This window comes from Artemia sp. Qi Xiang Cuo, chromosome 19 (assembly GCF_049724085.1).
Source record: "Artemia sp. Qi Xiang Cuo chromosome 19, ASM4972408v1, whole genome shotgun sequence".
NCBI lineage: Eukaryota > Metazoa > Arthropoda > Branchiopoda > Anostraca > Artemiidae > Artemia > Artemia sp. Qi Xiang Cuo.
Window position 1 is genome coordinate 50,693,713 of NC_142812.1, and position 139,344 is coordinate 50,833,056.

General features: G+C 35.7%; 1 protein-coding gene across 4 annotated transcripts; it reads right to left on the bottom strand.

The window, feature by feature from the left end:
- Positions 1 to 57,731: 57,731 nt before the first annotated feature.
- Positions 57,732 to 118,731, bottom strand: LOC148940970 (uncharacterized). Of its 4 annotated transcripts, none has more exons than XM_089105177.1 (3): positions 118,594 to 118,731; positions 85,896 to 86,019; positions 57,732 to 58,630 (listed from the first exon to the last, which is right to left on the bottom strand). In XM_089105177.1, the coding sequence occupies exons 2-3, from the start codon at positions 85,927 to 85,929 to the stop codon at positions 57,741 to 57,743; spliced, it is 924 nt and encodes a 307-aa protein (XP_088961303.1). In that variant the 5' UTR covers positions 85,930 to 86,019; positions 118,594 to 118,731; the 3' UTR covers positions 57,732 to 57,740. The 4 variants fall into 4 exon arrangements, with proteins under 4 accessions (XP_088961303.1, XP_088961304.1, XP_088961302.1 ...); XM_089105178.1 differs by having other exon boundaries at positions 118,514 to 118,720; XM_089105176.1 differs by having other exon boundaries at positions 118,501 to 118,720.
- Between the last annotated feature and the right edge of the window lie 20,613 nt (positions 118,732 to 139,344).

The window sequence follows — 139,344 nt, forward strand, 5'->3', positions numbered from 1 at the left end:
AAAATAGGATGAATATGCAATAATTTGTAAACAAATTTGGGTTATATATTTCGGCTCAACGGAATTTTTGTTGTCATTTTAATGACAAAAAATATCATTTTAATAGCGGGGAACTTGATTTTAATGACCGAGTAATGGAAAATTTCCTGCGGGAGCAAATTTGTACTAGGGGGCTGGTTATTTCTGGGGAAACCTCCATAAAGGATGGGATTTCTGTTTTTTTGTGGGGGAGGTGGGTTAAACAAAAAAAAATAAAAAACAAAATTGGGTACTTAAGCATTATGCGGGCACCGCATAATTTAGAAGTCAGACCAAGATTTTTTTTTTTTGGGGGGGGGGGAGGGTCGAACCCCTAACTCCCCCCCCTGGGCACTGCCTTGGCCAAGGGAACAAATTTGCTATTGTACAAGGAAACCAGTCATGAAACCTGTCAAATAGGCTATTTGCAAGAGATCGCTATAGATAAATGACTGCAAAGCCGTGGTTTCTCAATGAGTGTCAATATTTACACGATTGATTTTTGGGGTTTAAGGGGGGAAAAGGTACTTAGGTTAGGTTTGGTTACGTATTTAATATATGGTATGATTCCCTCCCCCTCCCTAATGTGCAAAAATATAGCCCAAGTTTGTTTCTAAATTATTATACATTCATCCTATTTTATTTTAAATTCGTCCCATATAATTTGGGCGGGGGGCTTTCCCCATAGATTTGTCACTCCCTTTTGCAAAACCCATAAGCTAATGGATAACAGCTAATGGTGGCGGATCCGGGGAGTGGTGAGGGGAGCGCGTGCCCCCTAGCGAAGTCTAAGCATATCATATTCTTGATGCGCTACTTGAAGGTCAAGTAAAGTGTATTCTTAAGAAAATTTATTTAAAAAACAAAGTTTTTCCGAAGGAAGTAAAGAGCAAAGTTGAAACTAAAAACGAATAAAAATTATTACTTCACAGCCGATCTAACATATATCAATAAAACTAGTACGAATAAACCAACTAATTATGTTTCCCTATGCTTTTAGGATTATACAAAACTAGCGCTTTACTGAAAACACAAAAGTCAAGTATAAAAAACAGGATTATTGATTTAAGAATCAAAAGTGAGCATGTAGCCTAACAACATTAAACGAATCGATAAGGCATTTCATAGTCTTACACCAATCCTAATACTATCAAGATGGCTTTACTTCAACTTGTTTACAGACTAAATATATGTCCTTTTCAGAACCAAAACGAGAGCCAGTCATTGAACTCAGCCATTGTGCAGAAGTAATACCAAATTAAATGTAAAAAAAAATAAAGCAAAATCCTAATCTGGATTGTTACTTTACCTTAAAAGGGATTGATCCTAAAAGGAATTGATAATATTTGTATTCTGTAAAACGTGTCCTTAATTGGTTTGCTTTTACTGCACCAAAACTCCTATATTATTTTGCGTTTTCAGTAAAGCGCTAGTTTTGTATAATCCTAAAAGTATAGGGAAACATAATTAGTTGGATTATTTGTGCTAGCTTTATTGATATATGTTAGATAATCTGTGAAGTACTAATTTGTGTTCGTTTTAAGTTTCAACTTCGCTCTTTACTTCCCTCGGAAAAACTTCGTTTTTTTAAATTAATCAGGGAAAACAGCATGTCCATTTTGAACTCCAATGCCACTTCTAAACCCAAACTGATTGTCGCTGCGGGAAGAGAACCCTTTCAAGAAGTTTACTAATTATCGAACAAACAGTAATTGTGTACGTAGCTCTAGTTCGTAGCCGTGTTTGGTGGCCGAGTTTCGATGAAGATGTTGAAAGGTGTATAGTTATTTCGCGCCTTTCCAAAAGAAACTTACGAAAATGTAGGTCAAAGTCACGAAAACTTTTAATAAAAATACCAAGAAAATACTATTCTCATTGAAAATGCCAAATTAAGAATTTTTCAACGTCTGCGCGGGGATAGCGGTGGCAAAAAATATTAGAAGGGGGATTGCGGGGGGGAAAAATATTTTTAAAATTTAGGGGCACAAAAGTTTTTTTTTAGTTTTCTTGATGAAATTCTCAAGAAAAAGCCATTCCTAAATGAAAGTACCAATCAGGATGTTTTTCCAAACATAGGAGGGTGGCAAAAACACTTAAAGAAGCAAATACCCCTGCTCCCCAATTGACGGCACTACACATAGAATATACACGTATAAATTTTTCTGGTCCTTTTATATCTTCAAAATTCTTATAAAACAAAAAATCGCGAAGAAAAAAAGAATGTTTTGTTTGTCTTCGCGGTTTTTTGTTTTATCACGATTAGCCAGTGGGGTCTCAGAAATTATTTACAAAATTCTTATTTTACATCGTCGTGTACAAGGAAGAAAAGAGATAAGGTTGTTCTATTTGATGTTTTGCAGATTTTTTTTATTTGTGAATATTTCATTTGTGTATTTCACTAGTTCAATATTTCAATTTGAATTAGTTCTTTAAGAAATACACTGAACAAGCTATGCCAAAAGATGAACAAGATACGTCGTTTCAGTACAGACTGATTAGTGTTTATTTCCAGCTTACCTATTTTTGTTCATTGCAAGCCTTGAGCTTTATAAAAATTAAATAAAAACAATTTATTTTTCAAGATTAAAGTAAAGAGTGACATTAAAAATTTAAACGAAAAGAAACTATTGCATATATGAGGGGGGAGGGGTATTCCGTGGGGAGTATTTTCGGCAGAGGAGCATTTTCTGCGGGGTAAATTTTTGTGTGGGTGGATGGGGGGGGGGGATTTTCCGTTTTTTTCGGTGGGAGTTTTTTTATGGGGGGGGGGGTAAACAACTAAGTCCTTAGAAGCAGCATGAAAAACCAATAATGTCTCAATTGTTGTCAAAATTCGCTTTTTAATTTAAGTTTAAATTTATTTGTTTAGTTTAGTTCTTATTTGTTTTAAGTTTTAATACTACCCAGTACTTATAAATTGAATTTGTCTATTTAATTTACTTATCTAGAAACCGCAAACAATATTTGTTTTTGTTTTTAAATATTATAATGAATTTCTGAGATTAATAACTTAATAAAAAATTGCTACTGGTATTTACAGTTCACATGTGTTCACTATTTTTCTTTCTTTTTTTTTTTAAAACAATTTTGAAGTTTTTGCTACAATATCAGCATTAAGTGTTTTAATCTATGGGCTGCAATACCAGGCTGTGGCTCTCGATATAAAGCCTTTTTTATAAAAGGCTTGATACACTATTCTGATACAAGCCCTACTTGAGCCTGGAAACAAAGCTAAAACCAATTTTGGCTCCCAAATTTTGCAACAAAATTCCATTTTGTTTTTTCCCGAAAATTCCACGATTCTTGACGACTTTTCCCCGAAAACTCCCCGAATTTTTAAGACTTGTCCCCGAATTTAAATTTTCGAGAGTGGAAGCCCTGTATAGTATACCTGCATGATGCGTAAACACCAAAATTTGTTTACCTACATTTTTTTTTTTTTTTTTTACATTTTTACAAGTCAGACAAACATTTCGTTTTTGGGAGGGGGTGTGTTTAACTCCCCCTCCCCTCTGGGTACAGCCTTGTCCAAGGAAAAAAATTTGCTATTGTACAAGGAAACCAGTAACGAAAAACCTGTCAAATAGGCTATTTGCAAGAGACCGCTATAAGGCCTGTTTTTTCACTCATCAATGTGCTAAGATCTTACATCTTTTGTCAGAAAACGCTTAAAAGTGAAATCTTTGAACGAAGATCCTACATCTTTGGCCGTTTTTGTGCAAACTTCTTTCATCATTCTGCTCTGATCAGGGGTCTGAGAACAATGATGAGTACATCATCAAAGTTCTATCATCATTGTTCAATATGGTAGAACAGTGGCGGTCTTCACACTTTTTGCTGACATTAGTGAGCTGTAAGATCTTAGAACAAAGATGAGTTAAAAAGCGATAATCTTTGCAGAAAAATGTAAGATCTTAGATGTAAGATCTTAGTACTAAAATACGGGCCTATAGATAAAACATTGCAAAGCTGTGGTTTCTCATGGAGTTACAATATTTAAACAATTGTTTTTTGGTGTTTAAGGGTGGGGGAAGGTACCTAGGTTAGGCTATGTATTTAACCTAAGTTTTTTATTGTTTTAAAAAATGAAGTTGTGTAACAGATTAAAACTGGAGCGTAAAGAGTAAGGCATTGAGGAGGGGACAGTCCCTTTCATATACAGAATCATGTCTGATTGATTTAAGTATTAATGTTTCTCCTGAATTCCAGGTTAAATTTTTTTTTATTTAATTTCTGAACGTTTCCGCGCAAATGAAATTCTTATTTTGGATCATCATGCTTGATTCTTTGAAACGAAATTTGCTTACATATATTACTTTTTTGGCTAAATGGCTTTCACGAAATTCTTTCTTAGTGTAGCTTGTGAATTAAATTACGTAACTAACTTCTATATTCGCATATGTTTTATTACGTATATTAGGGGGTTCACCCTCTAGTCGATACCTGGCTCTTTACGCTACAATTCGAATTTTCTTCAAATCACAAACCCCTGAATCACAAAAGCAGGTTACTTAGCATAGATAGCTTTTTTGAGACTACTAAAAAAAGACTCTAGTGAACACGGTGCGGTATTAACTAGGGGATGAACCCCCTCATATACGTAATAATTTCTGTTTGTTTTAAGTTTTAATGTTGTTCCTTACTTTCAGTTGAAAAAACTATTTTTTTTTATTTAATTTCTGATCGTTTTTTAAATAATGCTGGGAAATCCGGCACCCCTTCATAGAAATGTCCCTTCCCACAAAGAAACACCCTTCATGGAAGGATCCTCCCCCGTAACCCTTTCCTCCCCCCCATCAGAAAAAAAATCCCTCCTGAAACGTCTTTATACTTCTCATTAACCAATACTATATGTAAACAATGGGCAAAGTTCATAACTTCCAGCCCTTCCCTCGAGAACTGTGGGCTATTAAGTCATCATCAAATACATATATATTAGATTTTTGACTATGCTGAACAAAAGGACTATCTCAAAATTTTGATTTGGTTAATTTGGGAAAAAAATTAGCATGGCAGGGGGTAAAGTTGCCTTCCAATTTTTGTGGTCCCTTAAAAAGGGCATTAGAACTTTTAATTTCCGTTCAAATGAGCCCTCTTATGATATTCTAGGACTACTGGATCGGTACGATCACCCCTGGGGAAATAAAAAAAAAAAATAAATAAACACACATCTGTGATTTTTCTTCTGACCAAAAATAAAAAATTCCACATTTTTGCAGATAGGAACTTGAAACTTCCGCAACAGGTTTTTCTGATACGCTGAATCCGATGGTGTGATTTTCATTACAGTTCTGACTTTTTGGGGGTGTTTCCTCCTTTTTTCGAATATACGGCAAATTTTCTCAGGCACGTAATTTTTGATGGGTGGGACCAAACTTGATGAAAGTTATATATTTGAATTCAGCATAAAAATCTGATTCCATTGAAGTACCTATGGGTGTCGAAAGTCCAATTTTTAAATTTTTGATTGCTATTGAGTCGGGTCGCTCCTTACTTACAGATTGTTGCCACGAACTGTTTTGAAAAAACTTAAATTTTAAAAATTGTTAACTTACAATAAATTAACGATTACTGCTCCAGGTGTCTCACTCCTCAGTCTCCGTCCTCCCCCCCCCTATTCGCCTATTATAGGCGAACCTCAACTTTTCCCCTTAATTTATTCCTAGTTTATTCATGATGAAATTAGGCCATAAGAATTGTTTAAAGTTGCTATCTCACTAAAATGGCTTGTTCCACCGATGGTTTTAAAATTTGGTCAGCTGTCATTTATCGTTCGAGTACTTCAAACACTTTTAACTAAGATGATAAAATTGTTTTCACTTGCACAACCAATTCCCTTACCGAAATATGAATTTATAATTAAGTCAACGGTTTTTCCTGGATAGGTCTGGGATAGCAATTTTGAGCTCTCTCAGTTCAAAATTGATAGTCACAGATTAAATAACTAGGCTAGCCTATATTGATCTGGATTAAAATTTTGGACACCTATAAAATATTGTGTTTATTATAATCTTTTGCATTTATACCAAACAAATCTTTTGCAATTAGCCTAGGCTAGGCAATTTTGATGGAATCAGAAGACATGGCGACTCTCAACCATAGCAGCAGAACAAATGAAGAGGGATCTTCCCCGTGCTACGTTTCACAGTAAATTAGGCTAGGCCCTCGGCCCTAGGCTATCGGGTTTTTTAACATTAGGCCTAGGCTAGGCCAAGGGCAAATCTCCAGCATTTTTATTGGGGTAGGCAAGAGGGGTAAATATCCAGATTATTAGGGGGGCAACTGCCCTCCCTTGCCACCCCCAAACGACGCCCCTGGGCTAGGCCTAGCCTACCATTGGTGCCTGTAGTAGGCTAGGTGTATAGGCCTAATAGGCTAGGCCTAATTGTTTTCGTCACATTATTGGGGGGGGGGGCAACTGACCCCCTTGCCACTTCCAAACGACGCCCCTGGGCTAGGCTAGCATAAATAACATTTACTAGCCTAACATACAAGGCCGCACCCAGGATTTTTTTTTTCGGAGGGCGTTTTACTCAAATATTTTTTTAGGTGGGAGGGGGGAGGGCTTACGCAAAATAAACCTTAAAAAACTCATATAAAATTAGTTTATACCCATTTTTGTTACGTTTTTACGAGTCAAACAAGCATTGCGTGGGGGAGGGTTCCAAGGTTCAACTTAAGACGATATCAATGACTTGCTTTCTGGACTAGCATTTTAAGATCATCACATTGATCGAGCCTAATCAAAACTAGGCCTTATATTATTCGCGTAATAATGAGGTAATTTTTTATAATTCTAAGATAAAACAATAAAAACAATAAGATAATAAAATAAAAGCTTGATTGTTTGAAATATTATCATTTTTTTTCTTGTTATGACAGGAAGACAGGATTATAAAAATAACCCTGTCGACGATGCAGGACTAAAATGCAAATACATAAAAATAGCTCTAAAATAATTTTAGAAAGAGTGAAGCACATCAGTAGTGTGAAAGTGCTTAGTTCTTAAGCCCTAGGCGGTGAAGTGCGATGACCCAGGATAGCGCTAATTGTGAATAATTAAAATTAATTATCACAACAATTTCTTAATACTTCTCTCTATTTATCATGTTTTCTGCAACTGAAAATAAGGCGGCGTATGAGTTCAGTCACTCCACAAGTACCAAAATTGAGGGAGAGGATTATTTTCCATTGGAAAGGGGTAGATTTCGTTTTTGTATGGACACATCTGAGGCGGAATAGGCACGTTGAAAGGGTGTGGTATGGGAGGTTTAATATTTGGTTTATTATATTGGTTTAATATTTTCTAAGGCTGTTAACTACAAGTTTAGGGGTAATACTTCATTATAGAGTCTTAAATTACAAGTATATATTTCATAGATGGCTTGCACCCAACTCCTCCCTTGCACTTCTTGGCTGAAAGGTCAGGAAATGGAGATAAGCACCGCCAGTACCGACTATAAAAGTCCAGCCCCGTATTATTTGAGTTTTTTTTTGCATTAGGCCTAGCTGAATTCCCTTCCCTAAACGACTTAGGTCCCCTGATGAGTAGTTTTAATACTGATGACGGTCACTGTATATGTGACAGAAATATCTGGTATTTTTTTTTGAAATTTATTATACACTGTCTATTAAAAAGGATTTTATCCCTATTTTGAACTTTTATTTTATCGTCATGGAAAGGCAGTGTGGTCTCCGAAGATATCTATATAACGAAATACAATCATTCCAGATTCTGCAAAGATAGAAAACATCGTATTACTCATTCTTTAACGTCATTTTTTCGACAAAAAAAAAGACAAAAAAAGACAAAACCAAACGAAGATGATTTTCAGCTGAAGATTATTCATTGGCTGAAAATCACCATTGTTTGGTTTTGTATTCTTCGTTCCGTTTTTCCGGCTATAAAAAATTAAGGAAATGGTGGGAAAATCGGGCATAAGATTTGCCCGATTTGTTTTCATGTGTTCTTGTTATTTTAGGCTATGCCTATCCGATTTTATTCTTTCTTATTTTTAGTTTAATGGAGTTCTTTACTTTTCTTTGAAAAACTTAGGCTAGTTCATCAAAAACCTTTTTGGACGGGTTAATTTAAGACACCGAAATAGGGTAATAGACTTTCGGCTAGGGATTGTTTTTCATGGCAGAGGCCTATACGATAATTAAACTTTTTTTAAATATACCACCACGACTTAGGTCCCCTCGAAGCATTATTCTGGCTGCTCATTTATGCTATATTAAATTATATTTTTGACAGCTAATGATTTAATAGTTAATGTAATTGCAGCAATTATCGGAAAAGTTTATTTTATGTTAAAAGTTTTTAAAGCTCATTTCCCACAATGAAACGGATACCCTATTGTCGCTGGCAATGTTGTTTTTTGGAGTTTAGGGGGGAAGGTACCTATGTTAGATTAGGTTAGGTTATGTAATAATATATGTTATGCTTTACCCCAGGGCCGTATCCAGGATTTTTGTTCAGGGGGGGTTTACTAATATTTGACTTTTTTTGGGGGGGGGGGTTTACTAATTTTTGACTCAGTTTTCGACTAATTTTACTGATTTTTACCTAGGTTTTACTAATTTTCGACTTATTTTCGACTCGGTAAAAAATTTCAGGGGGGGTTCAAACCGGGTAAACCCCCCCCCCCTGGATACGGCCTTGCTTTACCCCCACCCCATTTTTCGGAGGTGTTTTTACTGGAAAAAAATTGGGGGCCGGTTTTAAACAAAAATAAAAAAAAAACGCATACAAAATTTTTTTATATCCATTTTCGCTACTTTTTTTTGAGTCAGGCAAACTTTTCGGGCGGGGTGGGGTTAAAACCCCCTAACCCTCCGTTTTGGTAGGCCTTTGATCTTGATAGCCTACCATGTTTTGCATTTGCAGCATTGGTAGGCTAAATAGCCATGCATTGAAAAAACCGAGTTGATTAGAATTCAATGTGGTCTTTCTCTCGGCCAATTTTGAATGCTTCGGCCTACCAGGGGGTGTGATAACACCAAGGAATAGTCCGCTTACCCAATAAAACGTGAAGAGCTGGGCCTGATTTGTCATAAAATTATTATTTAGAATTATGAAATCTTTTCTTTCTTTATCGATAAGGCTTTCGATAGGCCCACGACCGAAGTAATTGAAGCCATTGAAAGAGAAGATATTTTGGACCCAAGGGATATAGCCAATGGTGGAACAGCAGGACCAGTCCATAGGACCAACTACAAGGAGGAACACAAACGTGGAGGTAAGTCAGTGGTAAGGTCTAATGAAACAAATATCAAGCAAGCAATAACGGATCATTTCGAGGGTAAGTCAATGAGGAAGGCAGCTTTGGACAATAATGTTCCTAAAAGTGCATTGCATGATCAGATTAAAAAAATTTTAGGTCAAGGACAAAGCTAGGAGGATGGTGGAATAAAGCCAAAACGAGAACCTCCTCCAATTCTGGGTGAAGAAATTAAGGCACTTGCTGTAACTCGGATTAAGAACATGCGGAAAGTTGAGTTTCCGGTAACTAAGGAACAATTACGAAGCACATTGGCACAGGTAGCAAAGGTGCAGGGCGTAGCTGATAAGTGTTCAAGTGATGGCATACCAGGTGACAAACTCATGACAAATTTTCTAAAACTTCATCCTAACGTGGTAGTATGTAAAGCGGAACCTACACATGGTGGTAAGACAGCATTGACAGAAGACAAATTTTTAAATTACTTCACTGTTCAAAAAGAGCGACTTAAGACAGATGAAGGAATGACTGATGAAGATTTTACAAATGCTGCTTTATGGTTTAACTGCGACGAGACGATGATCAGGTACGAAAACACTTCGTTGGTTTTAGCAAAAAAGGGATCTAAAAATGTTTTTTAATAGGTCTGTTCACGAAAAAGATGGGTTAACGGAGTTGGCATGCATTAATGCTAAAGGTGAGTATCCCCCCCCTCTAGTACTGTGCAAGCGTACTAGGCCTATCAAGAATTTCCATGAAACAATTCCAGTAGATGTGAAAGCTTTCCATAACATTTCAGGATGACACAGGATGACACATGATTTGTTTTTCAAATTGATGGAAGAAATATTTCATTCATGGTTAGTTCAAAAGGGTTATTTAAAGGTTGTTTTGACAATGGATAACCACAGTAGGCACATATCCATGAAGATATCAGACTTTGCTAAGAAAATTAATATTAGGCTATTGTGCATCTTATCTAATGCTTCTGACATTTTGCAGCCTTTAGATGTGGTTGCATTTAAGCCTCTATAAGACAATAGGAAGAAGCACGTGAACCTCTGGACAAAAGGACACGTGGCAGAAAATGGCAATAGTATTGAAATCATCCACTGTGGCCCTCCGAAACTGGTCAAGAAGACGACCTTTTGTCAACATCTTCCATATATCTTTAGGAAGACAATGACTCGAGAGATATGTTTCAAAATGCATTTAGGAAAAGTAGAATTTTCCCGTGGAGTTCCCAAAACATTGATTTTAGTAGGTTAACTGAACTTAGGCCTAATCAGGATGTAGCTAGGCCTACAGACAGTGTGATTTTACCAGAGTGTGAAGAAAACCCAATAAATAGCAACCAGGGTCAAATAAATCGTTCTATTATAGGTCAATCACTTGATAAAAACCAGAATCCAAATCATAAAGGAGCATTTAGAAAAATATCTCGACCCATTTATATTAGAGGAATTTGTCTTTAATGACGATCCAATTTGGACCGGTCGTTAAGACATATGGGGTCTTTATAAACGGTAGAGGTACATTTAAGAGGATTATAAGTCAGAAGTAAGGGCTACCATCTTGAAACACTGTACTTCTAAACTACTGTTGTCGAGAACACTCACCGATTATAACCTGCCTCATTTTCTGGAAGGGCTACTAGCCCCACAAGCTGAATCGGTGATTGATATCGACGAAACCTCAGCGTCATCCAATGAGACGTTTAACAGAGGGAGTTCTCCTGCACAAACTAATGAGGTATTTCAAGAGAGTCCTCCAACCTCACCAAATAAAAACCTCATTGGAAACCCCTTAGGTTCGTGTGAAGCCCCTTACATTTGTGAGAAACCCCTTACATTACCTTCGTGTTCTTCTGATATTTTTTTGCGTGTCACTGTGAATAGAATTAAAGAGAGAGTAGTTAGAGAGAGTATCCCTACCAAGAGATTAACACTTACCCCCACTAAACCTATTTTAAGTGTGCCTGTTATAAATCAGCCAAAGAGATTAGTACTTACACCCACAAAACGACTTTTAAATGTTCCTTTAACAAATCCGCCAAAAAGGACAAATACCAGATGTGGCTACCCTTCCGTCATAACTTCAGAGGTGGCGATTTCATGGTTTAAGCAAAAGGATATAGCAAAAAAGCGTACAGAGAATTGGATATGTGTGATATGTCGTGGGTCGTGGAAGGATGAGCGCATCAGACCCAAAAGTTATTATTGTGTGCAAGATTCTCAAGAGGACCGTGGCTCAAAGATGCACAGAACTTGCATTCCTCCAGAACTTGCTCGTCAATCAGGTGCAGCAGATCTAGACAGGTATTTAAAGGACAGAGAGCCAACTTTTTACTGTGACAGTTGTGTAGACAATGATGATGATGAGGATTAGGCCTTAAACACACTTTGGTACTGTTCTATTATCTGTAAGACACGAAAGAAGTGAAGCTGGGTTAATGCTAATGAAATAGAACAAAATAGGATAAAAATATAATAGTTTAGAAACAAATATCGGTTATATATTTGCACATCAGGGGTTGGGGTAAAGCATAGCATATATTCAATACGTAACCTCACCTAGGTACCTCTCCCCCCTAAACCCCAAAAAACTTAAGTTTAAATATAATTCCCAGAGAGAGAAACCCCTGAATACCTGTCTATACTGCATAAGATAGCAGCAGGTCTTTGGTTTTTCCAAGTGCAGGTTTGCGTCTTACAGATAATAGAAGTGTGCCCATATTTTTGCCAATCTGAGGTTTTGTTAAGTAATAAATTTCCTTAAAATAAAAGAATACAGTCAAGTCTTTTTCAAAAATTAAATTGGGTAGCGTCTATGTTGTAATACTAGAAATGATTTGATTGTAGGCTATATATTGTCGTTTATTATTTTTTTGTTCTTTTTATTTTTTTATTAGTTGTTCGAACCCACTACCCCCAGGATAACGCCGTGTTAACAGTCAGCCAATGGTTTCATGTATGGGGGGACGCCCCTCTCCCAGTGTTTTCAGCCACTTGGTAGAATAGTTTCGCAAAGCGTCGCTATTTTACTGGCTTAGTTTATTTTAGGTAAATGGGCTAATGGAATTATATAAAGTAAAATCTACGAAAAACGATCAGTCACAGTCAATAAAAAACAGAACTAAATAATTTTGATAGCAATATTGCCGAAACATGTCGGTAAGAATGACCAGCCGATCCGTAAAATCAATTCCCCACCCCCACCCAAACATTTTGGCTAGTGACGGTTATGCAGCCAGCTTCGACGATTATCCGAAAACTAAGAGATAAATACAATAAAATGTTTTCATCTGATTATGGTTTCTTTTTAAAAGAACTGTAGACTTCAATTTTAAAAAGCCTATCTCGGAGGGAGGGGGGGGGTCATAGTTCTTGCTAGTGAAAATATTTGTAAGACTGCTATGTTTTCATTATGTATTTTGCAATCAAATTGAAATGAAGTATTTGCTTTTTTTTTGTCTTAAAATTATCCAAATACGCATCCTATACAAGCAAAACCTTCACAAAAATACAATATATATCAATATAATACCAAAATGAAAAATAAAAGCAAAATATATACATTTGATTATACTCTTTAGGCTAATGTGTATTAAGTAAAGTGTTATATATTATGTGTTATAGTAAAGTAAAGTGTAGTTTATATTGTTATAGTAATTGTTATAGTAATTAAGTAAAGTGTTATATATTATGACTGACGTGGTCTGCACAAGTTGGGTGCATTGCACATAGACCACAAACCCTTTTCTCCTCCTAAATCAGTGGCGCCTCAACGCGGCGGATGGGTGTAACAAAATGGAGTTAAGCAATGAAACCAGTAGCCGTTTTAGGCCTCGTAATCAGAAAGGGGCAAGGTATGCCATTAGAGTGTAAAATATAAAATAAAAGAATATAATGACAGAAAAACTGAGGAGGGAAACTGTCCCCAGGCCTCGAACCTTCACTGAAAGCAGCAAGAAAACTTTCACGTAATAATATTTTAACTCCATTTTGGCCAAGTCCACTGCTTAAATTTGAAGCCTAGATGTAATGGTCTATGGATTTTTTTAGAAAGTACTATAGTTCGATGACTCACCAAAGACTACCTCTGGGAACTACATTTTCATACAGTGTGTCATGAGTCCATCATTTTCAACATTCAAGTCCAAGATTTTCAACTAGAGTCCATCTACATTTTCACACCAAAATTAGCCATAGACCACTGAAGTTTGAAAACTGAAGATGTTCTTAAATTTATTTTCTAATACTGTTTTTATAGGAATTGTTTTCATTATATTGAGCTACAAATTATGTAGGCTATTGAATGTTACATTGTTGTAAATACAATATTTAGTGTAGGCTATTGGTCGAAGTGTAGGCCATTGATAATAATTGAAGAGGGGCTGGATAGGCTAGTCAGTGCAGAGGCGGATCCAGGGGGGCTAGGGGGTGCGCGCCCCCTAATGTAGTCTAAAGTAATGTAATTTACCTAATTGACACAAGCGTGCGCTAATTAACCGTGCTCCCCCCTCAACTTTTTCGCATCAACCTATTTTGCGCCCCCCCTAACTACAATCCGGGAGACCCCCTTAAGGAAGCGTGGAAGTACAGAGCGTCGCAGAATATCTGATTTACGTACGACATAAAAACAAGTTAACTAAAAATAAAGGAGTAACATTACACCTTAAAAAAAACATACATTATTCTATATTCTGAAGAGGTTGAACCCTCCTCAGCACCCTGCTCTTTATGCTGAACTTTGAATCTGTCAAAACTATTAAAGAAAAATGATTTGGCTCGTATACGTCACGGACTATTCTGGTTCCCCTTGTATTGAGAGGACGATCAGAGACATTTAAAATCCCGAGGGGTCATAACTCAAAACTTAGACCATCAAATGCTACGAGACCAATTTTTATTGCCCAAAAAAAGGCAATAAACAATATTTGAAGTAACAATATTCAAATGAGATGAAGAAACAAAATTTTTTATTAATGGACATGAAATAATTAGTTTAAATGGTAATCGAAATTGCAAATGATATAAATATTGCGTTTATAAGTTAAGCGACATCAAAAATTTCAAGCGACAGGACGAATCAGAACGTGTTAAAAATAAAAGAGACGAGTAAATGATTGTCTGGATGACAGGAATGCAAAATTAAGTATCAGAAAATGTCAAAAATAATAGTGAAGCGCCAAGTTTGCATTTGTAGAGGAAAAGTGGAAGCGATAATGAGAACAAGTCCAAAATGAAAATAAGTAAGTATATGTAAGTATGACGGCACTAGACCATTAGGGCCCATCCAGCGGTCCTGATCTCTGTTTTGTAATATAACATAACAATAACAATACATTACTTTTGGTACTTGTTAAATATTATCTTGTTCCATGGTCACCCAAAAAGGGTGGGGGGGGCGAGGGGGTGGTTGCCCACTCCTGGCTGAATGACGGTGTCATATAAGCCCTCGGGGCATATCTTACAACCCTTGCCCTCCGAACCATGAGGAGGTTTTCATCCTCAATGACATATTTTCTGAACTTTTAAACTACGTCAAACAAAATAACTCTCTTGTGATTTTGTATCGAAGCGTTTGGGGAAATGTTGGGCAGAGTGGAGGGGGGGGGGGTTGCAGATTCGGGGGTTCAAACGGGACGCAAATTTGTACTAGGGGGCTGGTTATTTCTGGGGAAACTTCCATAAAGGATGGGATTTCTGTTTTTTTCTGGGGGGTCAGCGTATCAGAAAACCCTATTACATAGGTTTCAAGCTCATATCTGCAAAAATCTGCAACTTTGTATTTTTAGCCAGAAGAAAAATATACGAATATAGAAGATAGTTACGTAAGTTAATTTGTAAATTATGTAATAACCAAATTTAAAGACATCCATTTAGCAAAAGAGAAGGAAAATTTTTATGCAAATTTTGTTTACTCATTCAATGACGGTGAGCCAAAATAAAAGCTGTATTAACTAAAAAACGATCAGAAATTAAATACAAAAAAGTTTTTTAAACTGAAAGTAAGGTGCAACATTAAGACTTAAAATGAACAGAAATTAGTACTTATATGAAAGGGGCTGTTCCCTCCTAAGCGCTTCGCTCTTTACGCTAATGTTTGACTTTCTCACAACTCTATTTTTTTTTAAACAAAAAAAAAATTTAGCGTAAAGTGCTAAGCATGGAAAAGGTGACAGCCCCTTTCATATACAGAATAATTTCTGTTTGTTTTAAGTTTTAAAGTCGCTCCTTACTTTCAGTTTAAAAAACTTTTATTTTTATTTAATGCCTATCAGGAATCGCTAGAAAAGTTGCATGAGCGTTTTGCATGCCATGTCCTTGACGAGACTCAAATTGGTTATCGCCGTGATCACACTTCGTGCCAATTTCATTATAGATGAACTTCTCAAAAACCTTTTCGATCGTTGAACATGCAGTTATTACTTTATATGACTCGCCAACATTTTGCATCTTTTCAAACAGTTTGTGGTAACGAACTGTAAGTAAGGAGCGAGCCGGCTAAATGGTAACCAAAACTCTGAAAAACAGAATTTTGATACCAATAGATACATCAAAAGAATCAGATTTTAATTTTGATTTCAAAGATATAAGTTTCGTCAAGTTTAATCTTACCCATCAAAAGTTACACGCCTGAGAAAATTTGGCTGATTTTCGAAAAAAGGAGGAAAGACCCCCTAAAAGTTATAGAACCTTAATGAAAATCACACCATCATATTCAGCGTATCAGAGAACCCTGCTGTAGAGGTTTCAAGCTCCTATCTACAAAATTGTAAAATTTTGCATTTTTTGCCAGAAGAAAGATTACGGATGCGTGTTTATTTGCTTTTTTTCCCCAGGGGTGATCGTATCGATCGTATAAATTTTTAATGTCGCTCTTTACTTTCATCTTGAAAAATAACTTATTTTTATTTAATTGTTATCAAGTTCAAGGCATGCAATGAACAAAAATAGATAAGCTGGAAATAACAACTAATCAATCTGTACTGAAATGACGTATCTTGTTCATCTTTTGGCATAGCGTTTTCACTGTATTTCTTAATGAACTAATTCAAATTGAAATATTGAACTGGTGAAATACACAAATGAAATATTCACAAATAAAAAAAAAATCTGGAAAACATCAAATAAAACAACCTTATCTCTTTTCTTCCTTGTACACGACGATGTAAAATAAGAATTTTGTAATAAATTTCTGAGACCCCACTGACTAATCGTGATAAAACAAAAAACCGCGATGACAAAAAAAAATTCTTTTATTCTTTCCGATTTTTGTTTTATAAGAATTTTCAAGATGTAAAAGGACCAGAAATATTAATACGTGTAAATTCTATGTGCAGTACTGTCAATTGGGGAGCAGGGGTATTTGCTTCTTTAAGTGTTTTTGCCCCCCCCCCCTCCTATGTTTGGAAAAACATCCTTTTTGATACTTTCATTTAGAAATGGTTTTTTCTTGAGATTTTCATCAAGAAAACTAAAAAAAAAACTTTTGTGCCCCTAGATTTTAAAAATATTTTTCCCCCAAGCAGTCCCCCTTCTATTATTTTTTGCCACCACTCTCCCCGCGCAGACTTAGAAAAATTCTTAATTTGGCATTTTCAATAAGAATAGCATTTTCTTGGTATTTTTATTAAGAGTTTTCGTGACTTTGACCTACATTTTCGTGAGTTGATACCACTACTTTCTTTTGGAAAGGAGCGGAACTTTGCCCATTGTTTACATATAGTATTGGTTAATGGGAAGTATAAAGACGTTTTAGGAGGGATTCTTTTCTGATGGGGGGGGGGAGGTGGGAGTAAAGGGTTACGGGGGAGGATTCTTCCATGGAGGATGTTTCCTTGGGGGAAGGGAAATTTCTATGAAGGGAGCACCGGATTTCCCGGCATTATTTATAAAACAATCACATATTAAATAAAAAAAAAATAGTTTTTTCAATTGAAAGTAGGGAGCAACATTAAAACTCAAAACAAACAGAAATGATTATATATATGAGGGGGCTTGTCCCCTATTTAATGCCGAGCCGTGTTAGCTAGAGTCTTTTTTTAGTAGTCTCAAAAGAGCTATCTATTCTTAGTAACAAGCTTTTGTGATTCATGGGTTTGTGATTCAAACAATACTCGAATTGTAGCGTAAAGAGAAAGGTATCGACTAGGGCGCAAACTCCCTATTATACGTAATAAAATCATACGAATATAGAAGTTCGTTACGTAAGTTAATTCGTAAGTTACGTCAGAACCAAATTTCAAGAAAGCCATTTAGCCAAAAAAAAGTGAAATTAATATGCAAATTTCGTTTATTCATGTACGGTGAGCCAAAATCAAAGCTACATTAATTCAAAAACGTTCAGAAATTAAATAAAAAAATTTAACTGAAAGTAAGGAGCAACATTAAAACTTAAAACGAACAAAAATTATACTGTATATATGAAAGAGGCTGTCTCTTCCTCAATGCCTCACTCTTTACGCTAAAGTTTCAATCTGTTACACAACTTTATTTTTTAAAACAATAAAAAACTTAGGTTAAATACGTAACCTAACCTAGGTACCTCCCCCCCTTAAACACCAAAAAACAATTGTTTAAATATTGTAATTCCATGTGAAACCACAGCTTTGCAATGTTTTATCTATAGCGGTCTCTTGCAAATAGCCTATTTGACAGGTTTTTCGTTACTGGTTTCCTTGTACAATAGCAAATTTTTTTCCTTGGACAAGGCTGTACCCAGGGGGGGAGTTGAACACCTCCCCCCCCCCTCCCAAAAACGAAATGTTTGTTTGACTTGTAAAAATGTAGGTAAACAAATTTTGGTGTTTACGCATCATGCAGGTATACTATACAGGGCTTCCACTCTCGAAAATTCAAATTTGGGGACAAGTCTTAAAATTCGGGGAGTTTTCGGGGACAAGTCTTCAAGATTCGGGGATTTTTTTGGGAAAAAAACAAAATGGAATTTCGTTGTGAAAATTTGGGAGCCAAACTTGGTTTTAGCTTCGTTTTCAGGCTCAATTAGAGCTTGTATCTGCGTAGTAAATCAAGCCTTTTACAAAATAGGTTTTAGATCCAGAGCCACAGCCCGGGATTGGAACCCATAGCTGAAAACACTTATTTCTGATATTGCGGCAAAAACTTCAAAATTATTTTCAAAAAAAAAGGAGTTTTAGATTTTTTTTGTTTAACCCATCTCCCCCCAGAAAACAACAGAAATTCCATCCTTTATGGAAGTTTCCCCACAAATAACCAGCCCCCTAGGACAAATTTGCTCCCGCAGAAAATTTTCCATTACTCAGTTATTAAAATCAAGTTCCCTGCTATTAAAATGATATTTTTTGTCATTAAAATGACAACAACAATTTCGTTGAGCTGAAATATATAGCCCAAATTTGTTTACAAATTACTGCATATTCATCCTATTTTATTTCATTTCATTAGCATGAACCAAACTTGATTTCTTTAGCAGTGCCCACATAATGCACCAGTACCAATGTTTCATGTTTCTTTATTTTTGCCGTTTAGAAAAATTGATGTGAGACTTGTCATGTATTGAAGTGACATGTTTGGCCAATATTGATGGGGCATGTGCACTTAATTTCGATTGAATTCCGATAATAAAAATGAATTTAAGCTAAATTAAGACATCAGGACGAAGGATTACGGAGTATTCTTTTCTATAAGGGGCTATATTTCAGTCATGTATATACAAGATTGAAAGCGAAGAAATAATAAAAGGCGCCTTTTCATGGTAGAAAGCTCAATATTTGTCTTGAAGAATGCAAAGCAAAAAAAAAACAAAGCAAAACAAGCATATTTTGGGTGTGCCTGCTGACGAGGAGGGGGATTAACAAATTTTTTATTGTTTAACAAAAATAAGAGTTTTGAGAAAGTCAAACTTTAGCGTAAAGAACGAGGCGTTGAGGAGGGGACAGACCCTTTCATTTACAGAATAATTTCTGTTTAAGTTTTAATGTTGCTCCTTACTTTCAGTTAAAAAACCTGTTTTTTTTTATTTAATTTTTGAACGTTTTTGAATTGATGCAGGTTTTGATTTCGGGTCACAGTACATGAATAATTAAAACAAAATTTGCATATTAATTTTACTTTTATTTGGTTAAATGGATTTCTCGAAACTTATTTAATTTTATTTACGAACGTTTTTATTAGTAATAAAGATACGTAACTTACGAATCAACTTCTGTATGTGAATGTAGAACGTAGAAACAAACTTCTACATTCATATATTTTTAATATGTATATTAGGGGGCTCGCCTACTAGTCAATACCTTGCTCTTTAAGCTAAAGTTCGAATTTTGTTCCAGTTCTTTAAAAATGACCCCTTAATCACAAATACTATTATTTCGAATAAACAGCTCTTATGAAAGTACTAAAAAATCATTGGTTTAAAGAGTGAGGTACTGACTAGGGGGTGAACCACCTCCCCCCTCTCGATACACCACCGTCATGGTTGCAGAGGTAGGTGTAACCCAGTAAAGAACAAACAACAGCCCATAGTAACCAAAAGTTAAAAACATTTTGAAAAAAAAATTACTTTTAAGAAAAAGTTGCCATGGGACATTGATTCAGGAATGGTAACTATTATTTTGGTTCATTTTAAAAGTAAAAGTTTATTAAAAAAAAAAGTTTATGGTGATTTCTAAAAAAAGCCTAAAACACATCAAAAATAGTGTTAGATCAATATGAAAAGTGTACCGTTGGAATCTTGCATAGTTGAAAACATTGTATAGGGGAATACCAGTTCCCCTCATTCAGTGGCAGATCCAGCGGGGAGGGGGCAAAGGGGTGCACGCCCCCCTAGTGTAGCCTAAAGTAGTGTAATTTACTTAATTTACTCAAGTTTGTGTTAATTAAACTTACTCCTGACGCATGTTTATTGGATCAACCTATTTCGCACCCCCCTAAATTTTTTATTGGATCCGCCTATTCTGCCCCCCCCCCAAAAAAAACAAAATCCTTGATCTGCACCTGTCCTCATTGAATAACAAGGAAAATCACTTTTCTCAATAATTTCAATCTGAATATTTATCTTAAACTTACGTTTAAACTTACCTTTGATTTACATCAGAAACAAAATTGCCCCCCCCCCCCTTATGTAGACATGTATACCCTGAATTGGCATATATAGGGGGGGCTGAAATTCATTTCCAACAGAAATGATTACTGTGTTCGTAATCAGCATAAAAAAAAAGGCATTAAACGGTGTACTCACTTTAGTTGAATCAGTAGTATGATTTGGTAAATATTGACCCATTTTTGTTGGAAATGAAGCCCCAACCTCTATATATAACAATTCAGGGTATATATTTGCCCATTAGGGGGTGGGGGGAAGTTGAAACTTACCTCTCATTTACACAGAAATAAAATTACCCCCACCCCCTAATGTGCAAATATATACCCTGAATTGGTATATATAGGGGTGGGGGCTAAAATTCATTTCCAACAAAAATGATTACCATATTCTTAAAGAGCATAAAAAAGAGCATTAAAGAGCATAATTTACTGAATTAACTCAAGTTTGCATTAATTAAACTTACTCCAGATGCAAATTTATCAGATCAACCTACGTTAAGCCCCTTAATTTTTTTTATAGAATCCACCTATTTTGCCCCCCCCCCCCCCGAAAAAAAATCCTTGATCCGCACCTGCCCACATTGAATAACAAGGATAATCACTTTTCTCAATAATTCCAATCTGAATTATTATCTTCTCTAAAAATCAAATTTAAATAAAAAATTTCTTATATTAATAAACCTTTTACAATTTAATGTTTTGTTTGCCATCATGAATCATGAATTTGCCAAAACATGAATTAGCAGGTCCTGCCTATAGGCCTAGCAACAAGCGGACAAAAAACCGTCTCATGAAGGTTGACAAAAGCCAATAACAGGAAATCAATGAACGGAACAAAGCAATATTGCGTAATAACTATATACATGAGCAATTCCTATATGTCCATCTATAAGAAGATTTGACACTTCTTAGTAAATTTAAAAATAGGAAGTGCTGTACAATCGAAACTATATGAATTAGTAACCTACTTGTTCACAAAAGAAACAGGATTTTAACTGTAAAAAAATTAAGTTTCTAGGTGGTATAATACAGTAATTAGAGTAGTTTAAATGTCAAAAAGTTTTTAAAATGATTAATGCATTTCAGGTGACCGGAATTAGAGACTTTTGTCCGGGAATAGGATGATGATTCATTCCTATCAAAGATTCTGTCTGAGAATAGGCAGGTGGCCAACTACTGGGTGTCTTACCCTAATCAGCATAAAAAAGGCATCGAATGGTGTATTCACTTTATTCCTAACTCAATAATATGATTTTGTAGATATTGACCAAAGTTATTAGTCAACTAGTTGGAAAAATTAAGTTTTGCTGGAGTGAAGTTATTAGTCAACTAGTTGGCAAATTTAGATTTTTCCTGTACAGATGGGACAAATTTTCCAACTAGATGACTAAAATGTTTTCAATTATAAGGAGATTGAATAGTACCATTCTATAGAAAGATTATAAACTAATTTTTTCCAATAGTCAAAGGGTGGAGTCCCACTTTAATGTGGTTCTGTACAACTGGCAGAATATGCCTAGGCTATACAACACACTGGCTGATGCTTGGTAACAAGAATTGGTCTATGATTCTCTCCTCTTTTCTGGGGACTCCAGAGGCTTTCTTTTGTTCTGATGGAGAATGATTTATTTCCAAATAGACTTCTTCTTCTTCTATTTAACAGAAGGCGGGCTTTTCAGTAAAACTATTTAGCCCTTTTCCTTTTGCTTCACTCTGTGGGCTACAGAGCTACTGGCTTGATTGCCTCATATTTATTAGATATATTCAGATATCTTTCAGCAGATCTTTCGACTTTAGGAGTTCAAATATAAGTTGATAGATGTCGATTTCTATGCTCTGTGTGCAGGTATAGTTGGCTAGGCTCTTGGCTGATAGTTGGATTTTGTGGTGTTTGAAGTATTTTAACAGTTTACAAAGCAAGGTATGTTGTGCAGACGTCAGCATATTACATTCAAATAGGCAATGGTCAATTGTTTCATTATTCATATTACAATGCCTGCAAATAGACATTGCTAGCTAACGTGGAGTATACTCGTTTTTCTTTTTTGAATGTGTTTGCGATTTTGGATTTCGATCAGTGTTGCCACTCGACCGGCACCGCTCCGCGGCGCCGGCCTCGTCAAAAAGCGGCATTTCCGCGGCATCCTTGAACCAAAATGCGATAAAAACCACGGCACCTCCGAAATTCTCGGAAAAAGCTGTTTTGTATTTTTGAGAGAGAATGGGTGAAAAATATCGCTTTAATATGAATGTTGATTCAATGTCAAGTGATGTGTGGTAAAGATCTGTCATAAGTTTGAGAAAACACTTGCTGTTTGTCCTTCTTTTCAGCGGTCAAAGGAAAGCATTGTCAGATCAGTCCGTAAACACACATTTGTCGTTCGTCGTTTTCGTCAAGCACGCAACACAGGTAAAAGTGCAGCGGTACCATAGCGGAGAATGTCCACGGTGAGAAAATCGTACAAATGTGAAGTGAATAGTGATGAAATTAAAAGTGGTTTTCCTTTTGGCTTTCAAGCCCATACAATCGAGTAATCAATGGGTAACTAGATTCTTATATCTCAACCTATTTCGATTATTTTTTAATAAAAATCGATATCAAAAGCTTCAAGAAGGAACATTCAGATAAATAATACAAGACAAACAGACAAGATTAATTTCAGACAAATAACACAAGACAAACAGACAAGATTAATCGGAATCCGACTGTTCACGTGTGTCACAAACAATATCTTTGGCCAGATCATACACAATGCTTTGGTTCAAAACGTTACAGTCACGAGAAGAGGCACTAGCCTTCACTTTGAGTACACACTTGACTAGTCCGGGTTCTAGCTCTAGCACTGACCTACCCGAGTCAAGCCCTCCTTTAAAATTGCGCTTAAGGCCACACTTGGTTTTCAGTGTTACCGAAAGAGTCACTGCACTCAGTCGGTTTTGCTTATCAGTTTTCGCTTCCTTGAGTAAACTGAAGAGACGCTCAGTAATTACGTTTGAGAAAAGGAGTGAGAAAAAGCACAGAACCATTTACTTGATATTTGGGAACATCCAACTACCATTTGGTGACTGTGTTTGCGAGGTGTGGTGCTAATAAACGACAATATCCAAATCATCTACATCAAGGAGATCGACAGTACTAGGTAGAGCTACACTCAGTATAGAGCGCCATTCCTGCTCTAGCTTTCCTTTATTCCAAAGCGCAGAATCGTAGTAGTCGAAGAACTGACGAAGACTGAGAACTATCAGTTCATAACTAGAGCTTGGGGTAAGCAGGTGTACCAGGTCGTAGATCTTTCCAGAGAACGGAAAACGGTCAAGAATTTGTTGAACAGCTTCGACGTAGAAATCCCTCGCGGAGTGACGAATTTGGAGACTTTCCGCTACAAAACGGCCACTGGTAACTTCTCTCGTTTCGAGCCCCACAAGGAAATCGTACCCTTTGTAGCCGATATAGTTATTTTCGTCGGGAAGATAGTTCGCTTCGTCATGCGGATTGATGTCAAAAGGGTTGACTGTTCTAACATATGAAGGTTTCATAAAGTTCATGGCTAATGTCCGAAGAAGTTTTTCCACCTGGGTTTTCATGAGGTGAAATAGGAGTTTTCAGACTGGAAGATGGCGTTGAACTCATTCAGCTCTCCCAACACGTACTCGACAAAAAACATCATAACCGTCGAGTATGGGTCGTTATTACATGATCATTAGCATGCGAGGGATCATCAAGCACCAACGAGTCCCAGTACAACGTAAGAGTATCCCACTGTTCGAGAATACGGCGTGCACAGTTTTGAAACGACAACCAGCGTGTTGGAGCCAAAGCAAGGAATCTGTGCTGTTTCACTTGAGTAAAGACTTGAAACTCCTTCCTGTGCATCTTGGCGTTTTGCACTGTGCCTGAAGTGATTGCACACAGTCCGACATAGATCTTCAAGGCTCTTGGACAGTTTTTTGAAAGCATGACTTGCAACTTGGGCACACAGATGGCAGCTACATTTCACAACTGTAGCCCAGGGATATTTCCCTTCAACAAGTGTTTTGATTGAGTGGTTTATCCCCATCATAGCATTCGTTGTGTCAGAGGAGAATCCGACCCAGTTTTGTAGAGTAACACCCGTCGTCGTGACATCTTCCATCACCTTCACTAGTTGGTTGAATAGACCAGACGCTGATCCATCGCTGCATTCGACAAGAGCGAGCAAATATACCTGCACATTCATTGCTTCGTTACAAAATCTGACACAAACAGCAAGTTGTTTGGCTACAGAGGAATCTGTGGTCTCGTCAATTACTACGGAGAAAAGATTCGTTTTCAGGTTTTCAAGAAGCTTTTCATGAAAATGAGGGGCCAACGCTTGTCGGGCAATATTATTTGCTTTAGTTGTACCAAGAGTGGCCTGGCTTAGAAGATCTGGCATACTTTTCATAAGTTTCAGAAAGTCTACAGAAAGCGAATAGGGTAGATCGTGCTCAACGAGAAATGTCACTAGCTTCACTTCAACAGTGGCCACTCTTTCGATTTTTGAATCACCAGAAAAATTAAGACTCAATGGCATGGCCTTAGAAGACGAAGTCATCCTTACTTTTTTATAATCTTCTTGAGTTTTGGTCTGTTTGTGCCTTTTTGCGTCTTGTTTCCCCTTTTGACAAACGAAATCCTTTTTGCAGTAAAGACAGTGAGCTAAATATCCACTGTTTTGACCGGTCTGCCTTTCCTTTTCGTAACCATTCATTAAACCTTTCCTTTTCGTAACCATTCATTAAAGTCAGATTCTCTTTCCCACTCAGTCTTGTATCATTGGTCTGCCCTTTTCTTTGTGATCCTCGGTTTTTCGTTCGATGGTTCACTATCTTCCGAGTCTATCACCGTCCTTATATTCCTGATCGGTATCTATCACTTCTGCCATTATGTTGTAACACGTTTGGTCTATAAACAAGAGAAATATTTAGCTATTATGTCCTTTCTTTCATGGATTGACTTGCTGGTGAAAGAAACGAACCTGCATTAATTTAATTTCTTCCAGCACCAGCCTGCTGAGAAGCCTTTGTTCTTTCCGGATAAATCCTTCGCCAGGAATCCGGCTGAAGTCGGACATTTGGCAGAAGTAAGGCAGGAAGTTTTGATCAGTTTCGTCAAAGCAGATATGACGTCAAATCACAGTAGATATGACGTAAACATACATATGTTGCGTTTTTGCTGATACCCCTGTTACCACGGTATCTGCGGATCTGCAGTTAGTCGTTTCGCAGTTACCGTGATATCTGATATACGGTCCACTGCAAAAACGACTATTATATTGCCGAAATTGCACTTTTCAAAAGTCATTTCAAAAGAAAAACTGATATCCAATTACATATCTAGGTGCTGAACTTCTTTCTCACCAATATGACAAAATTTGATGAAAATGAGATGACTTTACAGATACCTCGGTCGGACCGTGATATCTGAATATCAGTTACCGCGGTAGCTGTCCAATTCCGGAGCTACTTGTCTGGCGAAAAATTTAAGCTCAGAAACGAATTTAGTGTATCTCCTTATCCCTATTTCCAACATCTAGTCAACTTCAAATAGAAAATATACGTATAACAAATTATCTGGTTTCAGCCGGATTCCGGACGAAATATATGTCCAGCTAAAAAACGATTGTCAGGTACGGTTTCAGCATGTCCTCTTACCCTAAAATAGAGCATCTTATCAACTTCATATTAAACTTTTACTTTTAACAAACTTTACGGTTTGTGCTAACAAGGAAATTGCTAATTACGAAAAAAATTATATTTCTTAGCTGTTTTATCATCGTTATTTTGATGGTTTCTTTTAGTGAGATTCGGGCTTTCAAAACTTTTGGTAAGAACTACATCTCTCGGTGATACCATATGATGAATTCCAATTTTAAAATGATGAAGTAACGAACTGGCAACTAGTTAAAACATGCATTTTGGCAAACAGAAAACAGATCATAGAAGCCGCCCACCCCCTAGGATAGGCCAGTACTTTTTGGCTCAATAAACTTTTTCTGACCTGATTACATCCAGGGCAATAACGACTAGGCGGGAGGCAGCCCCCCCCCCCCCAAATATTCTCGGCCAGTCGTTAAAAAGTAGCCGAGTGAACGCGCCGCTATTTTTCGTGAAAACAGTCAAATTATTACTTGGAAACAGTAGATTTTTCTTAAAAACAGTCAGTTTCTTCTTGAAAATAGTTGTTTTTCTTAAAATCAGCCGTATTTTTGTCAACACAGTCGTTTTTCCTCAATAACAGTTGTTTTTTTCTGCATAAACCAGTTAGTAAAAATGACCAGGCAGTCGATAAATACCTCCCCCCCCACATTTTGGCTAGTAACGGTTCTTACGACACCTAGGCTACTTAAATATAGGTACTACTTACCATTAATGCCATCAGACAATCCTGTGAAATAAGACAAGTCTGTCTGGTCCTTATTGCTATTGCTATCTTGAAAACACTTGGGCTGAGCTGACAGAGGTCATGAAGCCATGAAATGAACTGAGAAAATCAAACGTCAAAGTTTCGTCAAACCCGCAAAAATAACTCAACCCCCTTCAAAGACACTAGCCTCCCAGGGGACAAGCTGCCGACCGCCGACGGGTCATTAATTAAGGTCCGTAGTTCGGCTGTCCTCTGCCAAAACCAAGCATCCACAAAAAAATCGATTTTGAGTTAAGGATGGATCTCCCCTAATCTTAACACGGCAAATCCAGTGGTGAAGTCAGAACTTTTATAACTTCTATAGTTTGTGAGATATCATCTAGTATCCAAATTGATAGAAACGGATTTTATCGGTTTTCCACAGCCAAAACCTAGTATGCACATACTAGAATTGTAAAACCTAGTATCTACATCCAGCAGGAAAATGGATGGCAAAACCTAGTATCTGCAGCAAAAACCGAGCAGACAAAACCAAGTGTCTACGGCTTTCGCGGATCAACAGCAAAATTTTATCATAATCACCACTTTCTTCTCTTTAATTTTTAGAAAGAACGATAGCAAAGCCTGAAGAATAATGAAGGTTTTCACTAATAGTAGAGGAGAATTACTTGCAAGACTCACGGTGCAAATTGCAAAGCAAAGAGCTGAAAACAGAAATGCAGAGTAAGTAGAACTTGTATTTTTGCGTCTGTGAATACGGAGCAACCCTCGAAGAAAAAGAAACAGAAGTGAAAATGCAAAAAAAAAAAAAGAAAATGCTAAGTGTAAGCATCCTTTTATTGAAAACTATTGTGATAGTACATATAAAAAGAGATGTAAAGAGCTTGACATTGGGACCAGAAAAGAAATCTGGGAAAGTTTTTGAAAAGAAAGCTATGCATCAAGAACCAGGCCAGCTGTGTGAGGCTGGAGTGCATAAGAAGACGGACGGTAGAAAGTGACCCTCAATCGGTTTAAGTCCACCAAAAAATGAAACTAGACACTTCTACCTTCCGAAGAAACATAACACTTTGGTAGTGAAGATGGAGGTTTGCAAGAAACAGATGAAAAGTGGGCTAGTTGTTGAGCGCATGATGGATTCCAGGGGTATGCAGAGTCCTCACAACAAGCTACCATCAGAAGTAGTTGATAATGTGAACATTAATGTCGTTTCTTTTGGACCCTCTACGCCACATAACCGTCGCATAAATGCACAAAACATCAGATATCTGCCATCTTCTTTGACGGTTGATCTGATTCATCAGGACTTTGTTACTAAGAATCCAGTACCAGTTGTGTCGCACGAGACTTACAGACGTCAGTTGAAAGAAATGAACATTTCGCTAAAGATGCCAGCATGTGATGTCTGTCCTGAGTGTGTACAATCTCATGGAGAATGATGATAGCAGCAAAGAAAACAGCAGCGATGAAGGTGTAAATGGAGAATTTGAACCTTTTTCTTCTGCTGCAAATAAGACTCACGATGTTTATGTTTCCAGGCAACACTTGCAAGAACATATTGAACAGGCAAGGAAGGCTACACATGCCTACCAACGAGACACAACCAAAAGTGGAGAAACTGGAGCATGTGCATTCGCAGTTGACTTTCAAAAGGTGATTCTGTTACCCGACTTGCCAGGGAAGGAAGAAGCAATACTCCTTATTCGTCTTGTTGTCTTCAATGAAAATTCACACGTGTCGACCAGAACGACGCAGAGTCTGTAGGAGATGGGCGTTTTTTTTGTGTGGTGTGGCACGAAGCTATGGGAGAGAGGAGTACCGAAAAACCAACATGCAGTAAAAGCCCATCGCCCATCGCCCAGGCCAGAGCCCTATGTTCAGTGTTGCCAAATTTTGAAGAAAATATCCCTTGCCGATCGCCAATCTTTCAAATTGATTACAGTGTCGCCAGATTTTGTCTCCTTTAACCTAAAGGACTATTAAAAATATTTTAACACAATTACTTCAGATCAGAGGAGATTCTAAGGGTCAGACACTACTTTTTGGGACTAAACCTTATCTGCTTGACTAGTAGCCCATCTTTCTCTGATTAATAATACATACGTCTTAACGCGTTTAAAAGTCTCGAATTCAATTTAGTTCCCAAATAGAGTTTTTTTAAGAAATTCAAAATCCTTGTCTTACAAAAAAAAGCGGATGATAGCCCTGCTTTGCCTTGCTTTGGCTTATTAGGTCCTATACAGTGTTTTATGAATTGAAAAACAATAGGCCTTAGATTTACCATAACATTCAATATTTAACATTCAATTTGAAAGATTGGGCGATCGGCGAGGGATGTTTTCTTCAAAGTTTGGCAACACTGAACATAGGGAGATGGCCAGGGTGATGGGCTATTACTTCAGGCTGGTTGCCAAAAACATAATGGATTCTATTTATACTGTAGTTACAGCAGAGAAGGATGTCCAGGACAATTGTCCTGGAACAATGGACAATTGTTCCAGTCAGAATAAGAACTGGGTGCTTTATACTTCTCTTGTGATGATGGTCAACAGAGAAGAAGGGCCCAAGAGGATAACGTTAAAGTATCCGACAAAAGGTCACATGCACAATGCAAAAGACGGCATAAACGGCAACATTGAAACGAAAATGAGAAAAAAAGAGGAAATACTATGACTTTCCTGACTTTGTTGAGTGTGTTGCAAACTGCAGGAAGGGAGTTTCTGCAATAGAATTGAAGAATTTCAGGGATTGGAAATACAAGAAAAGAACTCCTGGTAACAAGGATTCACCCCTACCAAAGTTAAATTCAGTTGTTGCAGCTACCTTTCAAAAGGGGTTCCGCGGCATGAAATTCCTCCAAGATTTCGACGGAGAGGAAAAGTAATACTTGTTTCTTCAGAAGAAATTCAATATCGAGCAGCTTCCCGAGCCCAGCTCTAACACTCCAAATATCAACAGAGAAGGCCATCCCATACCCCTTTGCAGCAATGGAAGCAAATGCTGCCCAACAATACCAAATAAAGCCTGTAATGAAACCAACCAAAACCCCCAAGTCACATGCCCCCAATGCATCAAGCACCCCATATAAAACACCATCTTCTAAGCCCCCTAGCTCAAATCCCTATCAGAAGGAATCACCAAGCCAACAAACCTCCTGGTCCGGTGAGATGAGGCCAGCCTGGCCCTCCCTCCCAAGAAGAAACAAACCAGAAACACTACCAGGAATCAATCCCTTAACCAACAAACAGGATGCACTAACAAAAATGCAATCCCCAAATATATGCTTATTCATTCTAAACTGTAATGCAGTTCAGGCCATGAACATACATCAACTACAGAAAACAAAAATTATTGCAGAATTGGCAAAAATCAACATCCCAGATGATATGCTCACTCAAGCAAAAAAAGATCTTGCTTTACTGTTAACAAAGCCGAACATTGATACACAGTCATATGAAGAATAAATCAACAACACAACATTTATCAATACTCCAATGGAATGTAAGATCACTCACAGAAAATAAGCTAAATGAACTAATATAATTTATGAATAATAATTCAATTAATATTGCTTGCCTCCAGGAAACTCATTTAACCCAAAATCAACAAATTAAGTCTCTGGGATATACTATCCTGAGAAAGGATAGATCTTCAGAGAGAAAAGGAGGTGGTGTAGCTTTATTAGTTAATAACAATATAAAATTTTGTGTCATCAATTTTCCAGATTTTGAAAATGATGTTGATGTAGTTGGTATAAGTGTTTGGCTGAATAATTTAAAACCCTACATAATAAGCTTTTATAACCCTAATGGCCAAACTACAGATGCCAAGGATTTCTTTAATTATATAAATAATTCTAATATGTTAAAACATATCATTATTTGTGGTGATTTCAATGCCCACAGCCTTTTGTGGGGGAATAAACCAGCAAATAAAGCTGGTAAATTTATTGAGCATATGACTTCAAATAATAATGAATTAGTTGTTGCTACCCCTCCAAACCTGAATACTTATTTCAACCCCAAAACTGGCAATTTCTCCACAATTGACCTACAAATTGTGTCTTTAAATTTTTTGAACAAAATTTACATAAATAAAATTGATAGTCTATGTACAGACCACTTTGCTATAGTTTGCTCCCTAAATGAACCTGCTGAAACTTTATCTCATACATCCAAATATATCAACACTAAAGCAAATTGGTCTATTTTCCAAAATAAGCTAAATGATGAAATTACAAGTTTCACCCAAAGTTCATGCATTTCTAACACAACAGTTGACACACATGCTGAAGCGTTGACATCTTTACTAATAAATACAGCTAATCATGCTATCCCCAGGACAAAACCTAAGAAAACATTCCCTAAACAAATTCCTAAAGCATGGTGGACAAATGAGTGCCTAAATAAATGGAGGATAAAAAAGGCAGCTAGGACAGAATTTATAAAAAAACAAACTCCTACAACATATTTTAAAAAATTACAAGCAGAATCTAATCTAAAAAGGACTATAATAGATGCTAAATATAAATACTGGAATAATTTTGCAAATAATCTCTCCAGAGAAACAAATGAGCCAATTATACATAAAGTCATAAGCCACATATGTGGAAAAAAGACTTCTCCCAACCCACTCCTGTATGAGCTTATACATAATAATACCCATTATGACAATGATAATGAAAAGGCTAATCTATTTGCAACTCTTTTTGTTAATAAGCTAACATCAAATAATCAAAGCAAACTGTCCACAATTCCTATGAACCCTTGTTACCAACCACGCCCAGGATCAGAGTACATAACTAATCCATTTTCAATCCAGGAATTGAATAATGCAATACATCATATTAGGTCGAAAACTAGCAGTAGCTATGACAATATACACCCTACATGGATAAAGAATCTAACACCTTCATACAAACAAGAACTGCTAAATTGTTATAATCACGATTGGGCGTCTTCTAGGTTCCCCAATATATGGAAATGTTCGTCCCTCCTACCAATCCTAAAGGAAAATTAACCAAAAGATAACCCTGAGTCTTATAGGCCCATAATGATTACACCTGTGATGGGGAAAATAATGGAGAAAATGATTTATCACAGACTCCTCTGGTTTGTTGAGGAAAATAACATGATCCCACACACTCAAACTGGATTCAGGAAATACCACTCCTCAACAGATGATTTCATTTTTGCTAACAAATGCAATAAATGAATCTTTCTCAAAAAATAATATCCTAGTGGCAGCTTTCCTAGATTTTGAAGGAGCTTATGACAATGTGAACCACCAAATCCTTTTTAAATAAACTTGCAAACCTTGAGTACCTCCTAAGCTAGTATCCTTTATTAAATCCTTCATAGAAGTGCGAAGCTTCATTGTTTGTGTTGGTTCAGCCTCTTCACCCCAAAAGACAATTTCCAAAGGCCTACCTCAGGGAGCAGTCCTCAGTTGCCTCCTTTGCCCTATATCTCTGGGACATGAACCTACCCCACACAAATCTACAATATGCTGATGATCTGGTGCTATGGTCATCTGGCAACACCTTTCAGATAGCACAGTCAAATCTGCAAAAGTCACTTTTCCAGTTTGAAAATTCTCTCAACATTCAGATTTACCCATTGCACCCACCAAGTCAAAAATAATCCAATTTCACCGGAAGCGAAACCATGTTAATGCAAAACTAACTCTAAATAAAACAACTATTCCAGAAGATAATAATATTAATTACCTAGGTCTCATGCTTGACCAAAAACTTAATTTCCACCTCCACATTTCAAACACAATAAAAAAATGTTATAGAAAAGCAAATATACTAAAAAGACTTCTTTCCACACCCTGGGGTTGTAAGGAGAAAACATTACTCCAGTTTTATAAATCACATGTAACACCCCATATTGACTATGGGCTAATTGTCTATGGTGCATGTGCAAAGACCCAGATGCAAAAAATTGAAAAAACACAAAATGATATAAAACATCTCATATTTGGTCTTAAGAAACCCACAAGTACCAAGTTTCTGCTCATGGAGAGTGGATTAACAACAATAAGGGAGAGACGTAGCTTTCTCTTGACTAAAACATCTTACAAAAATTGAATCAAATAGCTCACACACATTACATAATTGGTTAAGAAATCCAGCCATGTATAGAGGTATTGCAGATGAGTATGCCAATATTCAAAATTAGTTCCCTGTACCAGCAAAGTCTATTGCACCTACTTTCCCCCAATCCCCTCCATGGAATTGGTCATTTCCCATAATAAATACTGAATTTTCAATTTGGAATAAAGATTTAACCCCCATTGCTTTTGTCCAGAAAAAATTTGCAGAGCTTAATACAATTACCTATAAAAATCACTTCCAAATATTTGTTGATGGGTCAAAAATGGATGAGAAAGTTGCAAGTGGTGTTTTCCTTCTTCACCTGAAAATTGCAATGGGAGAGAGATTATTTAATAATTTATCTATAATGTCTGCTGAGTTAAATGCCATAATCATGGCATTAGAACACCTTAAGCAAAACCAACCTTTGATTGAAAATTTGAATAATATTATGATCAATTCCGACTCTTTATCAAGCCTTGAGTTGCTGGCCTCAGCTCCTCAATATAAGTTGGATATTGACACTTATCATTGTCTCAGTATTATTGATAATATTGCTTCAAGTGGCATAAAAACTTACTTTCAGTACATTCCTAGCCACTCTGGCATAAGTGGTAATCATCAGGTTGATGAAATAGCAAAAAATGCTATAAATATTGACCAGCCAAGTGGGAGACCAATCCCAATTAGAGATATTTACCGATGGAGGCTATCAGATATTAATTTTAATAAGATTAATCCTATCCTTTCCCCCTTTCCCAATAAGTATCTTTACAAAATTTATCATAGAATTCGTTCTGGAACAAATGGACTAAATTTCCTTGCATTCTCATATAAGCTTTCTAATTCAAGTGGTTCAATTCACCTGTCCCCTCTTTGCAGGCATTGTAATATGAATAATGAAACAATTGACCATTGCCTATTTGAATGTAATATGCTGACGTCTGCACAACATACCTTGCTTTGTAAACTGTTAAAATACTTCAAACACCACAAAATCCCACTATCAGCCAAGAGCCTAGCTAACTGTACCTGCACACAGAGCATAGAAATCGACATCTATCATCTTATATTTGAACTCCTAGAGTCGAAAGATCTGCTGAAAGATATCTGAATATATCTAATAAATATGAGGCTATCAAGCCAGTAGCTCTGTAGCCCACAGAGTGAAGCAAAAGGAAAAGGGCTAAATAGTTTTACTGAAAAGCCCGCCTGCTGTTAAATAGAAGAAGAGAAGAACTCTGTTCCAAGGGGTGTTCAAAGCCAGAAAAAAGTTTTCAATTGTTAACAATTTGTGTCTAATAATGCCGGCAAATTGAAGAAAATTTTGGAGGGATCTTCTGGTTTCTGATGAAAGCGAAGATCTCATCGAGGATGAAGACGACCCATATGAAGAATATACCTCTCTGATAAGCTTAGGGCTCAGTTCTCCTTTCTTTTTATTCGAAGTAGCAGTTTATCTTCATCGTTACTTGAAGATCTTTTTTAAAATAAAATGTGGTGTAGATACTAGGTTTTGGCGGTGGAATATTCAGTTTATTAGCAAAGAAAACCTCTGCCAAAACCTAGTATCTACATTTACTGAAATTTAAAAAAAAATGATGCGAAAAAAAAAATGCTTCTCCCTACTAGGCCGACTCTGGAATACCCGTTGACGAAGTTTTATATCGTCATCAGCTATTCCAGCTTAGAAAATGAAAAAAAAACACTATTTTACGATTTTCTCAGAAACTTGAAAAATGTAGATACTTGGTTTTAGCAGAGGACAGCAGAGTTGACTTCCACGAAACGAGTCGGACGCATCTTTGAAATCCCCATTTTATGCAACAAAGACATTTGCGAAAGATAAGAAACTTAAAGTTGGACAAATTTTACATACGGGAACAAATGTGGTATAAAAAACCATTTCGCGGCATAATCGCGGCGTGCGGCATGATCAAAATTTTATGCGGCATTTCTCTCAGAATCGCGGCGTAATGCCGCGAAATGCGGCATAAGTGGCAACACAGCTTCCAATTTCAAATCAGAGGCAACGCTGTAGCGTTGCCTATAGTAAAGGCCATACGGCTCCAATGTTTTACTATTATTATTTATTATAATTTTTTTCCCCAGAGGCACTTCATATGGAAGGGGTTACCGCAGAAACTTCAAAGAGGGATCATTCGATTGGAAATCGAGAGTTCTAGTGCCCTTTTTAATAGTCGAAAATTATTGGAGGGCAACTAGCCCCCCCCCCACGTCCACCATTCTCCCAAACACATCCAATCAAAATTTTGAGACAACCATTTTGTTCAGCGTAGTTGATTTGCAGATAGAAAATATATTTTTGAGGAGGACACTCCCCCACAACCGTTAGGGCAAGGGTTTTAAGTTATGCCCTGGGGGCATATAAGTTTTTTATAGAAGGCGTTGTCGTAGAAACTTCAAAACAGGCTCAATCGATTGAAAATTAAAGGGCTAGCGCCCTTTTTAATAATCGAAAGTGATTGGAGTGTAACTAGCCCCCCCCCCACGCCCATTATTCCCCCAAACACATCCAATCAAAATTTTGAGATAGCCATTTTGTTCAGCGTAGTAGATTTACAGATAGAAAACATATTTTTGAGGAAGATACTCCGCCACAGCCCTCAAGGCAAGGGTTTTAAGATATGCCCTTTGGGCATATACGGTTTTTATAGAAAGCGTTGTCGTACAAACTTCAAAACAGGCTCATTCGATTGGAAATCGAGAGTTCTAGTGCCCTTTTTAATCGTCGAAAATGATTGGAGTGGAGCTAGCTCCCCCCCTCACGCCCATCATTCCTCCAAACACATCCAATCAAAATTTTGAGATAGCCATTTTGTTCAGCGTAGTTGATTTCAAGATAGAAAATTATTCTTGAGGAGTATACTCCCCTACAACCTCCAGGGCAAGGGTTTTAAGTCATGTCCTGGGGGCATATAAGGTTTTTATAGCAGGCGTTGTCGTAGAAACTTCAAAACAGGCTCATTCGATTGGAAATTAAAGAGCTAGTGCCCTTTTTAATAGTCGAAAGTGATTGGAGTGGAACTAGCTCCCCCCCCCCACACGCCCGTCATTTCCCCAAACATATCCAATCAAAATTTTCAGATAGCCATTTGGTTCAGCGTAGTTTATTTCCAGATAGAAAATATATTTTTGAGGAGGACACTCCCCCACAACCCTCAGGGCAAGGGTTTTAAGTTATGCCCTGGGGGCATATAAGGTTTTTATAGAAGGCGTTGTCGTACAAACTTCAAAACAGGCTCAATCGATTGGAAATTAAAGGTCTAGTGCCCTTTTTAATAATCGAAAGTGATTGGAGTGTAACTAGCCCCCTCCCCCCCACGCCTATCATTTCCCCAAACACATCCAATCAAAATTTTGAGATAGCCATTTTGTTCAGCGTAGTTGATTTCCCGATAGAAAATATATTTTTGAGGAGGACACTCCCCCACAAACCACAGTGGAAGGGTTTTAATTTATCCTCTGGGGGCATATATGGTTTTTATAGAAGGCGCTGTCGAAGAAACTTCAAAAAAGGCTCATTCGATTGGAAATTCAAAAAGCTAGTGTCCTTTTTAAAAGTCGAAAGTAATTGAAGGGCAACTAGCCCCCCATGCCCATTATTCCCCCAAACACATCCAATCAAAATTTTGAGATAGCCATTTTGTTCAGCGAAGTTGATTTCCCTATAGAAAATATATTTTTTAGGAGGACACTCCCCCACAACCCTCAGGGCAAGGGTTTTAAGTTACGCCCTGGGGACATATAAGGTTTTTATATAAGGCGTTGTCGTAGAAAATTAAAAACAGGCTCATTCGATTGGAAATTAAAGAGATAGTGCCATTTTTAATAGTCGAAAGTGATTGGAGTGTAACTAGCCCCCCACCCCCCCACCCCCATCAATTACCCAAACACATCAAATCAAAATTTTCAGATAGCCATTTTGTTCAACGTAGTTGAATACCAGATAGAAAATATATTTTTGAAGAGGATTCTCCCCCACAACCCTCAGGGCAAGGGTTTTAATTTATGGCCTGGGGGCATATAAGGTTTTTATAGAAGGTGTTGTTCTAGAAACTTCAAAACAGGGTCATTCGATTGGAAGTTAAAGGGCTAGTGCCCTTTTTAATAGTAAATAGTGATTGGAGTGTAACTAGCCCCCCCCCCGCCGATCATTTCCCCAAACACATTCAATCAAAATTTTCAGATAGGCATTTTGTTCCGCGTAGTTGATTTCCAGACAGAAAATAGGTTTTTGAGGAGGATATTCCCCTACAACCTTCAGGGCAAGGGTTTTAAGATATGACCTGGGGGCTCAAAATTTTTTTACAGAAAGCGTTATAGTAGAAACTTCAAAAAAGAGTCATTCGATTAGAAATTCAAAGGGATTATGCCCTTTTTAATAGTCGAAAGTGATTGGAGGGCAACTAGCACCCCCCACCCCGCCCATCATTCCCCAAAAAATATCCAATAAAAATTTTGAGATAGCCATTTCGTTCAGCATAGTTGATTTCCAGATAGAAAATATATTTTTGGGGAGGACAATCCCCCACAACCCTCAGGGCAAGGGTTTCGAGTTCTGCTCTGGGGGCAAATAAGGTTTTATAGAAAGCGGTGTCGTAGAAACTTCAAAAAAGGCTCATTCGATTGGAAGTTGAAAGGGCTAGTGCCCTTTTTAGTAGTCGAAAGTGATTTGAGGGCAACTAACCCCCCTCTCACTCCCACCTTTTCCCCAAAAACGTAGTTTTAAGTTCTGGAAATTAGGTCTTTGAGGATGACAACTCCCCCACAGCCCTCAGGGCATGAGTTGCAATTTAAGGATTCTCCGAATCCTTCCCATTATTTCTTATGGAAGTGATGCTCGTATAAACTTTGGAGAGGTCTCATTTGACTGAAAATTGAAAGTTCTTTTTTTAAGTTCACTTTTTAAGATTCAAAAGTGATTGGAGGGTAACTAGCCCCCCCCCCTCATCCACGCCCTAAATGCATCAGATAAAAATTTTGAGATAGACTTTTGTTAAAATAGCTCAAACTTCTGATAACAAAAAACTCTGGTGTCGACACAGCCCACCAGGGCCCGGGGGTAGGCATTGTAAGTTATGCCGTGGGGCATAACTTATTAAAGGGGGTTTATAACTTATGGGAAGGGGTTTTGTATGGGAATGAACACATAAGAAATCTATTATAATTATCCAATTATAAGGTTAAAATACATACTCTGAAATAGATGTAAAATTGCTTTGGCACACAAAATCCTATTAAGGTCAATTCCAAACAGTCGTGCTCCCTTTGTGTCAGCAAGTGAAATGGTCTAAACCCTCTTATTGGAGCTATTTTTTCAATCCATTCATTGTTGTCCATCGCTGTCCACAAGTTATGCAAGCTGTCTATTGTTCATGTATAAGGTTTATATCAAAGAGGTAATCGTATAGACTTTGAAAAAAGCCTCATTCAATATAAATTGAAAGCTCTAGATCCGTTTTTTAAAGTCAAGAATAATCGGACAGTAAGCACCCTCCCCCATGCCATAAAAACTTGAAACTTTTTGCAATAAAAACGAACAAAAACTAATTTAAAGAAACTTTCCCAAAGAGAAGTTTTTCAAGGAAAAGTAAAAGCCATTTTAAACTGTAGATCACGTGATATAAAACCTGTTGAAATTCAAACTCAAAACCACCAATAATTACTATTAAAGAATAAATGAAACCCAAAACGAACAGAAACTAAATAAACAATCATAGCAAAAAACATACAACAAGTAATAATATAAATGAATAAATAGATCTTAAAGCGAGTAATGCTTAGATTGAATATGAAAATCAAGCTTAAAACGAAAACAAATATTTTGCTATTAAAGTATAAATGAAACTTAAAACGAACGGAAATTAAATAACAATCAATGCAAACAAGCATACAATATATATTAATGTAAACGAATAAATAAATCTTAAAACGAGTGAAACTTAAATTGAATATGCAAATCAAGTTTGAATCGAATAAAAATAACTACAAACAAGAGTTTGGGTATCGCCTCACTACAGAAGCCTAAAACCAACTATTCAAATAAAAACCTTACTATTCAAAACGTTCCTGAGCAAGTTTTCCCTCCCCTACAAAAAAAATTAAAAAATTTGAAAAAAGGCCCTAAAGTTTGTTTTTCGATTGGATCAAAGTTTATATATTTAAGTCCTTCGGCTTGGGTGACTTTATGGCAGATTGAAAAATAAGTACAAATATTGATTCCCCTCGAAATAGGGCCTTATAAAGGACAAAACCAGAATTTTGTTGGCCTCTTTGTATGCAAGGGGTTTTCTAAACACATGGGAGGGTGTATTTTTAAGCTAAAACTGCAATTTGAAGTGTATTTTTTAAAGGCCAAAACAGATTCAAGGGCAAATTTCTTCTCTTCGTCGTCATTATCTACTTGGGATGGATTTGAATATCGCTTTAGAACCTTTGAGGAGTCTTTGGGTGGTAAAGTGAATCTCAAATCTGACTAAGGAGAAGAGGGAGAGGTAAATCTAAAGACACTGTGTGTATCCAGTTCACTGCACTGGTGAATCTGAAATATCTTGAAGGTGTTTTGAGTTTTGAAGGTAAACTTTATCCTCCTTGTTGGGGAAAAGAAAGAGAGGATGTGGTGTATGTGTTATATCTCAGAATAGAATTTAAAAAAAGGTCCTGAAATTAGTGGTTTTCCAGGGGGAGGGGTGCTCCCCCCCCCTAACTTTTTTGGCATTTGGTAAAATTTTGCAAATCGGTCGAAATTTAGCAAAATTATTGATTTCTGCAGAAAATTTGGCTTAAATCAGGTAGCAATTCAGCAAAGTTTACGAAGATCGCCCCCCAAAAAAATGAGCCTCAGGACGCCCCTGCCCGAAATTTTTTTCTACAATTGGATCATAGCTTCTTATATTCAAGTCTATGGGCTTTGGAAACCCTAATACAGATGGAAAAACAAGAAAAAATATTGATTTACCCTGAAATAAGACCTTAAAAATTAACCAGAACATAATTTTCTCTGGCCACTTTGCATGCCAGATATTTTTTTTTCAATTTGGGAGGGGGTAGGCCCAAATAGAATCCAACCAGAGTTACTAAAAGTAAATTGCAATCCCCTTGCTGACCTATACATAAAAATTGCTACTGCTGCCTGGGAAAAAGGTCACTCCCTCTGTTCATGGCGTGAAGCCACAATAGTTCCATTCCGTGAGAAAAGGCTCAAAAGCAATTTGTGACAATTACCGGCCTATAAGCCTTACAAGCAACGCATATAAAATACTCACTAGAGTAATGCTGGAACGTATAAGAGCTATAGCTTCAAATTTTACTTCAGAATATCAAGCCGGTTTCCGCCTAAACAGGTCAACAATTGATCAGATATTTACGATCCGTCAGATTATGGAAAAATATCTTGAACTTGGACGTAATATTTTTAACATTTTCATTGAATTTAATTAAGCTTTTGACCTCATATTGAGAGAAGGTCTGTGGCACATTATTCTCCACTTTGGTAAACCACAAAGAGATGTGTAATCAAATTTCAGTAGCTGCGTCATGACATGAGAGGGCCTTTCCGATAGCTTCGAAAAGTCGACTGGTGTGCTGCATGGTTGCTTGCTTTCGCCGGAACTGTTTAAGCGGTTCCTTACCGCTGTCCTGTCACTCATTGAAAAATCCTATGGTATCCTCATTGGGGGAATATTGATTGATAAATTAGCTTATGCAGATGACACAGACCAAATAAATGAGAACCTTGGGGAGTTTCAGTCCCAGCCCGACAAAATCCAATCAACCACCGGCCGGTTTGGAAATACCATCAATTCATCAAAGACGAAAGCTATTCTCTGTTTACGAAAGCCAGAAAACAAAGAAAAATTAAGCCTCCAGCTCGGTGGTGACAACATAGAACGGGTCGAAGATTTCACTTACCTTGGTAGTCTTATAACGTCCGATAACAACCACTCGAAAGATGCTAAGAGGTGCTTGGTTCTTGCCAACTCTAGCTCTAAAGCCTTGATGGCGATTTGGAGGAACAAGAAACTGTCGACACTGCTACAAATTAAATAAAAAAAAACAAGTTTTTTTAACTGAAAGTAAGGAGCGACATTAAAACTTAAAACGAACAGAAATTATTCCGTATATGAATGGGACTGTCCCCTCCTCAACTCCTCGCTGATTACGCTAAAGTTTTTATTGTTTTAAAAATAGAGTTGTGAGAAAGAGTAAAACTTCAGCGTAAAGAGCGAGGCGTTGAGGAGGGGACAGTCCCTTTCATATACGGAAAAATTTCTGTTCGTTTTAAGTTTTAATGTTGTTCCTTACTTTCAGTTTAAAAAACTTATTTTTTTTTTATTTAATTTTTGAACGTTTTTGAATAAATGCAGGTTTTGATCTTGGCTCACCGTAGATGAATAATTAAAACAAAATTTTCATATTGATTTACTTTTATTTAGTTAAATGGCTTTCTCGAAACTTGTTTAATTTTGTTTACGAACGTTTTTATTAGTAATAAATATACGTAGCTTACGAATTAACTAACGTAACGAACTTCTATGTTCATATATTTTTAATACGTTTATTAGGGGGTTTGCCCCCTAGTCAATACCTTGCTCTTTAAGCGAAAGTTTGAATTTTGTTCCAATTCTTTAAAAATGACCGCTTAATCACAAAGGCCGTTAATTAGAATAAATAGCTTTTATGAAAGTACTAAAAAATCTTTGGCTTAAAGAGCGAGGTATTGACTACAGGGTGAATCCAATCATATATGTTATATTTTCTGTTCGTTTAAAGTTTCGATGTTGCTGCTATTGCAGTTGAAATACTTGTTTTTTTATAATATATTTCTGATCTTTTTTAAATAATGCTGGGAAGTCCGGCGTCTCCTTCATAGCAATGTCCCTTCCCCCATGAAAACTTCCTTCATGGAAAGATCCTCCCACATAACCCCCGACACCCCCCCTCCCACTACCAGGAGAAATCTCCCCTGAAAACGTCCTTATACTTCCAAATAACCAATACTATATGTTAACATTGGGTAAAGTTCACAACTTTCAGCCCTCCCCCCGGGAACTTCGGGGGATTAAGTCATCCAAAAGACATACTTATTATATTTTCGAACATGCTGAACAAAATGGCTCTCTCAAAATTTTGATCAGGTGACTTTGGGGAAAAAATGAGCGTGGGAGGGGGCCTAGTTGCCCTCCATTTTTTTGTCACTTAAAAAGGGCACTAGAACTTTTAATTTCCATTCCAATGAGCCCTCCCACAATATTCTAGGACAACTGGGTCGATACGATCACCCCTGGGGAAAAAAAAAAAAACAAACAAACAAATAAACACGCACCCGTGATCTTTCTTCTGGCAAAACATACAAAATTCCACATTTTTCTAGATGGGAGCTTGAAACCTCTACAGTAGGGTTCTCTGATACGCTGAATATGATGGTGTGATTTTCATTAAGATTCTATTACATTTAGGGGGTCTTTCCTCATTTTATTGAAAACCAGGAAAATTTTCTCAGGCGCCTAACTTTTGATGGGTAGGATTAAACTTGATGAAACTTATATACTTGGAATCAGCATTAAAATCTGATTCTTTTGATGCATCTATTTGTATCAAAATACCGTTTTCTAGTTTCGGTTACCATTGAGCCGGGTCGCTCCTTGCTTACAGTTTGTTACCACGTACTGTTTGACAAGACTCATCAACACACTGATGATCCTCACCGTCATTTATGCTTGTGAATCATGGACCCTCAAAACAAATGATCAGCTTTGCCTAGTCACATTCGAAAAAAGTCACTTCGCTTTATTGCGGGCATTACATACCTGGACAGGGTCTCTAATATTAGGCTGGTTAAAAACCTCGGCATCAAACACATCATACTTGACAAAAGAAAACTGCAGTAACTAAGGTGGCTAGGCCATTTCCAGCATATGGAAAATTTCCGTCTTCAGAAAATAGTCTTCCATTGTCGCGTGCATGGTTCTCGGCCAAAGGTCAACCCCCGAAAATATGGAAAGACAACTTCTCTGCAGTCAACCTGCCGCAACTTCTACGCCTGTTCAAAGATATAGAAGCTCATACAGACGCCAAATCATAACATAGTGAAGGAAGAGGCGCCAAAACAACCTTTTAGGATGGATGGGACATAAGTCAAATAAGTCAGTAGTTTTGAGCTGAAACTGAAATTTTTAGTACTTTTTTGAAAGACCAAAAGAGATTCAAGGACAACTAGTTTCCCTTCCTTGGCTTTTTCTGCTTAAGATGGATTTAGATATCGCTTTAAAACTTTTGAGGAGTCTTGGGGTAGTAAAGTGGATCTTAAATTTGACTAAGGGGAGGAGGCAAAGGTAAATCCATAGTAACAGTATGCATCCAGGTCACTTAAATAGCTGATCTGCAGTATTTCGAAAGGTACTCGAGCTTTGAAGTTAGAACTTACCTTCACTGTTGGGAAAGAAAGGAGGATGGGGTGTGTATGCAGTATCTAAAGAAAAACTAATGACTTCAAATGCATGCCATCAAGGAGGTTAAGGGGAAAGGGCTAATACAAGTTAAATTTGAACGATGACTTGGGGTTTGGGACAAAGCTTAATCTGAGAACACTATGGGTATCCAGGCTATCAAAAACCGTAATAAACTGTCAGAGACCTTAAGGTTTAGTTTTAAAAGGGAACAGACCTTTCCAACCCCCAAAATTCAAAGGTAATGCTCAATTTGGATCATGTTTGCCCCCCCCCTCAACCGCTAAGATCCTCAAATAGCAGCTTTGGAACAAAATGCATGCTATTTAACAGTTATATAGCCTACTTAATCTGTATTTATTTTCGATTCTATTTTACAGTATCAGTCCTCTATTTGTGACGAAACAATCAAAACCCTTAATGGCTGATCTTTTCAACGCCTTACACCATCTTGAAGTATCAATAAAGTGAACCTCGATTTGGAACCACCAAATTACGACCTGAATTATTTTGAAAGATTAACATATAATCATTTGAGGGATTCACTCTGTTAATGGAGGGAGGGGGATCAAGGGCACGAAGGAAAATGTAGGAGTATTTAGCAAGTATTTGAGGGGTAAATTTTGCATTTATGGAGTATAACATTTATATTATATTCCTTTAATTGTCGCTAAATTCAACAAACGGTAGGGTGAGGGTCATCTTCCTCGTAAGTGAGTATTCACAATAAAGTTCGAATAGTCTATTCTACCCTAGCATGTCTTAGGACTCTAGGATCAAGTTAATACGATATGGGAAATTTTTCTGTAAGGTGGGGGGAGTTGCAGCTCCTAATTTATTGTTGGGGGATTTTTCTCTGATTCTTACAACTGGTTTATTCAACAGTTTTATTTTTACTATGAAAGTCGTCCGATAGGCTTTATTGCTTTTTTTTACAAGGGGCGCTGATTTCCCGCCAAATGACGTACATCTTTGTTTGCAAATTGTACCGCATAGTGTTTTTTTACTTAGTAATGGTAATTTGTGGTAGTTCTCTGCTTGGAAGGTTTTTTAACTTTATTTCTGCTCATTCTTGGTTTAATCGAGCTCTATATTTTTCTTTAAAAGATTACTTTGTGGGAAAAGTTATTTAAATTAATTTCTGCTCATTTTTCATTGATATAGTCTTTTAATTGAAAAGTAAAATAATATTTAATATATTTTCGGCTTTTTCTCTAAGAATTCATAGTTTGGCATGCTATTTTTGTTTGTTGGAGAAACTTTTTCTACAATTTTTAACAAAAAACACCCTTTTGAAATTCTTAACCTATTTAAACTATTGGACGTCTTCGATCTGACTACCTTTAAGGATCAGAAGGTTTCATCCATCCCAGCTGTTTGCAGGGTTTTGTTTTCGGTATACTTATTTGGAGGCCAGTCGAAAGTGCCTTGTCAGGGATCATAGCCTGGGCTTCTGTAGCCCATAATTTTCTGAGGATGGAACATACCACCAGTTTTTACCCGAGGAAAGTGATGTATCTGCATATCTGAAACCCGTAACTGCTAGTGATTTACGTACCACATTGTGGAACATGAGAAATAATGCTTCGGGTGCTGACTTCCTTTCATTGCGTGTACTTAAGTATGTTTTCTCGGAAATATGCGACCAGGTTTGTCTTCTATTTAATATGTGCCTAAAACTTGGTGTTTTTCCCGATTTTATGAAAATTGCTAGAGTGGTTCCGCTTTTTAAGGGCGGGGAAAAAAATGTGCCGAATGATTATAGGCCTATTTCATTGCTGCCAGTTTTATCGAGAGTTTTTGAAAAATTGATTAGTAGCAAGATGGTTTTTTTTCTTGAGAATAAAAGGTATTTTAGTAAAATTCAGTTTGGATTCCGTAAAACAATGTTGACCGATCATGTTCTTCTTTTTCTCATGACTTTTGTGAACGATGCTCTGGACCAAGGGTGGAAAGTTGTATCTGTTTTTTTGGACATTGTGAAAGCCTTTGATGCAGTGGACCATGGAATTCTTCTCGTGAAGCTGAGGAATTGTGGTTTTCGAGGTATGTTTTATCGTCTATTGGAATCTTTTCTCCAGGATAGAAAGCAGTTTGTCAGTGCTGGTGAAATTAAATCGCAAGTTAAAAGTGTTGAATTTGGTGTCCCTCAAGGGTCTGTTTTGGGGCCACTACTGTTTCTTATATATATTGATGACCTGCGAAATGCTATCAATGGACTGTCTTTTGATTTAAAATGTCGTGATACTGGAGCATCAAAATCTATTTTGCCTTATTTTGCTGATGACACGCATCTAACGGTTGCTGCAAAAACCGGGGAAATGCTTATACAGAATCTTCAGACTGGCATGTTAAACATTGAGAAATTGATGAGGGTTAATAGACATCAGCTAAACCATACAAAATCCCATTTTTTGATGTATGGGAGAAGTAGTAATTACTACCCTTGGATTGACAAAATACAGTTAGATGAAAATATTCTGCCTCGGGACGTTTCGACAAAGTATCTAGGTGTGAGTGTTGATGAGTGCCTTAACTTCAAAGAGCACATTTCATGTGTTAGTGGCAAAGTCGCCAGAAATGTTGGGATCATGAGGAAACTGAAGCACTTTTTTCCGAAAGACATTATTAGATTGCTTTATTTTTCTTTTGTTCACCCATACCTTCTATATGATTGTCTTGTGTGGTCAAGTACGCTTTTAATGCACCTTCGTCCCCTTAGAAGTTTACAAAATAATGCCCTACGTATTTTAACTGGAGATAATCATAATATGTCTGTTAGATATAGATATAATCAAGTAAATATATTACCGATGGCTGGATTATTCCGTTTTTATAATGCTCTTTTTATGTTTAAATATACACACGCGTTATTACCTGAGTGTTTTAGGGAAATGTTTACAAGTGGTGTTAATTTTCATAATTACTCGACTAGAACATCAACAGTAGTTCGGCGACCTCAGGATATTACAAAGCGATATGTTTTTTCCATAAGACATGTTGGCCCTCGGGTATGGGAATCATTAACGCAGGCAATTTCAACAATTGATGAGCTAAATGAATTTCGCAGTAAATTAAAAGGACAGTGTTTGTCTACATATGAGTTTTAATCCTTGCAGGGCGAATTTTCTCTCAAGTGATTGTGACACTTTTTTTTTGGGAGGGCGACGAGGAGGTAGAATAGAATGAATGATTTTTAGTTTTGTGTCTTCGGTATCCAATTAGGTCGTGAAATTATTAGAAATTAATTTATTTCGTTTATTTTTATTTATTTTCTTCTTATTATTTTTTGTCCTTTTTTTTTGGGGGGGGGGGTCTAAGGCTGGCTGGTAGTAATTGTGTATGTAGGGTTTTGTAAAAGGTGATGTGTACCCATACAAGTTTAATAAAATTCGGGTTTTGTTGTTAATGTGTGTATTTTTTTTTAATAAAACCTTTTTCTCTCTCTCTCTCTCTGTAAAAGATTGAGCAAGCCCATCCACATCTTCAGTATGGTCGAGATCCGTGACAGAGGAGAGGCTCACTGCAACATCTTTGTGGTTGTCCATGACCTTGAGGAGTTAAAAACAAAATCACTTCTTCTGAACAGAATAGCTGTATATGTGGTCAAAATATCCAGCCTTTTGTATCTTTTTTTCACTGTCTAATAAATGGACTTATCTCCATTTGAACGTTTATTAAGATAAATTTTCATTGTCTTAAAATTATATATCATTGTTTACCTTTTCTATTTGTATTATGGAAAGACAATGGGGCACTCGTCGGTATTTACGTTTAGCTTCTAGGGAGCATTTGAGCAAATGCTATATAAATGCTATGATATTTTTGGCAGGTTGCTAGGTTGGATCCACGTCCTGCACTGGTAACCGGGATCATTGCTTTTCCTGAGGCGAAAATAATTTCAATCATTTAAAGAATATGAAAATTGGAACTTGGAATGTTACGACATTAAATAATGACTACCGTATCGACATTTTGACTGACGAATTCAGACGATTCGAACTGGATTTATTAGGAGTTTCAGAAACTCATATCCAAGGGATAGGAAGTATGAAATTAGGTGATATAGAATTTGTTTACTCAGGCAGGAAGGATGGGGTACATAGACAGGCAGTAGGGCTCATGATGAATAAGGAAGCTGTTATGTCTTGTTTAGGCTGGGAAGGTATTAATAATAGAATACTAATTGCTTATTCTATGACTAGAAAGTTCAGGGTATCAGTTATAGTAGTATACGCCCCTGTAGAACCGACTGACGGAGATACTAGTGACTCAGATGAATTTTACTTACAGTTACAGGAACAAATAGACAGGGTCCTAGGCAGAAATATGATGTTTTTACTGGAAGATTTTATCTCTCAGGCTGGCAGAAACAGGGATAGATGTTATCTTAGTCTAGGTAAATTTGGTGTAGGAAAAGAAAAGAGTAATGGATACAGACTTGCCATTTTCTAGGCATAACAATCTAGTTATAACCATTAGAATTTGTTTACTCAGGCAGGAACGATGGGATACATAGACAGGGAGTAGAGCTCATAATGAATAAGGAATGCTATATAAATGCTATGATATTTTTGGCAGGTTGCTAGGTTGGAGAGGGATTCGTTTCATCATGATTTCTGTAGATTGAAGGAACGACTGCTAAAAAAAATTAAAAACTTGAAGGATGAATTGTTGACGAGTGATCGTACCTATACTCCGAGATTCAGTCCTGGACCCACAATTGCTAATCTTTCTTTTAGAACACTGAAACCTAAAGAAATCTAAATGTTTAAAACAGGTCCAAAAATCTTCTTTCCTCCAAAAGAAGTTCCTTTACACTAGTCTTTACAGAAGTTTCTAATATTTACTAATCTTTGACCGTTACTAATCTTTTAAGAAGTTCCTGTCGCAGATCTAGTGTCGCAGATCCTATGTGTTGTCTTTACACTAATGCTTTGGAGCAGTTTCTAAACCAGATGTAGTCAGGTTTTATTGATAACCTTTTTAACAACCAAAAAAAGAGCTGAGTCTCCAAAAAATTCCAAGGTCCTAAAATATTATCTAATTTCCCTTAAAATCCTTCTATTACGATAACTAAAGCAGATAAAAGTGATTCACTAGTTGCCACGAATATGAAATATCATGGTAACAACATTGAATCCCATTTAAATGACAGAACTACTTATGCAATTAAAGCTCCTGCTCATACTGATTAATTTGCTGAGGAAATCATAAATGAACTGAAACTACTAAACAACTGTACAGTCACTCGGCAATAAAACAATAGTTTTTTCCCACTTGGTAGCTCTTGAAATTTTATAGCTTACCAAACTGGTAAGAATTTGCCAAATTTTACACAATCACCAAATTACATAGACAATAGATCCTCTTAAGGCATATCGAAGTATGTACAAAAGAACCCACTTCAAATATTGGAAGATTGCTATGTAAAGCTTTAAAAAAATTGCTCCATTCTCAAAAATCATATATAGTTAACTTCCCACATCCCAAACGGTAGTTATTATGTTGGTAGAACCCACTAAAATTTTGAAAAAAGTATTGAATAAATTAGGACAATATAACAAAGACTTTAAGTTCTAATAGTGCTTCCAGCTCTTTTGTTTTCTCCATGCCTCTTCACAACCTCTCAGAGACCTTCAAGGATTAACAAGTAAAAAAAAAATCATTAAATATATAGATTTTGGAAAATATTAATTAAATATATTATACACAGATTTAATTAAAAAATAGTTTAACATATTGCATTACAAAACCAATAGTTAATACCAATGTACTTGCACCAAAAAAGACCTTTTAGATTAGTTTCCAAAAAAGCAAGAACTGCATTAAAACATGCTCTTGGTTAGTTTTTATTTGAATGAATTGCCTTGTTTCATGTTTGTTTTTCAGTCTTGATTGAACTTCCTTTGAGTCATGATAATGGGACTGTTTTGCAAGTCTTAAATTTTTTTAATGGTCAGGTATTTATTTCCAGTCTTCTTTTTCTAATCTGACTGATTCTGATAACGGCTATAAGCCAAAATACTCATTTCGAAAAATTCATTACCTAAGAATAATTCATCGTTGTTTTACCTTTTGTTATTTGCATTATGGAAAAGGAGTGTAGTCTTCGTCGTTATTTGAAAAAAAATGCAAACGCTAGATGGCATTGTCGTTTCTTTACACTAGTGCCAGTATCTATTCATAGAAGTTAGAATTTGGAAAAACAAAAAACCTGTTTTTAGTTCTTTACAGTCTGTTTTCGTTTGTTATCATTTCATAACTGAAGTACAATTATTTCAATTATATTTCGCAATGTCTCTCAACTAAAGGCCAATGTGGCGGAAATGGCCATACATGCCGAAGCTGACAACATCAAATAATAGAAAACTGTGAAATCAAAAATGGAAGCCATATGCCTCCAAATTTCCATAGTGGCTAAGCTTTATCTCTTAGGGAAACAAAAGGTTAAAAAGAAAAGACAGTGCTTTACATTTTATTGCTAAACATCAGTTAACTTCAATAAAAAAGGAAATAAAAATAGACAATTCAATTCAATTCAATTCAATTTTATTCGAATAAAAACATAACACAAACATCAATAACAATAAAGATCCTAGAAGATAACTTGTTAATGACCAAAAGAAAAAAAAAATTAAAGTAACACTAAAAAAAAAAAAAAATATATATATAGAAGAATAAAACATGGCTAATTAGAGCAAATTTTTTAAAAATGGAAAGATTAAATTATATTATCAAGTTTTGTTACGTTTTTATACAACTTACAGAAACTTGTGGCTAGTTCAACACTGGAGGGAATTTTGTTCCATTGAATAATAGATTTGTAAATGGGAGATTGCTCGGCAGCACTTGAAACGCATTTAGGAATTTTAAAAGCTCTATTGGATGAACGGAGACAATGGGCTTCCGAATTATTAATATTATAATAGGTTAGGAGTTGAGGTGGAAGATTATTGTGAAAAGCAGAGTAAGCAAGCGATAAATTTAGTTTTTGTATGATTTGATCAAGTGGAGCTATGCCAAAATCTGAATACAAATCACGAGTTGGATATAGACGGGAAGCCAAAAAACTGCTTTAATGGCGCGGTTTTGGGCAAATTTGAGTTTTTTAGTGAAGGACCGTTTTGTATTTCCCCAAACAGATCCGCAATAAGAAAGGTAAGGAAAAATAAAGGAATAATAGAGGGTAACTAGGATGTCAGGAGGAAGAAAATAATTCACACGGTTAATCATAGCAACTTGTCTCAAAATTATTGCTGTTATGTAAGAAATATGATTAGAGAATGACAAGCATGAGTCAATAAATACACCAAGAAACTTGGCACCCTCCACTTGTGGGAGGATGTCGGAAGAGTACCTGAGACCAAGAGCAGGTTGAATAACGTCTTTGTTGTAGGGGGTTCTGAATAAAACTATTTGACTTTTTTTGCTATTAATGGTCATGTTATTCGTAACGCACCACGCCTGGACTCTGTTCAGAAGGACTTGGGCAGAGGTTATTGCCAATGGTAGATTGGTGCCAGTGATGAAGAAGTTGCTGTCATAAGCAAATAATACAGGATACACTGAAGGGCCCAGGTCTATAACAAGATCATTGATATACAGGAGAAATAAAATAGGGCCTAGAACGGAGCCTTGCGGGACACCCCTCCGAACAGGTAAGGGCTGAGAGGATACTCCACCCAGGCTCACACTCTGTACCCTTCCAGATAGATAAGAATCAAACCAAGAGAGGGGAACACCACGAATACCGTAACTATTTAATTTACTTATTAAAATACTATGATCGACCATGTCAAAGGCCTTAGAAAAATCAAAAAAAATAAGCCCAATACAGTTTTTTTAAGGTCGAGTTGTGAGCGTATGAACTGTGTGGCGTCAATTAGAGCATGAGAAGTTGAGAATTTCGGCCTAAAGCCATATTGGTGAGGAGAAATCAAGGATACGGAGTGCTGACCGTCAAACAGAAAGGGAGACAGACGTCTGAAGATGATTCTCTCGATCACTTTGGATATAACAGGAAGAATTGAGATTGGACGATATTTACCTATCTCAGTTGGATCGCCCTTTTTGAGAACTGGAATAACAATGGCTGACTTTAGTAAATCAGGGAAAACTCCGTGGGTTAAAGATAGGTTGGCAATATGCTTGATGGGCTCGTAGACAAAAGGAGATATGGTATTCAGGAGCTTATTACTTAATCCAAGACAGTCAGGAGTAAAACTATTAGGGAGAGAACCGATGATTTGAAGTACCTCATTGCTATCAGTTGGGCAGAAAAACATGGATCTAAAATTGAAGCAAGGGAATACAGCCTGTGAGGAGGAGCGAGAGTCAGTATGAGGAACATTCAAAAAAAAATTATTAAATGCATCAGGTGCATGTAAAGGGTCAATTAATCTACCATTTGTGTCTTTAAGGCGAATAGGTATAGACTTTGATTTTCTATTTTTTGAAAGTATATCATTAATGGTGGACCATATCTTTTTCAGATTTCCTTTGCAATTGAGAATTTTTGTATAATAATAATTTTTCTTCGCTTCACGGATAAGTTTAGTGTATAAGTTTTTATAATGTTTATAATTAGATAGGTCAATATCACTACTGGTCTTACAGGCTAACTTATATAATTTGTTTTTACGATATGAGGAGACAATGAGGCTATGTGATATTCAGGGGCTTATAGGGATATTTTTCTAGTTAAGCTTAGAAATTGGAAAATTTGAATGGGTAGTCTAACTTAGCCTTTGCGCAACACCATTTGCGGCTGAATTTACCTCTTGACAATTTCAGACATCTGGCCAGTCAATGGTTCTTAGGCAGTCGATAAAATAGGTTATATTTTCAGAGCTGTAATTTCTACTAGCTGCTGGGATATTAATTCTAGAGCGTAGGGGTCGTAGCCGCGAAGGTACTAACAAATAAAGAGGGTAATGATTTGACAAACCTGAAAACAATATATTTGAGGATGAGTGGTATACCAAGGGAGTAGGAGCAAAAATGTGATCAATTAATATTGAAGTTGATTACGCAGAATCAACACTACCGGGGGAATAAATTGTGAGTAGAAGACCACTCGCGGTTACTGATTCAAAAAAGTGTCAGATTCAAAATTTTTACCAACATTGAGTAGGTTGCAATTAAAGTCCCCAAGAACTATTGCCTTTTTGTGGGGTAGGTTAATAAAATTAGAAAAATTATCAAACAGATAACATAAACATGATGTCGGAAATGGAGGAGGCTTATAAAATAAGGAGAGTATATAGGAATTTTGGCCAATAACTATGTTAACAATTATTGAATAAATACATCTGAGATTTATTTGTGTAGAGAAAATAGATTCGCACTCTGATAGCCTGGTAAAATTTATATTCAAATGGATGTAAAGTGAGATACCCCTAGAATACTTAGTCAATCTCCTGGGCATATGGATTGTTTGGTAACCAGCGAGTAAAAAATCACTATTGTCATCATTATTGGAAAGCCATGTCTCTGTTAATCCTATTACATCGAAAGGGCAGACACCATTAATTGAAATTAAATCTTTAAACTTGAGCCACTTATCCCGAATGCTTCTGATGTTGAAACAAAGAACATTAAGGGAATTATTATTTACTAGTTTTGGCTTCACATTAGTAGCAAAATCGAAAATATCAAGGTATTTACAACTAGCATTTGTTAAGGTACCAGGGGGCTGCTTATAGGGTTGGCATGCTGATTATCATCTATATCGGGATAATTAAAAGCAATGTTATTGGAAAGGGATAAATTAGTTAAAAACAAAAAGTCACACATTAGATAGTCGTCAAGCATTCAGAGTGTGACTAAATCAGCCTAAGGTGGCTTAATAAACTCTTACTTTTAATATCTGTATCGGAAACTATGGTCTCGCCGAAGTGGGTTTTGGTCAAATTCTTCAGAATAATGTATTTCAACTGATTGGGTAACTCTAATTGGGAGATAAGCATAGAGGTAACTGTAAAGCTGGCTAATTTAAAGTACACGTTTGATTCAGCTTCCAAAGCATTTGGAGAAACTGTGTGAAATCTGTGGGGAGTAATTCAAGGTAGCTTTGTCGGTCTTGGTGTCTTTCCTTGCGCAGGATTTTCCGAAAGGGGGTTCTTCAGGGTTTTTTTGGGGGCACTTGCTATCAAGGGGAACCATGGATTAGTTTTGTCTCGGATGAGATTATTCTGAAAACTTTCAACACTAGGGGAAGCATTGGGAAGTCTTGGTGTCCTGGGGGCTGCTAGTTGCCTGGGGCCTGTTGGTGGTTCAGGGGCTGTTGGTTGCCTGAGGCCTGTTGGGGGACGGGGGACTCTTGGTGTCCTTGGGACTTGCATTGCTACAAAAGGGATTGGAAGTTATTGCTCTTTTGCTATTCTTAGTATCTCTACCCTTTGCTTATATTTGGGACAGTTTCCTTTATCTAGGGACTGATGTTTGCCCTTACAATTAGTACATACTGGGTCAAATTGACAATTTGACTCATTATGGTCCTTGCCAAGGCAAATCTTACAAATGTTGGAATCCTCTCTACAGTATTTATCTGAGTGCCCAAGCTTTAGACATTTAGTTCACTGTAATGGCTTTTCTTTGCAAGGTTTGAAAGATTTTTGTTGGCCAAAGAGGAACACTTTGTCAATACTAAATTGTCCGTGAAGCCCAAACAACACAGTTTTAAAGTTTGAGGTTTCAGTGGTTTCGCGACCAAGGGTATGAACACTAGAGACCGGAATGCATTCACCTTTTTCATTCATCAATGCTTCCATCAGGTCCGAGTTTAGAAACGATTTAGGGATATTGTAGAGCACTATCTTTGTTTTTATCGGGCTTGGGGACCACAGGTGGGCTGTGACAACAACATTTTCAACACTTTTTAGCTCCATTACCTTTTTCACTGATGTGGGTTCCTTCAAAAGGATATCTAGGGATCCTGATCTGTTTATATTCATATTAAAGTTGCAACGAATGGTCTTGAAGAGGGAAATTCGCAACTTTGGTAGATCACGGTTGGTAAACAAGCAATTATCAGATTGGGGAACTAGTTGAATAAATACCGGGGAATCGGCTGGATTTCTTGAAGAGTTGTTCGTGGTATCGGTTAGATGTATTATTGCTGAATCTGGGGGACTTTTTGTTCTCTGTCTTCTACGCTTAGCCGAGTTTACTATCTTAAAGCCTTCTTCATCTTTTTCACTATCAGTTGTTGAGGGTGATGGACATTGGGTGGCATCCATGTTTAGGGTAAGAATACTCTTCAGAGAGATCGCTGGTACATTCTCAGCTGTAGGGGGGGTTCTAGCAAGGGCTTTTGAAGATGGTTGAAATGGTGACTTACTCATATCCCTATGAGGAGGTTGTTTTAGAGGCTCCTTTTTTCCAAACATTTTCAAACTCACAAATTTGAACACTAATTAGAAATTGTTTCACAATAAATTCAAAATAATCAACAATAACGAGAAAAGTACCAGTAATCTGGTTTAGTGTTTACTAATCAGTTGCCAAAAATTTAAATATTCACTATTTTAACAAAGTTAAATAGATTAATGGGTCACCTTACGTCAAAGTATCCACAAGACAAATCATTTAAAAAATACATTCATACATATGTAATTTAATATATGTAATGCAATGTTTTATAAATAAAACATATGTATTTACTATGTAAATCATTTATACATAAAGTTAGAACTGTAAAATCACAAAAGGCTTGCTGTCCACACAGATGAAATTCGAATCTAATTAACATTTTCGTTTTTATTTCCCTATGCTGTCTTAATTATCATATCAGAGCGTCTGGCTGAAATAAATCTACTCTTGTTTAACATTCCGTCCTACCTTCTCTGGTGGTTTTACTGATTTTCCTTTTCTTTAAATTCGATCAGAAAGGGTCTCTCAGTCTATCGTCACATAAACTACTTGGGCCACAGTATTTTCTGATTCATATTTTTTCAAGAAGAACATTTAGGTAACTTGACAAAATAATAAAGAAAGAAACTAAACTGTGAAGACAGGTTAATTTATTTTGTTAAGATGGAAACATCTGAATAGATGATGTACTTAGTAGATTTGTAGGATACATGCTACTATGAGGAACGTTGAAACAAATGTAAACAATAACGGTCAATTCACTTTCATCAATGGATCTAAAGAGTGTAAGACATAATACACAGTGGTGAAACACAATCTGCAAAACTGGTTGCAATCTTCGGATATTTACCATTTTTGAATAAGGTACTGCACATTAATCTAAATTCAAAAATATATAAGAGATACTATCTTTACAACTTTTTTAAATTCAGATACAAACACAAAGTCCTGTTTTTACGACTTCTTACTGGAATTAAAAATTTAAAAAGAAAAACAAATTTACCTCAATTATAAGATATATAGGATTTCTATTTTATCAGGCTTTTTCTGGAAGGACCTAAGTATTGAACCCTCAGAAGACTTGGCCCTCTTGATTCCCAGCGGGCAGATATTAATCTCATATGTTCTAACAGATATCTATTCATCTCGAGTCCCCATAGTAAGTTTATCCTCTTATAACTATAACCTAAGTTGCGAGACTGCACTGCAATGAAATCGAGACGACACTGAGAAGCATGGAAAAACATAAACAATTTTGGTCACTTCATTTTCATCAATGGATCTAAAAAAGATAAGACTTAATACATGGTGGTGAGACACAATCTGTAAGACTGGTTGCAGTCTTTGAATATTAACCATTTTAAAATAAGGAAATGGACTTGAAATTAAATTCAGTCATATACATGACATGCTGTTTTTACAACTTCTTATAGGAATTAAAAAATTACCATGAGTAATAAACTTATCTCTAATCCTTCAAGCATCATAATTACAAACGGTGCCTGGCTAATACCACTTACAAAAACTTCCTTAGCAGACAATCATAAAAAAAAAGGCTTCCCACGCATAAAATTGAGCTAAGAAAGGGAGAGAAAGATTAATTAAAAGAAAAAAGAAAAGATGGAATTCTAGAACATCCAACCTACACATTCCAAACATATTAGTATAAACCATTTAAAATAAAAAACAAATGAGAGATTGGACCTAGGATTCTACTTGACAGTCCTCACAAGGCCGAATTCTTAAACTGAAACGTTTCTTTTGTCCTCTAAACATGTGCGCCTTAGTTTTGCTTACCATTGTTTTGTCCTCCTGCTTAACCTCTTTAGACAAAAGACTGGGCCTCTTGACCTTTACGCTAGAGACGCAAACTAGCGTTCTGAATAAATTAAAATAAAGACAATATTTTTTAAATTGCCCGTTACTTGAGGACTGCTTATAATCTAATTGAAGAACATTCATTCAATCTGCTTTTATTTCCTTTTACTATCTTAGAAATAATGGTAAAGCGCAATATATTATATTGACAATACTGTATATTGTATTAACAATATTGTATACTCTATTAATATTGTATTAACAATATGTTTATTGTATTACCAATAAAGAGTAAAACGCAATGAGGAAGTTTTAAAGTCAATAAATTGCAGAAAGTAGAATTTGTACATTTTGGCTATAGATCTAACAGTTGGTTGATAGATCTAATATACTGGTTGAAATTTTTTTCTCATTGTAAAAGACTTGTATGGCTTCTATCCTGTATGGATTATTCAATGGCTGCTCAAATTAAAAGTAGCAGTGTGAATTCTCTGATGCCTATTTAAATTTGAACTGTGGGTAAAGCTTCTATTGCAAATAATACACTTGTAGGGTTTTTCCCCAGTGTGAGTTCGCTTATGCCTATTTAAATATGAACCGTCGGAAAAGTTTTATCACAAACATCACACTTAAAGGGCTTTTCTCCAGAGTGAATTCTTCGCTTATGCCTATTTAAATATGAACCGTCGGAAAAGTTTTTATCACAAATATCACACTTAAAGGGCTTTTCTCCAGAGTGAATTCTTCGATGCACATTTAAATTTGAAGTGAAGGAAAAGCTTTTGTCGCAAATATCACACTTAAAGGGTTTTTCCCCAGTGTGAATTCTCTGATGCATATTTAAACTTGAAGCTTGGGAAAAGATTTTATGGCAAATATCACACTCGAAGGGTTTTGCCCCAGTGTGAATTCTCTGATGCCTATTTAAATGTGAACCGTCGGAAAAGCTTTTGTTGCAAACATAACACTTGAAGGGTCTTTCTCCGGAGTGAATTCTTTTATCCACATTTAAAGCTGCAGCCTGGTAAAAGCTTTCATGGCAAGTATCACACTCGAAGGGCTTTTCCCCACTGTGAATTCTTTTATGCACATTTAAAGTTCCAGCCCGAGTAAAGCTTTTATGGCAAATATCACACTCGAAGGGCTTTTCCCCAGTGTGAATTGCCTGATGCCTATTTAAATTTGAAGCGTCGGAAAAGCTTTTGTTGCAATTATCACATTCTAAGGGCTTTTCTCCAGTGTGAATTGCCTGATGCCAATTTAAATGTGAACTGTTAATAAAGCTTCTATTGCAAATAATACAGTTACGAGGTTTTTCCCAGTGTGAATTGCCTGATGCACATTTAAATTTGAAGTGCAGGAAAAGCTTTTGTCGCGAATATCACACTTAAAGGGTTTTTTCCCAGTGTGAATTCTTCGATGCACATTTAACGTTGAAGCTCGGGTAAAACACTTGTGGCAAGTATCGCACCTACTGAGTTTTTCCACACAGTGCCCTATTTGACGTCTCTTTGATTGTTCCACTCTGGAAGAAGTTATGCTATAAGAAACACACTTGAAAGGATTACCCCCAGTGAAAATTTTTTGATCCTTATTTAAATTATCAGAAAAGTTCTTCCTGCAGGTGTCACTTTTTTCAGATTTTCCATGTTTTAAAATCAAATGCTGATTCAAATCATCAACATATTTACACAAGCACATTGGACAAGCTCCTTCATCGCCTAAATAACTTTCCACAAAGTTTGAGTGGTCTTCCATTACTGCGCAACAAATTACACAGTGCTTACTGCTTGTTTTTTGGTGTGAATACAACATATAAAAAGATTCCTCATTTCCACATGAAGAACATCGCCAGATGAATCTGCTCCATGTAATTTGCTGTTCAACTACTTTGCTGCTCAATTTCTTTAACAATACAGCAGGAATTCCTTTTTCGAGTTCGAGCTGTTTTGCAGCGTCTGAAAAATGTACTGAAGTGCACTCTTTCTTTTCGGAATATACAGCGTGTTTATGGCTAGAGCTATAACTTAAATTATATACATTTTCTACTGTATTTGAGTAAACAGGCCCAGCATCAAATTCTTCATTTATTTTTGAAGATCGTATTTCCTGAGACTCATTATCTGAAAATTGCAGGATAGCTCGGTCATCTAAAATAGAAGGCAGATTAAACTTCAGATTTCGGAAAAATTTCGATATTGAAAAGCAACGATTTTTTAAAAATACTTTTCCATGTTGCCATGTTCCAAAAAGAATTCTTTTATTTAGTTTTAATCCAAAACAACAGAATATTGAAGGAGAAAAATTATTTAGAGAGAAAGAAATGTCATTTAAGACTATGAAACCAGAATGAAGACTGTTGCAATCAATGCAACCAAACTTTTGACATGAAAATAATTGCAGCTTGTATTATAAACCAAGATTATAAAGGAGGCAGCTTTCGTTTCAAATCAGTTACCTTTTATTTTGTCTTGGAAGCAAGACAACTGTTAGTGCTGCAAGATGGCAAATATAAAAATAAACGTTTGGGTCTAAGTAAACATGGTATTAAAGGGCTCTTTAAACTATTTTTTTGCACAGCCACTTTACATGGAACCGGTAGTTAAAGAGACTCCGGAGGGAGCTAATTAGATTGGAAACTAAAAGTTCTAGTCCTTTTTAAGAGCAAAAAGTGACCAAAGAAGAACTCTTGTCACCCTTTTCCCCTGTACCCTTCAAAGACCTTTCACTTAAATTCAAAGATCACAAATTCGTTTAAAATAGTTGAAAAGTCCAATGCATATGCCTCCAAGGATGAAAAGAGCCTTGCAGGTTCCGCTACAGGCCATAAATAATGTAGACCGTAAAGTGTTTAAACATGTGTTTTACATTTGAAAAAGTGGGCTTGTGAAATATCTGAGGGTATCAATATACCCAGAATTATTACGATGAATTAATTCTCTGTTTTACGGTCAAGAAATACCAAAGTAGTTGGAAATTTTTTTTTCCCTAACTGTAAAAGTCTAAAGCCTATTGCGTATTTGACTATTTACTAAAACAAATTATATTATAAATTATTTCTTTTGTACTTATTACAACATTGAAAATAAAATGAAAATTCTAGTGAAATAGAATCTTGAGCTGATGAGGTTTCAGCAATTAATATCATTCTATATTAAATATTCAGTTTAATTTTATTAGTTCTCTCCAAGACTTTTCAAGACATACATAGTTTTCAGTAAAGCACTGATGACGCAATATGCTTTATACTTTTACCACTACGGAAGGGGGCAGTTGCCAAAATCTTGTTCGCTGGGATTTTTAGTAGCTTTAAGCTTGATTTACATATTAAATTTAAGTTTTACTTGTTTTAAAATTTATTTATTCTTTAATATTAGTACCTCTTGTATTTTTGTTTGCTATGATTTTTTATTTAGTTTCTACTCGTTTTGACTTTTTTTTATTCTTTAGTAGTAAAGGATTTTTTTTTTAATTTTAAAATTTTTATAGTACTTTAATTGAAATACTCTTTTTATTATATATTGAGAGGAAAAAATCGAATAAATAAACCACTCCCCCCCCTTAATTTGTGTTAAAAAAATGTTGCCTCCACCCGCATACTTATCTTTAAGTATACGGCCTTATACATGATTATATTTATAAATGGCGTTTAAGGCAATTTTTGTCGGTTTTTTCAAGAAATAAGAAAAAAAACACACTACAATATTTCATTTATTGTCAGATGTGTAGTCGAGATAGATCAACACAAGGGGTGTTGACCTATTAACCCTTGTTTACAAAATTTATGAATGCCGCAGTCCGAGTTGGATCTGTCCGCATTCCGAGCTGGACAGCACAATATCAAGTAGAGATTCACTTGGTGCTCTAAATCTAGAAACTTGGAAAACAGAAAAAAAAAATATTAAAATGTCATTCACCCATAGAAAACTAACCATAATACATTAAATTAACAATAATATATTAATTTGTTAATTGTAATTTGCTCTGTGTAATAAAATGTTTTGCATTTAGTATCATAGATATTTTCACCTGTTTATATGGTACCTTTTGTATGTTTGTTTGCTATAATTGTTTATTTGATTTCTGTTCGTTTTGGGTTTCATTTATTCTTTAGAAATAATCTTTGGTCGTTTTGACCTTGAATTATAATAAGTTTTTATATCCGTTGACCTTAAGGTTAATATGGCCTTTACTTTTCTTTTAAAAACTTATTTTTTAGAAAGTTTTTTTTTTTATTAATTTATTTTCGTTTTTATTGCAAAAGTTCCCAGTTTTTTAAAATTTAATATTCCAAAGCCCAATTTTTTATTTTAACATCAAATCTTCATCAAAGTATAAAAATTAGTATCATAATAACTATATCCTAGTAAGAAAGTTTCAAATTAAAAAAAGTAGTCAAATAAGGGTTGTAGTGGACAAAATGGGGTAAGAAGAAGGAAACTAGCATATTTTTACTATAGCAATCAACACTTCTGATACACCCCAGTTATCATGACGATACATTTCTGCATTAATTGCTTTTTAGCTTTTATTTTTGCATTTATATTGCCTTTTTCATTCTTCTAGTTCCAATATCATTCTGCCTAAATTTTTACGTTTTCATCATGATTAGTTTAGCTCACACAAAAATTTTCAGTGCACACAAAAAAGCGTAAATGCTCACACAAAGTCACTCAATTTTCTATTTACAGATATATAAAAACAGTGGATATTGGAAAACATACCTTCACTCTTGATAGTAGACGAATCACTTTCAAGTGAGACAACTCACTTTTGATAGTAGATAAATCAAATTTAGGAAAGTCAAAATGAGGTTCAAGGTTTGTAGATGAAGATGATGAAACAAATGAAGCAATATCTTTTTGTTCAGATGATGACATAGGATTTGTACTTCCAAAAAACTGTTTGTCCTCATTTGGAAACATGTCATCAAATTCTGAAAGAAATTTACAAACTAAATTCAGATTTAGAACCAACACTTTAGAGTAAATCTACTGCTCCTCCCAAACTATGGAAATAAAAAGTTACTACTACAACTACTAACCACTCACTGCAGCACTAACCTACCTGAGCCCAACACTTTTACGCTTGATCCTCTTTCATTCAAATCTATTTAGAACTTCCCTCTTTACTTATTCTCAGGATCTATCTATAAGAGATCCTCTCACCCTATTTGGAGATTACCTGCTTTCGTTTCGCCCTGTCCTAGCCGTCTACACCTTTCTCTCATTATAGCCCTAGAAAGCGGGATTGACCGATATTTTTAATAGAGCTTAGTGTTTGAGATATGGTTGGTCCGTCGGATACCCAAAACAATTCGTAGTCAATTTCTCAGGAAAATATCTAGCAAATCCTCCTAAGTTTTTCAGAGTACCAACCGCTATCGTTAATCTCTCCTCTAGAACTTTTGAACCTAAGGAAATCCAAACTCTTGAAAAGGTCTAAAATTCTCTTTTCCACCAAAACAAGTTCCTGTGGCAGATATAGTTTCGTTTTTAGAAACTTCTTTGCACAAACACTACACATCCATTTCTAACCCAGATGAAGTGAGGTCTTGTTTTATTAATCCACTTTGTAGCAGCCAAAAAAAAGTTATGTCTCATACTAATTTGACGACAGGAAATTTTGCAAGACATAAAAGTTTTGTCTAATCTTCGCGAAGACCCTTCAATTATAAGAACAAAAGCAGACAATGGAAATTCACTTGTAGTCATGGATACGTTTGATTACGACAACAAAGTTTATTCACATTTAAGAGACACAAATACAGATACTTCCATGACACACGGCAATACTGATAAGTTTACGAATAAAATTATAGCTAAATTAAAGAATCTAAAACAAAATGGCAAAATCACCCCAAAATTGTATAATAAATTTCTCCCCCGAGGTAGCTTTTGCCCAAAGTTTTACGGTTTACCAAAATTACATAAGCAAGGTATTTATTTAGGCCAATCGTAGCATGTACGAAAGTCCCTGCTTCCAATATTAGAAAGTGGTAATGTACAGCCTTCAAACCTTTACTTTATTCGCAAAAATCGTGCATATTGAATTCGGTAGATTTAGTGAAAAACTTAAAAATGCAAGCATTTCAGAAAATGCAAGCATTTCAGAAAATACAATAGTAAGTAGTTTTGACATAGTTTCTATGTACGCAAATATTGATGTAGCAATATCTGAGCAGTTATTAAAAAATAAAATAGAAGAAAACTATCATTTAATTGAAGATTAAACAACAGGAATAGATTGCGAGGTTTTAATGTCACTAGTTAAAATTTGTAGTAAGTATGCAAGGTATTTTCAGTTCCGTAATTCTTTTTATCAACAAAAAAATGGGCTCCCTATGGAAGTACTACTATCCGGGTTATTAGAGAACATTTATGTAGAACACCTAATAAATTGGGCCTTAAAGTCATATTTTTTAAAACATATTTATTGGAGGCATTACATGGATTACGTAATATCACTATGGAATTATGGGGAAATGAACTTAGGGGCTTTCTAGATCACCTTAATACATATGACCAAAATATAAAATTTACCTTAGAAATTGAAAATGGAAATAAATTACTGTTTCTGGATGTATTAATTATTCATAACATTGATAAACTAGATTTTACAATTTACAGAAAACCCACACAAAATAACAGATATCTATATTTATATCCAATCACCCCCCACAAGTTAAAAGAGGAGTTGTTACATCTCTTGTCGATCGTCCCTAAACATTTGCACTGATTTTTACATCACAGATGAACTAAGTTTTATTAGAGACATTCTTTTTGGAAACAACTATCCCATTGTCTTTATTAACAAAACAATTTGTCAATTACTAGCAAGATTCCCCGGTAAAAAAAAGTTTCTTTTACAAATCGAAGATCCCACAGAGCCTCCAAATATAATTTACCCTCTATATATTCCAAGTGTGACTCCAAACTTAAAAAAAGTTTGCACACAAAATAACGTTTATGTCGTACTTACTAATAGTTGTATAACCATGAATTTTCTAAACTCTGGTAAAGGTATAACCCCAGTTACTCACCAAAGAAGGGTTTATCAAATACCATGTGACTGTGACCATTTTTATGCTGGCAGAACCCATCAAAATTTAGAAAAGTACCTACAACAACATCAATAAGACATAACTAAAGATTTTAATTCTAATAGTACAAATCATTCTTTTTATTGAGTTTTAAGCAGTCACATTTGTTATAACCCTAGCCATACAATGCGTTTTGAAAAAACTTGCCTTATTAGCTATAATCTAAGCATAAAACAGGGTGCTTAAGAGGCAATTGAAATAAATATAAAAATAAACAGTAACATTTTTTTAAATAGGCATTTGGGGGAATATATTCGCTTAATGCCCTACCCAAAAAATTATAAACGATGTAACCTATTATATTAAAAAACCAGTGAATGATTCCACTCAACCAGTTACAAAGATACCATCTAGGCTGGCTGCCAAGAAAGCAAGTTTAGCTTTAAAACCTTGTCTGTAAGTATTTTTATTCCATTTTAATAAATTGTTCTTTTTCCACTTTGCTTGTTGTACCAGTTCTGTTTGTAATTATTTGAGTTAATTATATTTGGGATTTTTAAAAAAGGAAAAAAAAACTATTTTCAGTTTTGATTATTAAATTTTAATGTGAGTTTATTTTATGTTGTTTTTTTTTCTCTTTGTTTCCTTTTCTGAGGACGGCCCTTGGATAAAGGGTCAAAAAATTAAATTAAAAGCTGAGGTACACGTTATTGTATAAAAAAAAATTCACTACTGAGTATACTTATCATTTAGAAGGTGAAGGCAGTAGGCACTTTGTTAATATTTACATTTAGCTTTATTACATTTAAAAACTCTAGTCCACATTATTAAGGACAAAAAACAAAAACAACATTTTATTTCCTCAGAAAGAAAATCTCTTGAAAAATTTTTATGTGAAAAGGGTAATAATCTCTTTAGTTGACAGAGTTTTAAAAATCTGTTCACTTAATCATGTAAATTCTGAATTAAATTATATCAAAGATATTTTATTCTGCAATGGTTACCCAATAAACTTTATTGAAAATATCATATATAGACGATCAAAAAAGATAAAACAATAAAATAGGGAGCCCGTCCCCCTTGATTCAGTCGTTCCGGCAATTCAAAAAAAACTTACACCACTCTACCATACATTTCAAAACTTAGTGATGAAGTTGGAAAATTGTTAAATAAACATAATCTCTCTGTTTCTTTCAAAAGTGAACAAAAAGTTGAACATTTTTTCAACTCAGGAAAAGATAAAACTGACTATGTACTGGGTAGTGGTGTCTACAGAGTCCCGTGTGCATGTGGGAAATTTTACATTGGTAGGACCCATCAACAACTTGGTGAACGTTTGCATGAACACGAAATTTCAATAGATAAGTCCCTGAGGTTGAAAAATAAAAATGACAACTTTGATTCCGCCTTGGCCCAGCATATATTCATAAATCCTATACATCCTGTTCTTTTTGAGGAGGCAATTTTAATATCAACTGCAAATAGCCTACCGCAATCTTTCGAAGAGGTAGATGACATAAAAAAAAATATATAAACAGGAATTTGGCAATAAGTATGGACACCGGAGACATTTCATTAAGCGCAATTTATAACAATTTAATACTAAAGACTCTTTTGATATTTGCACCCAATCAAATTTAAGAGAATCTATTAACATATCTAATGAAAACCGAAATGGCAGAAGAGCAAAAAGTATTGCTATACACAACATTCTTGCAAAATCTCTTTGGTAAAATCCTTTTTTTCATTGGTTCTGGCTTTGGCCTTTCAGTCAGTGTTTGTTCGGATCTTGTGTAGTGTACTCTAAAAGGATAGATTCTTTTTTCTTTTTTTTTTTTTTTTTTTTTTTTTTTTTTTTTTTTTTAGCACTTAGGACAACTTAGCGGAAGTCCTTGTCGAAATATTTGTCGTTTTTCGTCTTCAAATTTTACCACTGGCTGACAAAATCCTCGTTTTCTCACCCTTTTTGGTTTTATTTACCATTTATTATTTCCTTTCCTCACTTAGCTTCATACGTCATGTATAGCCAGTCTGGTCTTAGAAAGTATTTACAAAATTCCGGGGTCGACACAAACCCCCAGGGCCCGGGGGGCAAGTATTGTAAGCTATGTCCTGGAGCTGTATGTGGTTCTTATGAAAGCAATGCTTGTGTAAACTACAGAAAGGGTTCATTTGAATGGAAATTAAAAGTTGTAGTTCATTTTATCAGAGTGAAAAAAGATTGGAGGGCAACTAGCCCATCCCACCCTCCAAGCCTTTTGGTTTATCATATGGATAAACCCATACGATAAAAATTTTTGGTGATAATTTTTTTAAAAATAGTTTAAACAACCGACATTAAAAATCCGGGGTCAACACAACCCCCCCGGGCCCAGCAACAGACATTGTAAGTTACATTTTGGGGATGTATATGGTTCTTATAGAAGGGATGCTTGTATAAACTTCAGAGAGGGCTCATTTGATTGAAAATAGAAAGTTCTAGTTCACTTTTAAAGAGTCAAAAGAGCCCAAGGGTAATTAGCCAACCTCCCACGCCCTTTTCCCCCAAACCCATCTGATAAAAATTTTGAGATAGTCATTTTGTAAAAATAGTTCAACCATCAGATAATCAAAGCTCCCAGGTTGAGACAAACCCATTTTTTCGCTTTGATATTGTTACTTTGATACCAGTTTTGATAAATTGATGAACATTTGATTTTTCTAAAAAAGTTTGATTTTGAAATAATGAATTTTTAAAAACTGGAAACTTTTTGCAATTAAAATGAACAAAAAATAATTAAACACAAAACGAACAGAAATTAAATAAACAATCATAGCAAAAAACCTCCAACAAGTAATAACATAAATGAATAAATAGATCTTAAAGCGAGTAATGCTTAGATTGAATATGAAAATCAAGTTTAAAACTAAAAAAAAAATTTTCCTATTGAAGTATAAATGAAACTTAAAACAAACAGAAATTAAATAAACAATCAATGCAAACAAACATACAATAGATATTAACATAAATTAATAAATAAATCTTAAAACCAATGAAACTTAAATTGAATGCGCAAATCAAGCTTGAAACGAACAAAAATCACTACAGACAACAGTTTGGGTATCACCTCCTTCTCACACTGTAAAAGTCTAAAACATACTACGTCATTGGCACTTTAGTGAAAACCAAATGTATGACAAATATTTTCTTTTGTTCTTAATGTTGATAATAATTATTAAAATTATAGTAACATTTTGAACTAATTAGCTTTCAGCAATTAATAAAGCAATAAAACAAAAATTTCAGCAATTAAGCAAAAAATTCTCTAACTGAAATGTTAGTTAAAAATATGGCAAATGTTTTGGAGGTAGTCATTTTTATGCAGTGGTAGTACTTTTTAGAGTACCCGGAGCAGTACCATTAATTTCGATTGGAAATCAAAAGGCTTAGTGCCCTTTTTAACAGTCGAAAGTGATTGGAAGGCATAAGATTTTTATAGTTAAGATCGATGTGGGTATAATGTATTATTTTTTGTTGTTGTTGTATAGACCAGTGCACTTCGTATCGAAGGAGTTGTCGTGGAAACTTCGAAAAGAGCTCATTCGATTGAAAATGGAAAGGGCTGATGCCCTTTTTACTTGTCGAAAGTGACTGGAGGGCAACTAATCCCCCACGCACGCCCACCCTCTCATTTGCCCACTATGTTTAAAAACTAAATGTTGCCTTAAGACTAAATCAAAATGCACTGTGTTAATGCTAATTCCCAATAAGGCATCTCAGCAGTATCCCAAGAACGACTGAGGGTAACGACTGAGACTATATAAGAGTTTGGCCTGCTATTTGTATGCTGCAGAAAAATTTTCAGCAATTTTTAACAAAATAGCCCCTTTTAAAAATCTGGACACAATTAGTAGTGTTTAATATAGTTTCATACCTCCTCTAGTTGACCTGAAATAGAAAACTTGATACCATTCGCAAACAAATCTGTTTACTTTCTTTGATAGCTTGGATACACTTACGCTATTTTGATTTGGTTAAATTTTAAGAGCAGAAGTAGCCCCGAAAGTTTGAACATAATACCCTCAGTCGTTCTTGAGATACTTCTGAGATGCCTTATTCTGAATTAGCATTAACACAGTGCATTTTGATTTTATCTTAAGGCAACATTTAGTTTTTAAACATAATGGGCAAATGAGAGGGTGGGCGTGCGTGGGGGATTAGTTGCCCTCCAGTCACTTTCGACTATTAAAAAGGGCATCAGCCCTTTCTATTTTCAATCGAAAGAGCTCTTTACGAAGTTCCCACGAGAACTCCTTCGATACAAAGTACCCTGGTCTAAACAACAACAACAACAACAACAAAAATAATACATTATAACCACATCGATCTTTACTATAAAAATGTCAAGCCTTCCAATCACTTTCGACTGTTAAAAAGGGCACTAAGCCTATCGATTCTCAATCAAAAGATTCCTTTTTGAAACGACAACGCTTTCTATAACACCTTATATGCCCACAGGGCATAAATTAAAACCCTTACCCTAAGGGCTGTTAGGGTGGTTGTCATCCTCTAAGACCTAATTTCCAGAACTTTCAAATACGTTAAACAATAGGGCTATCTCAAAATTTTTATTGAATGTGTTTGGGGAAATGGTGAGCGTGAGAGGGGCGTTTGTCGCTCACCAACCACTTTCAATTATTAAAAATGACACTAGTCCTCTTAATTTCCAATCAAATGAAGCCTTTTGAAGTATCTACGACAACACTTTCAATAAAAACCTTATATGCCCCCAGGCAATAATTTACAACCCTTGCCTTGAAGGCTGGGGGGAGGGGGTTGTCATTCTCAAAGACCTAATTTTCAGAATTTTCTTCTATGTTGAACAAAATGGCTATTTGGAAATTTTAATTGGATGTGTTTGGAGGAATGGTGGGCGTGAGAGGGGGGTTAGTTACCCTCCAATCACTTTCGACTATTAAAAAGGGTACTAGCCCTCTCAATTTCCAATTGAATTAGCCCCTTTTGAAGATTTACAACAAATCTATCTATAAAACCTTATATGCTCCAAGGGCATAACTTACAACCTTTGCTCTGAGGGGTTTGTCATCATTAAATACATAATTTCCAGATTTTTCAATTACGTTGAACAAAATGCCTATCTCTAAACTTTGATTGAATGTTTTTGGGGAAACGGTGGACGTGAGAGGGGTGATAATTACTCTCCACTCACTTTCAACTATTAAAAAGGGCAATTTCAATTTCCAATCAAATGAGCTCTTTTTGAAATTTCTGCAACAACTTTCTATATAAACCGTATATGCACCTAGGTTACAACTTACATACTCTTGCAGTAAGGGCTCTGAGGGGGTTATCATCCTAAAAGACCTAATTGCCAGAACTTTCAACTACGTTGAACAAAATGGATATCTCAAAATTTTGGTTAGATGTGCTTGTGAAAATAAGAAGCGTGACAGGGGCGTTAGTCACTCTCCAATCACTTTAACTATTAAAAAAGGCACTAGCCCTTTCAATTTTCAATTGAACGAGCCCTTTTGAGGTTTCTACAACAACGCTTTCAATAAAATTCTCATATGTCCCCAAGGCATAACTTACAACCCTTGCCCTGAGTGTTGTGGGGGGAGGGGTTGTGATACTTAAAGACCTAATTTCAAAACTTTCAACTACGTTGAATAAAATGGCTATCTAAAAATTTCGATTGGATGTATCTGAGGAAGAGGTGGGCGTGAGAGGTGGGGGGGGGGGGTACCTTGCCCTCAAATCACTTTCGACTATTAAAAAGGGCACTAGCCTTTTGAATTTTCATTCGAATGAGCCTTTTTTCAAGTTTCTACGACAAAGATTTCAATAAAAACCTTATATGCCCCCAGTGCATAACTTATAACCCTTGCCCTGAAGACTGTGGGGGGAGTCGCCTGCTCAAAGGTATAACTTCCTGAACTTTAAACTTTTGAAACAAGATGGCTATCTCAAAATTTTGATTGGATGTGTTTCTGGATTAATTAAAAAAAAACTTTCCGAAAAACACGTTTTTAAAAGAAAAGTAAAGGCCATTTTAAACTTAAGCTCAGGAGATATGAATACCTATTAAAATTCAAATTCAAAACGACCAGAAATTACTATTAAAGAATAAATGAAACGCAAAACGAACAAAAATTAAATAAACAATCATAGCAAAAAACATACAACAAGTAATAATATAAATGAATAAATATATCTTAAAGCGAGTAATGCTTAGATTGAATATGAAAATCAAGCTTAAAACGAAAAAGAATAGCTTGCTATTAAAGTATAAATGAAACTTAAAACGAACAGAAATTTAATAAACAATCAACGCGAACAAACATACAATATATATTAATGTAAATGAATAAATAAATCTTAAGACGAGTGAAACTTAAATTGAATATGCAAATCAAGTTTGAATCGAATAAAAATAACTACAAACAAGAGTTTGGGTATCGCCTCACTGCAGAAGCCTAAAATCTACTTCTTCATTGGCGCCTTACTTAAAACTATATGAGTCTTGAACAGCCTTGGAAAGTATAAACAAAATCAAATTGAATATTAGATATATAATGATATTAATTGTTGAAAGATCCATCAGTTCAAGATTTTTTTTTTTTACTTTAATTTTTATTTTCATTTTCAATGTTTTAAGAAAGGGAAAAGAATACATTTGTAATATAAGACAAATTCGTTTTCAGCGAAGCGCCAATGACGCAGAAGGCTTTAGGTTTTTGCAGTTAAAGAAGGGGACAGTATCCAAATTTTGTTTGTAGTGAAACTATATTTGTCTTGACCAATCAATCAATCAATTAAATTATTCAATTAATAAACACAACAAAACATAATTCAATATAAACTCCCCCGTAAGGCTCTATGACCAAGAAAAAAAACAGGGGAGAAACAAAAATGAAACAAATACAAGTATTTTCAATATAATGCATTGTATTTCAACCTTTCAAAGACTCAACACACACACACATGCACACACAAAACAAAACAAAACAAAGAAGATAAAAAAAATAAATAGAAGACCCAAACAAAAAGCGATTTTATGAGACCCCCCCCCCCCAAAAAAAAAAAAAGGATGTAGGACAATCAAATAAAATAAACCAAATTCCAAATATATAATTGAAACCAAACCACAAAAAAATATTATACAAACTCAAACCCCTCACAACAAATGTTTCCAACCCAGGCTAGTTTCACCCCCCCCCCCCAAATAATAAAAATAAACTTTAAAAAAAATATATTTAAACCTAAATAATCAATACTTCAAAAAATTTCTTAGAATTACTTTGAAAGTACCAACCAAGTGACATTCCTGAGTTGACTCATGTAGGCTATTTCAAACGATATGAAAAGCAGTTAATGGATTAAAGTCAAACCCCACTAATGGAGTAAATAGAATGTTAATATTCCTTGAATTGCGAAGATGATGCGAAGACCTATCAGTGACGAACGAAGGAGTAGTTTGAAGGGCTGTGGGAACATCACCATGAATTTGATGAAAAGTGAAAGACGCGCACGAAAGAGTGTAGAGAGACTGCAAATCAAGTAATAGGCTAGTTGGGTTAGTTGTAGAACAATTTGTTTACTGTATAAGCCTTCTTGCCTTATCATATAACTTAGAAAGTGGTTTCAAAAAAGAATAGAAAGCTCACACTAATGGTTCTAGGCGGTAGAAGCTAAAAGACTGAACAACGAAACGGAGCGGAATTTTAAAAACTGATGCTGGAAAAATGTGCTTTAGCTTCCGTAATGCCCAAAGGCTCCTTGAGATCTTAACATTAGATAGTAATATATGATGCTGAAAGGATTGATTCGTATAGAGACGAATACCAAGAAATCTGACATATCGTTCCTTAGGTATACTGGGAGAGCCCCTTGAAAGCTGGATTTTAGATAAGTCAGGGCACGCCAGAGGAATACGGGAAAAAATTAAAAAACTTGACTTAGCAACATTTAGTGAGGGGCAATTTGCATCAAACCAAAGAACGACTCTCTCAAAAAGGTCAACTAATTTGGGAAGCATCTCAGACTCAGTTCTTACTACAGTACCAATGGTACTGTCATCAGTGAAAGCAACGAGAGTGTCCACATCCTGCGAAAACGATGGATTTTTTTTAGCATTGAAAGGTTCAGGATGACATAGGCGACAGCAAACTGTAGGTTTTTGATTCATAACCGCAACTATAAGGTTATTAACATAAATCAAAAACAAAAACGGTCCCAGAACAGAACCTTGAGGAAAACCAAACTCAACTTCAGACAAAAGTGGGAAATGGAATCTACAGAAATAGTTCTACCTGACAAATAGGAATCAAACCAAGCCTCCTCTTACACCATTGTGTGATAGCTTATACAGCAGAATCTCATGAGTTAAAGAGTCAAAAGCCTTACGAACATCTAGGAATATAGCTGCAGGAATCAAACCAGAGTCAAGCGCGGTGTGGAAAAAATTTAAAAGAGCTACACACGCATGCTTCGTAGAATGTTTAGCTCGGAAGCCAAAATGAAAATCATGAAAAAATCTTTTAGCCTCTAGAAAAGCAAGTAGACGGGAAAGCATGGTCTTTTCAAAAATATTGCTAAAAACAAACAGCAAAGATATAGGACGATAATTGGATGGGTCACTTCTTGGTCCACCTTTATATATAAAAAAATTACTCTAGCTCGCTTAAGAGAACTGGGGAAAATCCCATTTTCAAAAGAAAGATTTATAAGCTTTGTCAAAGGAGAAAGAACTGAAGGAAGAATGAACTTAACTACCATAGTTGGAATACAGTCAGGGCCAGACGACGAAGAACCCTTGTAGCTATTTACAATCCTGGCTACTTCAGCATCAGAAGCCGGATATAACACCATCGATTTGAGACAAGGCGGAATAAGATAGGTTTATAATCTGGCTGTGACTGTGAAGACCTGACTGAAGATGCAATAGTTTTCCTAATATTGGCAAAATATTATGTAAATGCTTCTTGAACAGATGGAACACCCTCAACAACCACATAATCAACTACAAGACTTGGAGGGATAGAAGGAGCCGGAGAAGAATGTTTGAGGACGGAATTGATCACTTTCCAAGTTTTTCGAATATCTTTCCCACAATCCAAGAACTTTTTGGAATAATAAAGGAATTTAGCCTTCCGGCATGAAGAATTGAAAACATTCCTGTAGAGTTTGAATTGCTGAAGACGTGCAGCATTCAAAGATGGCTTTGCTGACTTAAAAGCTTTCCAGAGATTATTTTTTCTTCTCCAACTCATCCATGGGTTAAGGAAATAGCGCCAACTAATAAATTAAACTGAATATTTGATGTATAATGCAGAAAGCAGTTCAGTTCAAAATTTTACTGTAATTTTAATATTTATTTGAATATTAAGTACAAAAGAAAACATTTGTAATAATATTCGTTTTCAATAAAGCGCCAATGACGCAGTAGGTTTTAAGCTTCTGCAGTGATGCGATACCCAAACTCTTGTTTGTAGTTATTTTCATTCGATTCAAACTTGATTTGCATATTCAATTTAAGTTTCACTCGTTTTAAGATTTATTTATTCATTTACATTAACATATATTGTATGTTTGTTCGCATTTATTGTTTATTTAATTTTTGTTCGTTTTAAGTTTCATTTATACTTTAATAGCAAACTATTCTTTTTCGTTTTAAGCTTGATTTTCATATTCAATCTAAGCTATACTCACTTTAAGATATATTTATTCTTTTATATTATTACTTGTTGTTTGTTTTTTTGCTATGATTGTTTATTGAATTTCTGCTCGTTTTGGATTTCATGTATTCTTCAATAGTAATTTCTTGTCGTTTTGAGTTTGAATTTTAACAGGTATTCATATCTTCTGAGCTTAAGTTTAAAATGGCCATTACTTTTCTGTGAAAAACCTATTTTTCGGAAAGTTTTTTTTAATTAATTTTTGTTCGTTTTCTATTGCAAAAAGTTTCAAGTTTTTATTGCATGGGGGGGGGGGGTTGCTTACTGTCCGATTATTCTTGACTTTAAAAAACAGATCTAGAACTTTCAATTTATAAATCGAATGAGGGTTTTTTCAAAGTCTATACGATTACCTCTTTGATAAACACATTATATATGAAAAATAGATAGCTTGCATAACTTGTGGACAGCGATTGGCAACAATGACTGGATTGAAAAAACTGCTCCAATAAGGGTGTTTTGACCATTTCACTTGCTGACACAAAGGGATCACGACTGTTTGGAATTGACCTCAATAGGATTTTGTGTGCCAAAGCAATTTTGTATCTATCACAGATTATGTATTTTAACCTTACAATTGGAATATTATAATAGATTTACTATGTGTTCTTCGCATACAAAACTTTACCTTATTAAAGTCTTTGGGGTGGGGGCGGCGTAGTTGGCATAAGGAAGAAAACTTTAGCGTAGACAGTAGGAGAGGGGGAGGGTGAGGTTGGAGACTCCTCCAATACGGGGCGGAACTTCACTTATCTCCTCCATTCCCGATTTAGGAGATCAGAGAGACTCATTGGGCTGTAGAATGTTGGACCGTTTGAGTTGTGGAAGACGTTAAAATACTCAAAAATACTTTATATTTTCAGTTATTGCAGGACTGATTTCATAGATTGTGGAATGGCTAGCCCCCTGGCCCATCATTTGGGTGAACCTCAACTCATAATATGCAATTTTGATTAATTGTTCCGTGTTATATATTATTCTATATATGTCATTTTGAGTTATACTTTTATCGCATTGCGTTCATTTTTAAGGATTAAGATAGAAACTGAAACCTTGGCGGAGACAGTGGTGGGGGAATCTCCCCCCTCACATACATAATTGAGCAGCCACAGAGAAAGTAATACAAATGAAATTAACCCGTCTTTTGAAAATGTCTTTTTACAAAAGACACGAACAAAATCATCTAAAGGAATCTGAAGTGCTATCTCTGACATTTCCATTGATTCTTTATTCCCGTTACTTTCAGATGTAAAATTTAGAATATTATCGAATGGGTTTCGTCGTCCCATCCCTGAATAATTCACATTTGGGAAACCCACCCCTGGCGAATTCCTCCCCCCTCAAAGAACATTTTCTTTTCCTGCTGATAAATCCCCCGCGTTAAATTCCACCCAGCAGAAGTTTCCCAGCCGTGGAATATGCTCCCCCAAATATATTCCCCTCAGATAATTTCGGATATTCATAAAAATGGAAGCTGAAATTTCTACTCAACTTTTTAGGTCAGAAGCAATGCTACATCGTTACCTAAGTAAAGAGCCATAAGGGTTCAATGAATTAATACTTATTTATTTTTCCAGGGGCACTTTATGTGGAAGAGGTGGTCGCATAAATTTTGGAACGGGGTTCATTGAATTGCAAATTAAAATTTATAGTGCCCATACACCATTGGCGTATCCAGGATTTTTTAGGGGAGGGGGCAAAATAGGTTGATCCAATAAACTTGCGTTAGGAGCAGGTTTAATTAACGCAATCTTGCGTTCATTAAGGATATTTCATTACTTTAGACTACGTTAGGGGGAGGCACCCCCTCACCCCTCCCCTGAATCCACCACTGCTTTACACTCTCTGTTTCTTTCCTTGTTAGGGAGGAGAGCAGATGCCTAATAGGTGTGTGTTAATACCAAAACATTCTAACTCTCATTGGGTCTTATGGTATAAACAGAATTAGTTCAAAGGGAGGGGTGGGGAAAAAGGGCGTGGGGGGGCATTTGCCCTTCGATCGATTTTGACTCTAAAGAGCTGGACTAGAAAGTCCATTTTCCAATCAAATGAGCCCTCTCTGAAGTTTATACGAGAATCCCTTCCTGCCCCCAGGCCCTGGGGGGTTTTTTCGACGCCAAAGTGTTGTTACTTAATCTTTCAACTATTTTTAACAAAATTTTTATCTGATGATTTAGGGCGTGGAGGTGGGAGGGGGGGCTAGTTGCCCTCCAATCTCTTTTGACTCTTAAAAAGTGAACAAGAACGTTCAATTTCCAATCAAATGAGCCCTCTCTAAAGTTTATACGAGTATCACTTATAAAAAAATAATATGAAGGATTCGGATAATCCTTAAATTATAACCCTTGCCCTGAGGGCTGTGGGGAAGTAGTAGTCCTCAAAGACCTAATTTTCAGAACTTTAAAACTACGTTTAATAAAATGGCTATCTCAAAATTTTTATTGGATGGGTTTTGGGAAACGATGGGCGTTAGTGGTGGGTTAGTTGCCCTCAAATCACATTTGACTTTTAAAAATGGCACTAGCCCTTTCAATTTGCGATCGAATGAGCCTTTTTTGAAGTTTCTACGACACCGCTTTCTATAAAATACCTTATACGCCCCCAGGCTACAACTTACAACCCTTGCCCTAAGGGTTGTGGGGGAGTGTACTCCTCAAAAACATATATTTTCTATCTTTAAATAAACTAGCTTACGCTGAACCAATTGGCAATCTAAAAATTTGGATTGTCTAGGTGTGGGGGAATGATGGGATTGGGGGGGGGCTAGTTGCCCACCAATGACTTGCAACTATTAAAAAGGGCAGTAGCTTTTTGAATTTCCAATCGAATGAGCCCTTTTTGAAGTTTCTACGACAATGCTTTCTATAAAAACCTTACATGCCCCCAGGGCATAACTTAAGACCCTTGCCCCGAGGGTTGTGGCGGAGTGTCCTCCTGAAAAATACATTTTCTATATAGAAATCAGCTAAGCTGAACAAAATGGCTATCTCAAAATTTTGATTGGATGTGTTTGGGGGAATGATGGGCGTGGGGAGGGGCTAGTTGCCCTCCAATCATTTTTGACAATTAAAAAGGGCACTAGAACTCTCGATTTCCAATCGAATGAGCCCCCTCTGAAGTTTCTACGACGACCCCTTCCATATGAAGTGCCTCTGGAAAAAAAATAATAATAATAATAAAACATTGGAGCCGTATGGCCTTTACTATAGGCAACAATACAGCGTTGCCTCTGAAATGGTGGACATGGAAAGGGTGTTAGTTACCTTCCAATCACTTTCGACTATTAAATAGGGCACAAGCCACTCCAATTTCCAATCGAATGATCTTTTTTCGCAGTTTCTAGAAGAACTCATTTGATGCGAAGTTCCCTGGTATGGAAAAAGAAAACAAAAAAAATAACAATACACTGTGTCAAATCGAATGAGCCTTTTTTGAAGCTTCTAAGACAACTATCCCATTGAATTTCTAATCGAATGAGCCTTTCTTGAAGTTTCTACGACAACGCCTTCTATGAAAACCTTATATACCCCCACGGCATAGCTTAAAACCCTTGCCCTGAGGGTTGTGGGGGATTGTCCTTCTCAAAAAACATATTTTCTATCTGGAAATCAACTACGCTGAACAAAATGGCTATCTCAAAATTTTGATTGGATGTGTTTGGAAGAATGATGGGCGTGGAGGGGGGGAAGGGCTAGTTGTCCTCCAATCACTTTCGACTATTAAAAAGGGCACTGTCAATTTGAATTTCCAATCGAATGAGGCTTTTTTGAAGTTTATACGACAAAGCCTCCTGTAAAAACCTTATATTCCCCCAGGGCATATCTTAAAACCCTTGCCCTGAAGGTTGTGAGGGAGTGTCCTCCTCAAAAACATATTTTCTATCTAGAAATCAACTACACTGAACAAAATGGCTTTCTCAAAATTTTGATTGGATATGTTTGGGGAAATGATGGGCGTAGGGGGAGGGCTAGTTGCACTCCAATCACTTTCGATTATTAAAAAGGGCACTAGCTCTTTTTTTTCCAATCGAATGAGACTGTTTTGAAGTTTATATGACAACGCCTTCTATAAAAACCATATATGCCCCCAGGGCATAACTTAAAACCCTTGCCCTGAGGGTTGTGGGGGAGTATCCTCCTCAAAAATATATTTTCTATCTGGAAATCAACTACCCTGAACAAAATGGCTATCACAAAATTTTTTTTGGATGTGTTTGGGGGAATGAGGGGCGTGGGGGGGGGGCTAGTTGACCTCCAATCACTTTCGACTATTAAAAAGGGCACTAGCTCTTTGAATTTCCAATTGAATGAGCCTTTTTTGAGGTTTTTACGACAACGCCTTCTATAAAAACCTCATCTGCCACCAAGCCATAACTTAAAACCCGTTCCCTGATGACTCCGGGAGAGTGTCCTACTCAAAATATATATTCCATGTTGAAATCAACAACTCTGAACAAAATGGCTCTTTCAAAATTTTGAGTGGAAGGGGTTGGTGTAATGATGGGCGTGGGGGTGGAGCTAGTTGCCCTCCAATCACTTTCGACTATTAAAAAGGGCACTAGAACTCTCGATTTCCAATCGAATGAGCCCCCTCTGAAGTTTCTACGACAACTCCTTCCTTATGAAGTGCCTCTGGAAAAAAAAATAATAATAATAAAACATTGGAGGCGTATGGCCTTTACTATAGGCACCAATACAGCGTTGCCTCTGAAATGGTGGACATGGAAAGGGTGTTAGTTACCTTCCAATCACTTTCGACTATTAAATAGGGCACAAGCCACTCCAATTTCCAATCGAATGATCTTTTTTCGCAGTTTCTAGAAGAACTCATTTGATACGAAGTTCCCTGGTATGGAAAAAGAAAAAGAAAACAAAAAAAATAACAATACATTGTGCCAACATCGTTCTTTACTTAGGCAGCGCGATTGCGCTGCCTATGATTGGGAATAAAAAAGTATAACTTTAGCTTATTGAATGAGCTCTTTTCGAAGTTTCTACGACAACTTCTTTGATACAAAGTGCCCTGCTATAAAGAAAAAATAATAAATAATACATTGTGCAAACACCGTTCTTATATGCCTCCAGGGCATAACTTAAAACCCTTGCCCTGAGGGTTGTGGGGGAGTGACCTCCTCAAAAATATTTTTTCTATCTGGAAATCAACTACGCTGAACAAAATGGCTATCTCAAAATTTTGACTGAATGTGTTTGGGGGAATGATGGGCGTGGGAAGGGGGCTAGGTGCCCTCCAATCACTTTCGGCTATTAAAAAGGGAAGTTTCTAGGACAACTCCTTCTATTCGAAGTGCCCTGGTATGGAAAAAGAAAACATAAAAAATAATGATACATTGTGCCAACATCGTTTACTTAGGCAGCGCGATTGCGCTGCCTATGACTGAGAATAAAAAATCAAAACTTAAGCATAAAGAGGGGGTTTTGGGAAGTGTAACGCTTCTAATATTGGGATTATTTCTCTTTGTTTTAGGTTTTTAATTGTCCGTCTTTATGTTTATTTGATAAAAACTTGTTATTTATTGTGTATTTTCTGTTCATTTATTCAAATAAACACAAGGTTACCTTTAGTGATTTAAGTATAAGGATTACAGAACATTGGACCAAACTGTCTTCTTTACAAAATTAAGGACATATATTACATCTATCTCTCCTGTGTTGATCTGGGCAAAATAAAGAAATATTCTTTTCTTAACCATGTGTTCTGTGTTTGTGTTAGGGTTTAAGCCACCCCTTGATCCTCTACGACTTGTATGGTTGCTCCCATTCTTAGAACACACTTGGTTAGCATTGGATGACAAACTATGTTTAAGAAACTAACGTTCTTGTTCCTTAGTGTAAAACCTACCCAACACAACTAACGTTAGCTAAGTCTCACATAGTTAGCAACTAGCATTCAATCAAGCAAGTTCGAAAATTTACCTCAGCTGTATTCCGTGCCAAGTACACTGTGACGTAATCTATTGGATAAGCAAGCTAATTATTGGATAAGCAAACTAACCACTGGCGGACGTAATTTGTTGCAAGGCACTTTTGGAAAACGGGGGAATTTAATTCCCCCCTTGCCAGTAAGTTTTCGTTTACTGCTATTCGTGTTTTAACATAATTTTTTTGAAGGTGTTGAAGGAAAATACAAGAGATGGCTGAATCGACGAGATTTGCCGCGATTCTGGAAAAATTGTCGCAAAAAGACTCGAAATTAAACCAGCTTCAAGATGTTAAAACTAGTGTTTCTGCAATCGAATCGGAACTAGCGTCCCTCAAAACTGAGTCTAGAAGTCGTGGTGATGCTGTAAAATCTGAAATTGACCATTTGCGTAACCTATTGTCTAAAAAAAAGAGATTGGAGAAACTAGAAAACGAGATGAAGCAGCAAAATTTAACTTGAAGCTGGCAAATCCACCCCAAAGAAGTGTTGTAGAAGAGGCTATGGCCGCGACAAATCGCTATTTACCCCAATTAAGTCTTTCTAGGCGCAATTTCAAGGACGTTTTCCATATTGGATCAAGTAAACCGGGCGAAGTGCACCCTGTCTTGGTGAAATTCATCAATCGCGAACTTCGCGATATAATATTCCGTAGTAGCCAGCTTCTTAAAAAGTTTGATATTTCGGTAGCCTTGGATTACACCCATTTAGAGCATAAAATGCGCCAGGAGCTCAAACAGATGCTAAATGACGCTTTGTCGCGTGGTCAGGACGCCAAATTAAGAGGAACACGCCTCTTGATTGACGGCCAAACATTTCTGTATAACAAAGTCACTGGTAGCGTTGAAAGGTCGGCTGCTAAACCTAATACGGCACCAAGATCGCAGTCTCAGCAAGTTCACCCGCAAGCTCAAGGGACCCAGAACCTTCAAATTGTAGACAACGGGGCCAGCTCTAGCATGAACGCAGCTACCGGAACGCATCTTACTTGGCCAGATCAAACGCACAAAATGGTTACTCGCAGGAAGGCTAAGAGAGGTCTAGAAACAATCATCAGCCCCGAAGACGCGCATAAAACTGAAAACAGAAATGTCCGTAAGAATAGCAAGTCGGTAATTTACGGAGAAAATGCAACTGCTGATCAACCGAACAGTTTGAATTCACCCCCAACTGATGACGCTGGGAATTTTCCCAAGAATAGGAGTGACGAGGACTAGAATATGTGTGGCCATGTATCTGTTAGCATATATCGTGAACTTAGGATAGGGTGCTGGAATATTCAAGGTCTCAAAGAGGAAACTACATTACTAGCTAAATTGTGTGAGTTGAATATCATTTTCGTGGTTGAGTCATGTCACAAGAGTTCTGATAATATGCAGTTTGTCTCTTTACAAAATTATTCATTTTATGCAGGGAATAGAAACATTTTCAAGAATATCAGGTATTACGGTGACGTAGTCGTGAATTTCAACCGGAATTCGTTTTCTTTGGCAGTTAGGCTCCGGAGCCTTTCAGAGAATATTGTGTGGGCTAGATTCAAGTGCGAGAATTCATTTTTTATTATTGGTTGTGTGTATCTTGCCCCACAAAATAGTTCTTACGCCTTAGAAGACACATGAACTATATTACATGAAGAAATTAGATCAATACAACGTGAGTTCACGAGGGATTATTTAGTCGTAGTGGGGGATTTTAATGCGTATACTTCAAATGTATTAGAGGTAACTCTCGAATATTTTTCAGATGTGAGAACAGAGGTTCAGCCGGAAGTCTTCAGGATACCACGGAGCAGGGACGATCAGTTTAGAAGAATTAATGTTTAGGAAAAAAATTATTGGAATATTTGTGAAGAAAATGCCTGGCAATTTGTAATGGAAGATTTGGTAAAGACAGAGGTGGAGGTGAGTACACTTGCTTCTCGGGGCCTAACCCAAGTGTAATTGATTACGCTTTGGTTGATGTCGTGTTCGCTGCCTGCGTTGTTGATTTTGAGGTTCTCCATGTGCTGGGTTCAGACCATTTTCTGATAAAACTTTCTCTCCAACTTTCTAGGGTATTTAATATTCCATTCTTCCCCCAGCCTAGCTTTACATCCCGCACTCTAGCGACAAGGCGGTTACGACATGACTGGACTGATGAAGAAACGAAAGCACTGAAAGATCGGTTTTGCTCGGAAGAAATTTTGGATAAGCTAAAGGATTTACGTGAGCTTTCTTCAGACCCTGAAATAATCACGGCCTCCTTGTCGTAACTCCTCCATGAGGAAGCTGGCCAGGTTCTGAAACCAATACTGTCGAAAACAGGCCCTTTTGATAATGAGCATAAACTCAGTAAGTTTGGCCTATTTAGTTTACTTGATATGGTAAAAAAGAATAATAACCCAGAGCAACGACAAGAAGCTCTTACAACATTTAGATTAGCTCGAAAAGAACACAAGGGTTTAGTAAAGAGGAAGAAAGCATTATATGAAATTAAAGAACAAGAGAAGTGTTTCCAAGTATATAGATCAGCCAGCATGAAGGAATTTTGGAAGAATTTACGTGTACCACGTGACCAGTCAAAAGCTATCCCAGAAATTGACTCTTGGCCGACCTATTTTGAAAATCTGGAGAACCATAGATATTTAGCTGGTCAGAAACCTATCTACCCACAAGTGTATAGCGATCCCGTAGATACAGTGGTCAGCGAATTTCTGCTCCCAGAGCATTCTTACCAGCTAATACACGAGATATCTGAGAGTGAATTGAAAGAAAGCATAAAGAGCCACAGTGGAGGATCGTCTCCAGGTATTGATGGAATCCCTTGGCCCCCTGTTACCAGTTCTTTTGACTTTATCTAATGTGGTCCTGTTGTCGTGTAGTTGGCCAGCAGCATGGAATACTCCGATGATAATGCCGTTATTTAAAAAGGGCGACCGTATGATACATAGTAACTATCGCCTCATTAATCTTGTGCTGACAGTTAGTAAGTTTTGGAAAGGGTTCTAGATTTTAGATTAGGGTGCTGGCTGGATAAGGAAAGTACTGTTAGTGAAACACAAAGAGGATACCAAAAGAGCTATTCAACTACAGACCGTGTGTTTATACTCCAGGCCCTCATTGGAAAATACTGTAGGGGAAAATGTAAGCTGTATGTTGCCTTTTCAGAAATTGAAAAGGCTTTCGGTAACATTGATAGGTCTATTTAATTTTGTTACCTTGTTAAGCTAGGCCTACCTAGACAGTTTATTAAGTTATTAATTCATATGAACGAGATAACTTTATCTGTTGTTATTATTGTTAAGCAGGGCGTATGCAGACCTTTTAGAACATTCAGAGGAGTCCGTCAAGGATGTACGCTGTCACCAAAACTTTTTACTCTGTATATTAATGATTTTGCAGAGTTCCTTGAAAAGAGATGGGCCCCAGTGATACGCATCTAGACCTTATAGAACATTCAAAGGTGTTCGTCAAGGATGTAAGCTGTCACCAAAACTTTTTACTCTGTATATTAATGATTTTGCGGAGTTCCTTGAAAAGAGATCGGCCGCAGAAGTATCACTAGCGAATGTTGTATTTTCGTGTTTGCTGTTCGTTAACGACACAGCTTTAGTAGCCAAGTCAGCTGAGGTACTCCAAACTCTCCTGAATTTAACCGAAGCTTACCTAGATTCGAAGAAGTTAAAGCTAAATGCATCAAAGACAGAGATTGTCATCTTCCAAAGTAAGAAGCCCAATGGACTCCAGGATTATTCATTTAACCATAAAGACCAGCCAATAAAAGTGTCCCCCAAGCATAAATATTTGGGATTGAATCGAGCATATTAAACTGATGATTTCACGTGGTAAGGCAGCGGCTTGTGCTCTGTTTCGGCAAAAACAAATCATGGGAATACAAAATATGAAGATGCACAAGTATCAATCTACGACCAAAGTCCTGCCTGTTGCTCTTATGGTTGCGAGTTGTGGGGGGACTGCTCTGATCAAACAACTAGAATCTCTTCAGTTTATGTATTTTAAAAGAGTTAAAGGCCTCCAAAATAATTTTAGTAGTTTGGTACTCAAAGGTGACCTAGGTCTAATGGATCTGCGCCATATGAGGGCCATCGAAGTGATCAGGTTTTTGCTCCAGGTAACACGTTTGCCGGATAACTCTCTGGAGAAAGCGGCTTATACAGAGATGTTGGGTTCTACTAGAAAAACAGCGTGGCCAAAACAGGTTAAAGGCTTGCTGGATATTGCTGGTCTTTCTTGGGCATGGAATGATGGCCAAGGTCCCGAAGGCAAACCCGAAGATTTCCTTGGTAAATTTGCTTCGCGTCTTCTGGATCAGGTGATTCAGGGTTGGCTCTCTAGTCTGGAGAAATCCAGTAACCTTCGTTTTTATAGGCAGATTAAAGTGATGTTTGGAGAGGAGTTTTATTTGAAACTGAACCTACATGGGGAGCCCTTAAGTGCTGCTTGCACGCACGAGCAAATTGTATACCACTGCGTGTATAAGATATTAGGAGTCATGTGATGATGACGTCTCGGGAGGAGGGTGTACTTGCCCCCTCTGTGGGGAGTTGGGCGATCGGCCAGACCATTTTTTGAGCCTATGCGAAAGTTTGGGGATTTTGAGGCATAATTTCTTCCAAGGGGAGGTACCGCTGCTTCCTGGTATTTTGAGGACTACCTCACTTGACCTAATTATTGCACTAGGTTGCTTTTTAGAGAGAGGAATGGAAGTACAGAAAGCAGGAACTTAAATTTGTTGAGTGTTATTGCGTGGTTTATTTTGTTTTTGTTCAGTGTTTTGTGTATATGCCCACTGGCTTTAAAATACACATACATATACAACATAATATATATATACACACACACACACACACATATATATATATATATATATATATATATATATATATATATATATATATATATATATATATATATATATATATATATATATATATATATATATATATATATATATATATATATATATATATTGACTTGTCTTTAGTCAAGTATATATATACAGACCATTAAAGATCATTATAATTATATATAAGAAAGCAATGTTTTTAACTTATCAAGGTAGAACTTATCAAGGTACGTCGCTCCTCACTTAGAATTCGTTCCCACGAACTGTTTGATATATATATATATATATATATATATATATATATATATATATATATATATATATATATATATATATTTAGACTTGTCTTTAGTCAAGTATATATATACAGACCATTAAAGATCATTATAATTACAGATAAGAAAGCAATGTTTTTAACTTATCAAGGTAGAAGGTTGCGCGGCCACTGCATAATTTCACCAATGAGCATCAATATTTGTATCCAATCATTGTCCAGGGATCAAGGGAAATGAGGGGGAACAAAACATTAATATTTTATTTTCAAATACTATTTTTCCAAATGAATCCTTCTGACTGAGATGCTTCAAGTACTCAAATGCTTATTATCTTGAATTTGTGTGTTTTTTTTTTATTTTTAATTATTTCTTTTGCATAAGTTATCACTCCAGAAAAAATTACAGATGCCATTCTGGTGCTCCTCTATAGCTGAATGAAAAAGCGTGAACAAAAACAAACCTGTCAAAGACACATTTTCACAAAAAGGATACTTATCAGCAAAATATTGTCAAGTTCAGGTTTAATTTTTCTCATTCACAATAACTTGGTGAAGAAAATAGTTTGACTTGTCTTTGATTTTAATGATCCTCTTCAGTTTTCATGAGAAGTTGAAAATGTACTCAATTTCAATGTGATGCAAAATCTCTTTAAGGTAGTAACAGTTATGGCCAGTGGTAGAAGCACTAATACGCTTGCATTTTCCCACCCCTTGAAAAGCAATCTGTGTACCCTTGATCTCTGGTGCATTTTGTCTAAAGAGGAAATGTTTAGTCATCTATAATTTTAATCTAGCATAATTATGTCTACTGGCAATGACATAAAGTAAATGGAAACACTTTTTATTTGCATACATTTCCGGTGCATCAAAGTTACAGAGTGAATGCTAATAGCCTTCCCTTTGAACTTTAAACCGTTTTATAACTTGTAACTTTTCAAATTTAACTCTAGATCTATCTTGAAATTAACTAAAAGTGAAACTGAATGGACACTAATGGAAGCAGGTTTCCTGGCAAGAAGCTAGCTTTGCAGGTTTTTTCCTCAATGCTATGATCTCTCCCTTTTTTCTACTCACAAATAACAAAAATTATTTTGTTTAACTTCCATGTTTGAAACTAGAAAAGTTTATTTATTATTTCCTTGTTTGCACACAACCAAAAGAAAATGCACAATTGATTTTGTATTTGTGAGGTCAGACATATGTGCTGCAATGCTTTTATAACTTGCTTTTGTTCTTGATAGTAGTTTAACCCAAATAAAAAAGAAATAAGTCCAAATCAGTTTAGAGTTTTGCACCAATACATGGTACAATGATTAAAGTAATATCTTATATTCCAAAGATCCCCAATTACCTCACAAATAGGAGGTAACAAAATGTTTCTATGTGCTTACCCTCAACACCCCCCCCCCCGCTAGTCTCTTCAGTCCACCACTAATACTTGAACCAGAGTCCACTAACAGATGAAACCCTTTTTCTCTTTCTTGTTTTGGTGAAACCAGAAACTTTCACTCCTTTACTAAGCCTATATTGTCTAAAAAATATAATAATAATAATACTTGTTGGTATTTTGATAAGTTACCTTTTTTAACCATAGTTTGATCACAAGGGTCCATTGGTTCAGGGTCAAGTTGAATTTTAAGGTAGCTCTCTGAGATAAATTACTTTTACAAGTTACTTGCCATCAAATTTCCAGGTCACCTGTCCTAGAAAACAAGGGGCATAAGAAAAATGTGCAGTTTTATTATTGGATACAGAGGAAATGAGTCATTTAGACAACCAACTACCTTGACTAGCAAAGTTCAAATGGCCCAAAATCTGTGAATATCCATATTTTTACAACAAATTACAATAAAGTTTCTCTATTCTTGATTAATTCAAATGTATTTATTAAAAATAAACTTTTTTACTAAACAAATATATTTATTAGAAACAAATAGAATTACTAAGTAACTGAAGTGGTAGAACACATAGTAGTAATGGTGGTATTTAGGATGAAGAACACAAGCACACTGCCCAAAAAAGAAAAGATTATCAAGGCCTAAAGAAGCAACACCCTGTAAGGTTGCCCTACTATCAGGGCTAAAATTTGGTAGCGTATAGCGTGTTATAACTGAGGCTTTGGGTAAGAATCGGTACCTCAGAATTTAGTGGCAACTGATATTTATTATAAAAGAAGATAAAAAGGAAAATATTCTAATTCTAATTATTTCAAATATTTCTTCGTCTATTTTAGGTCTGTTGTCTATAGTTTATTTATTCAATCCACAAATTTTTACCAAAAAGAAAAGGATTAAGGTAATTATAGGCTATCAAATGTTTCTAATTAAAAGAGTTACACTTGAATAGCTAGTCAAGGCTTGAGTTCTGGGTTATTAATAATCCTTTAGTTCAAACTATATTTTCTTGGCTGAGCCAAGCTAGGAATAACCGTACTTGATTTTTCTTCGAATTTACATTAACCCAAACCAAGAGATCCTATTATTATTTCTTGTAAGAAAAGGGTTTGTGTTCCTTGAACCTTTAATAAGCTTTAACTTTAGCAGGGAAAAACTCTTAATTGAATATATCTGGACATAAAGGTCTGAAAATTCTTAGCTTGACAATATTATTCCCCTTTTCCCTAACCTATCTGTATAAACATTGGGGCCACCTTTGTATAAACAGTTGGTACAGGTTTAACGAACTGAAAGAATGATTAAAAAGGGAACAGGGTTCTCCTTCGTATAAACATCTGAAGACTGCACAAGGGGGAAAGTAATGTTGTTGTCCGATAATACCAATTTTCGAGTATAAGGTCTTTATAAAGTCACGCTAAGTCCCGAGTTACTATAGGCTGAAAAGTGGAAGCACAAAAGGCTCTTTTAACGTTGACTTCTTGTTAAGGTTCCTTCCCATCTTGGAACCCTCGGTTATTCGAAGTTTCTTCTACAAGTTTTAAATTTCTGGGAAGAAATTAATTTTAGCTTATTCTGACCTTAAAAATGCTGTTCTTGTCCAAATGGTTCAAGCCTTGGCTAAGTGAAAATACTACCGAAATATAAACCCAAATCACCAACTTATAGTAAAATGTAATACTTCAGCACTAGTTTTTATTCTTGTCTCCTACATAAGTATTAAATTTATATTCAGGTGACAGAAATCTTTCAGAAGTTTACTTTTTATCTCAAACTCTTATCTTCAAGGGGAAATTCAGACAGACAGTGGTAGCCTACCTTAATTACTAAGTAGAACACTTACTCGTTGTTAGTTCAAAAAAAGACTACCTCGTTTCCGTTCTCGAATCCCTATTTTAAGCTTTGTCTTATTTTGTCATTCTTGTCTCCCATTGGCCAGAGACCAGTTTTGATGTGATCCTAATAATAATTCTTTGTTCAAAAAGTTAGTTTCCGCTTTCTCTATTAAAAACCCTGTTTTTTCATGTGATTATTGTCGCGTAATATTCTTGCCGTTGACCTCTCGAGTTTGAAGCGGTCCGGTAATTGTATTTGTATAATATGGACCTAGTTGGATCAAGGGTATTCTTATTCAAATCTAATGTTGGGTTCGTTTTCTTTACACCAAGAAAATTAATACTTCGTTACTTTTATCATTACTCAAAAGTCATAGTTTGCTATTTTTACAATTTAGTTAGGTTATGATGGCTTTCTCACAACCCTTAATAACAAGAAACCTCATTATGTTTCAGAATCAATACTTGTACACAAACTAAGATGCTATCTTACTCACTTTCTAGACCCCTAACCCCATAATTATTCTGACAGACCTACATCATAGTACACAGGCAACTTGAAAATACAAAACCAAAAATTCTGTGTTGTTGAAACAGCAAAACATACAAGGCTCTGTGGAACTTGAGACAATCTCACATTCAATCTGAGATGAATTAGGTATGGTGCCCTGTATACGGCCATACTTTCTGTAGAAGTTTGGTATATTTAATTGTTTAATATGACCCAAGTACCTGTAAACATAATATAACCATTAAGTAAGCAAGCAAAGCAAACAAACTAATTTAAGTACATAATAAGCAAAGCAATAACTAATTCACTAAGGCAAGCAAATTGTATGCCAGATCTTGTTTGATGGGTTCCATTTATATTTGGTGATGCTCTTGGCTGTTGTAGTGCACTTCCACTGGCACAGAAAGATGCATTTTACTCCATTGTCTAATGTTGGATTGAAACGCAAGCAATCAGCTTCCCTTGTTTATTTGGCGGAAGCTGGGCAGTCGAAAGTTTTAGTTTTGATTATAGTTGTATCAGGCTGAGAGTTTTCATTTGACTCACTTTCATGTCTTCTTTAAGATACTTTTCTACTTTCTTCTTTTCTACGAGATATTCTAACTTGGTTGTGTTGGATGGATGATCTGTCATAAGTAAGAACCTTGTATGATTGCGGTTGAGGGCAAATTTCAGTTGCTGTTCCTATTTTCCAAGGACTGTTTGGTGCTGTCTGGACATGTACTTTCGATCCTACTTGTATTTCTGGCAGGGGTTTGGCAGTCCTATTGTAATAATCTTTTTGGTGTGCTCTGCTTTTTTTCTATATGCCAGAAAATTATTTTCAGGCACTAGTTGTTTTTCTAGGTGTTTCTCTGTGATGGGGAGTACTGATTGCAACTGGCGACTCATGAGCAGCTGGGCTGGTGCTCCCATTCCATCCAAAGGTGCGTTACAGTATTCAAGCAGGCTAATGTATGAATCTTGTCCACTTAGCATAGGTTTACTGAGTATTTATTTACAGGTCTGCACACTCTTTTCAACAAGTCCATTTGCCGTGGGGTGGTAGGGGCTAGATGTGTTGTATTTGATACCTCAATCTTTTGTGAATAACTAGAATTCTCTGGAGTTGAATTGGGGTCCATTATTCAAGGTGAGAATCGCTGGTATACCATGGCATGCAAATTGCCCCTTCAGATTAGTAACCACTTGGGTAGTGGTAGTAGAGGCTAGGCTATCCACCTCAAAGCATCTGCTATAATAGTTGACGGTTATGATATAGTGTTGCTATTCCACTCAAACAGGTTGACCCCAGATATTGCCAAGGTAGGGCTGGCAAGTGGTGTGCAAATCATTGGTTCTTTTTGGTCATTGGCTTTTGTATGAATGCAGACATTGCACTTCTGGATAAATATCTCAATGTCTTTTCCTATGCCGGGTAAGTAGACAATCATCTGAGCTCTCTGCTTTGCTTTGTCTGCACCCTAGTGTGAGGAATACAAAACTTTTAAAATAATTTCTTGTAAAATAGCAGGGATGAATATTCTGGACCCTTTAAAGATTAAATCATTGGGCATTGAAAGGTCCTGACAAATGTTCCAGTATGGTACTATTGTGTTTGAGCATGATTTTCTGTTACTTTGCCAACCTTCTTGAATAGTCTTTCTCAGTGCTGTCAGTTCATGATCTAAGACAGTCTTTTGCATGTTTTCCTCTAGTTTGCTGTCTGTAGCAGGTTGAGCTTTAACGAATGAGTGGACAAATGTTTCGATTTCTTCATGCATATGTTCGTCCACATGTGGCAAATGAAGTCTTTTATAGTGAATCTGCAACTGGGATTTCTTTACCGGCCCTATATTTAAAAATAAGGTTTTATGGATGGATATACATTATAAGGTGTTGAATTCTTGGTGAAGAGGTTTTGTCAGTATTGTTTCAAGGGGTCAATGATCTGTGATGACTTGTACTCTTCTTCTATAGATGTAATGATGAAAATAGCAGCACCCATAGACAATAGCAGACAGTTCTTTTTCCAGTATCAAAGAAAGCCAAGTTCATGACTATAGATTCTTTGATATGCTTTAGGCAGGTGGTGTGACAGTCCTTCCAATCAAATTCAGTTGTTATGAGGAGGTTTCTCAATGGTAGACTTTGAGTTGCAAGATTTCAGTCACTTTCTGGCATTTGACCTGTTAACACCTATGCTGGGTGAAATTTTTGAAACCCGTTTTTGGAAGTTATTATAATCCAAGTTTCAGTCATTGACCAGTTTCGAGCTATATTAACTGGATTTATTGTTTCACTATTATGTCAAGGCCCATAAAATTCACATGCCCTGAGTGCAGACTTCGTTCCACCAGTGGAACAGTGCAGTGCAGTCGGTGTCAACAGTGGTTTCATTCAAAATATGCAGGCATTTCTATTGAGGAGAGAAAACAATCTGGTGAGTGGTTTTGTTTAAACTGCCAGTCCCCCCCTTCTTTGAATGAGGACCCCGAACCACCTTTAACACCACTTTCTCCACCCCCTGGCTCTAAACCACGCTCTACACCCAAGTCTACCACAAAACCTACAACCCCAAAATCAGTTTCAAAAAATCAAGCTTCCCAAGTCCCCCCTTGTGTTGACTGTGTTAAACATATCAAACAGCTGGCTGATCTCCGAGCTAAATACAATTCCCAGTTAGATAAGAATTCAGAGCATGAAGTAGCCATAGAAGATTTGAAAAAACAAGTTGATATTTTTCTCAATGACCAAAAAATTGGTAACGATATACTCCATGAACGCAATCTTGAAATTATAAAATTAAGTGAAAATATCAACTCCCATTATTCCCAACGCCTCCTTATGGAAGATGAACTCTGCAGTCTAGAAAACAATCAAGTGACCCTTAAATCGAAAATCATCAAATTACAAGAGGATTTAAAAAACAACGAAGCAATTATTACTACACTAAGGAATCAATTATCAGAGTTCAGCAAATCCAGCATCAATTGCAGAGTATCCCATGAGAGCATACAAATACCTACGTGCAGTTTGACTACTGATGACGCCCTTGAGTTCGTGAATAGTCCAGTGACTTCCGGTTTTTCACATCAATTATCAGGTGATAATGAACTAAATAAAAAGGTTATGGAGAAGTCATTACCAGATAATGACATTTTTATTACCTTTGAAAAAATTACGAAAGTGAAGGATAAAAGTGAAATAAATATAAAAATAAGCAGAAATCAAAATGTGATCTGCAAGCATTTTGATAGTGGTTTCTGCAAGTTTCGCAAACAATTGCAAACAATGTGTCGTCAGTTTATTTCGGGAGTTTGTGTCTCTTATAAGTGTATTTTTGACCATGTTGATCTTTGTTCTGTTTCATCTTGTATTGATAAGTCGTGTACTTTTGCTCATGCATCTTCAGGATTGAAGCGCAGGTTTAAAACCCAACATTTTTTAGAGCGACGCTGAAAGTATTCACGACCCCCCGCCCCGTGGTGGTGTTCCAGTCAACTTTCAGTCTTATCCCCTGCCTCCCCGATACACAGCAGTATACCACAGGAATCCATCCCTCGAAACAATCCTCCGCCCCAAGTACTTACGCGTGCCCAGTCAGTCCAACCCCCACAATCACTTCACTCAATTCGGACCATCCCCAAAGCCCCCTCACTCATATTCCTCCCAAAAATCCACTTCCTTTCGACTCCTTTTTTCTCCGTGCCTCCAAGAATGTACCGGCCGGTTCTGGACTCCACCCGTTATTTGCCGAAACAAACCCAACCCCGCCCCTCTCAGACACCCCCCACCGTACTTCCCTCCCTCAGCATCATCTTGCCCCCCGACCCCCCATTTAAAGAACACTCCCAACTTGACTTATTCCCAGATAACCAGGAAACCTTTCTCCCTTCCCTTGCACTTTATCCCCCCTGGCTACCCTACCAGTATGACTGGTTTAAGAGTAAGCAGGCAGAATTATCCTCTTTTAACACCTCCATGCAGAGTTTCTAAAACTTCAAATAGTTACCGCTGTTTAGAGTCTCCGCTAGGACCTGCTCAAATAAATACAATTGTATTTGAAAAAGATAGATTTGATCGCCCTGTCCCTTGTTCTCACTATCGAAGTTTAGCCCCCGTCCAGAAGTCCACTAGAACCCCCGACCGCATCATATAAAAAAAGTAAAGTGTAAAAAAAGTGCCTTCACAAGTCGCTTTCGATTCCCCAAACTTTTGTTGTAAACTTTTGTAACTTTGAAAAAATCAATGAATTAGACACCCTTTCTAAAATATATAGATTAGATGTAATCCCTATTACTGAAGTTCAAGCTCAAAACTTTCACATGTTAAAGATTAACAATTTTTCTCAATTTATTAAACTCAGACTAGAAAACCACCCTCTGGGTAAGAAAGGTGGCGGAATTCTGTTCTTTATCCGTAATGATTTATATCCAAGTGAAATCCCAATTCCGTGTCTTAATCTCTTTGATGAAGTTATGTGGGTGTGTGTTCGACCTAAAGTCTTGCCGTGTCCTTTTAATTTAATTGTCCTTTGTTGTTTTTATTACTCCCCTAATCAGAATCCACTGACAAAATAAATTTTATCGAAAAATTACAAGCAAGTGCTGACTTTGTACTATCAAAATACCAAAATGCAGGAATTTTCCTGATGGTTGATGCAAACAATATAAGACTTGATTCTACATGTAACACTCTTAATTTCAAACAGGTCGTTGATGTCCCTACTACAAAAGGGAATACTACTCTTGATTTAATTTGCACTAATCTTTCGAATTTTTACAAACCCGTCTCCACTCTGCCGCCTCTAGGGGGTAGTTACCAATTTAGCCTTTTCCTATCTCCGCTGGCTAAAGTTAAACAGTCGTTTTCTATAACTGAAACCGCTTTTAGACCTCTCACTGACTCAGGACTTTTCAATTTTGGCTCCTGGATTACTACTGAAAATTGGTCCTCTGTATATCAAACAAATGACGTTGACTACATGGCTTTGTCCCTCCAAAATCTATTGAGGAGTAATTATGAATTCCAAGTCCCTGAGAAAAATTTAAAACGTGTTCTACAGATAAATCTTATGTTACTGAGTATTTTAAAAAACTTATAAGAAAAAAAAATCAATTTTTCAAAGCAGGTTGTATTACTGAGGCTAATGGTCTAAGGAAGTTCCTAAAGAAAAAATTAAGAAAAGCAGCTTCTAATTATTATAATAATAAAGTCAAAGATCTATATTCTAACAAGCCCAAGCAATGGTACAGAAAAATTAAAGAAATATGCGGAAAAAGTTCTTCCGAAATTGATTTTCATCTCCCTGAACCCCCTAATAAGACTGCCAACGATCTGAACTTGTACCTTGCTTCCATCGTGCAAAGTCTCCCCCTTACACTGGCTCAAGTCCAACTATTCCTCCCAATACTTTCTTCCCCTTTATTTCTCCCTCTGATGTTATAAATAAAATTCTTAAGCTTAGAAAATCAAGTATTTGTCCCTTGGACATCCCAGTTGACTTAATTAAAGCCTTTTCGGACAAAATTGCTGAGGCTTTATCAAATATTTTCAACCATATCACAAAATTTGGTAAATTCCCAAATTGCTGGAAACAAGGTTTTATAACACCTGTCCCTAAACAATGCGCCAGTCTGACTTTCGCCAACATTCGCCCCATTACGCTCACTTCTGTTTTTTTCCGAACTTTATGGAGGTTTCCCCTGTGAGTGGCTTAAGGATAAAATTAGTCCGCGTATTGACACCCGGCAGTTTGGTAACTTAAAGAAAACTTCCACCACCCATTACCTTGTGCACTTAATGCATACCATCGTAAGTAACCTTGATAAACCAAATGTCTGGCTGAACCTTGTCTTAGTTGATTTACAAAAAGCTTTTGACCTGGTTGACCACACCACCCTAATTCGTTAACTACTAGTTAACTTTAAACTTGATCCTCTGTTAGTAAATATTGTTGTATCGTTTCTTTCAAATAGATCCCAAGTTGTTAAATACAAAAATATTTTCTCTAACCCCCTACCTATATATTGTGGAATTCCTCAAGGAGCCTTATTGGGACCACTTTTATTTCTAGTCATGATTAACAATATTGGTTCCCCCAAATAAGGACTTCCCCCAAAGGTGGAAATACGTGAATGACTTGTCGATCCTTGAAGTATGTCACAGGAATATTAAAAGTGACCCCTTGAAATTCTAACCCACATTTCGGATGAAGCTAAGAACCTAAATATGAAAGTAAATTCCACGAAATCTAATATAATGACGATAAATTTCTTGAAAACTATTCCCGCCTTCCTTGACCCTATCCCCCCAGATATTTCTGTGTCTTCCTTTAAATTACTTGGGGTTACAATTTCCTCTAATTTAAAGTGGGATATCCACGTGAAAGATATTGTCCGTAGAGCTAATGCGTCCATGTCTCTCCTTAAACTCTTGAATAAATTTAAAGTCCCCCCATCCCATTCTTTAAGAATTTATACTTCCTTTTTCCGCCCGCATCTTGAATATGCTTGTCCAGTTTGGCATCCTGGCATCTCCCGTGATGAATCAGATAAAATTGAATCTATTCAAAAAAGAGCACTAAGAATAATTTTTAAACAAAACTTTGGTACCATATTCACTCCTTCTAAAAAAGGCCAAGCTCGAAACTCTTGAGCACAGGAAAGGAACACTGCGCCTCCATTTTGCAAAAAATGCAATAACAAACCCTTGCATGGAAAACATTTTCCCCAATAGGCACTCCCCATCCCGACACCGCCTTCCCTGTGCTGCTTCTGAACCCGCCCCTATCTTGCCCCACATTTACTGCTTAACCTTCAAGCATGAAAAAACCTGTGTCCTCAACAGTTCTGATCCGATGAACCACTAGTTTTTTTTTATTTTTTATTTTTTTTTTTTATTTTTTTTTTTTTTAATGGTGATACCCATGCTGGTGTCCGTTTGGCTCTTCCATTCCCTCCCCTTTTTATATACTCTCTTTTAAACCTTTTTAACACTATTTTTAACTCAATTTTTTTTGGTTTTGTTTTAATTTGTGCCTTCTTAACTTTCCTACATTTTACACTTTTTGTTTTTTAGACTAATGAATGGCTTTGCCTTTCTGATATTGTTGTTTTTGGCATTGTTTAGCCAGTTTTTTTTGTTGTTGTGATATTTCTGTGTCTTTTTTTATTATAAGACCCCAAAATGCGAATTCGGCCGAAAATGGCTTGTGATAGTCATTTTTTGAAATAAATATCTTATCTGGAGAGGAAGTTCAGCATACCCAAGAGAGTTAGAACCTTGTCCTTGGATTTTGGTATAGGCATCTCATTGATTGCATGCAACTTTTCAGGGTCAGGTTTAATACCTACACTGCTAATAATGTGGCCAAAATAGCAGACTGATTGAACAGAAAACTTGCATTTTGCTCTATTTAACTTCACACCTTTTATTTTTGCTCTCTCTAGTACGGCTCCAAGTCGTCTGTCATGTTCTTCTAGGGTGGTTCCATAGATAAGAAGGTCGTCTACAAGTATTTTAAGGCCCTCTAGCCATTGGAAAGTTTCTTCCATCTTTTGCTAGAACTCACCCTGTGCAAATATCAAGGCAAATGGATACTGCTTCCAGTAAAATCTTCACTAAATTGCACAGAAAGTGGTAAGATCTGATGCACTTTCAGAAAGGGTCAGTGACAACTACTACCAGTAGCCTCAGGTAGCATCTAACTTTGAGAAGTATTTACAACCACTTAGGTCTACAATTACAGCTTCAAAAGTTGGAATGGGGTAATAAGGGCATTTGATAGCTTTGTTAAGATCAACTGGGTCAATGCGGAGTCTAACATCCTTTTTTCTATTAGCACCATTGCATTCACCCATTTTGGTAAGTTTTCTACTTTTCCCTTTATTCCAATATTTTGTAACTTGTCAAGTTCTTTTTTCAGCCTTCAACAATAGGTCCCTTTTATTGCAGTATAAGCTGTTGGAGTGGATCCTTCCTTGAGATAAATCTCATACTTTCCTTCTATTTTCCCAATGACAGAGAACAATTGTTCATATGGTGCAAGAACAGTTTTCAAGTTTGGTGATTGACTCTTTTCATTTCTTATGTCAACATTAAGGACAAGCTTCACCAAATTTAGTTCTTTGCTTGACTTGAATCCAAGAATAGGAACAGAACTATCACCAACTATGAACAATTTGTATTTTTGTTCAGTGTATCAAAAACTACATGATAAAATACAGGTTCCAATGGTAAGGATTGTTAACCCACAGTAGCTAGTGAGTTTTTCTTTGTAGGTAGTATTGCTGGTATTGGAGTTAGTAGATAAAAGTAATCTTGAGGAATGGTGTTTGCTTGAGCTGCAGCGTAACATTGAAACAAAAACTTCATCCTTATTTCCATCTTGTTGGACAGTACAAAGCAGAATCTTCTCTTCTTCAACTCCCTCTGAAGCTTTAGATTCAGTGTTCCCAATGGCATGCATTGTTTTTCTTTGGCAGACTTTTGCAAAGTGGTTAAGTTTTTTACACTTTGAGCATACTTTTCCTTTTGCAGGGCAGGTTCCACCATAAAAGTAACATTTGGTCCCTTTTTGTCTTAATGTTGAATCTTCTGGTTTTTGCTGTCTTCTGTGGATTGTGTCAACTTCTTGTTTGATGGGGGAAGGATTATATTCATTTTCAAATGATCTGAGCTGTGCCTGGGTTGTTTCATACACTCTACAAAGTTCTACTGCTCTTTCTAGTTTTAGGCTGTTTGCTTCTACAGGTAGTTTTTCATTTATTCTGGGATTTCTAATACCACAAACAATTTTCTCTAGTCATCTCCTTAGGATCATGGTATTCACAAGGCTTAACTAGCAACTTCAACTAGGCAATATATTTCTCAAGTGTTTCTCCTACATGCTGATCACAATTTTGAAAAGTACATTGAGCATATACATTGTTCTTCTTTGGAGCAGGACATTGTCAAAGCTTCAAAATGTATGGATCAATTTTATTCTTATTTTCCACTTCCATTTCTAAGGTTTTAAAAATGTCTCTTCCTTTTTCACCAATCCAGATAAGTAGGCATGCACAATGGACCTTCTCTGTTTTACCAGATAGAGGACATAGAAAAATTAGTTTGGCATGCTCGTAAAACTTTGACCACTCTTCATCTAGGTTTTCTATTACCTAAGCAGCTGTAAAAATAATAGAATCAACAGGTAAGCAAGCAAAGTAAACAAACAAATCTAAGCAAATAATAAGCAAAGCAATAACTAATTCACTAAGGCTAGCAAATCATAGTGGGATGCTATACTTTTGGCATTATAAACACAGAATAATTAAGACTTTGGTGTTCTTGAACCTCCCTTTTCCTTCTGTATAGCCAAATAGATGAGGGCAAAAGGTTGTTCTCAAAAGCAAGCTAATACAATTTGAAAAGCTAACTTGCATTTTTTTTCTTCCCTAGTAAATCTTTTCAATCTTCTTACAGATTTCACTGGAAAATTTAGTTCTGATCTAGTAGGCCTAACTCTTTGGACCTCATTTGATATTCCTCTTAATACTCCTTGACATCTGGGTTTATATTCCTCAACATGAATTTCTGTTTCACCTACTTTATTGATTATCAATGCTTTTTCAACAGCAATTTTAGTGGATAGGAATATTGTAACTTTTTTTTTATCTTTACTCAGGTTTAATTCTAGTTTCAGCACTTTAATTAAGGCTTGAAGTGGTTTCTCTTTCTAGGTTTTTGTTCAACTCTATTGTCACATCTTATCAAAATTCTGGATTCCTGTATTTTCTGGCTGGTATTAGGAAGAACTATGTAGCAACTTTTTATTTCCCACATAACACTACTGTTATTTCCCACAAACAGAAGCAGGAAATAGCTACATTGAGCATATACATTGTTCTTCTTTGGAGCAGGACATTGTCAAAGCTTCAAAAGGTATGGATCAATTTTATTCTTATTTTCCACTTCCATTTCTAAGGTTTTAAAAATATCTCTTCCTTTTTCACCAATACAGATAAGTAGGTATGCACAATGGACCTTCTCTGTTTTACCAGATAGAGGACATAGAAAAATTAGTTTGGCATGCTCTTAAAACTTTGACCACTCTTCATCTAGGTTTTCTATTACCTAAGCAGCTGTAAAAATAATAGAATCAACAGGTAAGTAAGCAAAGTAAACAAACAAATCTAAGCAAATAATAAGCAAAGCAATAACTAATTCACTTCGGCTAGCAAATCATAGTGGGAAGCTAAAAGAGCCCTAAGAATAATTTTTAAAGAAACTTTGGTACCATATTCACTCCTTCTAAAAAAGGCCAAGCTGGAAACTCTTAAGCACAGGAGAGGAACACTGTGCCTCTGTTTTGCAAAAAATGCAATAATAAACCCTCGCATGGAAAACATTTTCCCCAAAAGACACTCCCCATCCAGACACCGCCTGCCATGTACTGTATCTGAACCCATCCCTATCTTGTCCCCCATCCGTTGTTTAACCTCCAGATATGAAAAAATCTTTGTCCTCTTCATTACTGATCCAAAAAACCACTAGCTTTTTTTTTTTTTTTTTTTTTTTTTTTTTTTTTTTTTGACTGGTGATACCCATGCTGGTGTCTGTTTGGCTCTTCCGTTCCCTTCCCTTTTTATATACTCTCTTTTAAACTTTTTTAACACTATTTTTATCTCAATTTTTTTTGGTTTTGTTTTAATTTGTGCCTTTTTAACTTTCTTACACTTGACACTTTTTGTTTTTTAGACTAATGAATGGCTTTGCCTTTCTGATATTTTTGTTTTTGGCATTGTTTAGCCAGTTTTTGTTGTTGTTGTGACATTTCTATGTCTTTTTTTATGACCCCAAAATGCAAATTTGGCCAAAAATGGCTTGTGATAGTCATTTTTTGAAATAAATATCTTATCTTATCTGGAGAGGAAGTTCAGCACACCCAAGAGAGTTAGAACCTTGTCCTTGGATTTTAGTATAGGCATCTCATTGATTGCATGCAACTTTTCAGGGTCAGGTTTAATACCTACACTGCTAATAATGTGGCCAAAATAGCAGACTGATTGAACAGAAAACGTGAATTTTGCTCTATTAACCTTCACACCTTTTATTTTTGCTCTTTCTAGTATGGCTCCAAGTCCTCTGTCATGTTCTTCTATAGCGGTACCATAGATAAGATGGTTGTCTACAAGTATTTTAAGGCCCTCTAGCCATTGGAAAGTTTCTTCCATCTTTTGCTAGAACTCATCCTGTGCAAATATCAAGGCAAATGGATACTGCTTCCAGTAAAATCTTCACTAAATTGTGCAAAAAGTGGTAAGATCTGATGCACTTTCAGAAAGGGTCAGTGACAACTACGTACCAGTAGCCTGAGGTAGCATCTAACTTTGAGATGTATTTACAACCACTTAGGTCCACAATTGCATCTTCAAAAGTTGGAATGAGGTAATAAGGCCATTTGATAGCTTTGTTAAGATCAACTGGGTCAATGCAGAGTCTAACACCCCAATATTTTTTTTAGTAGCACCATTGCATTCACCAATTTCGGTAAGTTTTCTACTTTTCCCTTTATTCCAATATTTTCTAACTTGTCAAGTTCTTTTTTCAGCCTTCATTGAATTGCAATAGGTCCCTTTCTTGCAGTATAAGCTGTTGGAGTGGATCCTTCCTTGAGATAAATCTCGTACTTTCCTTCTATTTTCACTTTTTTTTTATCTTTACTCAGGTTTAATTCTAGTTTCAGCACTTTAATTAAGGCTTGAAGTGGTTTCTCTTTCTGGGTTTTTGTTCAACTCTATTGTCACATCTTATCAAAATTCTGGATTCCTGTATTTTCTGGCTGGTATTGGGAAGAACTATGTAGCAACTTTTTATTTCCCACATAACACTACTGTTATTTCCCACAAACAGAAGCAGGAAATAGCTACATTGAGCATATACATTGTTCTTCTTTGGAGCAGGACATTGTCAAAGCTTCAAAAGGTATGGATCAATTTTATTCTTATTTTCCACTTCCATTTCTAAGGTTTTAAAAATATCTCTTCCTTTTTCACCAATACAGATAAGTAGGTATGCACAATGGCCCTTCTCTGTTTTACCAGATAGAGGACATAGAAAAATTAGTTTGGCATGCTCTTAAAACTTTGACCACTCTTCATCTAGGTTTTCTATTACCTAAGCAGCTGTAAAAATAATAGAATCAACAGGTAAGTAAGCAAAGTAAACAAACAAATCTAAGCAAATAATAAGCAAAGCAATAACTAATTCACTTCGGCTAGCAAATCATAGTGGGAAGCTAAAAGAGCCCTAAGAATAATTTTTAAAGAAACTTTGGTACCATATTCACTCCTAAAAAAGGCCAAGCTGGAAACTCTTGAGCACAGGAGAGGAACGCTGTGTCTCCGTTTTGCAAAAAATGCAATAACAAACCCTTGCATGGAAAACATTTTCCCCAAAAGACACTCCCCATCCAGACACCGCCTGCCATGTACTGTTTCTGAACCCGTCCCTATCTTGTCCCCCATCCGTTGTTTAACCTCCAGATATGAAAAAACCTTTGTCCCCTTCATTACTGATCCAAAAAACCCTTTTTTTTTTTTTTTTTTTTTTTTTTTTTTTTTTTTTTTTTTTTTTTTTGACTGGTGATACCCATGCTGGTGTCTGTTTGGCTCTTCCGTTCCCTTCCCTTTTTATATACTCTCTTCTAAACCTTTTTAACACTATTTTTATCTCAATTTTTTTTGGTTTTGTTTTAATTTTTGCCTTTTTAACTTTCTTCCATTTGACACTTTTTGTTTTTTAGACTTAATAATGGCTTTGCCTTTCTGATATTGTTGTTTTTGGCATTGTTTAGCCAGTTTTTGTTGTTGTTGTGACATTTCTATGTCTTTTTTTATGACCCCAAAATGCAAATTTGGCCAAAAATGGCTTGTGATAGTCATTTTTTGAAATAAATATCTTATCTTATCTGGAGAGGAAGTTCAGCACACCCAAGAGAGTTAGAACCTTGTCCTTGGATTTTAGTATAGGCATCTCATTGATTGCATGCAACTTTTCAGGGTCAGGTTTAATACCTACACTGCTAATAATGTGGCCAAAATAGCAGACTGATTGAACAGAAAACATGAATTTTGCTCTATTAACCTTCACACCTTTTATTTTTGCTCTTTCTAGTATGGCTTCAAGTCGTCTGTCATGTTCTTCTAGAGTGGTACCATAGATAAGATGGTTGTCTACAAGTATTTTAAGGCCCTCTAGCCATTGGAAAGTTTCTTCCATCTTTTGCTAGAACTCATCCTGTGCAAATATCAAGGCAAATGGATACTGCTTCCAGTAAAATCTTCACTAAATTGTGCAAAAAGTGGTAAGATCTGATGCACTTTCAGAAAGGGTCAGTGACAACTACGTACCAGTAGCCTGAGGTAGCATCTAACTTTGAGATGTATTTACAACCACTTAGGTCCACAATTGCATCTTCAAAAGTTGGAATGAGGTAATAAGGCCATTTGATAGCTTTGTTAAGATCAACTGGGTCAATGCAGAGTCTAACACCCCAATATTTTTTTTTAGTAGCACCATTGCATTCACCCATTTCGGTAAGTTTTCTACTTTTCCCTTTATTCCAATATTTTCTAACTTGTCAAGTTCTTTTTTCAGCCTTCATTGAATTGCAATAGGTCCCTTTCTTGCAGTATAAGCTGTTGGAGTGGATCCTTCCTTGAGATAAATCTCGTACTTTCCTTCTATTTTCACTTTTTTTTTATCTTTACTCAGGTTTAATTCTAGTTTCAGCACTTTAATTAAGGCTTGAAGTGGTTTCTCTTTCTGGGTTTTTGTTCAACTCTATTGTCACATCTTATCAAAATTCTGGATTCCTGTATTTTCTGGCTGGTATTGGGAAGAACTATGTAGCAACTTTTTATTTCCCACATAACACTACTGTTATTTCCCACAAACAGAAGCAGGAAATAGCTACATTGAGCATATACATTGTTCTTCTTTGGAGCAGGACATTGTCAAAGCTTCAAAAGGTATGGATCAATTTTATTCTTATTTTCCACTTCCATTTCTAAGGTTTTAAAAATATCTCTTCCTTTTTCACCAATACAGATAAGTAGGTATGCACAATGGCCCTTCTCTGTTTTACCAGATAGAGGACATAGAAAAATTAGTTTGGCATGCTCTTAAAACTTTGACCACTCTTCATCTAGGTTTTCTATTACCTAAGCAGCTGTAAAAATAATATAATCAACAGGTAAGTAAGCAAAGTAAACAAACAAATCTAAGCAAATAATAAGCAAAGCAATAACTAATTCACTTCGGCTAGCAAATCATAGTGGGAAGCTAAAAGAGCCCTAAGAATAATTTTTAAAGAAACTTTGGTACCATATTCACTCCTTCTAAAAAAGGCCAAGCTGGAAACTCTTGAGCACAGGAGAGGAACGCTGTGTCTCCGTTTTGCAAAAAATGCAATAACAAACCCTTGCACGGAAAACATTTTCCCCAAAAGACACTCCCCATCCAGACACCGCCTGCCATGTACTGTTTCTGAACCCATCCCTATCTTGTCTCCCATCCGTTGTTTAACCTCCAGATATGAAAAAATCTTTGTCCCCTTCATTACTGATCCAAAAAACCACTAGCTTTTTTTTTTTTTTTTTTTTTTTTTTTTTTTTTTTTTTTTTTTTGTACTGGTGATACCCATGCTGGTGTCTGTTTGGCTCTTCCGTTCCCTTCCCTTTTTATATACTCTCTTTTAAACTTTTTAAACACTATTTTTATCACAATTTTTTTTGGTTTTGTTTTAATTTGTGCCTTTTTAACTTTCTTACACTTGACACTTTTTGTTTTTTATACTAATGAATGGCTTTGCCTTTATGATATTTTTGTTTTTGGAATTGTTTAGACAGTTTTTGTTGTTGTTGTGATATTTCTATGTCTTTTTTTATGACCCCAAAATGCAAATTTGGCCAAAAATGGCTTGTGATAGTCATTTTTTGAAATAAATATCTTATCTTATCTGGAGAGGAAGTTCAGCACACCCAAGAGAGTTAGAACCTTGTCCTTGGATTTTAGTATAGGCATCTCATTGATTGCATGCAACTTTTCAGGGTCAGGTTTAATACCTACACTGCTAATAATGTGGCCAAAATAGCAGACTGATTGAACAGAAAACGTGAATTTTGCTCTATTAACCTTCACACCTTTTATTTTTGCTCTTTCTAGTATGGCTTCAAGTCGTCTGTCATGTTCTTCTAGAGTGGTACCATAGATAAGATGGTTGTCTACAAGTATTTTAAGGCCCTCTAGCCATTGGAAAGTTTCTTCCATCTTTTGCTAGAACTCATCCTGTGCAAATATCAAGGCAAATGGATACTGCTTCCAGTAAAATCTTCACTAAATTGTGCAAAAAGTGGTAAGATCTGATGCACTTTCAGAAAGGGTCAGTGACAACTACGTACCAGTAGCCTGAGGTAGCATCTAACTTTGAGATGTATTTACAACCACTTAGGTCCACAATTGCATCTTCAAAAGTTGGAATGAGGTAATAAGGCCATTTGATAGCTTTGTTAAGATCAACTGGGTCAATGCAGAGTCTAACACCCCAATATTTTTTTTAGTAGCACCATTGCATTCACCCATTTCGGTAAGTTTTCTACTTTTCCCTTTATTCCAATATTTTCTAACTTGTCAAGTTCTTTTTTCAGTCTTCCTTGCATTGCAATAGGTCCCTTTCTAGCAGGATAAGCTGTTGGAGTGGATCCTTCCTTAAGATAAATCTCATACTTTCCCTCTATTTTCCCAATGCCAGAGAACAATTGTTCATATGGTGCAAGAACAGTTTTCAAGTTTGGTGATTGACTCTTTTCATTTCTTATGTCAACATTAAGGACAAGCTTCACCAAGTTTAGTTCTTTGCTTGACTTGAATCCAAGAATAAGAACAGAATTATCACCAACTATGAACAATTTGTATTTTTGTTCAGTGTATCCAAAACTACATGATAAAATACAGGTTCCAATGGTAAGGATTGTTAACCCACAGTAGGTAGTGAGTTTTTCTTTGTAGGTAGTAGTGCTGGTATTACAGTTAGTAGATAAAAGTAATCTTGAGGAATGGTGTTTGCTTGAGCTGCAGCGTAAATCTTATAGCTGATTGAACACTGATTGTTAATCTTTAATGAAACAAAAACTTCATCCTTATTTCCATCTTGTTGGACAGTACAAAGCAGAATCTTCTCTTCTTCAACTCCCTCTGAGGCTTTAGATTCAGTGTTCCCAATGGCATGCATTGTTTTTCTTTGGCAGACTTTTGCAAAGTGGTTAAGTTTTTTACACTTTGAGCATACTTTTATTTTTGCAGGGCAGGTTCCACCATAAAAGTAACATTTGGTCCCTTTTTGAACCCATCCCTATCTTGTCTCCCATCCGTTGTTTAACCTCCAGATATGAAAAAATCTTTGTCCCCTTCATTACTGATCCAAAAAACCACTAGCTTTTTTTTTTTTTTTTTTTTTTTTTTTTTTTTTTTTGTACTGGTGATACCCATGCTGGTGTCTGTTTGGCTCTTCCGTTCCCTTCCCTTTTTATATACTCTCTTCTAAACCTTTTTAACACTATTTTTATCTCAATTTTTTTTTTGGTTTTGTTTTAATTTGTGCCTTTTTAACTTTCTTACATTTGACACTTTTTGTTTTTTAGACTAATGAATGGCTTTGCCTTTCTGATATTGTTGTTTTTGGCATTGTTTAGCCATTTTTGTTGTTGTTGTGCTATTTCTATGTCTTTTTTTATGACCCCAAAATGCAAATTTGGCCAAAAATGGCTTGTGATAGTCATTTTTTGAAATAAATATCTTATCTTATCTGGAGAGGAAGTTCAGCACACCCAAGAGAGTTAGAACCTTGTCCTTGGATTTTAGTATAGGCATCTCATTGATTGCATGCAACTTTTCAGGGTCAGGTTTAATACCTACACTGCTAATAATGTGGCCAAAATAGCAGACTGATTGAACAGAAAACGTGAATTTTGCTCTATTAACCTTCACACCTTTTATTTTTGCTCTTTCTAGTATGGCTTCAAGTCGTCTGTCATGTTCTTCTAGAGTGGTACCATAGATAAGATGGTTGTCTACAAGTATTTTAAGGCCCTCTAGCCATTGGAAAGTTTCTTCCATCTTTTGCTAGAACTCATCCTGTGCAAATATCAAGGCAAATGGATACTGCTTCCAGTAAAATCTTCACTAAATTGTGCAAAAAGTGGTAAGATCTGATGCACTTTCAGAAAGGGTCAGTGACAACTACCAGTAGCCTGAGGTAGCATCTAACTTTGAGATGTATTTACAACCACTTAGGTCCACAATTGCATCTTCAAAAGTTGGAATGAGGTAATAAGGCCATTTGATAGCTTTGTTAAGATCAACTGGGTCAATGCAGAGTCTAACACCCCAATATTTTTTTTTAGTAGCACCATTGCATTCACCCATTTCGGTAAGTTTTCTACTTTTCCCTTTATTCCAATATTTTCTAACTTGTCAAGTTCTTTTTTCAGCCTTCATTGAATTGCAATAGGTCCCTTTCTTGCAGTATAAGCTGTTGGAGTGGATCCTTCCTTGAGGTAAATCTCGTACTTTCCTTCTATTTTCCCAATGACAGAGAACAATTGTTCATATGGTGCAAGAACAGTTTTCAAGTTTGGTGATTGACTCTTTTCATTTCTTATGTCAACATTAAGGACAAGCTTCACCAAGTTTAGTTCTTTGCTTGACTTGAATCCAAGAATAAGAACAGAATTATCACCAACTATGAACAATTTGTATTTTTGTTCAGTGTATCCAAAACTACATGATAAAATACAGGTTCCAATGGTAAGGATTGTTAACCCACAGTAGGTAGTGAGTTTTTCTTTGTAGGTAGTATTGCTGGTATTACAGTTAGTAGATAAAAGTAATCTTGAGGAATGGTGTTTGCTTGAGCTGCAGCGTAAATCTTATAGCTGATTGAACACTGATTGTCAATCTTTAATGAAACAAAAACTTCATCCTTATTTCCATCTTGTTGGACAGTACAAAGCAGAATCTTCTCTTCTTCAACTCCCTCTGAAGCTTTAGATTCAGTGTTCCCAATGGCATGCATTGTTTTTCTTTGGCAGACTTTTGCAAAGTGGTTAAGTTTTTTACACTTTGAGCATACTTTTCCTTTTGCAGGGCAGGTTCCACCATAAAAGTAACATTTGGTCCCTTTTTGTCTTAATATTGAATCTTCTGGTTTTTGCTGTCTTCTGTGGATTGTGTCAACTTCTTGTTTGATGGGGGAAGGATTATATTCATTTTCAAATGATCTGAGCTGTGCCTGGGTTGTTTCATACACTCTACAAAGTTCTACTGCTCTTTCTAGTTTTAGGCTGTTTCCTTCTACAAGTAGTTTTTCATTTATTCTGGGATTTCTAATACCACAAACAATTTTCTCTAGTCATCTCCTTAGGATCATGGTATTCAAAAGGCTTAACTAGCAACTTCAACTAGGCAATATATTTCTCAAGTGTTTCTCCTACATGCTGATCACAGTTTTGAAAAATACATTGAGCATATACATTGTTCTTCTTTGGAGCAGGACATTGTCAAAGCTTCAAAAGGTATGGATCAATTTTATTCTTATTTTCCACTTCCATTTCTAAGGTTTTAAAAATATCTCTTCCTTTTTCACCAATACAGATAAGTAGGTATGCACAATGGACCTTCTCTGTTTTACCAGATAGAGGACATAGAAAAATTAGTTCGGCATGCTCTTAAAACTTTGACCACTCTTCATCTAGGTTTTCTATTACCTAAGCAGCTGTAAAAATAATAGAATCAACAGGTAAGTAAGCAAAGTAAACAAACAAATCTAAGCAAATAATAAGCAAAGCAATAACTAATTCACTTCGGCTAGCAAATCATAGTGGGAAGCTACACTTTTGGCATTACAAACACAGAATAATTAAGACTTTGGTGTTCTTGAACCTCCCTTTTCCTTCTGTATAGCCAAATAGATGAGGGCAAAAGGTTGTTCTCAAAAGCAAGCTAATACAATTTGAAAAGCTAACTTGCATTTTTTTTTCTTCCCTAGTAAATCTTTTCAATCTTCTTACAGATTTCACTGGAAAATTTAGTTCTGATCTAGTAGGCCTAACTCTTTGGACCTCATTTGATATTCCTCTTAATACTCCTTGACATCTGGGTTTATATTCCTCAACATGAATTTCTGTTTCACCTACTTTGTTGATTATCAATGCTTTTTCAACAGCAATTTTAGTGGATAGGAATATTGTAACTTTTTTTTTATCTTTACTCAGGTTTAATTCTAGTTTCAGCACTTTAATTAAGGCTTGAAGTGGTTTCTCTTTCTAGGTTTTTGTTCAACTCTATTGTCACATCTTATCAAAATTCTGGATTCCTGTATTTTCTGGCTGGTATTAGGAAGAACTATGTAGCAACTTTTTATTTCCCACATAACACTACTGTTATTTCCCACAAACAGAAGCAGGAAATAGCTACATTGAGCATATACATTGTTCTTCTTTGGAGCAGGACATTGTCAAAGCTTCAAAAGGTATGGATCAATTTTATTCTTATTTTCCACTTCCATTTCTAAGGTTTTAAAAATATCTCTTCCTTTTTCACCAATACAGATAAGTAGGTATGCACAATGGACCTTCTCTGTTTTACCAGATAGAGGACATAGAAAAATTAGTTTGGCATGCTCTTAAAACTTTGACCACTCTTCATCTAGGTTTTCTATTACCTAAGCAGCTGTAAAAATAATAGAATCAACAGGTAAGTAAGCAAAGTAAACAAACAAATCTAAGCAAATAATAAGCAAAGCAATAACTAATTCACTTCGGCTAGCAAATCATAGTGGGAAGCTACACTTTTGGCATTACAAACACAGAATAATTAAGACTTTGGTGTTCTTGAACCTCCCTTTTCCTTCTGTATAGCCAAATAGATGAGGGCAAAAGGTTGTTCTCAAAAGCAAGCTAATACAATTTGATAAGCTAACTTGCATTTTTTTTCTTCCCTAGTAAATCTTTTCAATCTTCTTACAGATTTCACTGGAAAATTTAGTTCTGATCTAGTAGGCCTAACTCTTTGGACCTCATTTGATATTCCTCTTAATACTCCTTGACATCTGGGTTTATATTCCTCAACATGAATTTCTGTTTCACCTACTTTGTTGATTATCAATGCTTTTTCAACAGCAATTTTAGTGGATAGGAATATTGTAACTTTTTTTATCTTTACTCAGGTTTAATTCTAGTTTCAGCACTTTAATTAAGGCTTGAAGTGGTTTCTCTTTCTAGGTTTTTGTTCAACTCTATTGTCACATCTTATCAAAATTCTGGATTCCTGTATTTTCTGGCTGGTATTAGGAAGAACTATGTAGCAACTTTTTATTTCCCACATAACACTACTGTTATTTCCCACAAACAGAAGCAGGAAATAGCTCTTTCTGCTCATTTCCCTGAGTCCCAAGATAATGATAAATTTGGAAAGTTTATACACATTCCACTTTATTAAGATTGGTTTTTCACAAATCCATGGTTTTATCTAGGTGAAGAGGTAGGAATTTTGGTCTATTATATTAAAAACTACAATTAATTTTTAGGTAAAATTCTAGACAACCTACTATTTGCTATCTTGGAAAGAGATTAGGTTAGGAAACTAAAGCTTTCAGTAGTGAATCTAGGGCAAAAAACATGCTCTGGGAATGTATTGCTGAGCTATTACATTAACCCTCTTCTGATTTCTAAGTCTTAGAAATTTGCATAATTAACAGGTAGGCAAGAACATTATAGGTAGGCTTGACATTATACCTTAATTTTCAGGGCTTTTTTTCTCTGTTTTAGTTTTGAAAATGCAATTACTGTTACTTGAGTAGAATTATAAGCCATATCAGTGCTTTTTTTTAGTTTAGGAATTGTATTTGCAGATCTTTTAAGCCTTATAAATTAGGATTGAGCAAAGCTGTGAAGCTGAAAGCACTTTTCTTGAACTTCTTTTAAGCAAAAGATCTATTTTGCAAGGTTTCACATCTATTAACAAGGATTTTAAGGTCAGTACCCTCTCAATAGAGACGGAGAGGATGTAGGTACTTAAAAATGCCTTCCAAGGACATAATTTAGTGTGTAGATTCATCCCTGAAAGCTTTATTTTCCCAACCTAACTACTTTCAAAGATAGCAAAAAGTGGCTTGTCTACAATTTTACCTAGTTTTGATGAGTAGGGACTGTAGCAAAATATCTGTTTTTAAAGGGTGGTCAGATGTAAAGTTGATGCTGACTGTAGGAAGGGATAGAACTGTGACATGTGGTGACTCTCTAGCCTGACTGAATTCTAGTATCTGTCATAGAACCAGGCCCTGATACTGTAAAGCTTAAGATACAGCTACTATGACCTAGGCTAAAGAATTAATAACTATAATGTTTAAACATTGCAAACATTATTACTTTTATTTTAATAAGATGTTTTCTTCACAAGAGTGGCACTTCTATACTATTACTGAAAGTTTAGCCAGAAAGCCAATTGTTCACCTTATCTAACCTATTAGCTTGGCTACCCTCAGTCAAGCCTAAGCTTATGGTAGCTTCACAAGTCAGACGATATTAGAGCTTAGTATTTCCTCCAGCAGATTATGTTCTATCTTTTATAAACTAGACAAAGATTTTGTATAAATTTCTGCTATAGGCCTAGGTATACCCTTTTAAATAAGAAAATATGATAAGAAAACAATTCTTACTTCATAATATGCATAATAATCATGGTTAACATATTTTGCATGGGGGGAATCTTTATCTTCACTTCCTTCTTTTACACTTTGTAAAACTTCTTGTTTTACACTTATTCTACTTTATTTCTAAAATTTTGTGTCTATTCTCTAGGTCTTGAAAAAGGTACTCAATCAAACACCAGACTGTTTTCTAACCTAACCCAATTTCTCATTTTTTTTCTATTAACATGTGATATGAGCAGTAATTAGATGGTACTGATGGTGTTTAGTTTGCATTTGAAAACACAGCAAATGCTTATCAAACCCATGCTTGTTGTTCAGAAATTAGTTTAAAAGAATTGTACAACAGTGAAAGAAGTGAAGATACAGGTTCTCTCATGTAAAATGTATTAACTATGATCATTCTGCATATTATTAAGAATTGTTTTTGGCAAAAATTCTACTTTAGCTACTTTTGGCTATCTTGGAAAGGGGTTAGGTTAGCAAAATGAAACTTTCAGGGATGAGTCTACTGTCCTGGGAAGGTATTTTGAAGTACCTACCTCCACTCCTTCTCCCTCTAAAGGGTCCTGACCTTTAAAAATCTGTGCATTGTAAAAGTGAAGCCTTGCAAAATAGATTGTCTCCTTAAATTAAGTACAATACAATTATTTTCAGCTTAAAAACTTTGCTCAATCCCAATTTGTAAGGTTTTAAAGATGTGCAAATACATTTCCTAAATTTTGTGGGTTATAATTATTTTTTTTCTTAAAAGTAATTAATTTTTTTTTATTAAAAAAAATCATACCACTAACAAAAAATTTATGAATTTTTTTTATTTTCATAAAAATTTGTTTCAAAATATAAATTTTTTTATCTTATTCAAAATTAAAAAAAATTAATTTTTTAAGAAAAATGGTAATACTTCCCCCCCCCACTCAATGTGCAAATATATACCCAAAATTGCATTCTCATTCTAAATATTACCTTCAATTGCATCAAAAATGAATGTTCCCCTCCCCACACTGATGTCGAAATATATACACGGATTTGGATATATTTAAGGATTGAGGTAAAATTTATTTGGTTATATTTAGGTTCAGAATGCAATTTTGGTTATATCTTTGCACATTAGGGGGGTAGGGTATATACTCTGTTAACATATAGGTTTTAAGAAACTCATTAATTTCTTAGAAAAACTCTGTATGTAAACAAGCTATGTATGTTTATAGCAATTTTTTGTATTTTTGTCACTGCATTTTCTATCATTAAAAAAAACAACAACAAAAAAACAGAATTAACAACAACTGGGATAAGCACCATCTATAAAAACAATTTACAGCAGAAATTTTCAAAGATTTACACATTGTGTTGAAAGCATGGGAAAAAAACATAATTTCTTTGTTTTAAGTTGGAAAAAGAAGGAAAAAAAGGATAGATTTGAGGATAAAGGTTCTCCCCTTGGATAATATGTTAACTAGGATCATAATACATATTATATAGTAAGAATTGTTTTCTTAACATGTCTCTTTATGAGGAGGAGCAATTGTAAATTTCTCCAAGGAAGGTATTTCAAAATATCTTTCCAGGACATACTTTGGTATAAATTTACTACAGTTCTGCTCCATGATATATATATATATATATATATATATACACTTATAGAAGGAGAAGACTTTTAGTTCTGTGGCTTAAAGACTATTTACTCCTGAATTCAGTTTGTTTGATTTACCTCAGCTGTAGCCCATTTGTTAAAAGCACATATTGCCAATTTTCATTGGACTGGGAATAGTATGTTTTTTGTTTTCTCTTTATGTCATGTTGTTAGCTAAGAAATTATTCTGAGGAAAATTTACTTGCCAAATAGATGGCTAACAAAAGTGCTTATATGGTAAGTTTGTTTCTAGCTAGTTGGATAAAGAAAGTATTGCTGGGGAAAAGTTGCTAGTCAACAAGTTTAAAAATAAATTGTTTTCTGGGGCAATGTTTGTTTCCAGCTAGTCGGCAAAATTAAGCGTTGCTGGGGAGAAGTTATTAGTCAACTAGATGGAAAAATTAAGTTTTCCTGGGTAGAAGTTACAAGTCAACTAGTTGGAAAATTAATTAGAAATTCTAAAAATGAGACAAAAATATTCCTCCAGATTAGAAACAAAGAGAGATAAATGAAGGAACATACATAATCTTTGTCCATTAAATGCAAGATAGAAATGAACAAAACAAAACTTCAAATATGCATCCATTTTCTTTAAAAAGACAGGAGGAATAACCCTTTAAGCTTTGAGAAATTCATTTTCACTTTGGGGGCCAGGTACAAGACTAATTATCATAGAAATTAAAACAAAAATCCTTGGCTTCAAAACCCAATATATAACTCAGAATATATCTCCCATTAATAGGGAGACAGAGAGAGAGAGATGGAAGTTGTAACACAATAGTAATAATTAAATTTGAAAGAACCCTATAATATTAACATATTATATGCTATTGATAATAAATGTTAATTATGATTAGTCAAATAGTTAGAAAATAAATTGTTTTCTGGGGCAACGTTTTTTCCAGCTAACTAGCAAAATTAAGTTTTTCTGGGAAAAGTTATTAGTCAACTAGTTGGAAAAATTAAGTTTTGCTGGGGAGAAGTTAGGTAAAGTTCTACATATTGAGTTAGGACTAAAGTGAATACACCATTTGATGCCTTTTTTTTATGCTTATTATGAATATAATAATCATTTCTATCAGAAATGAAGTTCAGTCCCCACCTCTATATATGCCAATTCAGGACTTGGTTAGTTATATATAGGGGGGGGGGGCTGAAATTCATTTCTGATAGAAATGATTATTATATTTGTAATCAGCATAAAAAAAGGCATACACCATTTGATGCCTTTTTTAATGCTGATTATGAATATAATAATCATTTCTATCAGAAATGAATTTCAGGCCCCCCTATATATGCCAATTCAGGGTTAGGTTAGGATAGGTATATAGGGGGGGGGGGCTGAAATTCATTTCCAATAGAAATGATTATTATATTCGTAATCAGCATAAAAAAGGCGGTCAATATCTACCAAATCATATTAGGCCTATTGAGTTAGGAATAAAGTGAATACACCATTTGATGCCTTTTTTTATGCTGATTACGAATATAATAATCATTTCTATTGTAACTGAATTTCAGCCCCCCCTCTATATAGGCTATACCTAACTTAACCCTGAATTGGCATATATAGGGGGGGGGGGGCTGAAATTCATTTCTGATAGAAATACCGTACTTTTTTGTTTATTTTTAGACGCAAGACCTGGAACCGTAGTATTTTTATGTACCTTTTTGTACTAAAGCATACAGAGTCTAATTGTTCCCCTATCATGCCCCCTGCTTTTCCCCCAAATATAGTCCAGTAAAATCATGAATGGTCACAGAAAAATCTAAATGGTCACAGAAGACTCCTTCCTTAAACTAAGGGAATGACAAGTTTGTATCCCCTTACTTATGTTTAACATAACCAAAAATCCTTGTGTAACTATGCAGTTTCAAAGTAACGGCCAAAGAAAGATAAATTTTCACGTAGCTATCCCAGGTGTTCGTTTTAGGTAGTGGTATCATTGATGTTTTGATAATTTTAAACGTATGATAAGGAAAGGGTGATGATACTCAAATTGAAGTTTGAAGACAGAATAGAATTTTGTCAAATTAGGTGCATATAAAAGCTTTATTTAAGAGAGAGGTTTTAAAAATTTATTTCCGGCGAAGATGTCACAGTAGAGTATGCATTATTGAAGTTTTAAGCTGAATTTTTGTGCTTTCAGGAGGGATTCTTTTCTGATGGGGGTGGGGGGTGGGGGGGTGGGAGGAAAGGGTTACGGGGGAGGATTCTTCCATGGAGGATGTTTCCTTGGGGGAAGGGACATTTCTATGAAGGGAGCGCTGGATTATTTAAAAAACGATCAGAAATTAAATAAAAAAAATAGTTTTTTAAACTGAAAGTAAGGAGCAACATTAAAACTTAAAACAAACAGAAATTATTAGGTATATGAGGGGGTTCGCCCCCTAATTAATGCCGTACCGTGTTCACTAGAGTCTTTTTTTTAGTAGTTTCAAAAGAGCTATCTATGATTAGTAACAAGCTTTTTTGATTCAGGGGTTTGTGATTCGAACAATATTCAAATTTTAGCGTAAAAAGCAATATCTCGACTAGAGGGCAAACTCTGGAATATACGTAATAAAACAAACGAATATAGAAGTTCGTTACGTAAGTTAATTCATAAGTTACGTCAGAAGAAATTTTTGAGAAAGCCATTTAGCCAAAAAAGTAAAATTAATATGCAAATTTCGCTTTAATTATTCATGTACGGTTAGCCAAAATCAGAACTACATTAATTCAAAAACGTTCAGAAATTAAATAAAAAAAATTTAACTGAAAGTAAGGACCAACATTAAAACTTAAAACGAACAGAAATTATTCTGTATATGAAACGGGCTGTCTCCTCCTCAATGCCTCGGTCTTTACGCTAAAGTTTAAATCTGTTACACAACTTTTTTTTAAAACAATAAAAAACTTAGGTTAAATACATAACCTAACCTAGGTACCTCCCCCCCCTTAAACACCAAAAAACAATCGTTTAAATATTGTAACTCCATGAGAAACCACAGCTTTGCAATGTTTTATCTATAGCGGTCTCTTGCAAATAGCCTATTTGACAGGTTTTTCGTTACTGGTTTCCTTGTACAATAGCAAATTTTTTTTACTTGGACAAGGCTGTACCCAGGGGGGGGGAGTTGAACACCCCCCCCCCCCTCTCAAAAACGAAATGTTTGTCTGACTTGAAAAAATGTAACAAAAATGTAGGTAAACAAATTTTGGTGTTTATGCATCATGCAGGTATACTATACAGGGCTTCCACTCTCGAAAATTCAAATTCGGGGACAAGTCTTAAAAATTCGGGGAGTTTTCGGGGACAGGTCTTCAAGATTCTGGGATTTTTTGGGAAAAAACAAAATAGAATTTTGTTGCAAAAATTTGGGAGCCAAAATTGGTTTTAGCTTTGTTTTCAGGCTCAAGTAGGGCTTGTATCTGTATAGTATATCAAGCCTTTTACAAAATAGGTTTTAGAGCCAGAGCCACAGCCCGGGATAGGAACCCATAGCTGAAAACACTTATTGCTGATATTGCGGCAAAAACTTCAAAATTGTTTTTCAAAAAAAAGGGTTTTAGTTTTTTTTTTGTTTAACCCATCTCCCCCCAGAAAAAAACAGAAATTCCATCCTTTATGGAAGTTTCCCTACATATAACCAGCCCCCTAGTACAAATTTGCTCCCGCAGAAAATTTTCCATTACTCGGTTATTAAAATCAAGTTCCCTGCTATTAAAATGATATTTTTTGTCATTAAAATGACAACAACAATTCCGTTGAGCCGAAATATATAGCCCAAATTTGTTTACAAATTATTGCATATTCATCCTATTTTATTTCATTTCATTAGCATGAACCAAACTTGATTTCTTTAGCAGTGCCCACATAATGCACCAGTACCAATGTTTCTACAAGTTGACAAGACTATGCCCCTCTCCATAGAATCCTCAAAATCTTTAATAGGCTAATACTTTCAAAGATGGCCATTTGTTGCAGTACAAAATTCGGAAAGTGGGTTATGCAAATCATTTGAAACCAGAAAGGATTTCTTAATTGCTTTTGACAGCTGTTTTTGTTTGAGAAGTCGCATATCAATTCCTTTTTTTCTTTATTTTTGCCGTTTAGAAAAATTGATGTGAGACTTGTCAGGTATTGAAGTAACATGTTTGACCAATATTGATGGGGCATGTGCACTTAATTTTGATTGAATTCCGATAATAAAAATGAATTTAAGCTAAATTAAGACATCAGGACAAAGGATTACTGATTATTCTTTTCTATAAGGGGCTATACTTCAGTCATGTATATAAAAGATTTAAAGCAAAGAAATAATAAAAGGCGCCTTTTAACGGTAGAAAGCTAAATATTTGTCTTGAAGAATGACAAAGCAAAAAAAAAAACAAAGCAAAACAAGCATATTTCGGGTGCAGCTGCTGACGAGGCGGGGGATTTGACGAATTTTGTATTAAAAAAAATAAGAGTTGTGAGAAAGTCAAACTTTAGCGTAAAGAACGAGGCGTTGAGGAGGGGACAGCCCCTTTCATGTACGGAATAATTTCTGTTTAAGTTTTAACGTTGTTCCTTACTTTCAGTTAAAAAAAACTTGTTTTTTTATTTAGTTTTTGAACGTTTTTGAACTGATGCAGGTTTTGATTTTGGGTCACCGTACATGAATAATTAAAACAAAATTTGCATATTAATTTTACTTTTATTTGGTTAAATGGCTTTCTCGAAACTTATCTAATTTTATTTACGAACATTTTTATTAGTAATAAAGATACATAACTTACAAATTAACTTACTTAACAAACTTCTACATTCATATATTTTTAATATGTATATTAGGGGGCTCGCCTACTAGTCAATACCTTGCTCTTTAAGCTAAAGTTTGAATTTTGTTCCAGTTCTTTAAAAATGACCCCTTAATCACACAGGCTGCTATTTAGCACAAACAACTATTATGGAAGAACTAAAAAATCTTCGAATTAAAGATTGAGGTACTGACTAAGGGGTGAACCCCCTCCCCCCCTCTGGATCAACTTCAGTCATAGGTGCAGAAGTAGGTGTAACTTAGTAAATGACAAACACCAACCCATATTAATCAAAACTTAAAAAAAATTTGAAAAAAAAATTACTATTGAGAAAAAGTTGCCATGGGACATTGATTCAGGAATGGTAACTATTATTTTGGTTTGTTTTAAAAGTAAAAGTTTAAAGAAGTTTATGGTAATTTCTAAAAAAAAGCCTAAAACACATCAAAAATAGTGTCAGATCAATATGAAAAGTGTACCATTGGAATCTTGCATAGCTGAAAACATTGTACAGGGGAATACCAGTTCCCCTCATTCAGTGGCAGATCCAGCGGGGAGGGGGCAAAGGGGCGCACGCCCCCCTAGTGTAGCCTAAAGTAGTGTAATTTACTTAATTTACTCAAATTTGCGTTAATTAAACTTACTCCTGATGCAAGTTTATCAGATCAACCTATTTTGCGCCCCCCTAAATTTTTTATTGGATCCACCTATTCTTCCCCCCCCCCCCAAAAAAAAACAAAATCCTTGATCCACACCTGTCTCCATTTAATAAAAAGTAACATCACTTTTCTCAATAATTTAAATCTTAATCTTTATCTTAAAATTAAGTTTAAACTTACCTCCGATTTACATCATAAACAAAATTTGCCCCCCCCCCCTTATGTAGAAAAGTATACCCAGAATTGGCATATATAGGGGGGGGGCTGAAATTCATTTCCGATAGAAATGATTATTATATTTGTAATCAGCGTAAAAAAAAGGCATTGAGTGGTGTATTCAATTTATTCCTAACTCAATAATATGAGTTTGTATATATTTACCCATTTTTGTTGGAAATGAATTTTAGCCCCCCCCCCTATATATACCAATTCAGGGTATATATTTGCACATTAGGGGGTGGGGAGTGGGGAAAGTGAAACTTACCTCTCATTTACACAGAAATAAAATTACCCCCAACCCCTAATGTGCAAATATATACCCAGAATTGGTATATATAGGGGTGGGGGATAAAATTCATTTCCAACAAAAATGATTACTATATTCTTAAAGACCATAAAAAAGAGCATAATTTACTTAATTAACTCAAGTTTGCATTAATTAAACTTACTCCTGATGCAAATTTATCAGATCAACCTACGTTGCACCCTGTAATTTTTTTTTATAGAATCCACCTTTTTTGCCCCCCCCCCCCCCAAAAAATCCTTGATCCCCACCTGCCCTCATTGAATAACAAGGATAATTACTTTTCTCAATAATTCCAATCTGAATTATTATCTTCTCTAAAAATCAAATTTAAATAAAAAATTTCTTATATTAATAAACCTTTTACAATTTAATATTTTGTTTGCCATCATGAATCATGAATTTGCCAAATCATGAATTAGCAGGTTCTGCCTATAGGCCTAGCAACAAGCAGACGAAAACCTGTCTCATGAAGGTTGACAAAAGCCGATAACAGGAAATCAATGAACAGAACAAAGCAATATTGCGTAATAAGTATATAAATGAGCGATTCCTATATGTCCGTCTTTAAGAAGATTTGACACTTCTTAGTAAATTTAAAAATAGGAAGCGCTGTACAATCGAAACTATTTGAATTAGTAACTACTTGTTCACAAAAGAAAGAGGATTTTAACTGTAAAAAAATTAAGTTTCTAGGTGGTATAATACAGTAATTAGAGTAGTTTAAATGTCAAAAAGTTTTTAAAATGATTAATGCATCGCAGGTGACAGGAATTGGAGACTTTTGTCTGTGAATAGGATGATGATTCATTCCTATCAAAGATTCTGTCCGAGAACAGGCAGGTAGCCAACTACTGGGTGTCTTACCCTATTATATTTGTAATCAGCATAAAAAAAGGCATTGAATGGTGTATTCACTTCAGTCCTAACTCAATAATATTATTTGGTAGATATTGACCAAAAAGGCATCAAGTGGTGTATTCACTTTATTCCTAACTCAATAGGCTAATATGATTTGGTAGAACTTTACCAATTTTTCCTATACAGATGGGCCAAGTTTTCCAACTAGATGACTAAAATGTTTTCAATTATAAGGAGATTGGATAGTACCATTCTATAGAACCTTATAAACTAATTTTTTCCAATAGGTCAGGTTTCCAGAGTCCCACTTTAATGTGGTTCTGTACAACTGGCAGAATATACCTAGGCTATACAACACACTGGCTGATGCTTGGTAACAAGAATTAATCTCTGATTCTCTCCTCTTTCCTGAGGACTTCAGAGGCTTTCTTTTGTTCTGATGGAGACTGATTTATTTCTGGTAACAAACGTGGCGTATTCTCGTTTTTCTCTTTTGAATGTGTTTGATATTTGGGATTCCGATTTCAAATTACAAGTAAAATGGTGTGAAGCTCAACAGCGAAAATACGCCCAAAACGCCCATTTTAAAGTGAAAATGAATATCCCAAGAAAACTAATTATGGTTTTGCAGAGGGGGCTTTGATTACATTGCGATGGAAGAGGAACGTGCCTAGCTTTATTCACCTCAGGTTGGCTGATGTTGCTGTGAGTTTTTAGTAGTACTAGTTAGTAGTAAGAACCAATGGTATTAGCCCAGAATTGGAGCTATTAAGAAGGAAACTTATTAAAAAAATTATTCTTTTTTTACGAAATATAAAAAAAAGGTTTTTAAGATATTTTGAATGCATTTGTACTTACGCTTGGCACTTGGATAATTGCTACTCTTGGAATCTGCTATATTGTGTCAGATAGAGGCTGGATCTTTGAAAACAAAAGGAAGCTTAGCAAATTTGTGTTCCGCCTGGAACCTTTTTTAAGGCAATATGTTTACTAATGTGCGTTTTTGAAGGTTTCAGAGGTAGTACTACCAAAGTAAAGAGCCATATATTTGTGATTTTTATTTATTTTTTTCTTTTCCTCTTGGTTTCTTTGTATGGTAAAAGTTGAAACAGAAACATAAAAATTAGTGAAAATGGCTAATAAAGTTCTAATGCCGTTTTTAAGGTTTCGAAGTGATGGGATGACAATCGAAAACCCTCCCATATTTTCTTTGCTACTCAACCCCTCAGAAACCCCCAAAGATTCCTGATCAAAATTTCGAAACAACCATTTTGTTCAAAATAGTCGAAAGTTACAGTAAATATACCTCTGGGGGTAACATGACCTCCATCAGGCACTCAGAAAAGGGCCTTGAACAATATAATTTATCAAATTTTCCCAAACAGTTTAATTATAGACAAGAGAATTCTTTAATTTTTGCCATATCAGACTCGAATCTTTCAGGAATTAATTTTTATGTCAGAAAGACCATATATTTTTTCACCTGCAAGGTGTTACGTGACATTAGAATAAGTCAAACATTTCTCTCCATGATTTAATTGGAATTTGCAGCCGTAAGCATACTTACTATTCAAAACGTTCCAGAGCAAATTTTCCCTCCCCTACAAAAAAATTAAAAAATTGAAATAAGGCCCTAAAGTTTGTTTTTCAATTGGATCTAAGTTTATATATTTAAGTCCTTCGGCTTCGATGACTTTATGGCAGATGGAAAAATAAGTAAAAATATTGATTCCCCTCGAAACAGGGCCTTATAAAGGACAAAAACAGAATTTTGTTGGCCTCTTTGTATGCAAGGGGTTTTCCAAACACTTGGGAGGGTGTATTTTTAAGCGAAAACTGAAATTTGTAGTATGCTTTTTAAAGACCAAAACAGATTAAAGGACAAATTTCTTCTCTTCTTCGTCAGTATCTGCTTGGAATGGATTTGAATATCGCTTTAGAACCTTTGAGGAGTCTTTGGTTGGTAAAATGAATCTCAAATCTGAATAAGGAGAAGAGGGAGTGGTAAATCCAAAGACACTGTGTGTATCCATAAGAAAATTAAAACAAATTTTCTTGTGAATTATTATCACTTCTAATCAGCAGTTATACCAAACCAATCCTGCTCAACTCATCCTCAGGGCTATACTGTGGTGTCCTCCTCCCCATAGTATAGTGCAAACGGTTTGATATCATTCCATTTTCCCTTCTTGCTTTAGTTTTGTTTTTCTCTGTTTAAAGCTTTTTCCAATAGGCAATGTTTAGAAGTCCTCCAAAAAAATGTCCCCCCAGATCCCAATTCAAATTCCAGTGAATGTGCCATAGTGAAAGATACCCATCTTGGCTGGTCAAGCACACTTTCTCAAAGTTCAAATGATAGCTCCAATTCGGAGAATAGGACAATGATAAGTGTGGGGGCTAATGTAACCATAAATGATGATAATGGGTTTCAAGAGGTCCTCTCTAGAAGTTCAAAAAAAAGGAAAAAAATCTCCCCAATTAAAAGCATTTCCCCTCTCCCTGCCCAAGATCCTCCCTCCAAAAACTTAGGAATTTACCTTAAAATTACTCCACTACCCTTTTGAAATAAAAATGATCACTGCAATAAGAGTTGCAATTTTTAAATTGCTAAAATCAATGTTCTCTCTTAACATTAACCTTGATGGATCTCTGCTAATAGCTGTAGAAGGTCAGAAATCAGCAGATACAATAATTAACCTTAAATCCCTTCTGAATACCCCAATTATTGCATCTAATTGGAACCCAAACAATCACCAACAAAAATAGTAGTTTATAATGTTCCCCCAGAGATATCTACTCAGGAGTTAAAAGAAGGCCTTTCAGATAGGGCTGGAAACACAATCCCAGTTGAGGATGTTACCCAACTTGGAAAACCTAACTCTAATGGCCTAAAAACTAGTAGATTCTTCTTATTCACACTGAAGGATAAAATTGATATCCCAGAAAAATTATTCATATTTGGGCAAATCAAACCACACAAGGAATACAAACATAAGCCTATTCAGTGTCAGAAGTGTTTCAAAATGTGACACAAGACAAACAAATGAAATGAAATTCTCCAAGAGTGTAGTAAATGTAAAACTTTCCATCCTAAAGAGCTGACAACTTGCAACAACACTCAGCCTACATGCATCAATTGCAAAGGCCCACATGAATCTACAAATAAATCATTATGCCCTGCATACAAGAAAAGAGCTCTAACACTCCAAATATCATCAGAGAAGTCAATCCCATACCCCTTTGCAGCAATGGAAGCAAATGCTGCACAACAATAACAAATAAAGACTGTAATGAAACCAACCAAAACCCCATATTCAAATGCCCCAACTGCATCAAGCACCCCATATAAAACACCATCTTCTAAGCCCCCTAGCTCAAATCCCGATCAGAAGCACTCACCAAGCCAACAAGCCTCCTTGTCCGGGGAGATGAGGCCAGCCTGGCCCTCCCTCCCAAGAAGAAACAAACCAGAAACACTGCCAGGAATCAATCCATTAACCAACAAACAGAATGCACTACCAAAAATGCAATCCCCAAATATATGCTTATTCATTCTAAACTGTAATGCAGTTCAGGCCATGAACATACATCAACTACAGAAAACAAAAATTATTGCAGAATTTGCAAAAATTTACATCCCAGATGATATGCTCATTCAAGCAAAAAAAGATCTTGCTTTACTTTTAACAAAGCTGAACATTGATACACATTCATATGAAAAATAAATCAACAACACAACATTTATCAATACTCCAATGGAATGTAAGATCACTCACAGAAAATAAGCTAAATGAACTAACATCATTTATGAATAATAATTCAATTAATATTGCTTGCCTCCAAGAAACTCATTTAACCAAAAATCAACAAATTAAGTCTCTGGGATATACTATCCTGAGAAAGGATAGATCTTCAGAGAGAAAAGGAGGTGGTGTAGCTTTATTAGTTAATAATAATATAAAATTTTGTGGCATCAATTTTCCAGATTTTGAAAATGATGTTGATGTAATTAGTATAAGTGTTTGGCTGAATAATTTAAAAACCTACATAATAAGCTTTTATAACCCTAATGGCCAAACTACAGATGCCAAGGATTTCTTTAATTATATAAATAATTCTAATATGTTAAAAAATATCATTATTTGTGGAGATTTCAATGCCCACAGCCTTTTGGGGGGGAATAAACCAGCAAATAAAGCTGGTAAATTTATTGAGCATATGACTTCAAATAATAATGAATTAGTTGTTGCTACCCCTCCAAACCTGAATACTTATTTCAACCCCAAAAGTGGCAATTTCTCCACAATTGACCTACAAATTGTGTCTTTAAATTTTTTGAACAAAATTTACATAAATAAAATTGATAGTCTATGTACAGACCACTTTGCTATAGTTTGCTCCCTAAATGAACCTGCTGAAACTTTATCTCATACTTCCAAATATATCAACACTAAAGCAAATTGGTCTATTTTCCAAAATAAGCTAAATGATGAAATTACAAGTTTCACCCAAAGTTCATACATTTCTAAGACAACAGTTGACACACATGCTGAAGCATTGACATCTTTACTAATAAATACAGCTAATCATGCTATCCCCAGGACAACACCAAAGAAAACATTCCCTAAACAAATTCCTAAAGCATGGTGGACAAATGAGTGCCTAAATAAATGGAGGATAAAAAAGGCAGCTAGGGCAGAATTCATGAAAAAACCAACACCTACTACATATTTAAAAAAATTACAAGCAGAATCTAATCTAAAAAGGACTATAATAGATGCTAAGTATAAATACTGGAATAATTTTGCAAATAATCTCTCCAGAGAAACAAATGAGCCAATTATACATAAAGTCATAAGCCACATATGTGGGAAAAAGACTTCTCCCAACCCACTCCTGTATGAGCTTATACATAATAATACCCATTATGACAATGATAATGAAAAGGCTAACCTATTTGCAACTCTTTTTGTTAATAAGCTAACATCAAATAATCAAAGCAAGCTGTCCACAATTCCTATGAGCCCTAGTTACCAACCACGCCCAGGATCCGAGTACATAACTAATCCATTCTCAATCCAGGAATTGAATAATGCAATACATCATATTAGGTCCAAAACTAGCAGTAGCTATGACAATATACACCCTACATGGATAAAGAATCTCACACCTTCATACAAACAAGAACTGCTAAATTGTTATAATCACGCTTGGGCATCTTCTAGGTTCCCCAATATATGGAAATGTTCGTCCCTCCTACCAATCCTAAAGAAAAATAAACCAAAAGATAACCCTGAGTCTTATAGGCCCATAATGATTACACCTGTGATGGGGAAAATAATGGAGAAAATGATTTATCACAGTCTCCTCTGGTTTGTTGAGAAAAATAACATGATCCCACACACTCAAACTGGATTCAGGAAATACCACTCCTCAACAGATGCTTTCATTTTGCTAACAAATGCAATAAATGAATCTTTCTCAAAAAATAATATCCTAGTGGCAGCTTTCCTAGATTTTGAAGGAGCTTATGACAATGTGAACCACCAAATCCTTTTAAATAAACTTGCAAACCTTGGAGTACCTCCTAAGCTAGTATCCTTTATTGAATCCTTCATAGAAGTGCGAAGTTTCATTGTTTGTGTTGGTTCAGCCTCTTCACCCCAAAAGACAATATCCAAAGGCCTACCTCAGGGAGCAGTCCTCAGTTGCCTCCTTTTTGCCCTATATCTCTGGGACATGAACCTACCCCACACGAATCTACAATATGCTGATGATCTGGTGCTATGGTCATCTGGCAACACCTTTCAGATAGCACAGTCAAATCTTCAAAAGTCACTTTTCCAGTTTGAAAAATTCTCTCAACATTCAGATTTACCCATTGCACCCACCAAGTCAAAAATAATCCAATTTCACCGGAAGCGAAACCATGTTAATGCAAAACTAACTCTAAATAAAACAACTATTCCAGAAGATAATAATATTAATTACCTAGGTCTCATGCTTGACCAAAAACTTAATTTCCACCTCCACATTTCAAAAACAATAAAAAAATGTTATAGAAAAGCAAATATACTAAAAAGACTTCTTTCCACACCATGGGGTTGTAAGGAGAAAACCTTACTCCAGTTTTATAAATCACATATAAGACCCCATATTGACTATGGGCTCATTGTCTATGGTGCATGTGCAAAGACCCAGATGCAAAAAATTGAAACAATACAAAATGATATAATACGTCTCATATTTGGTCTTAGGAAACCCACAAGCACCAAGTTTCTGCTTACGGAGAGTGGATTAACAACAATAAGGGAGAGACGTAGCTTACTCTTGATAAAACATCTTATAAAAACTGAATCAAATAGCTGACACACAATACATAATTGGTTAAGAAATCCAGCCATGTATAGAGGTATTGCAGATGAGTATGCCAATATTCAAAAGCAGTTCCCTGTACCGGCAAAGTCTATTGCACCTACTTTCCCCCAATCTCCTCCATGGAATTGGTCATTTCCCATTATAAATACTGAATTTTCAAAATGGAATAAAGATTTAACCCCCATTGCTTTTGTCCAGAAAAAATTTGCAGAACTTAATACAATTACCTATAAAAATCACTTCCAAATATTTGTTGATGGGTCAAAAATGGATGAGATGGTTGCAAGTGGTGTTTTCCTTCCTCACCTCAAAATTGCAATGGGTGAGAGATTATTTAATAATTTATCTATAATGTCTGTTGAGTTAAATGCCATAATCATGGCATTAGAACACCTTAAGCAAAACCAACCTTTGATTGAAAATTTGAATAATATTATCATCTATTCCGACTCTTTACCAAGCCTTGAGTTGCTGGCCTCAGCTCCTCAATATAAGTTGGACATTGACACTTATCATTGTCTCAGTATTATTTATAATCTCGCTTCAAGTGTCATAAAAACTTACTTTCAGTAAATTCCTAGCCACTCTGGCATAAGTGGTAATCATCAGGTTGATGAAATAGCAAAAAATTCTATAAATATTGACCAGCCAAGTGGGAGACCAATCCCAATTAGAGATATTTACCGATGGAGGCTATCAGATATTAATTTTAATAAGATTAATCCTATCCTTTCCCCCTTTCCCAATAAGCATCTTTCTAAAATTTATCATAGAATTCGTTCTGGAACAAATGGACTAAATTTCCTTGCATTCTCATATAAGCTTTCTAATTCAAGTGGCTCAATTCCCCTGTCCCCTCTTTGCAGGCATTGTAATATGAATAATGAAACAATTGGCCATTGCCTATTTGAATGTAATATGCTGACGTCTGCACAACATACCTTACTTTGTAAACTGTTAAAATACTTCAAACACCACAAAATCCCACTATCAGCCAAGAGCCTAGCCAACTATACCTGCACACAGAGCATAGAAATCGACATCTATCGTCTTATATTTGAACTCCTAGAGTCAAAAGATCTGCTGAAAGATATCTGAATATATCTAATAAATATGAGGCAATCAAGCCAGTAGCTCTGTAGCCCACAGAGTGAAGCAAAAGGAAAAGGGCTTAATAGTTTTACTGAAAAGCCCGCCTGCTGTTAAATAGAAGAAGAAGAAGAAGTATCCAGTTCACTGCACTGGTGAATCTGAAATATCTTGAAGGTGTTTTGAGTTTTGAAGGTAAGAATTATCCTCGCTGTTGGGGAAAAGAAAGAGAGGATGTGGTGTATGTGTTATATCTCAGAATAGAATTTAAAAAAAGGTCCCGAAAGCAGGGGATTTCTGGGGGGGGGGTGCTCCCTCCCCCTAACTTTTTTGGCATTTGGTAAAATTTTGCAAAATCGGTCGAAATTTAGCAAAATTCTTGATTTCTGCAGAAAATTTGGCTTAAATCAGGTAGCAATTCTGTAAAATTTACGAAGATCGCCCCGCAATAAAATGAGCCTCAGGACGCCCCTGCCCGAAATTTTTTTCTACAATTGGATCATAGCTTCTTATATTCAAGTCTATGGGCTTTGGAAACCCTAATACAGATGGAAAAATAAGAAAAATATTGATTTCCCCTGAAATAGGACCTAAAAATTAACCAGAACATAATTTTCTCTGGCCACTTTGCATGCCAGATATTTTTTTTAATTTGGGAGGGCGTAGGCCCAAATAGAATCCAACCAGAGTTACTAAAAGTAAATTGCAATCCCCTTGTTGACCTATACATAAAAATTGCTACTGCTGCCTGGGAAAAAGGCCACTTCCTCTGCTCATGGCGTGAAGCCACAATAGTTCCACTCCATTAAAAACGCTCAAAAGCAATCTTGACATTTACCGGCCTATAAGGCTTACGAGCAACGCAGATAAGATACTCACTAGAGTAATGCTGGAACGTATAAGAGCTATAGCTTCAAATGTTACCCCAAAATATCAAGCCAGTTTCCGCCTAAACAGGTCAACAATTGATCATATATTTACGATTCGTTAGATTATGGAAAAATCGACTGGTGTCCTGCATGGTTGCTTGCTTTCACCGGAATTGTTTAACCTGTTCCTTACCAATGTCCTTTCACTCCTTGACAAATCGTCTGGTATCCTCATTAAGGGCATATTGATTGATAAATTAGCTTATGCAGACGACACAGACTAAATAAATGAGAACCTTGAGGATTTTCAGTCCCAGGCCGACAAAATCCAATCAACCACCGGCGTGTTTGGAAATACCATCAATTCATCAAAGACGAAAGCTATTCTCTGTTCACGAAAGCCCGAAAACAAAGAAAAATTAAGCCTCCAGCTTGGTGGTGACAACATAGAATGGGTCGAAGATTTCACTTACCTTGGTAGTCTTATAACGTCCGATAACGACCACTCGAAAGATACTAAGAGGTGCTTGGTTCTTGTCAACTCTAGCTTTAAAGCCTTGATGGTGATTTGGAGGAACAAGAAATTGTTGACACTGCTAAAAACAAGACTCATCAACACACTGATTATCCTCATTGTCATTTACGCTTGTGAATCATGGACCCTCAAAACAAATGATCAACTTTTCCTAGCCGCATTCGAAACAAAGTCACTTCGCTTTATTGCGGGCATTACATACCTGGACAGGGTCTCTAATATTAGGCTGTTTGAAAACCTCAACATTAAATGCACCATGCTTGACAAAAGAAAACTGCTGTAACTAAGGTGGCTAGGCCATTTCCAGCATATGGAAAATTTCCGTCTTCAGAAAATAGTCTTCCATTGTCACGTGCATGGTTCTCGTCACAAAGGTCAACCTCCGAAAATATGGAAAGACAACTTCTCTGCAGTCAACCTGCCGCAACTTCTACGCCTGTTCAAAGATATAAAAGCTCATACAGACGCCAAATCATAACATAGTGAAGGGAGAGGCACCAAAACAATCTTCTAGGATGGATGGGACATAAGTCAAGTAAGTCAATAGTTTTAAGCTAAAACTGAAATTTTTAGTACTTTTTTGAAAGACCAAAAGAGATTCAAGGACAACTAGTTTCCCTTCTTTGGCCTTTTCTGCTTAAGAGGGATTTAGGTATCGCTTTAAAACTTTTGAGGAGTCTTGGGGTGGTAAAGTGAATCTTAAATTTGACTTAGGGGAAGAGGCAAAGGTAAATCCATAGAAACTGTGTGCATCTAGGTCACTTAAATAGCTTATCTGCAGTATGTTGAAAGGTACTCTAGCTTTGAAGTTAGAACTTACCTTCACTGTTGGGAAAGAAAGGAGGATAGGATGTGTATGCAGTATCTAAAGAAAAACAAATAACTTCAAATACATGCCATCAGGGAGGTTAAGGGGAAAGGGCTAATACAAGTTAAATTTGAACTATGACTTGGGGGTTGGGACAAAGCTAAATCTGAGAACACTATGGGTATCCAGGCTATCAAAAACCGTCATAAACTGTCGGTGAACTAAGTAGACCTTAAGGTTTAGTTTGAACAAGGAACCTTTCCAAACCCAAAAATTCAAAGGTAGTGCTCAATTTGGGTTATGTTTGCCCCCCCCTCCACCTCAAAGATCCTGAAATATCAGCTTTGGAGGAAAATGCATGCTATTTGACAGTTATATAACCTACTTAATCTGTATTCATTTTCGATTCTATTTTGCAGTATCAGTCTTCTATTTGTGACAAAACAATCAAAACCCTTAATGGCCGATCTTTTCAACGCCTTACACCATCTTGAAGTATCAACAAAGTGAACCTCGATTTAAAACCGCCAAATTACGACCTTAATTATTTTGAAAGATTAGTATATAATCATTTGAGGGATTCACTCTGTTAATGGAGGAAGGGAGATCAAGGGCACGAAGGAAAATGTAGGAGTATTTAGCAAATATTTGAGGGGTAAATTTTTCATTTATGGAGCATAACATTTATATTATATTCCTTTAATTGTCGCTAAATTCAACAAACGGTAGGGTGAGGGTCATCTTCCCTCACCCTACCCTACCCTACTTCCAAGTGAGTATTCACAATAAAGTTCGATAAGTCTATTCTACCCTGACATGTCTTAGGACTCTAGGATCAAGTTAATACGATATGGGAAATTTTTATGTAAGGGGGGGGGGTTGCAGCTCCAACATTAGTGTGGGGGAATTTTTCTCTGATCCTTACAACTGGTTTATTCAACAGTTTTATTTTTACTATGTCGTCCAATAGACTTTATTGCTCGTTTTCACAAGGGGCGCTGATTTTCCACCAAATGACGTGCATCTTTGTTAGCAAATTGTACCGCATAGTGTTTTTTTTACTTAGTAATGGTGATTTGTGATAGTTTTCTGCTTGGAAGATTATGTAACTTTATTTCTGCTCATTCTTGGTTTAATCGAGCTTCATATTTTTGTTTAAAAGATCACTTTGTGGGAAAAGTTATTTAAATTAATTTCTGCTTATTTTCCATTGATATAGTCTTTTTAATTGAAAAGTAAAATAATATTTTATATCTTTTCGGCTTTTTCTCTAAGAATTCATAGTTTGGCATGCTATTTTTGTTTGTTGGAGAAACTTTTTCTACAATTTTTAACAAAAAACACCCTTTTGAAATTCTTAACCTATTTAAACTATTGGACGTCTTCGATCTGACTACCTTTAAGGATCAGAGGGTTTCATCCATCCCAGCTGTTTGCAGGGTTTTGTTTTCGGTATACTTATTTGGAGGTCAGTCGAAAGTGCCTTGTCGGGGATCATAGCCTGGGCTTCTGTAAAAGATTGAGCAAGCCCATCTACATCTTCAGTATAGTCGAGATCAGTGAAAGAGGAGAGGCTCACTGCAACATCTTTGTGGTTGTCCATGACCTTGAGGAGTTAAAAACAAAATCACTTCTTCTGAACAGAATAGCTGTATATGTGGTCAAAATATCCAGCCTTTTGTATCTTTTTTCACTTTCTAATAAATGGACTTATCTCCATTTGAACGTTTATTAAGATAAATTTTCATTGTCTTAAAATAATATATCATTGTTTACCTTTTCTATTTGTATTATGGAAAGACAATGTGGTACTCGTCGGTATTTATGTTTCGCTTATAGGGAGCATTTGAGCAAATGCTATATAAATGCTCTGATATTTTTGGCAGATTGCTAGGTTGGATCCCCGTCCTGCACTGGTAACCGGGATCATTGCTTTTCCTGAGGCGAAAATAATTTCAATCATTTAAAGAACATGAAAATTGGAACCTGGAATGTTACGACGTTAAAAAATGACAATCGCATCGACATTTTGATAGATGATTTCATGTGATTCGAACTGAACTTGTTAGGTGTTTCAGAATCTCGTTCACCAGGAGTAGGAAGTATGAAATTAGGTGATATAAAATTTGTTTACTCAGACAGAAAGGAGGGGGTAAATAAACAGGGAGTAGGGCTCATGATGAATAAGGAAGCTGTAAAGTCTTGTTTAGGCTGGGAAGATATTAATAATAGAATATTAATTGCTCATTTTATGACTAAAAAGTTCAGAGTATTTGGGAGCATTTGAGCAAATGCTATATAAATGCTATGATATTTTTGGCAGGTTGCTAAGTTGGAGAGGGATTCGTTTCATCATGATTTCTGTAGATTGAAGGAACGACTGCTAAAAAAAATTAAAAACTTGAAGGATGAATTGTTGACGAGTGATCGTACCTACACTCCGAGATTCAGTCCTGGACCCGCAATTGCTAATCTTTCTTTTAGAACACTGAAACTTAAAGAAATCTAAATGTTTAAAACAGGTCTAAAAATCTTCTTTCCTCCAAAAGAAGTTCCTTTACACTAGTCTTTACAAAAGTTTCTAATATTTACTAATCTTTGACCGTTACTAATCTTTTAAGAAGTTCCTGTCGCCGATCTAGTGTCCTCCTATGTGTTGTCTTTACACTAATGCTTTGGAACAGTTTCAGAACCAGATGCAGTCAGGTTTTATTGATAACCTTTTTAACAACCAAAAAAAGAGCTGAGTCTCCAAAAAATTCCAAGGTCCTAAAATATTATCTAATTTCCCTTAAAATCCTTCTATTACGATAACTAAAGCAGATAAAAGCGATTCACTAGTTGTCATGAATATGACATATCATGGTAACAACATTCAATCCCAATTAAATGACAGAAGTACTATAAAATTTGAAGGGAGCTCATTCGATGTGAAATTGGAATTTATATCTCCATTTTCAAGCGCCCTTTTTCAGAGTCAAAATGTTTGGAGGGCAGCCATCCCCTTTCACGCCAAATAATTCCCCAAACGCATCCAGTCAATACCCCAAGAGTCATTTTATACAGAATATTTGAGAAGTCCATTAGCTTAGTCTTTTGGTGGGCCGTTCAGTCTCCTTCCACAGCTCTAGAGGCATGGGCTGCAAGTTGAAACGCTTAGTGACTGTTGAGGGGGGTGTTGAAATAAGTCAAAAGACAAAAAATAGAATTAATTAATTAGAATTAGATATTTCTATTCTTGTGTAAGACATGCAAATCTGGAGAAAAATTCATAATAGTAACAAATCACAATAGTTCGGCAATCAAAAACGAATAGAAATTAAGCATAAAAACACCTTCGGGAAAAGAACCTTTTCAACGAGTTTCAAGCTTTCAAGCTTTAAAACATTTTAAAATCGTTGCGTCATTTGTGCTTTACTGAGAATAAAATGTATTGCAAATATTTTCATTTAATTCACACCTTTGAAAAAAAAATAGAAATTACAATGAAATAAAATCTTGAATTGCTGAGTTTCCAGGAACTAATATAATAGATATTAAATATAGATATTCAATCTAATTTTCAATTGTTTTAAAATTTATTTATTTGTCCATCTATTTAAGTTACTGCTATCGCTATGTTTGCTATGGTCGTTTATTTTAATGTCCCTTTGTTTGGATTTGAGTAATTTAAACAATAGTTATCTATACTCGTTTAGAATTTCAATTATTAAAAGATTTATATCTAATGGGTCTTAACTTAAATATGGCTCTTTATTTTTCTTTGAAAAACTTCTCTTCGTAAATAGTTTTTTTTATTCATTACTAATGATTAATGATCAATGATCAATGACCAATGATCAATGATCAATTACGAAGAGCACTGTGCCTTTCCATCATACAAAACAAGATTAAATAGGAAATTTTATGGAATTGAATAAATCCCACAAACACAACTTACCTGCATTACGTCCCATAACTTCCTTCAAAACTGGAAAAAAGGTTGTTTAGAAAATAATTTACCTGTTATTTTCAGAATCAATTTAAGTAGAATTGGGTCTTGTAATGGATCAAATTAAGTGTAATGGATTAGGACCTAAATTCTGGTAAGGGTAGTATCCCAGTTAATTGTCAAAGAGGAGCAAGGCAGTATCCAGGGGGAGGGGGCTAGGGGTTTAAAATCCCCCTCCTAACCCCAAAATGTTTACCCGACTCGTAAAAACGTAACAAAAATTAACATAAACAAACTTTGATACGTTTTTCGAAGTTATTTTCTGTAAGATCCTTCCGAAAAAAAATCATTTTGTGACCCACCCCCCCTCGAAAAAAAAGCTTTTGGAACCCACCCCCCCCCCCCCCACACACACACACCCCTAAAAAAAAATCTTGAATATGGCTCTAAAGAGGGGTATAACAGAAACCGTGTAGCAGTAAAAATTACAGAACTCACCAAAACCTAGATTAGAACTAACTAAATTAGAACTCGTCAAAACCTAGGAACATATTTACAGAACTAAAAAGCAACTACTACTACTAAAAACTCTTCGCAGCACCAAGCCGCCTGAGGCTAACACAGCTACGCATGCTCCACCTCCATTCTAATCTCTTCAAAGCCTTCCTCTTCCCACCCTCCCAAGAAGTTTCCGTTTTCCTTGAACCTTTCTTTGCGACATCCTCCCACCCCAGGACGACCCACTTTTCGTTGATCCCCAGACGGTTTTCCAAAATAGACAATCTTCAGTAATCTGTCTTCCTTAATCCGCAGAACACGCCTTAGCTATCTTAAACTTTCTCTCATTATAGCCCTAAAAAGCAAGATTGAATCACACTTTTTCTAAAAGTTACTGTTTGAAATCCGGTCAGTGATGCGGTCAGCCTGGTACCCAAAACAATCCGTAGGCAAAATCTCTGGAAAACATCTTGTAAATGGTCGTCCATTTTCTGGAGTCCCTATGCTTTAGAACCATATTTGATCACTGTAGCTTAAATTAATTTTTAATCTTGGTCTGCAGATATGTCTTTCTATTTTTCCAAACTTTTTTCAACTGTGAAAAAACACTCTGAGCCTTAGCTATTCTACTTTTAACATCTTCACTGCTCCCACCGTTTTAACTAGCAATACTACCAAGGTAAGTAAAGCTAATACCCTCGTGGAAAACACCCTCCCTCCCTGTGGAAAATAAGGTTTCCAAATTTAAAACTTTTATTTGCGTTTTTTTTATAGTTTTAGTCATTTTTTTTTATTCCTATTTTCAAAAATCATATTCATAATCTTCAGTAACTTATTTATCATTTCAGAGCCACCATATTTAAGAAACTCAAATAGCACACTATTAGCACCTGGGGCCTTATTATTTTTTTATCCTTCTAGCACTGTCGCTAATTCTACCTAACAAAAAAAAATCTTCCTTGACAACCAAAGTATCATAAACTTTTTCATTTTCCTCTGTATCTTTTCATGCAATTCTATCTCGGTTCAGCAAATTATCAAAATGTTCTGCCCAGTTCTACAGTGGCATATATTACTATAACTGATACCTTGCACTTTTTAATCATATAATGAGCGATTAGTTTTTTTTTATACCTTCTAAGCCTAAACAAGAGTTAACAGCTTCCCTATTCATCATGAGCCCTGCTTCCCGTCTATGTGCCCCATCCTTCCTGAGTAAATAAATTCTATATTACCGAATTTCATTTTTCAAACCCCTGGGACATGAGTTTTTGAAACTCTTAATAAGTCCAGTCCGAATTATCTGAATACGTCAGTCAAAATGTCGATACGATAGTTAAATTTATGGGAAATACATTAAATTATAATTTTAGCTCTTTTTTATTAAATTAATATAGCTAGCTTTTTCTTAAATTGAATTTTAATAATTAAATTTGTATTTAATTATAAAGATTTGGGTTGGTACCCACTCGACCTTATATGAACAAAATTAACCAAGGGAAATGATTTAATGCAGCGTAAGATAAAATTAGTAGTCAATCAAAATAAAGACACTCCTAAAAGAAATATAAGATTAGCTGCTCAAAGGGCAAATATTAAACACTTCGGGGTAACGAACTAAGTAATGAGTGACGCAGCTCAAATGTAGCCAAAACTAACAGAGTTTTGATAACAATAGTTACATCAAAAGAACTGATTTTTTGTTGTAATTCCAAATATACAAAAGTTTATTATGTTTAAACGTTATCCATCAAAAGCTATGAGCCTGAAAAAACTTGCCCAATTTTCGAAAAATGGTAACGCGCCCAAAAAGTCTTGCGATCTTGATAATAATCACACCATCCGATGTAGCATATCAGAGAACCCCGCTTTAACTGTAGAGATTTCAAGCTCCTATATACAAAAGTACAGAATTTTTTTTTTTTTTTTTTTTGAAGAAAAATCATGGATGAGTCTTGATTATTATTTTGATAGAAAACCAAAAGTTCTAGTTCCCTTTTAAAGTAACCAAAAAGATTGGAGTTTTTCGCGGAAAAAATTCTCCGTAGGGGAACCTCACATGAGAAATTCTCAATGGGAGAATTCCACGGGAGAAATTCTCCAGGAGGAAATTTTCTGTGGGAGCAAATTTTCCACTGAAAGTGGGAGAATTTCCTAAGAACAAAAATTCTATGGAGGGATGGGGTTCCCTTTCAAGGTAAAGAAAAGACCTTTGTTAATTGTTATATTCTTTATGTGTTAATAAATTTAATTAAATTTGATTTAAGATCAATATATGGAAAGGGGTTACGAAACTTAATAGACAATGAGACTGAATCTGTTCAAAAATGTCATAAGTCACTGCCTTCAACCTATGACGAAAGAGACAATCTTATGTACAATAATACATAATTAAGAAACAATAACAATAAATATGAACATGATATAACTTTCATAATCTAAAAATCTAAAACAGTCTGTAAATAATCTAAAACAGTACGACAGATATTAAAATAAAATATGAAATCAAGTACCTCAAAATCTCAGCGATTAGTGTTTTTATAGCTTACACCGTTTGGGCTGTCCAGCCTTGTTTCTCAAAGAGATGTATACAGAAACAAAGAAAACCTTATAATTACTTTTTAAGGAAAAAAGACTAATGAGAATCACCCAAACCCACATGCTTTAATAGCATCCAAGCACAGTGGATATGAACTCCCGACAACTATGAATTGACCTTGATAATTCGGGTGATTACACTCTATTCCAAATTGACATTTTGGGGATTTGTGAAACATTTAATAATGATAAGACACATTATAATGTGAAAATCCCGGGATATAAATTCGTTGATAAGAATCGTCTAGTCCATGAAAAAGGTGGTCTTGGGTTATTTTTGAATGATGGAGAGCAGTTTGAGCGACTGCCAGAACTGGAAAAATATAATGTTGAAAAAGTGTGTGAATTACTGGCGGTTGAATGTTGGTTTGGGACTAAAAAAATTCAAGTTTGTGTTGTGTATAAGCCTCCGTCGGCCCCAATACCGCTTGTTTTGCAATCTCTGGAGTCTTTACTAGCATCTTTGGATGATAAGGATGTTGTGGTTATGGGGGATTTTAATATGAATCTACTAGAATTTAATGAAAATACCCATACAACAGAATTTATTACATTAATGACATCGAAGTCCCTAATTCCTTCGTGTACAATTCCAACGCGTGTTGCATCAACTAGTGCAACTCTCATTGACAACATATTTTTAACAACACCAGCCACGTCTTCACAGGTTGTTCTGACGGATTTTTCTGATAATTTTTTTTTTATTTCTGATGTGAGATACCAGATTCATAAAATAAAATCACCAGAAACAGCAACCCGTATTATTAGTAAAAAAAATCTAGTATGTTTAAAGGATAAACTGAATTTAACTGATTGGTCTCCTTTATTTAATGTTGATGAAATAAACTTTGCGACGGATTATTTTTTAGAGGGATTTCATGCTGCACTTGATGAGTCGTACCCAAGAGTAAAAAAAAGAAAACGGAAATATAATCAACCCATCCAACCATGGATATCGCCAGCCCTTTTGACATCAATAAAACATAAAAACAATCTCTATAAAAATTTAATATCTACCGAAAGTGAAGAAAATAGAAGAACCTTCAAAAATTATAAAAACCTACTTTCAAAAATAATACGCAATGCTAAAATGAAATTTTATTTCGATTCTTTTAATGAAGTAAGTAAGTCCCCAAAGAAAACTTAGGAACTAATCAACTCATGTTTAAATCGATCGTGGACGTCTTCTTCACCATCAAAAATACGGGATGCCCATGGTAATACAATTGAAAGGGAACTAGAAATGGCAAATTATATAAATTTTCATTTCGTGTCAATCGGGCAGTCAATAGCTAATAAGCTCCAACATAATATGTCACATGGGCAATGTAATTATCCTAAGTACCTAGGAAGTCCTTCTGAGAATTCTATGTTTTTAACTCCGGTAACACAAGAAGAGCTTGCTAAGGTTGTTAAGCTTTTAAATAATGGAAATTCCCCGGGGATTGATGAGTCGTCGACCAATATTGTTAAAGCCATTTTTCCTATTATTAATAAAGTTATGTGTCATTTAATAAATCTGTCATTTAGATCTGGAACTTTTCCGGATTCTTTTAAAAAAGCGAAAGTGTTACCACTATATAAAAGTGGTGACCGGACTAATTGCTCAAATTATAGACCCATTTCTATTCTTTCGGGGTTTTCTAAAGTAATGGAGCGTTGTTTTTATAATCGAATGTATAATTTTCTCTGTTCAAAAGATTATTTTTCAAAACCTCAATATGGATTTAGAAAAGAGCATAGTACGCAGGATGCTATATTAACTATGGTACAATTTATTCACGAGTGTCTGAACAAAAAATGGATCACGGCGAGTATATTTTTGGACCTTGAGAAGGCCTTTGATTCGTTAAGCCATGAAATATTGTTGTATAAATTAAACCACGGTGGAATACGAGGACCAGCACACGATTTTATCGCATCTTACCTAAGTCGTCGCTCCCAAGTGACTATGATCAACGGCACAGTTTCGGATCCATGTCTGTTGTCAAATATTGGTGTCCCGCAAGGCTAAATCCTGGGACCACTGCTTTTTTTAATATATATAAATGACCTTCCATCAGCGACAGAAAACCTTGGTCTGAATGTTCTTTTCGCTGATGATACCGGATCATCACTTACTGGATATTCGGAAGAGGATCTCAATGAGAAGCTGCAACTCGTATTTTCACAACTTCTTGTATGGCTAAAAGCTAATCGTTTGTCACTTAATGCATCAAAAACCAAATTTATCATTTATAGTAGAATTGGGCAGAATGCTCAAGGAGTTTCTACAATATTTGATCATGCTTCAAATAATCAAATTCAAAGGGTAACGTCGTTCCGATACCTGGGTATTATTATTGATGAAAATCTATCATATAATGAATATTGTAATAGATTACGGGATAAAGTTGCTCAGGGGGATGTTATAATGCAAAGGTTTCATCATTTTTTTCCATATGAAATCCTATGTCTAATTTATTTTGCTTTGCTTCATTCCCATCTTACGTATTGTCCTCTGATATATTTGGCAACATTCAGATGTCATGTGAAACCAATACAAATTCTTCAAAACCGGGCTCTTCTAATTTTAAAGAAATATTTACCATCACCGTCTTCATATCCTAATAAGAGTAAAACTGAAACTCTATATCTTCTAACTAATATTTTGCCTGTTTCACAGATATTCACCTTCAATTCTTTTTTATTTAAGGTAAAATATGACCGGTCGGAACTACCTACGTACTTTCGTTCGAATAATTTTTTCCCTGTGCAACATGCCCATTCTTATGAAACCCGACCTAAATGGAACATTCACCACCTAAAATTAAGCACAGAGAGATCACGGTTCTCGCCCTTATTTTCAATCACGGGTTCATGGTGTCTTCATCTACCATTTATTGATTGCAGCAAATCTCTTCCAAATATAAAAAAGCAACTTCATTCTATCCTTATAAATAATTTTAAGAATTAATAATATATTGAAAATCTGGGTACATTTGATATTGTTTTGTTGGGTGTTTTGCCCGTGAGATGCCGGTTATCGGTTACCCTTATTCGCCCGTTGGTTTTTTGTTTTTTTTTTTGGTATTTTCGGTTGATCTTTGCCCGGTGTCGGTGGGTTTGTGGGGTGGGTGTCCGTCTATTGGTGAGTCATGGAATAACTCTTATTCATTATTTTGTTTTTAAACAGGTTTATTCCGGTTAATATACCGGGTTTTTGTCATTCGACCTTGTGTCTCCGGCGTTTACACTGTATTTATGTCTATTTTGTACAGATATTTTAAAATTAAACCTTGAACCTATTCTACATTATTTATATGGTGACATGCATATTCATGCCAAATAATTCCTAATAAATCAACGGTCTTTCCACAATATGTTGGGTTCAGTATGAGCTGGGTCAATAAAGTAAATATGGACTAAGAAATTTAAAAAACGATATTTCCCAATTTTTTATGATAATTTTAGTCACCCCCTCCTCCCCCAAATAAACATATTGCTCTGGAACGTATATAATATTGACGGTGTTTTACATATCTCACCCCTTTTCATGGCTTGTGTTCTTTCATCCTTAATGAGAGGGACATATCGCCCTTGAGCCTCAACCAAAGATTTTTGAGAAGTTGGTCTTTAAGTGAAGAGATGCATCAAAATTAAAAAAAGAATGCCACAAGACTTAGTAATAGTACGGGTTTAGCCAGCGTTTAATTAAGCTTGCAACCTTTTACTTGCCTGTGATACTAGTATATATTGCGGAGGTACAGCGAAAATACTTTATCTGTATTTTTTGGCGTTCTCACTTTAACGTCTTTCTGTAGAGCTGGCTTCAAGATACGGATACTAGCACAGGACTAATATGACACACTAATCAGAGATATACTTGACCAGGGTTGCCACCGTCAGTAGTATTTTACAAGATGTAGTAAAAAAGAAAAAATCTAGTAAATTTAGAGGATCTAGTAAATTTCCAGAAATCTAGTAAAAACTAGTAAAAAGTCACGATTTATAGTAAACGAAACTTTTTTTTTTATTTTCCATGAATTCAGGGAAAAAAATTATCGTAAACATATGACAATTTACAATTTTTGCTTGTCTGTCTCAGAGACAGACAAGCAGTCACCTATTTTCATAAACAACCCCTTCACTTCCGGCGTCTAAAGGTCAACAAAATCAGCTTTCTGTGTATTAAATCTTACCAACTAAAAATGAAGCAATAATGACACTTGGGTTTGTGATGATTTGGAATCTATTGGAATCAAAACAAAATCCAACCACCCAAGGTGATTAGGTGAATCTCCTCAGTTGGAAAATTTTTATTGAGTAAAAAGGAGCCTGCTGAGAGAAATTAAAAGTAAGTAGAAATGTAACATTATATATATATATATATATATATATATATATA

Coding starts and splice junctions, on each gene's coding strand:
- LOC148940970 (XM_089105177.1), bottom strand. CDS start 85,929: ATGGACCCTTGTGATCAAACTATGGTTAAAAAAG. Junction 58,631..85,895: donor TCAAACTATGGTTAAAAAAG/GTAACTTATCAA, acceptor CTTCTATTTTAG/ATGACCGAGCTATCCTGCAA.